Source organism: Gallinula chloropus, assembly GCF_964237585.1.
Source record: "Gallinula chloropus genome assembly, chromosome: Z".
NCBI lineage: Eukaryota > Metazoa > Chordata > Aves > Gruiformes > Rallidae > Gallinula > Gallinula chloropus.
This window is the reverse complement of record NC_140089.1, coordinates 50,803,471-50,947,649: the sequence shown is the minus strand read 5'-3', so window position 1 is coordinate 50,947,649 and position 144,179 is coordinate 50,803,471. Positions and strand designations below refer to the sequence as shown.

The window sequence follows — 144,179 nt, the reverse complement described above, 5'->3', positions numbered from 1 at the left end:
CTTTGTAGGGGAGGTGCTCCAGCCCTCTAATCATTTTCGTGGACCTCCTCTGAACCCTCTCCAACAGTTCCTCAAGATGGCAGAGTAGAGAGGGACAATAACCTACCTGTCGCTACCCCTCTTCCGATGGAGCCCAGGATACCATTGGCCTTGCGAGCTGCAAGAGCACACTGCTGGCTCATGTGAAGTTTCTCGTCCACCATGACACCCAGGTCCTTCTCAGCAGGGCTTCTGTCAAGGAGCTCTTCTCCCAGTCTGTATATATGTCTGGGATTCTTCTGGCCCAAGTGTCCCCCCTGTTCATCACAAAGAACCTGAAATATCCTTCAGCATCTTTCTCTTTTCTCTATTGAATTAGCTATGTGTCTCTGCTCTTCTGCTAATAGAATTATCTCTGCTAAATTATCTACTCCTTCCACTCCCACATATCTTTCTTCTCTCATCTGCAACAAGGAGGTTGCTAGGTTCTCTGAGATGAAGCACACAAATATTCTACCTTCTCCTTTTCATTGTTAACCCATACACCATAAAAACAATGCCTTTTCAAAGTGCTTTTCCAAGTTATAAGTTGCAATTACTATTGACTGTTAGCAGAGAAGTGTGTCTGACAGCCAATATGTACCCAAACACAAAAGTGAAGGCACTCTCTCTGAGTCCTCACCTCAGCTGTGTAGGTGAGGATTGGTCTACTGCCTTTGTCATGCTATGTTTGTCATGAGTTGGACTCTCTGGAGTATCTGCTAGGGATCTAACAATATTAGGCTTCAACCACCAAGCTACTCAGAAACTTACCAGCATAGCCATACATCACAAGAAACACTGACTGATCAAAACTAAATTCTTTCTGCAGATCTTCCTGTGCACAACCACATTTTCTCAGTTCTCAGTTCTTAAAGGGATCTGCTTTTGAAACCAGGTGCATGAAAGTTATAATCAGGAGATGTCTAACAGATTGTAGGCCAGGTGGTGGACAGGGATTGCTGTATCTTCAGTTCACTAATGCTAAAAGTGATCCATGGCCCTGTTACACTGACCGGGGTACAGCCAGAGGCAGATGAAGTATATGGAATATTTTAGAATTTAAACATGTTCATTGCAATTGTGTTTGCGATTTCAACTGTTATGATCATTAGTATTTTGTATTATTGTAAAAAGAACCCTGTGGGTTGTATTGTGTGAAGTAAATGGGAGGGGGACAAAGTGATGGTATTCTAAGAAAAAGGCCTCTAGGATGTGTCCTAGCACATTGGAAAGATATAGGGGAATCATTCGGTGGGAATGTGAAAAAGACATTAATCAAGAAGTGTAATCACTGGTACCCCTCTATAAACTAGATGAAGATGAAAAGTGGCCCTTTAACCTGGACTTTAAATTATAATACCCTGTTACAACTATGTTGTCCTATGAAGGCAATGAAAATGGGTTGAAATTATGTATGCAGACATGTTTTTCGTCTTGTGAAATCACCCTGAATGACAGAAAGAACGCAGAATCAATTGAGCAACCCAGGACCTTATGGTCCTCACGCTAGAAAAAGAGAAAAATAAGCAAAATGGGAAGCTGAAAAGATGTTGCTTGGCTTATAGTATTGGACAGAGATGTTTAAAGATTGGTTCACAAGAGTGACAGATTAAAGGACGGTTTGCCTTCACCAGAAGGAGAGGGGAAAAGAAAACCAAAGACAAACCTCATGGGTTGAGATAAGGATGGATTGCTGGGATAGTAGAGGGAGAGAAAATTAACTATCATGCCTGAAACCAGGACACCTAGTGGAAATCGCCCCCTCTTGAAAGGTCAGTCTGCTTATTGCAAGCAAATGGGCTTTGGAAAAAGGATAGCCTGAAGTTAGGCAAGCCTGTGATGGGAACTGACATTAAAAAAACCAAACAAAAGCAAACAACTGATGGGTACCAAGGAAACCTTTCCCAGCAGAACCCTTGGTAAAAGTGCAACTAGGGAAAGGAGAGAAACCTGTAGAATTTCTAGTAGAAAATTTTAAAAGGATAGAGGGTCCAATTAACAACTTTTTACAGGACTTTATTGGAATGTAAATCAGAGTGCAACACCCCCATCCCACCAGTAAAGAAGCCCAAATGGGACTTATGAATTGGTCCAGGATTTAAAGGGAGTAAACAAAATTGTTAAAGATTTGCACCCTGTGGTAATGAATCCCTATACCTTAGTGACTAAATTGAGAAATAACCAAGTATAGTTTACAGTATGAAAGATGAATTCTTCTGTCAGCTTTTAGCCAAAGAAAGTCAAAAGCTATTTGCATGTGAATTGGAAAGTCCTACCACTGGTAGGAAAACCCAGCTTACCTGGATAGTGCTACTCCAGGGTTTTAAAAACAATCTTTAGGAATCAATTAGCACGAGAATTCTAAGCATAGGACTCTCCCTCTGGAGACAGAATCCTTCTCCAGAAGGATTCTTTCTAGAAGTATTTGAATAACTTATTAAGAGCAACTGAAACAAAACCTGACTATATTCAAGTTGAATTTTTGGGGGCTAAATGGGTATCAAGTTTCTCAACAGAAAGCTCAAACGGTGCAACAACAGGTAACCTACTGTCTGGAGGAAATGAGAATTGATAAAAAATGAAAAGAAGTAATCTGCAGAACCACCACCCACCCCCCCCCCCCCCAGATGATAAAAGAACTCAGGACCTTTCTGGGAATGACAGGTTGGTGTCAATTATGGATTTATAATTATGGAAGAATAGTAAAACCTTCATATGAACATTTAGGAAACATTTCTATACAATTAACTTGGTCAAAAGAAGCTCAAAATGTATTTGAAACATGAGGGAACTAATGAAGGTCCTGGCTTTGGTCCTACCTGATGTTTCTAAAACTTTATGGCCCATGAAAAACAAGGTATATCTCTGGCTCAACAACTAGGATGCTACAAAAGAGCTGTGGCCTACTTTTCTCACCAGCTTGATGAAGTAAGCAAAGGATGACCAGAGTGCCTGTGAGCAGTAGCAGCTCTAACACTAAATACCCAAGAAGCCTGAAAGTTTACCTTGGGCCAGAAGATTACAGTATTGGTCTCACACACAGTACCAGCTATCTTAGAGCAAAAAGGAAATCATTGACTCTCTCCATCCTGGTTTTTGTAGTATAAAGCTATTTTGGTTGAATCAGATCATGTCAGTATTGAAGTAACTGACGTTGTAAACTCAGCCTCTTTCCTCAGTGGGGAGACTTTGGAACCATTAACCCATGATTGTTTAGAGACCATCGAAACAGTATATTCTAGCAGACCAGACCTGAAGGAAGAACCCCCTGAGGATGCACGAGATCCCTGGTTCACAAATGAAAGCAGCTTTGTGTGACAAGAAATCTGAGACAGACAAGGTAATTGAATCTCAACGTTTACCTATTGGAACATCAGCACAGAAGGCAGAGATTATCACCTTTACTCAAGCTCTAGAATTAGAAAAAGATATATATATAGACAAATTCCAAATATGCCTGTGGGGTTGTTCACACCCATGGAGAAATCTGGAAGGAAAGGGGAATTTTAACTGTACAAGGGAAACATCAAACATGCAGAAGAAATTATCCACTTACTGGACGAAATTCAACTCCCAGATAAAATTGCTGTTATGCACTGTAGGGGGCACTTAAAGGGAAGCATTGACCAAGAAAAGGGTACTTTTTTGGCAGATTTTGAAACAAAACTGGCAGCAGAAAAAGTGCAACAAATTTCGGCTTTAATCCCAGATAACAGGAACAGGAACCTCTTAGACAATCACACTGTTGAATATTCTAAAGCTGATAAGGAATTGATACAGGAGCTAGGACGACAAATTCCCTCCAAAGGATGGGCTTATTGGAGAGAGGGCAGAATTATAATTCCTGCCAAACGGGTATGGGCAGTTGTCAAAGAAAAACACAATAGAACACATTGGGGAGCAGACTCTATGTATAAATTTAACATCAAAAATTAATAGAGAAAAATCTATATAATACAAATCAATGGTGACTCAAAATGTGAAATACGTTTGAAAAATATCCCCAATGCAGCTAATCAAGTGCAATTAGGGAATATTGGAAAAGGAAACATACCAGAGGACCACTGGCAACTTAATTTCTCTGAGCTCCCAAGAAAAGGAGGGTACAGATACCGATTGGTACTTATAGGCACCTTTTCCAGATGGCCAGAGGCATTTCCTTGTAGAACAAACAAAACCAGAGGAATAACTAAAATATTATTAAATTAGATAATACCCGGATTTGGGGTTCCTATGGTCATCTCTTCAGACAGAGGTACTCATTTTGTGCACAAGTAATGTAACAGGTAAGTAAACATTTGGGAATTCTTTGGCCATTACATATACCCTATAGGCCGCAAGCCAGTAGGCAGGCAGAAAATGAATCACAGGAGAAAACAACACATAGTCAAAATATATAAAGAAACAAACCTATATTGGTATCAAGCACTACCTATTGCACTATTTAGGATACATGTGAAACCTAGATCCAAGGAAAATTTGAGTCCCTTCGAGATACTGTATGGGAGACTATTTCAGACTAAATGCTAGTCACCGGAACTATTGAGTTTTGATTCGGCTTTTCATGGCATCACATAAACTGTTCATAGAGTGTCATCTGTTTTGTCTGAGACATATTCCCATGGCCTCAAAGGTTATTCTATCTGCTTTGCTATTTTACTGGAGAAGGAAATGGACATGGTGATGTCAGTATCCTTGAACAAGCCGTAAGTTGCATAAAACCCTACTCACACCTCTCCACAGCCAAGAAATAAAGATGTGCTGTTTCAGACTTTGAAATGCAGTGGAGAAAAAAATCATACAGAGCAGTTCTTTCTATGAATAGGATTATCAAGGTTATTTACAGTAATTTTTGTTTGCTTGTGAAATAGTTATGGACATGAATGGACAATATCTTAATTTATTCTGCTAAGTTGAGCACTTCTATGCTTTGAAAAGACTGGGTCACTTGTAGGAAAGCACACAATTCCGCATCAGTTTGCTCCAGTGGATTTCAAAGCAGCATTACAGAAAAGTAAGAGTTATAATGCCTCACAGTGCTAATTTGGCAGCACACAGATGATACTCCCAGTCAAGACATAGGGCACTTAGAATACGATCATATTTCTAGGAATAGGAAAGGATCTTCACTTGTGGTCTTGAGACACAGATATGACTCATTTATCTGTTTTCTCTTGTCATTCTATCTTTTTAGAAATAATATATTAACTTAGAGTTATGGCCTTGTATGCTATATTAGGATCCTTTTTAATATGCAGTTCTGACTCATTCTTTGCTGCTTACAAAAAGACAATGATTTCTGCAGAATCAATAATAAGCTTTGTTTGTTGAGTTTTGTTTGTGAAACACATCTACAGAGATATACTTTACTAACTTTTTTAGGAGACCACTCTTTTTTGAATACCTCTGAAAGGTGACATTCTTTCTGACTTCTTTCTGAGAGAAATAAATTACTTTTCCCAGGAAAGCAAATCGGGCTGGAAATTCTATTTTTTAAATGTTTCCTTGCATTGTTAAGAAGTGAAATGGGAAAATAAGAAATTTCTTCAGAGATTTTTCTCCCTAAGAGGAAATAATTTCATCTCTAGTTCCTTCCAATTCTAACACTGCTATTTTTCACAATGTTTTTATAGCGAGGAATTGAAGAAAAGAGAGTGAGTTCTGACTTTTCCTTTGCTAGCTTGGTGTGAGAAAAAGTGTTAAAAATGTGTTTTGGGCTTATAAGTCCAGGTTTGAGTAGTGAGAGAATGGTGGGGGAGTTACAGGGGTGGCACCTGTGAGGAGAGGCTGGGACTGCCCTGTGCCAGACTCATTGCACAGCATAGCTGAACTCCACAGCTGAGCCCCTCACCAGTCAGTGCCACTTCTGGGAATGTAGTTAAGAAAGGGAAAATAATTAAGCACAGCAGCTGTCAGAGTGAAGAGTGAGAAAAATATGAGACAAGCAGCCCTGTAGACACTAAAGGGGAAGAATGAAGAAAATGAGGAGTGGCATTCCTCAGGCTTTTTGTAATGGGACCAGAACTGTTTAACATCTTTGTTGGAGACATAAAACAGTGGGATTGAGTGCACCTTTAGCTAGTTTGCCAACGATACCAAGTTATGTGGTACAGTTGACATGCTGGAAGGAAGGGATGCCATCCAGGAGGGACCTGGACAGGCTTGAAAGAATGTCCCATGTGAACTGCATGAAGTGCAACAAGGCTAAATACAAAGTTCAGCACAAACCCAAGCACAGCTACAGGCTGGGTGGAGAATGGATTGAGAGCAGCCTTGAGGAGAAAGACTTGTGAGTTGATTGATGAGAAGCTCAATATGAGCCATCAATACATGCCTGCAGACCAGAAAGCCAATCATGTCCTCTGCTGCAATAAAACAGCATGGCCAGCAAGTCAAGAGAGGTGATTCTGTCCCTCTGCTCTTGTGAGAACCCATGTGCACTGTGTCCAGCTCTGGAGTCCCCAGTACAGGAAAGACATAGAGCTGTTGAAGCAAGTCCAAAGGAGAGTCATGATGATGATCAGAGGACTAGAGCACCTGCCCTCTGAAGACAGGCTCAGAGAGAAGGGCTTGTTCAGCTTGGAGAGGAGAAGCGTCCAGGGAGATAATCTGGTCACCTTTCAAAACATAAAAAAGAGCTTTCTAGTACCTCAAGTGAGCCAAACAGAGAGGAACTGCTTGTCAGAGAGTGTAGTTATAGGAAAAGGGGTAATGGGTTTAAACTGAAAGAGGGTATGTTTGGATTATATGTAAGGAAAAATTCTTTGAGGGTGGTGAGGCACTGGAACAGGCTGCTCAGAGAAGTTGTGGATGCACCCTCTCTGGCAGTGTTCACGGATAGGTTGGATGGGGCTTTAGGCAGCCTGGTCTAGTGGAGGGTGTGGCTGTCCATGGCAGGGCGGGTAGGAAGTAGATGATCTAAGCTAGATGATGTTAGAGGTGCCTTCTAACCCGAGCTGCAGGATTCTATAATTCTGTTTGAATTCACAGCAGATTTTAGACATATCAAAGCTGTGAGTTTGAGAAAGGACCAGAGCAGCTCTGAAGGTGCATCTGGGATCCAAATATTTGTGCTCATCTTTGATCTGTCTTTTCCTTATGGAAAAATTTTGGAATGTGAATAAAATTAAAATGTAGGCATATGGGTCCGATTCTCTCCTCACTTTATTCCCTGGAGGAATTAACCTGTCAAAGACTACCCAGTTTGACAGAAAGAGCAATACCTCAACCTGCAGATTGTAGAGTGTTCCCAGGTCACAGAATTGTTTGGAGTGTCATGTTGTCAACCAAAACCATAACTTTCTGTTTCTAGTGACTGTGGCAACACTGCCAGGGGGCAAAGGAACTCAGTGGACTTTAGACCCACTCCTGCACTGGAAGGACATTTTGTCATTCTGAACCTAGTGACAGCTATTGGGTGAGAAGAGGAAGTGGAGTTGGAGTCCAGAAATGCTGTAAAGCTTGAATGAGACAGTGCTATACATTGTGCAGATGCTTAAGTAGCCTAAGAAAGAAGAGAAAGCAATATTAAAGATTAATATGGTATTAAAGGGGGTCCCAAGGTCATAGACATTGAAATTCTGCTGCCAACACCACCTGAGCAATTAATTGTTTATGTGTAGGATCCATTCAGTCCTCCTTAGGCCCTTGTCCCTCACCAGCAGGACTGAGAAGAGCATCACTTGGCTTTCCATGCCCTTGACTATTGTCCCCAGAGTCCTGTAGTCACTTCCCAGGTCACCCTCAGCAGCACCTATGTAGTAGAGCATCTGCAAGGTAACAGCTGGATGAGCCTTAGTAGCCTCTAAAAATCAAAATGAAGTTGAGCCTTCAGCAAGAAGCAAGCTTCCCTTGATGCAAATCAGGTTGGGGATCTTTATCACCTGCAGTGGAGTCTGCTACTACTGTCACTCACCACTTCCTTATAATAGTCCTGAGTGGCTCAGATTCAACTGCAAGAAAAAATCCATTTGGCAGCACTCCCAGCTCCTCATCAGCAATGAGGTCAGTGAATGTATTCTGTAACTTCAAGATTTTAGGTGATGCAGGACCTTTTTCTTAATGTGAATAGTCAGCAGGTTCCAGTCATCATCACAATGGAATTTTCAGTTTTACTTCATAGGTACAAGCTCTTCCTGACTCTCTGCTACAACTGAAGCTTCAGGCTCTTGAAGATTAGATACGATCCATTTAATCTCTTCCTCATCCTTTCTGATGCTGAGCAGCATGGTGACGTTCTGAAGCTCTTGACTAAGTTGGAGTTGATAACTCAGGTGTTTTTGTATAGCTGAATGGCGTCCCATTGCTGCAAAAGAAAGGAAGACTGCAGATACCAACATATGCACTCCCTTTTCTGAGCGTAAGACTGGTGGGAAGTGTTTATTTTCTAATGATAAAATGCTGAAGTTAACATCTTCATGGTAACATTTAGAGAGCTTGTTAACCAAGGTGCTGAGCTACAACTGGAACTATTTTTACACATATGAAAATTATTTTTATCTTGTTGCTGCTACTATGTTTATGTCCTCCAGGCTGTTGGATTTTTCAAAGCTAGTGATATATTTGTCTGTAAAGCTCAGTCTGGCTATTTGTGGGTAGTGTCATATGAAAGATATGGAGCAGGGCTCAGTTGGGCACTTCAGCAGAAAGAGAAGATGGCAAAACATGCCTGTGCTTTACCTTTTTGGACTGATCTAGCAAGGCCAGGTTGTTACAGTCACCCTAATAAAGTAAATTGGATCATTACCTCTTTTGTATACTTAGGGTAATTTAATTTAGATTTTGTATATAAAGTAATCAGTGATGCTACCCAGTAGTTTTGGTAATGTGGCAACTGCCAGGGGTGGAGGGCCATACTACTTGATTGGATCGTTACCTCTTTTGCATACCACACAATGGGAGAGACTGACCAGTGGTTTCTGTATAACAAAGAAAAGAGATAAGGTGGAGAGGACTGTGACAACCACCAAGAGCAACACTGGCGACAGGATGGGCATTGAGCAGTGACTTTATCTCTTTGTCTACAAATCGACAAATGAGGTTAAGCATTGAGTAATAGATCTGTTAAAAAATGGTATAAATATGTTGTGGTTTGTATCTATGACAGAACACGTTTTTTTGGAGGAGCTATCCCCTGTGTTTCTCCAGGGCTGCAAATAAAGAAGTTCCTGCTTATCTGCATAGATAAGTTATTCGCGATTGCAACTGCTAACAAGGTGAAGCCATGGAGAAATGCCAAAATTACAGAAGAGAGTATGTACTAGCCTAAAAACATACAAGAAATCAATCCAAAGAAAGAGACTACAGAATACTCAAGAGCCATTCAAGTGTAGGTCTGTAATGACATCATGAGAGTGGGGGGTCAGCAGTGAGGGCTTTGATGTGTAATTCTCAAACCTAGATAGGATTCATTTAAGCACTGGCTGAAGATTAAGATCATTCTGCCCTACCCAGAGCTAATTCCTTAACTTTCCCCAAGCATTTTGAAATATATATAATTTCATTTAGATTTTTTTTGGCAGTTTAGTTAACAAATGAGACAATGGTATTGTAACAAAGGTTTGCAGCTAGATCTGGCTACCTCCTTCAAGAGCGATGAATTACTGAGTGCTTCCTTTGGCTTAAATCACTTGCTAGTAACTTGCAACCATGTGCAGGTCTCCTTTCTCCCTATATAGCTTCCTTTATCAGTGTATGGATTTCTTACCAGTTTTCAGGGGTCTTGATTGAACCCATAGGCCTGGTGTTAATTACGTCACATTCCTCATGGATTAAAAAATATGGAAGTGTGCGCATGCATTTCTGGTGTGCATCAGTCAGGTTAAAATGCATATAGCTTGGGGAGATTCAGAGCTGTTTTCACTAGGAAATTAATTGGTATGTCACTACTGGTGGACCACAAGAAACATAACAAGGCTTAGAGAGGGAAACAACTTTCTGTACTGCTACAATTAACTGCAGAATTAAACAGGAAACCAAGAAAAAAAGCCTTTCCTGTGGAATCCATCTTCCTTCTCTTCCAAATGACTCCTATTACTTCATGCAAGTTAATTTGCTCTACAGTACTTTGTTTTTGTCCTCCTGGTACAGCTGGAGATATTCTTTAATGCTACTATTTTGTTAGTGGATAGCAAGGTCATGCAGATTATGTCAAAGCAGGGCATGGAGCCCACATTTGCAGATGTATGAAAAAGACATAGCATCCTTAGAGGACTCTTTCCACCCACCTCGGTACAAAAACAACCATATTTAGGAAACTAGAACTTGAAGTAAGAGAGATACTGAGTGGATAGACTGACATACTGCTTTCCTGAAATCTGAGTGAATTTTTACTATACTGTAAAGGGGACAGGTTCTTATAAACACTGATGGCATACTGAAACTAGTATCACTTTAATGGCTTGCTCCAATATCCAGTGGAGTCAATGGAAAAGCTTTCAGTGAGATTGAGTTCTTGTGTTGACCAAAGTAAGCATTCTGACCTAGGATTGTTGGTTCCTCTTCCTTTTCTTGTACAGGGAAAGTGTCTGAGATGGCATTTCCCTGGCTACCCAAGGGCAACTGAAATCTGTTGGACTTATATTTTCAAATCTCAGTCTCATTGTTACCAGGAAAAAAAAAAAACAACATGCCCTGGTTGAGTTTGTGGTCTCAAGGAATATGGGCTTGGCAAAGAGTGGGATCAGGACCCTGAATTTTAGGAGAGCAAACTTTACGCTGTTTAAGAAATTGTTGTCTGAGATCTCCTGGGAGGTGGTCCGTAGAGACAGAAATGTTGAGGAAAGATGGCTACTCTTTAAGAATGCCTTTCTGAGAGCTCAAGAGCTTTCTGTCCCTCAGAGTAAGAAAGTGGGCAGAGGAGGCAGGAAACCAGCGTGGCTAGGCAAGGACCAGCTGTTCAAACTGAGGGAAAAGGAAGGCAAGTACAAGCTGTGGAGACAGGGCGTGTCACCTGGAAAGAATATAGGGATGTTGTCCAGACTTTCAGAGATGGGATCAGGAAAGCCAAGGTGCAGATGGAACTGAACTTGGCAAGGGATGTTTAAAACAAGAAGGGATTTTACAGGTACATAGGCCAGAAGAGACAGCCCAAAGAGAGCGTACCCCCCTTGGGAAATGAGAAAGGAGAATTGGCTGCAACTGATGTGGAGAAGGCTGAGGTACTGAATGAGTTCTTTGCCTTGGTCTTCACTGGCAGCCAGGATTCTCATAATTCTCAAATAACAGAACCTTGCATCCCTGGACCTCTAGGTGGGAACTGGGGGAGTAATTCTCCCCCCACAGTAAGGGCAGAGCAAGTCCGAGACCACCTCATGAGACTGAATGTCTACAGGTCTATGGAGCCGGATGACATGCATCCTAGGATCCTGAGGGAGCTGGCTGATGTGGTTGCCAAGCCGCTCTCCATCATGTTTGAAAAGTCGTGGCTATCAGGAGAGGTCTCCAGGGACTGGATAAAGAGACACATCACTCCCATTTATAAGAAGGGGAGCAAGGAGGATGCAGGGAAATACAGGCTGATGAGCCTCACCTCTGTGCCTAGGAAGATCATGGAATAGATCCTCCTAGATGAGATTTTAGAGCACATGAGGGATGAGCACGTGATCTGAGACAGTCATCATGGCTTCACCAAAGAAGGTCATGTCTTACCAATCTGGTGACCTTCTATCCTGGATGAACCTAATGAGGTTCAACACTGCGAAGTGTTAAGGTCTTGCACTTGGGCCAGAAGATCCCAGACATAGATACAGACTGGGAGAAGAGCTCCTTGAGAGTAGACCTGCTGAGAAGGATTTGGAGGTTCAGGTGGATGAGAAACTGCACATGAGCCAGCAGTGTGCTCTTGCAGCTCACAAGGCCAATGGTATCCTGGGCTCCATTGGAAGAGGAGTGACCAGCAGGGACAGGGAAGTGATTGTCCCTCTCTACTCTGCCCTCGCGAGGCCCCATCTGGAGTCCCAGATCTGGGGCTCCCAATACGAAAAAGATATGGAACTGTTGGCGAGGGCTCAAAGGAGGGCCACAGGGCTAGAGCACCTCCCCTACAAAGAGAGGCTGAGGGAGCTGGGCTTGTTCAGCCTAGAGAAGAGAAGGCTGGTGCTGACCTCACTGCAGCCTTCCAGTACCTCAAGGGAACATACAAACAGGAGGGGAATCAACTTTTTAAAAGGGTAAATAATGGCAGGACAAGGGGGAATGGATTGAAGCTAAAGGAGGGAAGGTTTAGATTTGATAATAGGGCCAAATTCTTTACAGAGAGAGTGGTTAGGTGCTGGAATGGGCTGCCCAGAGAGGTGGTGGATGCCTCATCCCTGGAGGTGTTCAAGGCTAGGCCGGATGGGGCCCTGGGCAGCCTTGTGTAGATCCAGACCTGGAGGTTGGTGTCCCTGCCTGTGGCATGGGGATTGGAGCTCTATGATCCTCGGGGTCCCTTCCAACCCAGACCTATCATTCTATGATTCTATGATCATGTCTAAATAATGGCAGTTTCACAGTATAAGAATCCTTTGCATTTGCATTTCTATGAGTTTCTAATAAATCTATAGGTGATGAGGGCATGAGTAAAGAGTCCGACACCTCATAACAAGACAAGGTGAAGAGGAATGTAAAGTTCACAAGTTAAAAGCAGGAATGCTCGTGGTCAAATTTACATTGAACATCCTACAAGAAGGGCATTCTATGTTAGTAAACACATAATTTATGCTACTGCAGTGCTCACAACAGTTAATACAGCAAAACAGAAATGCTTCTTCCTACACTGTGCTTGGAGAGGTGAAATTAGACATTTTGAATAGTCTGAGTTAGAAATACATTTGTGGTTGATGTCAATTTACTTTAAATCATTTACTTTTTTTAGCTGGGTTCACCTGAAGGTTGCTTGGTATTTTTTGTCTCCTTTGAGGATGTTTTCTAAGCTTGTCACTTCCTCTTCAGGAAGTGGAAAATATTTGTGGCAAGTATCTATATATATATATATACATTAATTATGAATGTGAATAGAAATATTAGTACATATGTACTGGGGATATTGATAAAGACCTCTAACAGAGCTTTCATTTAATTCAGTTTTTAAAATATTTCTACCCTAAGTACTTACCCATTTTTTTGAATTCTAGAAATGGAAAATTTCTAACCTATTGTCTTGGTCCTGTCAGTCTCAGAAAAGATATCATTATTCCATACTAACTTAAATTCCCCACTCAAATAACTTACAGTTACAGCTTGTCTGATGCAAACCTGTATGTGGTTCCTTCTGTTTTCATCACAAGCTGGAGGAAGACATGAAGGTTAACAAATTCCACAGCAGCATTGCTGTGCTTAGTTTTTCTCTTGCAACCTCATTTAGCATGAGCTAGAAATCTTCCTCAATAAAGAGACTTCCGAGGTGGTAGTTAAACAATTAATTGAGTTGCTCTGCACCTTTGCTGTTCCAGCACTATTCATGTGCAGAAATAAGAGATCAGTAGGAAATCTCAGCCCTTTCACAGGATCAGTAGTAGGACCTGATTCTGAAAAGCAACTAGAATGTATCTTCCCCATTTTGGACTCCTTTGGAAGTCTCAGCTCCTTGGTGAATATGAAGAAGTTATTGATCAGCCTAGGAGCTTCTTTGAATCTAGCCTGTTCTTAGACTGCAGTGGAGTTTCTCTCACACATTGTGGTTGTTGCTCAGATGGGAGGTGAAGAAGCTGTTATAGTTTTCCAAGGTGTATTTTTTGGGGAGTCTGGACTTGTATACAATACATGGTTAGAGACAGTGAAGATGGGTCTTTTAATACACCTCTGCTTCTTGTCTGCAAAATTTTTTTGGCTGGTAGGGATGTGGGAGAGATACTACTGGGACTGAAGGGCAGATCTGGGAAGCTGTGGGCTTTCTTAGGTCCATATATCATCATTTTAATCTTCTGGACTAAGACTTTGATGTCCTTTTTAAGCAAAGGAGTCAAAGACAAGAATTCCATGGAGGTAGCCAGGCCTGCTGTGTAGCTGAAAAAAGACCTTCAAATGTTTAAAAAATCAGCTGATACAGGTGGTCAGTTTATAAAACAAATAGATCAATTTGTATTTCTGCTATTAGCTGTATGAGTGGCCTTGAAAGGCTACTTCTGTGTCTTGCCTCATTTAACTATTGGGCCTAAGAATCCTATCACTGTCCCTGTTCAACTCTGTGACCCTGCTATACTTTCTACCCTGCTGAGAAAAAACACTCCCTTAGACTTTGGTAAAGAAACCAGTTAGAGACTTGGTTTCTCCCTGTGTCCTGTTCTAATGGAGCTAGGCAAATACTCTCACCCACAAGCATTTATTGTACTCTTTCATATCGCTTGGAAGAGCATCTGAAAGAAGCAGGGTTAGCATGGTTAACATGCTCCAGATGAACGTGCTCCAGACGAACGTGCTCCAGACGAACGTGCTCCAGATGAATATGCTCCAGAAATGACTATTTTGACCAACAGGTAAACACATCACAGTGCCGAATTTTTAATGCATAGTTAAGCCAGTTGTTCATTTTTTGGTTAGATCAAAGTTATGTTTGATCTTTCAGTTCCCAAATTATTTTGATAGATGCATCTTTGAAAATGCAAGGAAGGAGGGGGTAAGAGCCCTTGCCAGCCCTTTCTCCAAGGTGTGGAGCCTCCTGTCCTTTTGATACCAAGCTTTGTCTGCCAATATTCAATGCATCAGCACATTTTAAGTCTGCAAAGCCTGGCAAGCTGGAGTGATCCAGTATTATATGAGCCCATGGCCTTCTAGTTTAGCTGGGTAAGTTAAGGGGTGTAGCTGATTGAGTTCAAGCTTAGCTCCTTCACTGGTAAGAGTGCTTGCGAGGACAGGCAGAAACAAGGTCTTTTCCCTTGGGAATTACTTTTAAACTGAAGGTTTACTGCAGTCCCCTGTTTTCCCTCTAAACCACAACTATTCAGCAGTCACTTCTGTGCCTGTCATACTTCCTTAGTCCTGACCCTGACACAGATCCAACAGTTTGGCTTTCCAGTTTGAGCTCAGACCTGTCTCATCATTACAGAAGTGCTGGTTGATTAGTGGATTGTAATTGACCTTTGCCAATGTGTCTGGCTACCTGATAAACCAGCCCAGCCCAGAGGTCTTCCTGCTTACCAATAAGGTCGAGCTTGAAGATTACCGGTGGATTCACCCCCCCACTCATGCTCAGCAGGTTTGGGGAAGATGCAAACACTCACTCACTCAAGAGTCAGCACTCAGCACCTGCAGCACTGGTCCCACTCCCACCACCAGCACCAAGCCACTCATTCAACACCAGTCCCCCCAGCAACTAGTTTTGGGGACAGCCCCTTCACCCCATTCCTGCCCCAGAAGCAGGAGGTTAAAAACCCTCCTCACTCCAGGTGCTGGCACTGAGAACCCATACTTGCCTCAGTAGCCAACACCACAGGCCAGGGTTGCTCTCAGTCTGATTCTGTCAGCTGGTACCTGCTCACCTCGTGCCAGTTCCACAGCAGCTGGCACTGAGTCCCTGTGACCCCATATGCAGGGCACAGAGATTGACATGCCCAGAGACAGAGTTGAGAATAGGCAGGGCAGAGTGCAGTGGTCAGGTGCAGGGCTCAGATGGATAAGCATACTGACCAGCCATGGGTTACAGGCGACTGGCCCCTTTGGTACCTTGTCTGCCTACCTTATCTCTTTGTTCCTCCCTCTTCTGCACATTGCCTCCTTGACTGGTACAGATCCACTGACTCCCTCCAGCATCCCAGGCCCTCATGTTTGCATCCTTCTGCATTGTAAAGTCCACAGTTTGCCAGCAATTTCTTGACAGCCCTTCAGCTGGTGTGACTGAGCAGCTTACTTTGTCTTTGGTAACACTAATTGCTCAGATTTTGTAATTCTGATTGTGACTGACCATGTTTGCCCTCATCACTGCTTCTCTTATAATTTGTCAGACAGATTTCTGTCTCTGTATATTCTTACATCTCCTTTGACCAGATACCCTAAATAAGCAGACACTCCCCTTCCACATACCCTTATGGTAATTTGGTTAAATATAATGGGAATTACCCCAAGGAGGTTTATTAAGATAAACTTACAAAGAATACTGTTAAATATTAGCGTTTATAAAAATAAAAAATAAGAAAGGTAAAAAGTTTGTAAAGCAACTGGAGATGAGTCATGGGACAGCTCTTTTCTACTGTGTTAAAATCTTACTTGTCATTTTGTTTGGCAAAGCCATATGTCTTCAATTCTACAAGTAATTTCATTTTAATTAGGTTTTAAGTTCACAGCTACCAAAACCTTGCTTTAATATAGACTGTGGAAAACTGAAATTGAGGGGAAAGGTCAGCTTTACAAAACCCTGAGTAATTTGGCAGTGATCAAAGCTTCATATATTTATTCTCTGCTCACTCTAGTTTTATAATAAATGGTTCTTTTCAGATTTAACAAGCTTTTAAGTAGTGGAAAATTTCTCAAACATTTTTCTGTTTGTTTAGTAAAAGATGGACTTTCTTTTAAAGCATCCTCTTTAACTATAGTTAATTGGATACTAAAGGTTCCCAGTGGACTAACTCATACAGAAGATCCTTGAAAAAGCAGTATCAAAAAATTAAAAGGACTTGACCTTTTGCTTTGCCTGTCCTCCAGATCCAATAAATACAAAATGAACTGACTGGAATATGATTTCCTAGATATGGTCTTAGCTGACCCCATCTGGACATCTGGGTAATGATCTTTCATATCTGTTTATCTGCATGAAGCTGGAAGAAATGTCACCTTCCTTGTACAATCCTTGAAGGGGAGAATGTACACATCTCAGTGTTCTACCTGCTTCAAATTGTTTATAAAAAGGAAGTTAAAGGGAGTGGATCTATGAATGCAGAGGAAACAGTGAGTTTGTGGATATTTTTGTCTGGACACAAGCGCTTGAAAGGTTTTCTGTGTCTTGAGGAGGGGTTGATAGCAAAGTTCTTAAATGAGTCAGAGTTTCTGGTTACTCTGTCTTCTCTCAGTGTGTCAAATAAAGTGGCTATGTTTGACCTGACTATTGTGTGGGTGAGTACAGAAGTAATTAACAACAGCAGCAGATCTGCTTATCATGGTACACGGGGAGAAATTGTTTTCAATGTGGCACTAATAAGGACTCACTCTGCAAAACCAGCCTGTTGTCCTGAACACAGGATTCAGCAGGAAATAGAAGAGGTACCAGCGAAGTTCATTGGTAACCCTGTGTGCCATGTTGTGTGCAAATGAAATGTCATCAGCCTGCATGTCTGTATCTCTGCATCTCAGCAAGGCCCAGGTGGTTGTGACCAAGGATGGGAATATGGGAATGTCTGGTTTAGGACAATTCAGTTGTCCTGATAACTGTGGAAAGGTTTCACTTTCAGTATTTGCAAATGTGTTGCTGAGGCTGATACTATACCACCTCCAATAGTGACTGGGACTAAAGAGCTAAGTGAATCATCAACAAGTTTTCAGATGATACAAAACTGGGAGGAGTGGCTGATACACCAGATGATACACCAGGAAGAAATCTCTCAGGATAATTGTTTGTGCTAGAAGAACTGGCTTAGCTCTACCTGTTTTCACTATTTATTTTTTCTTAAAAAAAAAGGCAAAAAAAGGCATCACACTTGGTCCTTTTCTGAGGAGTTGAGAAAGATTTTTGAGGGAAGAAGCAACATAAGACTGCATCCTACAACAAGTGGAGTGTGCATATAGGGATGGCAACTTTTCACCAAAAAATGTCCCTGGGATTTGGGATTTAATAGTTTTTAATTTTAAAATTGCCATATTTTTAGTGGAGATTGGGATAAGGGAAACCTGTGTTTTGAAGTTTTGTGATAATTTATACATTATCTCTTCTAATCTGGGTACAGGAATGCACAGGTGAAAATGTTACTGCAAATGCCTATGAGGGGTGGTAACATGGCAACGTGTAAGCACTGTCATCCACCATCCATTCCTGACACACTGACAAGAATGTCAGATCTGTCTGATTTCAGACAACAGATGAGACAGATTATCTTTCACCTATGCTACTTTATGCACCATAAAAGATGAGATCACACAATCAATCCAGAGCAAATAATCAATGTGCTATTTCAAACTTGTCTTTCCTAAGAAGCAGAAGGCTTAAAATGAAAAGAGAAAGGACAAAAATTCATAATAACCAAACTCATATAGGAAGACACAGTTGGCTTGCTTCAGGAGTTCAATCGTCCAAGCTGCTGGTAGTGATTCTGTTTGAGCATAATTGCTTTAGTGAACCAGGCAATCACATGATGCAATAATCAAAATAATAAATCAGTTCAAGCAGCGATGTACCTTGTAATTAACCAATGCAAGTTATCATCCTAAAATGAAGCCCACATGAAATTGTAGTGTCATTAAGCAATAACTCATTCACAGCCCTGTGTACAATTTGGTAATCATATGGAATAGGATGTTTAGCCCCTCAATTTTGGAATTTCTAGGAAGAGCCAACTAATATTGAAATACTCTGTCAGAAGCCAGAATTACTTTCCAGGTAGGTGTCAGACCACCTCTTACTGTTGAAGTGGTAGAAAGTTTTTATCTCCCCTGAAATCAGATGAGAATTGGGTTTCCAACAGTGTCCATGTCTTTACATTGGAAACATTTATTTTAAAAGGAAGAACATTGTGTTCTTATCCTTTTTTTTTCTTGTCTAAAAGCTAATCTAGCCTCAGAAGTTTACAAAAGGATCCTACCATTGTATTTTAGCAATCCTTCCTAGGAAGAAAATATAACGAACTATTACCTTTGGCTCCATGGAATCCCTTTACAAAAACAAGAGTTTTAGACTTCTTTGTGATCAAAGTAAACCCTTGCAGATTAAGAGAAACATTTTGTAAAGCAAACTTTCTTTTGTGGTTGAAAATACTTTTCTTCTACAAACTGGAAGCAGAAAAGAGTAATACCTTTTTAAAATACCAGGTTTTATCTGTAACATTTTCTGCTGAAGTATTTGGTTTTCACGTAGTTTGATAGAAATGCATGAGGCTGAATTTTTTTAAAATAAAAATGGTTTTCAGAAATTAACGATCTTTTTAATTAAAAATCACTTGTTTTGAAAAACAGAAGATGTATTTGGGTTTGCATTTTTTTAATAAAATAATTTTTCTTGATCTCTTTGAAAACAGCAAATTAATTTAAATGAAAACTTGACAAAAGCAAAGGAAAAAAAGTACTTCCAAACTAGAGCAAGTCCTTTACCAAAACTCACCAAATATACTATCATCCTGAGAGTTTTATTTCAATCCTGCTTCCTAGAGCTAGGGATAAACCCTGTTCTCACAAATTGCATTAATTTTGTTTGGAGTTAATCTCTAGATAGTGTTTGCTTGGTAAATGCTGCTTCATTGATTTCAGTTTCTGTCTCCTGTGATATTTTAAGGTGCAGTGCCCATGAAGTCAGAAGAGTTTTTATCTCAGCTGCATCACAGGGACGGCCCTTTTTAGCAACTAAATATATCACCATGACTTGAATTTTCTTCAGGGATTTGTGAATTGAATGGATGTGTTTCTCTGTCCCCTCTAGATTGATGTACAACTGTGAAAGCTTGACCTTTACCTGCTGAATACTCATTTCATTCTAGTCAGAAAAATAATTCAGTCCCAGAACTGTAATGAGGTTTCCCAAACTTGTTTGTCTTCTAATTAGAAACTTCTGTCGTATGCAGGGAGCTGCTTACCAATTAACCATGACATTTCTGCTGTTTTACTCTCACAAAGTGACTTGATGTCCTACTGATCTTATCCGTGGGTCTTCAGGAAGCCCTCACTATATTAATCAGTACTTTTCCACTAATACGTACTGCAGGAGATAAGCATAACAAAAGTCAGTGCAAGACCTTATGGAACAGGAAGGACTTTTATTTAAGCTATATCTAAGTAGATTAAAGCTATGCACTCAGACTTTCATATTCAGTTACCAGCACCCAAGGTGAGTGTGCCCAGCTGCTCTGACTAAGATCAGTTATGTCTGATACTGAGAACACTGGATGTTCGCTGCCGAGCCTTCACTGAATTTCTTGGGTTTGCCTTCATAAGCTCTTGGACAGGGTGGTTTTTTGGATAGGTGTTTCATGCTCATCAGGAGTCATCAGCTATTTTGCATTGAGACTCACTTACTTCATCTGTCATGAATGCTAAACGAGATGAGCCGATTGTCCATGTCTCCTGATTTTAGATATTTTTAAGTTCACAGTCTGTCTTCTTGTTGAGATAGGAGGAAGAGGACCAGGATAGGATGGACTATAACTGTGTTGCCATCTTCCAGTTAAGAAAGGTGTCAGTGACAAGTTATGGGCTGTGACCATGCAAGGGCACTTACCTTCTAGGGTCAATGTGAAAAATCCCAGGTCATCAGTGTTTAGCAGTTTGACTCTTGTCCCTTATGTGGCAGGGAACCATCCACTTCAAATCCAAGGGATTCTAAAGGATGGAGTAGAGTCCATTCAACAAGACTAAAAGTGAAGGTCCTTTAGAGGTTAAGGAATGATGGAATCTTGTCTTCTGAGCATGATGGAAGGCCATGCATGCTTGATGGGTTGGAAAGGTGGTTGTAGGAGAATGAGAAGGGAAACCCCCTTTATTCCTTTTGTTGAGTCTATAATGATAGAGCATGGATATTAGTCTTGCAACGAGTCTCTAAGTGCCCTACAGACTGAAGCAGAGTCAGTTGGACTTCTGATTGACACACAGGAAACATTTGACTTGGAAAAGTAAATCTCCTAGCTTTTAAAAACTAGCTAAAGAAAGCAATGCATTTAATTGCATAGAGTAGCAAGGAAACCGTGACTGACACCTTGTCTAGAGCTAGGACATTGAAAATCACGCTTACCATTTTGAATAGAAAGGGCATTTTCAAAGAAACCTGGTCTTATGCTTTGGTATTGTTCCTGACTCCATCACTGAGGTGGGTTGGTGTAAATTTTCCTCTGGACAGACTCCCGTGGTTCTCATGGGTCAAACTTCCTCTTGTGGCCTCCTTTAGTAACTGCCACAGCAATTCTTCTTCAGATATCCATATTCACAGTATGATGCAGTATTAATACTAGGGCTGTTAGTTTATATTTGGTGTAAAAATCCAGTTCACATTAATTCCTGGAAATGTGTATTCAAATCCTTCTCCTGCAGAATGCTGATGCCTTTCTTCTTTTCCTTACCTTTTCTCTCCATGTAGCAAGGATGGCTTCATGGCCATGTCTTTATCAGCAATGAAAGAAATACACGTTAATGACTTTTCAACAAATGAGTGGAGCAATTTGAAATGCTGATAATAGACAGCGGGTTTCTAGAACCCCTCAGAGTGTAATTTCTAGTCTTTATTTAATTTTCTAGTGTCAGTGCAGTGTCATATGCCATGGAGCAGAAGGTAAATCTCTGATCACATCTGCAGACATTCAAAGTTAGCTTGTAAAGTAATTTTGCAATAGAGGTGGCTCCAAGTAAAAAATGGAGTGAGGGAAAGATGGATTCAGTTGAGTTCCTCACTATTTCTAATTGAAGGGGAAAACAAAATCAACACACCAGCACACTAGTATATTGTAAATTCCTTAAGAAGTCTCCCAAGCAGATTCTCTGTTGTCTAGCAGGTTTATTTAACTTTTTCCTTCATGACAACTCAATACATTTAACTGCCTCTACCAAGCCAACAATTTCCATGAAATTCATCAGAATTCTTAATTTGAGACTTTTACTCCTGTATTCTGTGAGGTAGAAACTTTCTGATGGATTCAAAAATTATGGAGCAGATAGACAATACCAAATGAATTAACACTTGGGTTATATAAGTCCTATTTCTACCTTAAAAATCTTTGATTCCTTCTTATTCCTTTGGGTATGAATAAATCCATGGCTATTTCTCAGGCAGGTTGCTTAAGGGTGTGCTTAACCACTGATTCCCCACCCATTATTTGGATGTTTATTACTATTCCACTATGATAATTAAGCAGGAAATTGCAAAATGAGTGGTTTAGTCCGAAGTGTAACTGTGGTACAGAGTGTGTGGGAGTGAAACAATCAACAGTTTGTAGGGGAAGCCCCAGCAGGGAATTTGACACCATTCCCAGGCAGCTTGAAAGCCTGAATGAGAAATAACAGAAATGAAACAAGAAAACAAAATGTTCTGCTTTGAGAACATATTTCTCAGTCCTGTATGGGTCAAGCATGAATGTATCATCAACCAAGCTTCTTTAACCTGCCAATGTCTTTAACCTTGTCTCCTTGCCCTGCCTCTGCACGCTTGTTTCAGAAAGTGGATAAACGTCCTCAGTCTGCTAAACTGTAACTGGCACAGCGAGGGGGAGCTTGCAGAGTGGCTTTCAATTTTATCTTTGAGAATAATTATCAGCTTTTCGTGATGTGCATCAGCTGGCTTTGTGTATTTGATAAATGCTATCATTTGAAGTTTAAATTTTACAAAAGAGGATTAGATGAGAAACGGCACGTAACTAATTAGTGGCAGGCAATGTGGAATTAAAAGGCAGACAAGCGTATGGAACAAAGCTTGCATTTCATAGAGGTTCAGGCACATTAATGATTAAGCATTTGAGTTGTTGAATCCTGAAATACTTCGACTCTAAAAGCAGGACATTTTTTGCTTTTTATCTGCATCTGCTGAAGATTTACTAAACACAGTGAATTTTCTCATTTAGTCTGTAGCAATTGTAACAAAAACTGAACTTAGATTTGTAGAGTCATTTAGGTAGGAAAAGACTTCTAAGATCAAGTCAAGCCATTAACTCAGCACTCCCAAGTCCAGCACTAAATCATGCCCCTAAGCGCTGCATCCACATTTTAAATGCCTCCAAGGATGGTGACTCAGCCACCTCCCTGGGCTGCCTGTTCCAATTATTGGTAAGTCTTTTGGTGAAGAGATTTTTCCTTATATTCAATCTAAACCACCCTGGTGCAACCTGAGGCCATTTCCTCTCATCCTATTGCTTGTTAGTGAAAGAAGAGACCAACACTCACCTGGCTACAACCTCTTCTCAGGTAGTTGTAGAGAACAGTAAGGTCTCCCCTGAGCTTCCTCTTTTCCAGACTAAACAGTCCCAGTTCTCTCAGCCGCTCCTTACAAGACTTGTGTTCCAGACCCTTCACCAGCTTCGTTGCCTTTCCTTGGACACCCTCCAGCACCTCAATGTCTTTCCTGCAGGGAGGGACCCAAAACTGAACACAGTACTTGAAGTGTGGTCTCACCAGTGCCAAGTACACGGGGACAATAATTTCTGTAGTCCTGCTGGTCACACTATTTTGATCATACAGGAAGGCCCTGTGCAAGAGTTAAATTGACAGATTATGTTAAAAAAAATCACATCATTTGTATTCAGGAAAACCCATCATTTGAGATGTTCAGGCCTAGAGGAGCTAATTTGGATTAAGCAAAATGCACACGTGCACTAACAGAATTATCTGCATAAATCCAGTTACTTCAGTGCAGCTTAAAGGGGTGCTTTAGGTCAAACTCCTTCTCTAGTGCTTTAACTTGAACTGGAATCTGTGTTTTGGCCATTCTTGTCTAATACTAATCTCATTTAGATTTAAGAAGTATTTTATGGCTATTGACATCTCATCTCTGCTGGCCAGCGGTCAGACACCCATTTTGTGATGGTTTAACAGGGTCACAGATGATGTGTTCCATAGACATTTACCCTATATAGCATAACTACATAGCTATAACATATCTACCTTATTCCTTTTTGATAAGGTATTCATTTGCATGCACTGGACATGAGGAGGATATGGCAATGGAAAGAATATAAAGTTTAGCTTTTTAAAAGATTATTATTAATTTCAGCTATTCAAGTTAAAGAGCTACAAGCCCCAGCCTCTGATACCAAGCTAACAAAGCTAACATCTCAGCTGAGTATATTGTTTTCCTTTGTTCCTTTTCTTTGCCAAACAGAGTAATAAAGGAAGGCAAGGCATAGAACTAACTGGAAAAAAAAGGAAAGTTTGACATTTTGAATTCTGTTTCCACTCTTCATTGCAAGACAGGAAAAATGTGAAGTCTTTCCCCCCCCCCCCCCCCCCCCCCCAAGACATGGAAAATTTGTAAAAACAGAAAAGAGCACTCTGATATGATTATGTGTTTAGTTTTGATACAGACATGCATTGATGGAAGAGGAAAGTCAAGGCTAATTACTTACATTGCCAAAGTGCAGCATTTTTGCCATATCAAAGCAGAATGTCTCAATAGCATCAAATACAAGAAACCAAACCCAGTTTTTTTAGATTGTTTGGCTTTAAACTTCTGTATGAAATGACACATTTCCACAGAACGCACTGATTTGAATGACTTTTAGTTACTGATGAAAAAATTCCTGTCAAAAATACTTGAAATAGTAATCTCACAACAAAAGCTTGATGTAGACACATAATGATTTTATCACCCAAGTCTCAGCTTTGTGGACAACTTCTGTCTGACAAAGTATCCTTATATTGTAGAATAGTAAATCCTGAAGATAAAAGCTACAGGTTCTTTATCCCATCACGTCTATCTGCAGCAATCAGAGCCCTGCTGAGATGGGACTCTTAATCTGTCTGGCAAGGCAAGAATTTGTTTGGGGAACAGGAAACGGAGAAAGGGAGGGAGCTACAAGAATATGGGGAGTAGAAAAGGGAGCGCACAAACAAGATTAGGAGCTAGGGGCTGTAAATGGCAGCTTACCAAGTGACTTGTTCATAAACCAGGCAGGAGCACTTGTGCTCATAATAAAAGAGAATATAGTATGCATGCCATGGAGTCAGGGCAATCAACACATGTTTGGTTTGGGTGTTATAAATGGAGGCAGTTAAAATCTGGTCTTGTGATAGCTGCAGCAAATACTCACCTAGAAAGGCCATCTTCAAGAAAACTGAAGTGACTTTTTCTCCAGCTCTAGCAGAAAAGATTGAAAACTTTTCACAGTTTTGACTTAAGGGAAACACCCACTTCTTCAAAAGACTATAAATATATTTTTCTATTTGGATGCCAGAGAAGCTTACTTAAAGCCTGTTATATGTTGAATGGAACAACAGTAAACTAAGTGATACTTTTGAAGAGAAAAAAATGCTTGAATTTTCAAATGTTTTGACAGCCAGAATTGGCAGCCAAAGAACAAGCAGGTTTGTATTCAGTGAACTAAACTGCTGGAGGGCCTGCAATTGTTGCCCACAAACTACCCTTAGCAAGTCTCTGGCTCCTCTGTCTCAGTAGCTGTATTGATTAAAAGCTAATCATCTTGCCGCTGTGCAGGTACTGCCTGACTGTAGTGCACTGAACAAGAAAGAAACGAAGTAGATTCATTTTGGGCAGCTGCTTAAGTGTTCCCTGTAACCTTCGTACTTGGTTTGTGAGCTTTCTTATGAGTATCATTATTACATGGCATTGATTTTAATTTAGCTGTCAAACACCATATGGAATTGAATAATCAAACATTGAATTTTAAAATGTTGAAATTAAACATCTTGACTAATTTAATACTTTTCTTCTTTCTTTCCCCTCACTCCCCCCTCGCCCCCTCACACCCGCCCCCTTTTTTTTTTTTTCATGGAAACAGACCCTTTTCCTTCTTTTTTTGAGATCTGACCATTCATTTTTCTACAGAAAATGTGGCCATTCAGTCAGTTATTGGCTTATTCCACCTTTTTACTCAGTTATCACTAAATGCATAGATGTCCAGCTGGTGGCTGAGGAGTCTGAGTTCCATGGACAAAGACCCACAGAGGAGATCTCTGCTCTGAGTATTCTGTGCTCTTCAGCTGCACTCAGCAAGGTCGCAACGTGTATTACTATTGTTCCGGTTCTGTAAAGGAAGACTATACCTGTTCCCACAGTCAGAAGCAGGTGTATGTCAGTCTCACAGCGCAAACCAAAGTAAGAACTGGCTCTGGTATTTTGGGAAGTTTTGGAGTTGTCAGTGGCAGCCTGGCCGCCTCTGATCAGAGTGCCGCAGGTCTCTGACCATGGTGCTGGACAGGTCCCGCATGCAGATACCAGTCTCTCTGCTAATTCTGAGATTTGTTGCTGTCTAGTGGATATGCTATTAAATTGAATTAGTGTCTCATTAATATTCATTAAGTATTCTGGACATAATCTATTCTTATACGCCATCAGAAAGAAGACGATCCATGGGGCATTGCTCATATAATTTCCATGGCTGGGTAAGCTTTAGTTCTCTTGTAGCGGAAATCATGTATCTCAGGTAAATCACATAACAGATCCATGAGTTCATCCATCCAGTTGAATTTCTCAGAAAATTGGGGACAGGTTGTGCCAGAATCCCTCTGTTCAATTTCTGAGGCAAAAGCCTTCTCCAGAGACCTTTTTGAGGTAGATATTCACCTCTGGCCACGTCCTTTATTGACTCTGAATCCTGTGAAGAGGCTACTGGTGGGATCTTTCCTAACTGATAGGTCAGGGTATCCAGAGTATCCAACTGGATAGGAGGTGCTCAAATCAGGCTCACAAGATTATGGGTTTTCACCTTTAAGTCCATCCTGTGGGACTTACTTGGAAACTGGAACTAGGTGTAGGGAAGAGACACCGAAGCCCGGACTAGGAGTATGTCAGTGATGTTTGTGGTTTGGTGATCCTATGCCTTGTTCTCTTGAAGAAGAGTTAGCTGCAAAGTAGTGGGTGTTGGGGTAATGTTTCACTGCCTTATGTGTCTTTATTTTCTGTGACAGCTGTGTGATATGGAAAAAGTGGAAGTAATCTGGGGGAGGAACACCGGGTACATGACCTTTGGAGAGCCAGCTGGTTCTGGCAACACACCAGCAACAATAAACGGGTCAATGAGAAGCTCAAGGACCTCTCAGGGTCTTCGTTTTGCTGTGCCTATTATGCCTGGCTTGTGAAAGGCCCTGCAGATGACATAATTTTATTCTCTGCACACAAGAGGCACAGCTGCAAAGCTTTTAAGGAGTCTACGTACAGGAAAAATGACACCTCTCAGTATTCTCAATTAGCTGTGCTGACCCTTGGCTGCTACAGGACTTCCTTGATGTATCATGCTCCAGGATGGGAGCCTAAACACGGGATCCCCAAAGCACAGAGGAGAAACATGGTTTTGGTAATCAGATATTTTAACCCACCCTCCTCTATTCCTTATGTCTGAGGCCATTTGAATGTTCCTTCCCAAACTCAGCATATAAGACCAAGGTGTGTACTTGGGGGTTTAATAGTGTGGGGCAGGCACGCTGTCCTCCTCTCCAGCAGCAATAGAAGGAAGAATATGAGGTGTTGTATAACAGACCCAAACTATAAACCCTGCTCAAATTATATGGGCACTTGGGGAAGCAGCACAGACTCGAATATACTGTGTTAATTGCACAGGAAACCAAGACACACAACTTGGGTAGTTCCAAGTTCATTTTATTGGGCACAACCATCTCCACTGAGCCACAACTACATTGTGTATGGAAAACACCACAAAGGCACCAGGATGCCCTCTGGATTTGAAATGCTAGGGCTGAGTTAGGGCTTAAAACAAGAGAGTTCCCCATGCACTCTTGTTATTAATTTTTCTTTTTGGAGATTTGTTAGCAAAAGTGCATCACATGGTTACCCAGATGAGCTTCCTAGGTTGATATTAGTGCCTGTCAAAAAAAAGAGATTTCGGGGACCTCTGAGTTACTGCAATACAATGCAATAGAATAACAGAACAGAATAGCTCAGTGGAAGGGACCTACAATGTTCATCTAGTCCTACTGTGTGATTACCCAACTGCCTTTTGGATATTGATGGGCTTGGAGAATCAAAGCAGAATGAAGTGGATGGACACTGTGCTGAGCATAGAAGCATGCCCTCCCACATCTGTAGCTGACACCCAAGAGCCATGCAGGCTCCAGAGCTCTGGTGGCTGGCATCACTGCCCCGAGAGGCCTGGGTTTGTCTGCCATGCCCGCCAGACCCTCATGCCTTTCCCCGCTGTGCTGGGTGAAGGCCTCGGCACCCTTGCTGACCTTTGGATGAGGTCACCCAATGGGCCATGCCGGAGCCTCTGCAGGATGCCAGCCCCACTGTTCTCCCAGCCCTGTGCTCCCAGTACCCATTTCTGCTACCACCATTCCACACACACACCCTCCCCCCTGCCCCCCTGCACTCCCCACCATCCTCCCCAGCCTCAGATCAGTTGCTACGGGGGCTGGTGTCCCACCTCTCCTGCTGGAGATAGGAGTGTGGATCAGCAGCAGAACTTGTCCCCTCCACACCCAGCCACAAGACAGCTGCTGGCATCCATAAAGGTGGGTGCTGGTGCCCTGAGTGAGTATTGATCTGTTTTGCCACGTAGTGCTTGCAGGTCCTTTCTCCTCACAGGATGCTGTCCTGAACCTGGACTGGACAGGAGATTGCTGCACTTGTGCCCTTCAGCTGTCAATCACAAGGAAGGGACATTCTTCCCCTCCCTTCCCACCACACCAGCCTCCAACCTGCAACCGCCTCCTGGGCTGCAAACACCCGCAGATAGCGAGAGAACGGAGCCGAGCAGCCGGCGATCCCCCTCTGCCCACAGTAAAATCCGAGGTGAAGGAGGAGGGAGGAAAAAGCTCTGCTGCCTCCCTATCTTCTTCTTTACCTCTTCAACTCCTTCCAGGACCTGGGGAATGAGAGGGGATCTCCGGGAAGGACGCAGAACAAAGGACGCAGATCACTCTGCCACTCTGCCCCTTTTGCAAGAAACCGTATTTTGCAGAGATTTCCCTGGCACACACACATTGACTCCCGAAGAGATGCAAGGAAGCAATTGCAAAATGCAACACCGGGTTGACAACCTCCCCTCCTTTCCCCACGGCCAAGCGCTGCTGTAGACAGTCAGTGATGGGGTGGGGGGGGGGGGGGGGACGACAAGCATGCAATACACGAACCCCTCCTAGGGGTTGGGGAGCTCTAGGGACCTCCTCCGAGCGAACATCGAGGGGCGAGGGCGGTGCAGGGAAGGGGCGGGAGAGCCGGAGGCAGGGGGAGGGAGAAAGCCCGTCTCCCGCAACGAGGGGAGGAGGGACCGTGTTGGTGGGATGGTCCGGAAATCCTGTGATAAAAAGAGGGGCGCGGGGGAAAAAGTAGGGAGAAGCTTTGGAGTCCTTCTTTTTCGCCCACCTGCGCCCGCAACTTCCTCAGCAGCCTTCGGGCACATAGGCGCCGGCCGACGCCTCTAGGAGAGGAGAGGAGCCGCCGTACCCATCTACCTGCCGCCCGGTCGGCACAGCTCAGCACCGCGCCCGCCGCCGAGCGAGGTATCGGCGCCGGGGCGGGCGGGCCGTGCCGGACGGCGTGCGGAAGGGCAGCAGGAGAGGCGGGGTGTGGGTACGGAGAGATGGAGGGGAGCCCTCGTTACCCAGGGTGCTGGCGGGCCGCGCAGCCTCGCGGCACGGCTGTGACCCAGTAGCGGAGCTGGTGCCGGGCCGGGCGCGGCAGTTTGCCCCGGAGCCGAGCCCGCCGCTCGCCGCTGCCGGGGCCAGCAGAGGGAGGCAGCAGCCTGCGCGGCGGGGCTGCTGCGGCGCACCTGGGCCGGCCGGTCGCAACCTTGAACCGTCCTGGCCCTTTCTGAAAAGATGCAGCCCTGGCCGGCGTTGCGCTGGGGGCTTTCTGGGTGAGGTGTCTGAGGGTTTAGCTTGGGGGAACCTGCCCTGCATCCATGCTCCCATCCCGCTATCCGAGCTGCATCTGCGTCCGAGTCTCCCAGCTTCCCCCGCTTGCCCTCCCGAGCACTTAAGGAGCGCTTCACCTTCAAACGCCCCTTCGGCGGTCCCCGGCGGATGTGCCTCTCTGGAGATAGATCTCGAAAATCAAGAGGGCGAGAGGCAGGCGGGGAAACGAGAAAGTTCATAGGTTTAACGCCTTCCTGCCCGTCTGCGGGAGAAAAGCCGGGAGGAGCAGTGCACTGCTCCTGCAGTCTCACTTCTGGCCGCCTGCCCTGCCTGGGGGAATCACTGTGTGCTCTTCTCTTCCTTGAGCCCGTTCTCCACCCACCAGCACGCAGCTCTGCTCCCCATATGCCAGGGGAAGCCTTGCCTTGCAAAACTAGGGTCTGCAAGGATGGAGGGTCGGAAATTTGACTACATTTAGGCAAGGGGAGGAAAGCTGGGGAGATAACTGAGAAAAATAAAGTATCAGCCTTTTCTCCGCCTGGAGACACCGTCCCTCTGTTGTTGTGCCTCTTTGCAGGTTGCCCTCTAAGGATCCCTGGTCACTGTGCATGTGAGGTGTGCAGGTGGGCAGCACCCCTAAGACATCACCATGGATTTTGTTATGAAACAAGCTCTAGGAGGTAAGTGTGGTTGGCACATGAGGGGTTTGCATTCCTCTCCCTTCCCCCTCCCTCAGCTTTTGCACCCTGCAAGAGAGAGGATGGATTGCTATGAACCTCTGGTAGAGTTTGCAGCTGGAAGACCTGTTGGGGGACCTGGAAGAGCATGCCTATCACTGATTCATGATCTCAGAGCCAAGTGTTTGAAGTATCTGAGCAGAAGAGAGCAGCAACAAGCAGAGATCAAAGCCCCATGTCAGGGGAAAGACCTCCCGCACAAGATGTGCAGGCCTTGGGTCATGCCTGATTTGGCACTCTACCAGCTGGCTGCATAACCTGTAGTGCAGTGTGCAGGTCTTGCTTTTTGCTTCAAGCCATGCCACCCAGGCAAATATTAAAAAGGCTGTAGACAGGTTTGCCAGAGTAAACCCAAAGAAAGCATAGCATTTTGTGTGTGTGTGAGTTCCTTTTTCATCCTCCCCTCAAATATTGGTCATACCTTGACCAAAAAATGGCTAGTGCAGAAATTTTTTCTACCCAGTATATGGAAATTTATTTTTAATAAGAATATTGCCACAATAATCAGGGAAACAGTAATAAAGTATCGTTCCCCCACTCCATCTGGATTTGAGACCAACCTTTTATATGTTTTCAGTCTAATGATGAATTATTTTAACATAATGGTGAGAAATAGAAAAAGTAGTGGTGTAGGGGAGAAAAATAGAAATCAATGCAGAAGTATTTGGGAATTATATTCCCTCATTATGCAACAGTTATGCTGCCTTTCTAAGCTGCTTGACCTGAACATTCAGTCAAAACAAGGCTGTCACTCAAATAATGCTGAATGCTGGCTCCTGTTGGGAACTGGAATAGTTGTCCTCAGAGAAAGTTGATAAGGTGCTTCTGATCACTGCCTTTTGTGCTGTATCTCCTGTGTGTGTTTTCCCTCTATTTTTCTTTGGAGAAACTGTAGAGTCATGGGACTGTGGGAATATGTCACGCATGGTGTTATTGATGTTGTATGCAGCTTCAACATTCACTTCAGGACTCTCTCCCATGGCTTGGAACCATGATTTTCATCTTTGAAAGCAAAGGAACTGGTTTGGTGGTTTTTTTGTGTGTGTGTTTTGTTTGTTGGTTTTTGTTTGTTTGGGTTTTTTTCTAACCAAGGGAGCAAAGTGATCATAGTTAAAGATAGAGCAAGCAACCCAAGTTCTAGTTGGGGTGTTTTGAATGCTAAGACCAAACTGTAAAAGAAGGGATCTAATTTGATTGATTAAAATAGCAAGATATGAAGATATCTATGTGAGAAGATAACAGTTTCTATGGTAGTGCTGTTACATATCATTACTTTTCAGTGCCTGTTTCAAAGGAGAAATAGTTTCGTGAAGAGCAGGTTTTGTACTGGTTGCTGTGGTGTGAATGTGGTTACTTGCACTGAAATGAGCATGTCTACCTGCAAACCGGATATTCAGCCACTGCAGCTGGAGATCTGTGAATCCACTGAGAGGAAATAACTGCTTAGAGACTGCAGTTAAAGGCAGGGGGAGGAGTGTTGCAGCAAAAGAGTAACAGCTGAGATACATGCCTTTTCTTGCGGCTTAGTCACTAACCTGAGTTGGAAGCAGTGGCTGCCCATGCTCAACAGCATTTACTCTGGGCAGACATTCCTTCTAACATAATGTTGCATGCCAGAATCAGGATTTGCATTATAATAGGTGTTCTTGAGGAGGCAATTCATTTATTTTTTTTTTTTTAAAAATCATCTTTTAGTGAAGCCTGAGTTTCTGATGTCTGTCAAGACGCTACCCAGGGCACCAGCTCTTCTGCCAGATGACTTAATGTATTAGCTAAATGTGTCTGGAACTTGCCCACTTGCTCAATAAAGAAGTCTCTGCAGAGTGGTAAAATCCAGGAAATGTTAAGTCTTATTTTAATATTAGAAATAGTTTTGAAGGAGAAAAGATCTCCCAGGCTAATTATAACATGGAAAGTAAAGATGGTTTTGGACACTTGTTTCCCACTGGGGTTAAAAATCTAAGGTGATGTAAGTGTGCAATCTGACACTTACATCACCAAGCAAGGCAACGACTAAAGGTTACAGTTTGTGTACTTAATTATGGGCCAGAACTCTTTTTGTTTTCCAACTCTGACGTACAGAGAGAGCAAAGCACCAAACTTCTGTTTGGTTACAGGCTTGCTTTGGCTAGGATGCGTGGTGTGATCTGCTAGTGAGCTTTGTATTATCCACAGTTTTAGGGAGATATGTGGATTCCATGGGTCTTCAATTTCAGTTTAATGTGACTTTTCTAGAACACCTCTGAATTAATTTTGCTGTCTACTCGGATTTTTTGAATGGTGCAAAGGTTCTTATCCCATCCTCAAAACTCTCTTCAGGCACTCCTGGAAGAGAGAGAGAAATACTGCAATTTTTTCAGTAATAAGCTTCCAATTTACAGAGAATCAGACTTGCTATAGATATTGCTTGCAGACCACCCACAGCTATGATAGCTTAACCACTTCACTATCTCAGCTGGGGACACCTCATAAAGGCCGGAGACCAATTAAGTTTTCTCGTCTGAGTATTATGGGCATGGCATTTTCTTTTCCCAGCATCCCGCACTGAAGTGGGCCTTAGCTACCATAAGCTCTGGCCTAAGAGGCTGGTTTTGAGACTGTTTACAAGTGGGGTGTGTGTCCTTTTTCTGCTGGACAGGGCTCTGCAAGTCTCAGGGATGACTTCAGGACCAGGTTTTGTCATAGTTATCAGAGGAGGTGCTGGAAGGAAAACTCACTCTTCTTCTTGAGGAAGAGGAGGTCTCATACTCTGCTTTATTAGCAAGAGAATACTCATATGGGAGTTTTCTCTTTGTTTTTGAAACAATCTGTGAAGACATTTCCTTCGTTTCTAATGGCACAGGACAAGCAGATTTGTTTTTCCTTGAAGTTTTGCCAGTCAGACGGGAAGAAGGCAGGAAGGTGTTTTGTGAGGTAGGTGAACTAAATTAGCAAGCAAAGAAAGGCAGTTATGTTGCTCTGTTCAGAAGTCAGAAAGGGATTTATGCTTTGTGAAACAATTTTGAGAGGTTATTATGTTGCTGAAGTAGACTGTTCTCTTTCCCTGACTTGCTGTTAAAGGGGGTCTGCAGAAGCCTGCTATTCCTGTGCAGCGGAAAGCCATCCTCTGCTGTGCTGCCGGCATGAGAATTCTGCTGCTAGTGTAGGCAGCAGAATGTTTGCCTGGCCGTTTACAAGCTTGAAATGTGTCTCTGCAAATCCCTGGCCTCTTCAAGGTAAAATCCTTGGTCCTTTCATTAGCAGTGGGGACTGCTTGTCCTTTACCACAGTACAAAATGTTAACTTATTTGACCAGTTTGCTTCCACGACTTTTTTTGTTGTTGTGCTCCTCAGACCTTTCAGCACCTTGTATCACCCCATTTATCATTTGACAGTGAACAGACTCCATAGATATGAAATACAGTCATGATCTTTATTAGCTGTGTAGGATGACAAGAAGAAAATGCTATGAGGAAACCCAGAGGCTTGAAATCACTGCTTCTGCCACAGAAGTAACACAGAGACAGAGAAGGAATAGTTTGTACCTCTGACCCTGCCACACCAACAGACATTCACGTACCGGTGTAGCCAGGGTGATTACACACTTTGCTGCTCCTGTGACAGTTCACTAAATGAAGACAACCAGAGTGGTTTAATGATTGCATTTTTCATTTGAAATGCCCTTTAGTTCCAAAGCTCTGGAGCACTGCCATCAATGACCAAGGTGTATGATTTACCAGGAAGAAGCTGGAAATGGAGAACCTAAATGGTGGTGCCTGCAGAAATTTAGCCATAGTGTTTTTCACAAAGAATTGTTTAGTTCTTCATTACTTTGTGGGAAAGCAAGAGATGAATTAACACCTGGCACCTATGTTATACTGCATTCACTTCCACTGCGACTGGTAGCTTGGACAAATTGGGAAAATGGACTGAAGTAGAAGAAACACTAAACTTCATGAAACTCTGCCAGATGCCATTCAGTTCCTGGGAGACTCTGAGGGCCAAGCATCTTAGACATTTCCATATGGAAAAAGAAGGGGAAAGCCCATGGGAAAGTCAGGAGGATTTATCTCAAGTAGGATCATGTTATGGTTGGAGAGAGAGAGATTTCTTATAAGCAGAAACTAGCATTGTGCATACCAGAAGGCTGTGAAGATACAGATCTACAGAACTGCCACCATAGCTCTAACTCTGTATTGTATGGTGTTGCACAGGGTCCTTTTAATGTGCTCCTTTTATTGCCTCATATAGGAGAAAGATCTAATTGGTTGCCTACCTTAAATAGTGGCTTTTCCTAGTGTTAGACTTTGAATTTATCATGTAATTCACTTCGTATATAATGATGCATGTGAATGGTACTGTCTAAATTTCTTCATGAAGCTGCCACTATCCCTTGAATTCATTGTGTGATACAATCCCCATCAGGAGGAAGGGTACACTTGAATTTCTGAATATATATTTACTAGGCTATTTCTGGTATGATTTTGTTTTATTTGCAGCAGCTTAGAATGAGGACTGCTGCTTAGCATTTGCTTTTTTTATCTGTCAAGATTTAGTGGAAACTTGTTTTGGTTCATAAGGATTCCTAAAATACTGCAGGCAGAAGACAAATGCAATCCAGTTGTCACCTGGAATGTGTCAGCAGGGTAGCACTGCCTCAAGTAGCTTTGATTCACCTAGGGGTATCACAAACCTCAGTTTAGAGGGAATCCCCTTGCTCTTGAAGGTGGGCAGAGTTTTAAATGCTCCTGAAGATAATGTGATTCAAGTCACTGTTCATAAGCTCTTAAAAAGCAGCCCCTGTGCTAAGCTCACATTAGTGAAGATGTGAGCATGTGTGAATACCAGATGAGCCTGAGTGGAAACTGTACTGGTGTTTTAACAACATCTTAGTAGTGGCCTTCTGTGTGGCTTGTGAAGTGTATATTTGCTGTTGCATTTCCATTACTTCACTTGATGGTGATGTGGTGATTAAATCCTTGATCTTCCCTGGAGAAATCAGTGAGATTGAGTGCAGTTAGAGGCAATACAGACCTTTCCAGGGTGGAACAGCCTGTGAAATAAATACAGTGGTTTCTGCCTTTTTCTCCTCCAACTCAGCCTCTTATTTCTCACATTCGCTGGTGTCTGTGGAGCTCCTCTCCTGCTCTTGGACCTCATGCATCAGATATAGTAACATAAGCAGTGGAGAACAGTCTAACAAGTCCTGGAGCAGGACAAACTAATGCAGGACTGAAAATTCTAGTGCCAACAAGTAGTGCTGGTGTTTACTTCTGGGATTTCTTTTGCCTCTAATCCTTGAAACCTGTGATACATAAGGTCTTTCATTTTGTAGTCAGGTGTTTCCAAATCAGAAAAAAATGGAGAATCTGAGATGAGACAGCATGTCTCCAGCACAGTGTAGCATGTGGTAGATGTTCAGGACCCATCTACCTTTGTTCTCAGAAAACTTCTGCCTAGGTTGTGTGCAGTTCTGGGCCCCATGATTCAAGAAGGATGTTAAGGTACGTGTGTGTATCCAGAGGAGGTCAACAGAGCTGGTGTAAGGGCTGGAAGGAATGTCCTTTGAAGAGTGGCTGAGGACATGGGTTTTATGTAGTGTGGAGGCAAGAAGGCTGAGGGGCAACCTCGTTTGTCTCTACAGCTTCCTAAGGAAGGGAAGTGGGGAGGTGCTGAGTGTTTCTCCCTGGGATTCAAGGTCAGGTGAGTGGGAATGGTTCAAAGCTGCATCAGGGAGACTCAGAATGGGCATTAGGAAGCAATGGTGGTCAAAACTAAGAACAGACTTCCTAGAGAGGTGGCCACTTCTCCATGCCTGCCACTGTTTAAGATTCATTTGGACAATGCCTTAATAGCATGCTTTAACTTTTGGTCAGCTCAGAACTGGTCAGGCAGTTGGACTAGAGGACTGCTGGACGTTCCTTCCAATGGAACTATTCTATACCATTCTATTCTACACTATAAATTCTCAAGTGAGTAAAAGTACAGATAAATTCTGCAGCCTCTGTGTGATATGGCTGTGTCATTTTATTATTGTCTAGATTTTTTCCCCCCTTTGTCTGATGCTTTGCATATATGCATTTTAATGACATTTTGAAGAGAAAGAGGCAGTGTTGATATCAAGTGGATAAATTTTTCACAAATAAATGGTTAATAGGGCTTTTTTTTTTCTAATGTGTACTACTGGCAAAGAGATTTACTTCAATAAATTGGACCAAGTTGAGTGCAATCATGATGTCTATTGTTGAGACAAGGACAGAAGGGAAAATACCATGTAGGTGTGTCAGGGCTTCCAGAAAAAATAAACAAACATAGGTTCTCTACCTGTTCAAGGCTGATTAATCTATACAAGCTTTGGATCTTCCTTGTTCATTTGTTTGATGCCAAATCCTCCAATGGAAACCTTCAATGTTTAGTTTGTTCTTCAGGAATATCCATTAAAATCAAGGAGTAGATTGTTGTGGAGATGATACCAGTGAAACAATTAGAGTCAGGGTCAGCTGATTTATTCATCCATGATCCAAACCAGGAGAAGAAAAACTAACCAGGTCTTTCTTCCTGTGCCTTTCCTGAGAGATCTCCTTTTTATGTTTGCTTGCCTCAGAGCCTGTTGCTGTTAGAATCATACACATACTCTCTTTTGTGTCTGATGGGACACACTGTCTTATTTGTAAGAAGGCTCTGAGAGTGAGTGTGTTTCCTTGGAGAAAATGAGCAACCTTCAGCCTGCTGACAGTAGATGTACGCTACAAAGAGCTTAACTAAGGTTTCTTCTGCTGAGCATCTGCTTGTCAAGAACCTGTTTGGAGTGGAGTGACATGGATAAACAGGAATTTTTCTACCTCAGATTGGGGAGAGGGAGAAATAAGGAAATTTCATGTGCATTAAGGAGTTTTTTCTAGGATTCCTCCACTGCAGAACAAAAGATTATTCTCTTTGATTCTTTGTCCACTTTGCGGGAAGTTCTGCATACTTTTTGTTTTAACATACACAACTGAATCTTTCTGGCTTTTCTATTTTTGTATCATTCATAACTGAAGTTCATTCTCATGGAGGCAGAGAAAAGCGGTGATTTCTTGCCAGTTGCTTACTTTTGGCACAAACTGAGCTTTGTCAGTGCAGAATTTTTGGCCTGTGTTCACAGGGAATACTATTTGCAGCAGTGAATTTGGAGCTGGGTGGGAGTCTAGTGCATGATGCATTATAGTTATTTAGACCTTCCTTGTGAAACGGGACTCTGAAAATATCAACTACTCATTTGCCTTTGTGTTGGTCCCTGGGGAGAGGGAAGTTCAGACTGTAGTTCAGCTGTTAGCTGTGGAGACCCATTCTCTGACTTCTGTGCTGGCAAAAGGGCAGGCTTTAGCAAAGGCTTATGTAGACATGAGGGCTTTGTGCTTTGGTTAGAAATGAAGATAAACTATGAAATTAAATCCTGGGGTTACATGGGTTTAGAAATCTTGCTGGGTTGAGAGTGTATGGACTGTTTGTGTTAACGCTGCAATAATGTACAGGGCTCTAAAAGGCCTAAGGAACTTCTGCAAAGGCTCTCCATTCTTGAAGGAAGGTAGGTGCTCTGCCTTTACTGAGAACACTAATGTCTCTCTCATTCTGGAGCACCCCCAACGTCAACAGCACAAAATCCATTCTAGCAGCAGGATGTTTATGTGGGAAACTGCAGTATGACATCTGTGGCAGCTGTATGATTAAAAGTTTTCCAGCACTGTCTGAAGGCTGAAGGCCATCAAATCCTTCAGGAAGCCTGGAAGAGGAATGGCAGTAAGCAGGAAAGGCTGGCAGAAAGAGGGACAGATCTCTAGTGCATTACCACTGCCTTGTTTCATGAAAGGGCTATATGCAAATGCATACTTTTCTGTTTGAACATGATGATGATCTCCCCTTTGAATATTATGTATTCAGAGAGTAAAGAGAGGAACTAGAGGCTGGTGCTAAGGCTCAGAGTGTTCTCTAGGATAAGTATCCACAGTTTTTCAGGCCCTCAGAGAAAAAATATGGCTCAAAGTGGTGACTATGGGAGACTGGGACATTAGAAGAGAAGAAGGTCATGAGGAGCAGTCAGCATGGATTCACCAAGGGGAGATCGTGCTCGACCAATCTCATAGCCTTCTACAATCTCATCACCGGCTGGGTAAATGGAGGGAGAGCGGTGGATGTCATCTACCTTGACTTCAGCAAGGCTTTTGATACTGTCTCCCATGACATCCTGATAGCAAAGCTGAGAGAGCACGGGATAGATGAGTGGACAGTGAGGTGGGTTGAGAATTGGCTGTCGGACCGAGCTCAGAGAGTGGTGATCAGTGGGGCAGAGTCTGACTGGAGACCTGTGACGAGCAGTGTTCCCCAGGGCTCAGTGTTAGGTCCAGTCCTGTTTTATATCTTCATTGACGAGCTTGATGAGGGAATAGCATCCACCCTCAGCAAGTACCCAATGATACAAAGCTGGGAGGAGTGGCTGACACACGGGGACACTGCACTGCCATCCAGCGAGACCTGGACTGGCTGGAGAGCTGGGCAGGGAGAAACCAGATGAGGTTCAACAAAAGCAAGTGTGGAGTCTTGCACCTGGGAAAGAATAACTGCTTGTATCTGTACAGGCTGGGGGATGACCTGCTAGAGAAGAGCTCTGCGGAGAAGGACCTGGGGGTCCTGGTTGATGACAGGTTGGCCATGAGCCAGCAGTGTGTCCTGGTGGCCAAGAGAGCCAATGGGATCCTGGGTTGCATCAGGAGGAGTGTGGCCAGCAGGTCAAAGGAGGTGATCCTCCCCCTCTACTCTGCCCCACCAGGCCCCACCTGCAGTATTGTGTCCAGTTCTGGGCTCCCTGGTATAAAACAGACAGGGATCTCCTGGAGAGAGTCCAGAGAAGGGCTACAAAGACAATGAAGGGCCTGGAGCATCTCCCCTATGGGGAAAGGCTGAGTGAGCTGGGACTCTTCTGCCTAGAGAAAAGAAGACTAAGAAGGGACCTTATTACTGTTTATAAATATCTTAAATATGGCATGCAGGGGTCCAGCCCCTTTTCAGTGGTCTGTGGAGACAGGACAAGGGGCAATGGTTGTAAGTTGGAGCACAGGAAGTTCCGCACCAACATGCAGAAGAACTTTTTCACAGTGATGGTGACAGAGCCCTGGGACAGGCTGCCCAGGGAGGTGGTGGAGTCTCCTTCTCTGGATATATTCAAGACCCATCTGGATGCCTACCTGTGCAATATGAGCTAGGGAGCTGCTTTGGCGGGGGAGGGGGTGGACCCGATGATCTCTCGAGGTCCCTTCCAACCCCTGTGATTCTATGATTAGTCCCTCAAAGCTGCAGAACTAATTTCAATTCCAATGGTTGTAAACACAGCACGGTGAGGCTCTTCCAAGTACTCTGACTTTACTCCTTCAGTGGTTTAGCCTTGGATGCTCCTCTTTGGGAGGTTGAAACTGTGCACTGTCTTTGCATACTCATTCAGTGTGATCAAATTGAGGGTTTGCTCAAGGTTACAGAGAACCTTAAGTATTTTCTAATTTATGATTTTGAGAACTACACTGGTTGCTGTCTAATTTTCTCACCTACAGCTTGCATGTAAGAGCTTGGATATAGTCAGTTTTGTTTCTTGCAGGTTGGCTTTAGTGACTGGAGGACATGTCTCAAATGATGTAGAGCTTTGTGGAAGAGACTGAGATTTCTTTAGGTTTCTGAGGAGATGATCATGTGGCTTGCTAAAGGGTAACAGCTGCAATTACAGATACCACAAAGGCTACTAGTCATCTTCCTATCACTGGTACAAATTGCAGTCCATATAAGAAACAAAATACTTTAAAATATACAATAAAATGTGTGTCTCTACTAGAGACAAATCAGTGATCCCACTGTGGAATTCAAGAATTGATTCTTCTCTGTCCCCACCCCCCTCCTTGCAATTTTAAATGAGCTGAGTTCAAATTGGGTGAATGCTTTCACTGCAGAAATGCATTAATAGAAAATATAATCTGCTGATTTTGATGTACATCTTTTTTTACAATTTGAATCTGCCATCATCTACAAGAATGAGGCTGCTTAACAGCTATTTATGTTTTCGCAGCATGATTTGATTCTTCTAGATTATCTCCAGTGACACTGACTTTGAAGGAATGATAAACATGAAATACCAACAGAAATTTGGGATTCAAATGGCAGTGAAAAACACAGGCTGTGAAAGAAGCACAGGAACCCAAGTCTGGAATGTTAGAGCTGTTTTGATAATTCTTGTCTCCTGAAAGAATGTGAACAATGAAGAGGAAGACAGGCAAAAATTAAAGGAAAAGAAATGTTTGTCAATGCTTAGGTTGGCAGATAGCTGAATTTCCATGTGTCTAGATCCTCCTCTGCTTTTTTGCTGGAGAGTACAGGCAAAGTTGACCAGTGGAAAAAAGTTTCAACCCTGTGCTTAACATAACGGAGTGGGAGATGGTTTATTGACTCACAGAGTGGTTTGGATTGGAAGGGACTTCAGACCCCATCTAGTTCCATCCCCCCTTCCTTGGGCAGGGACACCCTCCACCAGACCAGGTTGCCCTAAGCCCCATTCACCCTGGCCCTTAACACGGCCAGGGATGGGACATCCACAGCTACTTTGGGCAGCCTGTGCCAGTGCCTCACCACCCTCACAATAAAGAATTTCATCCTAATATCCTGTAGAAGTCTGCCCTCCTTCAGTTTAAACACATTACCCCTTTTCCTATTACTACACACCCTGATAAACAGTCCCTCTCCAGCTCTCCTACAGGATCCCTTTAGGCACTGGAAGGCTGAAGTAAGATCCTGCCAGAGCCTTCTCTTCTCCAGGCTCAACAAACCCAACTCTCTTGGCCTTCTTGAATCATCTTTGTGGCCCTCTTCTGGACTCACTCTAAGTGTCCATGTCTTTCTTGTACTGGGAGCCCAGTATTGGACACTACTCTAGGTGATCTCACATGAGTAGAGGAGCAGAATCACCTTGCTTCACTTGCTGGTCACCCTGTTGAGGCCCAGGACATGGCTGACTTTCTGGGCTGCAAGTGTGCACTGTCAGCTCACATTGAGTTTTACATCAATTAACAGCCCTGAGCCAGGGCTGCTCTCAATTGGTAGTTCGATCTGCTGACCTCATCTGTGGGAGAGCCCTGAGTGCGTTTAGAAAGGCCACTTGTTCTCAAGGTGACATGCAGTCTCTCCCAGATCACTTGCATAGGAAACAGTATGTAGCTGCATTACCCCAACAGCAAGGCAGAGTCTAGTGTGACTCAGGGGTACCTGAACACTGCCTTTCTCTTCTTGGGAAAGCAATAGCGTTCTTTTTTCCTTTTGTCGCTCCATTTTCTTGGTGCTTGGCAGAGATGAACTTGCATACTTAATGGACTTGTAGGTTTGTCATTGACTTGATGTTGGCAGTGAAACTTTCTTGTTCATTCCACCTGCCTCCTACCATGTTATTGCATGTAGTATGAGACTTTCTGCATCCCCTTGAAGGGGCAGAAACTGTGTGGGATTGCCTGGTCTGTTTGCAGTGCCTGTCTGCAGAGCATGTGTCTATTAAATTCCTTGAAAATGCATGTGCTAAGTAAAATTTTAATTTGCAAGAGGTCTTTGGAAAAGTTTTACTAAAATACTTTTTTTTTTTTTGTCAAAAGCTTTTAAACACACAGTTTGTATTCTCTCAGCAATCAAGAAGTGAAAGACCCATCACAAACCTGTAAGACTGTATGAGACTAAGAGACAGTACCCAAACGGAACTATCTTTAATCCGTGATAGCCACTTATTTTATGCTGGAGTTATGTGTATGCGTGCCACTCTTTCCTGAATCAGTGTGTGGCTCTTACAAAGTGAAATGTTTTGTTCTTTGTGAATGAACCAGTTTCTTTTTGCAGTTTCCTTCGGATTTATATTTCATTAAAAAAAACACCTCCCCCCACCCTCCCCCCCCCAAAAAAAAAAAAAGGAGAAACTGTTCAGAGGTGTTCAGAGGTTTTGGTAAGTACCAACACATCAACATAGCTGCTCCTGTTCACAGTTTCAGCTGGGAATAAAACTGCTTGGGAAAGTGTTTAGGAGAATCCTGGTGTCCATTAGAAATATATATATATTTTTTTAAATTCTTTATATTTAAAACACTAGTGACAATTGCAATGTTCTTCTCTGCACTTTTGTTACTACACAGTTTAAATATCAGTTCCTGTTCCATGTCAGCCAGGCTGCACAGTCACAAATTAAAAGACGCACAAAAGAGAAAATTTATAATTACACAGAGGTGCATTAAAATTCTGAGGAAAAACGTTAAGAAGGGACACAACTGCTCTCACTAAATACATGGGAGAGTTAAACATTGCAGTGAATGAACTGCTACTTAAGGTGAAGGAAAACATTAGTAAAAGAATAATGTGAATAGATTTGCCATGATCATACTCAAGCTGGGAATTAGAAGAGTGTTTCTCACTAGCAGAAGGATACAGATGCTGGGGAAGCTTCCTGGCAGGGGGGAAGCTAGGAGAAATTGAAGCTGGATTTCAAATTATGCATTAGTGTAATTGTGCATGCCCAGAGAGGTAGGAACAGTGAGGCAGGAAATAATTTTCTGTCCTGAGGATCTCTCTAACAAGCAGACAATATATTTGATTCTTCACTTGTAAGACTGTTGATGATAATAAAATTGTCTTTGAAAGAGGTTTAGTTTTAACACGCAATGTTAGTGCTATCAGAATGTGTGATAGTCTTTGACTGTATCCAGGGGGTCTAACCCAGTTCAGTGGCAACCAGCACTGTGACCCTGCAGGTGAGGTTGTTGTAGAGCTATAGTTAATCTTCCCTTTCCTGAAAACTTATTTGTGTGTTGTCCATATGAAAGAAGAGAAGGTCTGTCACCTCTATTATCTTACTGCTCCAAGACTGATCTGAAATCAACTATCAGATTCAGAATGAAAGTGATTTTTATTTCCAAGGACCTGGTAAATTTCTAAAATCACTTCTAGAATAGCTCTTCAGGTTGCTTTCAAGTAAAGACAGCTCATAGCTATACTGGATATTTTTCTAACTGTTATTTCAGCCTAGGTGGTATTTCACAGACCAAGCATATTTTGAATTTCCCTTCATGGTGACTTCTACCTGCAGTTATGGAAGTAGCTGTTTTCAATACATTTGTTTATTTGCTTGCTTTACACTACAGTTGAGAAATAAATAATTTCAGAACTAGGTGGTTTCTGGGATATCCTCCCAGTTTTCTGGGAGAAAGTTATTCTTTCTTAGTAACAATATTTTCTATACTACTTGTGCTGGCAGATTATTAAATCTCAGTTTATGCTCCTCAGTTTATGTTCCTGCTCTCAACCCTGATAGTATCCTGAACTCAGGCTCTCATTTTAACATGACTTAAATCTCTGCCTAGGTAAGCACTTTAGAACGGTGCCTTAGGCTGTATTAGCACCCAAGAAGAGGCATGTTTTGTACACAGGACTGAATCCCTTGCACTCAAGTGTCTCCTGTAACATTGTGAGGCTTTTTTCCCATAGCTGGTAACTTTCCACCTAATGTCCTTAAAACCTTCTGATTACTTCAGGAGTGCCTACCTAGAGGAAACCTTTATCAAGGACACACAGGCAGATGGTAGTGTGCCATAGCAAGATGTTGGCTTCTGGAAAAGAGGATGAATATGCCATTCCTTTCTGCAGACTGTATATCTACTGACAGTGAGCACTCCACCAGGTAGAGTTGCCAGTGCAATTCACATCTCTGAACACCATGTCAAGGTGCTCCCTTTTCTAGTTCCTGTGGCCTTAAGTTCTCCTGTCATGGAGACAATGACTTGCTTCCTGGCTAAGAAGCTTGTGATTTCTGCTTTTGCTTTTTAACTTCCATCTGATAAAATTTATCAGGTGGTACTTGCTTCTGTCTGGATCTCAGTTCCTTTCCTTCAAGACAGCATACTTAGGTTCTTATTAATGCAGCTGCCAGAATAGCAGTTACTTAAAATAGGTGGGTAAAACACATCCTCTCAATCACCACCAGAGACAAGAGTGTTCTGCTTCCACACTGTCTAAAGTGAAGACAAAGCTGCTACGATTTTAACTCTGCTTTACATCTTGAATTTCCTCCCTGGGCTAAATGCAGGGTATGTCAGCTTCAGTGCTGTTTTAACTCTAGCCAACTGTTGTGTAAAAGCTCACTCTGAATAAAGAGCACCCATTATTTTTCTCTCATTTGTAGACATGCTGCTTTATTGCTGGTTCTTACATAGTTATCTGTCTGACATTTTAGGGCTCATTTTAGTGTGTATTTAGCTTTATACTGTAGAAAACCAGGTCCTATTAATGTGCTTAAAAATCAGTCCTAATTAAAAGAACAATTGAGCTAATGCAGCCTGAGACAAGCTCTGGATGACCAGTGAAACCCAGGGCATGACTCTGCATAGGAGTCCTGAACCCTCGTAGGCACTACCGACTGTGATTTAAAGACTTCAGCTATTTCAAATGTGTTAGTCTAAAGACCAGTTTTTCTATGAATTTCTTGCAGATGCAAGTTTTCCTTTCCCTTCATAAAAATACTCCCAAAATAGAAGGGGTCACAGTATTTCTTGTTTCCACACAGTCTTAAAAGGCTGGGTTGGCTCTTACCATCTTTGCTGTTGAACATGTGTGAAAGAGGCATTTGTGGCACATTACTAAGGAGCAGCTGGCTAACCCAGAGATAGTATTGGTTACATAAGATCTCAAACATACCCCAAGTGTGGCATGGATGCTTCAAAGTGAAGCAATTATCTATTTTGTTGTCTTAAGAACAGAGTGACCTAGATTCTTCTCCTTTTTTTCTTTCTTTTTCCTCACGGGGTGGCCCACTTAGTTGATTAAACTGCAACTCAATTATAACTGGTTGCATTACACTTGGGAATAAAGCAGACGTAAAGAGACTGGAATTGTTAAGTAGTTTATTTTTTGCCTGTTGGTTACCTGGAATTTATGGTTAGGATTAAGTGAAAAGCATTAATTTTAGCAGCTTTTGGGTGGCAGACATCTCACAGTAGACAGCTGGCAGGAGGGAATGCAAGAGTCACTCAATGAAAAATTGTGCGTTTCATAGTAAGAAAATAAAATGGTAATTGTATAATTTATACAAGAGTTAACATAAGCTTCAAATCAAAAATAAACCTGAAGTCAGCAAATGCAGTGTGGTGGTTCAGCCCCAAACAGTAGCTGAGCACCATACACCACTCATGGACAAGAAAGAGACAGAGCCTCTGTGGGTTGGGATAAAGAGAGTTTACTGGCAAAAATCACCATGAACGTAGAACAATAACAATTATACTCACACCCAGCGCTAACACAGAGTATCTTACCAACCTGGCAATTACAGAGTGCTGCACAACACAAGGACAGACAGACCAACCAATGCCCCAGCCACACCCACACTGTCCTGGAGGCACCAAGCCTATGTCCCTTCACAATCAACCCTTTTTGTAGGGAAGTGATGTCAAGTGGTGTGGAAAACAGCCCAGGCTAACTCAGCTCACCTAGGCTGGGGAGGTTGACTCTGGCCTGGCCAGAACAAGGACATGCAGTGACAGCATGGATTTTATTTTGTTTGAAGTGAATACATAAAACACATTGACACTTGTGCATTATTTATAATGTTAATGCACTTGAACATTCTCTAATGAAGTTATCAGAGGCAGAGGGAAAGCAAATAAGTCATCCAGGTTGAGTTTGCAAGGGAGGTGACTAAGACCAGCTGAAAACAACTCACCCAACACAGTCTTTGATAATAGAATTATCTGTTAGGCTAAGGATATGACAGCCATGTAATATGTGGTCCATGATAAAGAATACTATATTAAATGGAAACTGACATTAGCTCAGTGTTGCATTTCTTTTCCCACCTAATTCCTCCGACTTAAAGCTCAGTGAACTGAACAAAAGCAAATCTGTTCAGTGAAAGACAATCTGGAAAGTAAAATTCCTCTTTCTGTGGAGTTCAAGGAGGTCAAGGGCCCAATGAAGACTCTTAATCCCTGAAGACATGTAGAGTCATATTACACTCACATGTAGGTATCTCTAGCAAGACATCTCCAGGTAGATATCTGCAGCAGGGACAAAGCTGTGGATGGAACCCAGCACCAGATTTATGCATGAACTCCAGGTGGTGGGAGGCATACCTTCTGTCTCTTTGGGCTGGATGCTGAGTATGGCTTCTTGCTGTATTATCGCATCACCTGCAGCTGAGAAGCTTGCTTTAACAGTGTTACTGCCTGCACATTTAAGTGTGACAACTTTGCCAGGTGAAAAAGTAGCTGGCCTTCTGTTCTTATTTCTGTCTGTGACAGTATGTAAAGCTGACGTTTCCTGATGGCAGGACAGAGGAAGCTACCTGTTCCTCCTCTGATAAGTCCTATTAACCAAGCTCAGGTGTAGAATGAACAGGTGTTCACTCACTACTTCAGTCTCTGAAAGTGGTCTCAGAGCTGCAAAATGTGTTCCCTACAGTGAGAGATGGATGTTATCATTACCTGCCTGGAGTCTAATTTGCCTTCAGCAACACATGAAAGCTGTATCCATCTGTGCCAAAATCTGCCTTTGATACTTCAGGGCTTAAAGAAGTTCTTCATGGAACTAAGAGCTCAGAGACAAGGGCCTGGAAAAACCTTCCTTCTTGTATTTGTACTGAACTTCCTGGTATCGGGAAAGAGCAGATTGGTAAGGAAGCAATATGCAAATATTCTGGGAGACATGATACCAGGCTGATGGCCAAGTTAATTGGTTATGGTGAGAACCAGTTCTGCTCCAAGTACAGATCAGAGTAAAAGGGAAAGATCACACTCTGCTTTCTTCAACAGTTTGTAAGAATGAAGTGTTCTTCATCTTTATAGTGAAATTTTCCTCCATTGAGAAGGATTATGAGAGATCCACAGAAAAAAAAACAAACCAATCTTGTAATTTGAGGGTCTTGAAGACCCTAGAAGCCAGTGACTTAAAGGCTAACATCAAGGGTAAGGCCACGCAAATCCAAATGGTCTGAGTGTGATTGGGAATTTGAAAATACTAGAGACATGCTTGCACATGATTTCAGAGAGTTTTCTGCATCTCCTCCATATTGTGCTTTTATATCAGCTTTCATGATTGATCTTCTGTTCTCTCACAATAGCTAGCACACATGGACATGGACATCAGCCTGTCTTGAAGTCTTTTTTTTTCCCTTGGTTTATGAACTCTCCTGTTAGGATGTTACCTCTCTTTGTTTTACTTTGGTGTTAAGATAGCACTAACACCACTTAAAAGTAGACCTTAGGAACCGCTTCTTGAGATGTACCACTAAGGTCACACTGTGTCATATTCCTTGTCCAATATGCGTTGCTTAGCAGAAGGATCTCACTGGCATTGCTTGTCTCAGCTGCTTCAGGACTGCTGCGGTGCCCTAGGGAGGCACAGAAAGGATCTGTTTATTTACTCACCACCACAGGATTAGGAAGGTTTTATAGCCTTCCTTGTGAGAAAGACAGGCAGACCTTGGGACAGATAATGCTTTCTTCTCTGTCCCCTGTGTTGTGCAAGCTCAGGTCTAGCTGCTCCCTGAAGACACCTGATGATTCATGCCCATCTATCACGATGCACAGAGTAAATCACCACTGACTATCTACGTGGCACACGGGGATTCCTTTCTTGTATAATCCTTAGGAGCAGACAGTTTTTGACAGTGTGGCTGGTAAGGGGTAATGGTATGAATCTACTGACATTTCGCTAATGCTATTTGGAAATGCCAGAGCTGTGGTCTGTGCTTCATAGAAATGCTGGGGTCTGTTCTTCCTGGTGACCTGTTATCAGGACTATGATGGAAAGGAAGAAATTAAACAAAAAAATTTATTTGATGCCTCAGCATTCTAGTTACCCACCAATAAACCTGTTACCATTCATTGGATTGCTCTTACCTGCACACATATGCCTAGATTCTGGTGCTTGCCATTATCTAGAGCCAAATGCTACTTGGGCCTAGAAGTGAGAATGAAGACAAATGATACACTGAATTTACATAGCTCAGCAGATTGGACTACAGGGCTAATATTCACATGGTGTTGCTGAAAGAGATGGTGTGAACTGCCAATTGACCATATATGTAAAGGTTAATGCTATCAGAGACATTCATCCATTGAGCTTTGGTTCTGTTTCTGCTTGTTATGACATGGTAATTTTGTTAGAAACTGTACTCACAGTGGAACTATTGCAGTTTATGCTGATGCAATGTATGCACAGCTCTCCCTGAGGAAGACTGGGACTTTGCTTTAGTGAGGAAACATGGTGACCTTTGGCAGAAGTGTTCATTCTGATCTAGGATGGGGAGAGAATGGGGCATGCTTCAGAGCTTCCAACAGTAAGCTCAGGGTATTGTTCATATGGTGGCAGGGTAATGCTGCTGGGTGCACTGCACCATAGATGACAGCTGATGGACCCTGTTTACAACCTCAATTCCAGCAGACCTCTCCTCCCAAAGCATCCTTTGAAGAGCTATTTTGTGCTAAGAAGGCATGGCCCTTCTGACCCAATCTGTTAGATGTCCTCATTGCTACATAAAAAGCCCATCAGGCTGGCTTTGCTAAACTGCTACCCTTGCTGAGAAGGTGACCTATCTGTGCCTCCCAGCAGTGTGTGTACAAGGTAACTAAAATGTGTGTATAGGCACTGAATATGAGCAAGAAGAAACCCTTTCTTGACTGTATTGATTGTGGGAGAACAGTAGGCTCAGAGGTAGGATAACAGTCCTTGTTATCCACCACTGCCCATAATTTTCATTCCGTGTGCCAGTTTATACCAGGGAATCAGACTTGCCACAATTGTATCACTGACAGTCTCTGAATTGTTAAATTCAGTTGAAGGTTCAAACAGAGAGACCTGAGGTTCCTTACACTCTGGCAAATGCTCACCGTTTATGTTTATTAACCTTTTAATTAGAGAGCCAAATAGAGAAAGTGGTAAGAAGTAACTGACTTGAAATTCAGAACACAAAATAGCTCTTTAAAAAAATATTAAATTAGTTTATTTGGGCAGAACAAGTTTGAGGGTTTTGTTGGTTTGGGTTGGGGTTTTTTTTTCTCATTGGAATCCATGCCCTCATAAACGAATCAAGAAGCACACGCTGGTGCAATGAGAGGAGAGAGGACCACTAGCATAATTTGTCATCTTCTTGTAGTTGCTGGCCTACACTTGCAGCCTTTTTTGCTCAAGGATAGAAAGCACAACGCATGTAATCAGCCATTCAGAGACATGGCTGACCTTTTGCCGACTCTGTGGTCATGAGCACATGCCAGTTTGGTCAATGAGGCAGACTTGCCTATCCAGCAGTTCTCCCTTTCTAGCTTGTTAGATTACCTAATTTTTCACAGGCAATATGGGAAGTCCTAACTGTTTCACAGTATATTCTGAGCCCTTGAGGGAGCAGAAGCTGTGATTCGAGAGCTTTCTTTTTCCTGTCCACTATCACTATAGCCCAGTATCAGAAGCAGAGATACTTCTCCTTTAGCTCTAATTCCTGAAATGTCATTGACTTCTCATCCCAAATAGCAGATAATTGTTAGACATTCTCAACACTATCCGTGAGCAGACCTCTGTGTTTTAACAAGATCAATCTGGCTTATACCTGCAGTGACCTTTATGTATATCAGTATAGTTATATTTAGTTATTTAATGAGCGCAGAGTGAATGCCTGAAACCAACATGTCTTCCAATATTGTGGCTGTAGCCACAAATATGTGAGAGGAAACCAATTGGGCAGGCAGTGGTGCTGTTACTGCTTTTTAGGGCATGGCATTTAGTTTTCCAGTGCAGTGTCATGGCAGAAGTAGATTGAATTTCACCTGTGATTGTCTATCAAAAAACAGCGGTGCTGTGGTTTCACTGCTGCAAGATCTTTGTCAGACAGGTAAGTACAAGCTGTGTGTTGCAAACCAGTCAGGCACCACAACACTGAAGGATGCAGAGAGTTGAACTGGTTTAGGTTTAATCGTTCATCGTTATCTAAATGTAAGCTTAATTAACTTGTGACAGACTTGTTTCTGTAACTTTACAGCTGAATTGCTGAAGATCCTGAACAAGCTTATTACAATACTCAAATGGATAGACCAGCTTGACAATGGAAAGTAACAAATCATTTTAACTACAGACTGTTTCATTATGTAACATTTTAAAATTGTGCTTTCCTCAAACAGATCTCAGCACCTCTGGGGAACATTTACAACTTCTTCCTCTGAGTAAGCATGTGTTCCTTCCCTGTCCCAAAAGGTGATAATGAAGTCTTTAACAAGATCTGTGGTAGTTCTTCACTAGAGAAGGATGAAATACAGCATTGGCGTATATTCTGTCCAGCAATAAAAGGAACAGAGTGAAGGTCATTTAAAGCACAATCACTCAGAACACTGGGATGATTTGCTGCCTGATACACTATGTCAGGATGAGGGAGAGCTGTATTTAGTAGCTCTTCTCTGATTTGCAATATAAGCTATTTCCTGGTGTATTGCATTGATTTCCATCTCATCATGATCTTGTAATAATTGTAGAGGCAGGATAAAACCTAATCTAGTCTTATTTTTCTAGTGTTCTTCATGCCTTAGCTGTGACAGTATTTTAGTTCTCTGTTGTCTCATTTTTAGCAGAACTGCCTGATTCCCCACTCTTTTGAGGGGACTGTACTTGTACTTGTGCACTTGTATATTACTCTTTTGGTTGACAACTTTGGTTTTACACCCCATCTGTTTCATGTAATTATTTGATAGCACTTGTAATGCTTATTTTGCCCTGTATGGCAGCCCTGTTTAACTTGCTTTAATCCAGATAAAGAACTGCAGGAAGCCTGGTGTGCTTTAAAGCTGTTCTGTTTTGGTTTTTTTTTATCTGTCCGGTAATTCAAAGTATTCTGTCCCCTAAGAAGCCAGGCATCTCTTACCTCCTTACATTATCCAGTTTACACTTAGTCTCCTTCAACAATGGGATAAGTGTTCATGTTGTCAGCCAAGTGATTAATTAAAATGGGGGATAGACCTTACAAAGTACTCTTCCTGCAGCACACCCTTCCGACCTGACAGCAAATCAATTGTGCATCAGCTTCAGACTTAACAAAGCAATACAAGTGGTTTCCAGGAGCCTCCTTACTTTTGCTTCTGCAAGCATACTGATGGATACAACTAACATAGCTAACCAGCAAATTCTGAGGTCCTCTCAAAGAAACAAAATTAACTGACCTTCTAAGAGATCACCCAGAGGCAGTGGGTCTGCTTCAGGAAAGGGGAGAGAGCACAGGCAGTGTTCCTTCATGCTGGATGCCTATGTTAGCTGAGATTGCCTTCCTGGGAGAAGGCCCTAAATGGTCACAGCTAGAGAACCAATTTAGTCTGGCTCAAGATGTTTACCCTTTTATTCTTTTACTTGCCCCTGTTAAAGCTTGGTAGACAAATGGAACAAGGAGGGTGATATGAGATTAGATATGATTTTGGGATGCATGCGGAGGTGTCCTGCCAGCAGAATATGGACTCTAATACTAGACTGAATAGTCTTGTATTATTAGTTATCTCAGAGCTGTGGGTGTCCTGGAACTGAGACATGTCCCTAATCTTCTAAAATTTAGATAATGGTGCATCCATAATGTTTGCCATTGGTCTTACACTCAAGCCAAGTTATCTGTCTTCTGATGTTTTGCACCTTTTAAAGGGGCAAGGAAGAACTTATTGCATGTTAGCACTGTTGCTATTACCTCTCCCTGTGCTCTTCACTGTGGATTGATGAATGTTGGTTCACTTAAGCAAATGAAAACCTTCTAGCTGTATGGAAGTCCACTCAAAGGAGGAGTGTGATCATTAAGTGTCGCATTTATAGCAGGAGGTAACTGAGCCTCCTCTTCAGTATGCAAGAGTCAGCATTTATGGTCTTACATATTTCATAGAATCATAAATTCATAGAATGTGTTAGCTGGCAGGGAACTTTCAAGGTTATCTTGTCTACGGGATCTTTACTAGATCAGGTTGCTTAGAGCTCCATCGAGCCTGACCTTGAATATCTGGAGGGATGGGGCCTCCACTGTCTCTCTGGGCAACCTGTTCCAGTGATCTACCACCCTCATATTGAAGAATTTTTTTTCTAATATCCAACCTAAATCTACTCCTTTCTAGTTTAAAACCCCTTGTCCTATTGCTCATGGGACCACCCCTCATTCTATTGCTGCATGCCCTTGAGAATAGTTCTTCCTCAGCTCTCTTGTAGGCACCTTTCAGGTATTGGAAGGCCATTTCCAATAAGGTCCCCCCCAGAGGCTTCTCTTCTCCAGGCTGAACAAGCCCAATATTCTCAGCCCATCTTCACATGAGAGGTGCTCCAGCCCTTTGATAATTCTTGTGGCTCTCCTCTGGATGGGCTCTGACAGGTTCTTCTTGCATTGAGGGCTCCAAAGCTGGACACAGTACTCCAGGTGAGGTCTCACCAGAGCAGAGTAGAGGGGCAGAATCACCTCTCTCCATCTACTGGCCACACTTCTTTTGATGCATCCCAGGATGCGGTTGGCCTTCTGGGCTGCAGATGCCCAGAGGGAATTGGAGGTGTTAATCTCAAAGCAGTTCAAAAGTATGTTTCCTATGAATCTATTTACATTTTCATTATCCCTAGTGCCCTTTCTGTGTGCTTGCACCTTCTCATTGACAGTGTAGTCACACAAGGAGACAGTGCAGGGCAACTGGAAACTCCAAGCAGGGCAGGAATGAAAATGATGTTGTATGGTAACCTTCTTTTGCAGTTCTCAACTGTGTGAATGCAAAGGCAAGTTATCTGATAAGGTAGCAATGGATTGATATGTCTGAAGCTAGTCACTGGGAGCAAAAATGTTGACAATCCTGTTATTACTTAGTTCTTCCCAGCTGAATAATCAGTTGTGATTCAGAGCTATTGTTAGAATCAACAAGGGGCTGATGTTATACAGGGGCAGCATAATAAAGATAAGTGAGGGTATGGGGGAAAGTAGCCATGTTCACAAGAGGAGAAGTGTGGCTTACAGAGGCTGAAAGAGGAGTGCAGTAGGTCCCTTAAACAGGTACCTGAAGCTACTCTGAATAAGGTACACTGTTCCTCTTTCTGACTATCCATCACAGTTGCACTCTCCTGGGTAACTGGCATAGACTGAGAAGTGACTCAGTCATTTTAGATATGCCCACCCATCTAACAGCACTTTAATTTTCCAGCCTAAAGGAGCAGGAAGCTCTTCTTAATTCTGCATTCCATTCCACAAAAGCATCTGAACCCATGACAGTTTTCAGGTGTGTGCTGATTTGGGACCACATTCCAGTTTTCTTCTAGCAGCATTGTTATTTAATCTCTTCTTTTTTTTCCATGCCAGCTTTTAGAAGGAGGTGGGATTTCCCTGGAGTTGTAGCCAACTTAGTGTCCTCTTGTGTGTAAGTTGCCTGCATGTTGGTGGGAGAAGAACTCTTTCTGTAACGGAGAACACTGCACTGAAACCAGTGAGCCTGTTTTGTTCTTTTAAAGTTGGACAACTAGTAATTTGTTGTTGCTGTTCACAAAAGTAAAAAACAGAATAGAAGTGACTCAAGAATGAATCAGATTGACTTTTTGTTGTGGTAGGGATAGTTGAGGCATGGCACTCAAGAAAAGTTTATTTCAAGAGCATTCTAACTGTCATTAGTGGCATTGTCTCCATTTGGTGTTTGAAGCTGGGGCTTTGTTTTTGGCTCTCAGCAAAACCAACACTTCAAAAAGCTATTTTGGTGCTACTACCTGCTTCCCAGCTCCCTCCATCCCCCCCCCCCCCAGCATCTCTCTGTCTCTAAGTCAATATCTGTCAGCCTTGCCACAGACTTAAAAGCGAGGGGGAAAACCAACTTTTTGTAGTTGTGTTAGTTCTTGTTTTAACAGTGTAAATTTTAACTTAATATTAAGGTATGACTTGCTCTGTAAGCTGCGTAATTGGGATATTTAGCATAAGAGGATGAAGATAATGGGATTCCTGTGATCTCACCTTATGATTTATGGCTTTAATCTGGAGTCTTTAAATTATGATCTGTCAGAATATATCCAAGTCCCCAGCAGAAAGAAGCAATTCAAAAGTTCACCCTTGGTATCAATAAGGTAAAAAGCAAGCTCATGTGTAGTTCCTTTGCTAGACTGGGGCTCTATCATTTTCTGTACATGATGAGAAAACTAAAACTTGGCCAGGCTTTTAGCTGTTTTTCCCTTGTTGTCTTCACCTAGACTGAGATCTGTGCATGACAGAAAACTGAACATGACTGCAAAGCTATTGACAGCTGGCAAAGAGCATCAAGTGAGAACCATGATGTGTTGAGAACCATAATGTGTTGAGACTTGCGAGGAGATCCAGGCTGTAGTTATCAGCTGCTACCTCCCTTTTAAAAACAGTCTTTAGATCTTGTTTCTTGCAGCATTGACATTTATTCTTGGCAGTAGAAAGCCCTGTTTGCCCCTCATTCTAAATATTTGGTGTTCGGCCCATTTGAGGAGTGTGCTGACACAAATTTTTCCACCCACTTTTCTAGGTCATGTCCCATCTTTCTTTGCATCAGTTATCTGTCTCCACTATTGCTTCAGATGCAGCTGTGCTTCTGGGTTCTTTTGCAAAGCAGATTTAAATTTTTGATAAGCAGCTGCTAGTTGGAATTGAGGCTTAGGGGCTCATTAGCTCACAGACACTTATATTTCCATTTGCATTTTAGGGGAGCTGATAATATGCTGTAATTACAATGTCTGAAGGCTGTACATCCTCCTGGGGCTGAGTAGCCACTATTTTCCCTCTCATTTGATAAATAGCAGCAAAATTAACTATTTTTCAGAAAGCAGCTAGATTTCTTGTACCATCGACAGCCATAGAAGTGGTAGCCTCTTCATCCCTCCTTCATGCACTGGCACAACTTTTCAGTAATTACAATGGGTCAGACTTCTTAAAGCTAACTAAACTGCAAGATGTTTTCCAAAGGCTAGGAAGGTCTTCACTGCATTTCACAGAAGAGAGAGATAAGGGGGATGTGGTACATGTGAGTAGGATGAGCTTGCCATATTGACTCAGAACCAGCTGTGTCCCCAGTGCTCATCTGCCCCATCCTATCTGTCTTTGAATACTTCCAGTGATGAGACATCCACAGCTCCTCTGAGCAAGCTGTTGGTTTTACAGAATGTCGCAGTTTTGCGTAGCTGGGTGCTGGGAGAGAACGAGGGCTGCAGAAAATGGCTGCTATTCTAACTAGAGATAGAGCTCTCTGCAGGTCCCGAACAGTAAACATTGGCCAATTCAAGGCCAGAGTTGCTGCTGACCAAGGGTGAGCCAATTGGTTATGGTCACAGCGCCTCTGGGAATCACAGTTAGGAGTAAAAAAACCAAAGGAGAGCAGCTGCATTTTGCCTCCAGAGAAGGGAGCGAGATGATGTAAGGATCTGTGCAGACACCAAGGCCGGGGAGGGGGGAAGGAGGCACCCCTTGTGCCAGAGAGAAAGATGCCCCTACAGCCTGTGGAGAAACCCATGGTGGAGTGAGTGTCCCCCCGGCAGCCCATGGAAAAGGCCAAGACCCCACCTGCAGCCTGTGGAGAGGCTCCACACTGGATGGAGCAGGCGGAGACATACAGCAGGTGCTGTGACCCATGTTGGAGCAAGCCCCATGCCAGCACTTGCAGCCCATGGAGAGAAACAGAGACACCTAGAAGAGCAAGGCTTGTGACCCCGTGGAGGACTGGGACTGAGAGACATTGTGATATATTACAGCCCACCATAGCAGTCACCCACACCAGGGCAGCTTGTGAAGAGCTGAAGCCCCGTGGGAAAGGACTCACCTTGGAGAAGTTCATGAAGGACTGTGTCCCGTGGGTGGGACCCCACAGTGCAGCAGGGGAAGGGTGTGTGGAATGAATGGCCCCCACCCTGGCCAAGAAGGAAACCAACTTGCAAGGAACTGACTGAAGCTCCCATTTTTCCCAGTCCCTGCTCCTCCCTGTGCCACAGTGAGAGGGAAGAAAGGCATGAAATCATGACTAGAGTGAAGTCTTCTAAGAAGGGAGCGGTGGGGAGAGGTAGAGGTGTTTTAAGATCTGGAAAAGGAAAACAGCTCATGAAGAAATGACTGAGAACCCCATTTCCCCAGTCCCTGCCCCCTGCCTGTGCCACAATGGGAGGGAAGAAGGGAGCAAAATCCTGACTAAAGAGTGCTAAGAAGGGAGGGGTGGGGGTAAGGTGTTTTAAGATCTAGTTGTGCTCTTCATTATCCAACTCTTGTTTCACTGTGTGTGTAGTATAGTAAATTAGATAGTTTTCTTTCCTTCACTCTGTGTTGAGTCTGTTTTGCTCTGTTGTTGGTGACAGGATGATCTCTCCCTGTCCTTACATAGACTCCTAAGCCTCTCAATATATATTTTCTCCCTTGTCCAACTACAAAGGGGAGTGATAAACCAACTTTGGTGGGCGTCTGGCCTCCAGCCAGGGCTAAACTACCACACAGAATTTCCAAAAGGAAGTATATACTTAACATTCAGTTTTATGCTCACCTAATTATATAATGTGACAGGTCTTACCAGAACAGCACTCAACGCTGATTATGCTTTGTCAGTGATGGAAAAGTGTCTGTTCATAGATGAGTCACATCACAGAATGTGGAGTCAGCCAAGCAGCCCCAATGGGGGTCCAGTCTGGGACATGTGCAGAGTAGATTTTTCAGGGAAGTTCATACAGAGAAGCTCCCAGAGAGAAACTCATCTTGGGTAGTGAAGGGAAGACTGAATCTAATAGACACTTATTGTCTAGAATTTTGTAAATATCAACAACATACTATGCAGCAATTAATCCCGTGCACCCAGCACTGCAATAAAGAATATCTGCCTAATAGTCACCAAGGCTATTGAGTTTTGATTTTGGCTTTTCATGGCATCATTTCATAGACAGGTAATTTTTATATACTTTAGGTATTGGGCAGAGTTGACTTTTACGGTACATGTAAGTTACCTATCCTGCACTTTGTGTGATGCACCAAAATACATTGAAGGTCTCCAATCACCAGGTCATATTGTCTGTTAACGTTGACTTCTCAGAGTTGAAGGCTAGTTCACAGAATGTAAGAAAACAGCTTTCATCTGTAGCTCTCAGGGGTAGCAACTTCTGTGTCCCCCTTACAGACAGTTACTGGTGATGCAAGCTGACTAATGTATGTTGAAGATTAGTGTGGTGCACACATGGTATCCGAAAATGGTGGAAGGTTACAAATAGTTTGAATCTGTGCTGTACTCTAGGTTAGAAGTGCAAAAGCAGAATAAATTACATAGGGTTGGAATTTCTGTCTCTCAGTGAGTTGAGGCTATTTGTGGTATTTGGTATAGCAGGCCTGTAGGAAAGCATTCTAAATAAAACCAGGATGAACACAGAGGGAATTCTGATAGGAACTGAAAAAGTGCTGAGCAAGAAAGAAACTGGTTTGGGGCACTCAACACTGCTCAGTATGTGGTGGGATTGGCCTGGATCATTGAAACCAGCACAGTTGCAGTCATGTAAGCTGAAAATCTTCTCTACAAATCCATCTGGAATAAGTGCTGGGCAGCCAAATCCCAGTACAGCAAAGGCTGCTCTGTGCCTTAGCTCCTGTTAGTTCCTAGCAGCTTCTTTGTGCTTACCATCACTGAAATTCCCTCAAGATTCAATTCCTATTGTACTCCTTCATGCTGTAAGTTTAATCCTTTCTTCTTAGCAGTAGACTCACCAGAAGTATGTAGAATCAGTTTCACTATTTATAGTCAGTTCAAAAGGATATTAGACGGCAGGACCATCTAGCCCAGTGTTGCCTCCAACAGTGGATTTGTTGGGAAGACAGAAACTGGCTAAGAGTTGTGATCTACCCCAGAACACTGTCCAACCTCCAGTAGCTGTGGCTTTCAGATAGAGACATGTTACCTCTGTATATACTTGATAAACATGATGATTCTTTATTTAGGTACATGGGAGTGCTTATCATAGAATCATAGAATTGTAGGGGTTGGAAGGGACCTCAGAGATCATCGGGTCCAACCCCCCTGCCAAAGCAGCTCCCTAGGACATGTCACTCAGGCGTCCAGGCGGGTCTTGAATATCTCCAGTGAAGGAGTATGATCCTGTGATTCTGTGTGATTCTGTGATTTATCCACTGTGAGCTTGTCCAGCCTATCTTTGAACCTGTGGTACCTTCTGTTGTCCACAGCACTTGGTGTAGGTCTTTCTGCTGCAAAGCAGGAAGATCCAGTTCTTTCTGATGGCTTTGAATCTTGGTTTTTGTACCTGGATTTGCTCTTTCAACTAGTTTTCTGGAATTTAAGTCTATGGGACAGGAGAAATGTATTTTGTTTTCCTGCATGAGGTTTGTTTTTCCTATGACCCCACACCTGATTATTGTCAGAGGCATGATTCTCACTGCACTTCTAAAAAACATTCAGGAACTTTTTGTTGGAGATTCACAATCAGAAGTGGAAATCACGTCGTCACTGACAAAATCTATACTTTCTTCTAGCAGACTGAGAAGACTTGTGAAAGCAATAGGGTGATCTTGGGAGGGATAACACTGTTGTGCCACTGGATCAGTGTTGCAAAGACTCTTAAAAGTCTCTTGTAATAAAAGGACTCTTGAAAGCATTACCTCTCCTCCTAAGCAGTAACTGAATTTGATCAATCAAGAGCACAACCTCTGTGCACTTTTCTTGCTATACAAGAGCAAACTCAGCCTTCATAAAGAAATGGAACTGTTATTTGTTCACCTGTCAAAAGCCTTCCTATTTCTTCCAAGTTGTCTAAATATTCAATAGATCAGTTAAGAAGCAATAGAAAGTGCTGCATGATCTAAGCAAATAATGACATTTCTGACATAAGAAAGAAGCACCAGCATAACTATGAATTAACAGATCAGAACTTGTCAATTTTCTGTCTGTAGTCTGCTGGCAATGTGAAGAATTAACAGCAGAACCCATAGACACTAGAAAGAAGATTGAATGATACTGCTAAATTTGCAACAAAAAGGTTGGGTTGGGCATAATGAGTTTATTCTTTCCCTAGCCTTCTCAGGATGACCTGATTTGGTAAAACCTGGCTTGAGATAGGAACTGAGATCACAGCCCACTATGTTAGAAAGAAGGTGATTAAAGAGTGGGGAGGGGGAAACCAAAAGAAAAAGAAAGAGAACATATGTTAGCTATTTCTATATTTTCATCTTTTCTTTTTTTTTCTTCCAGTAAAAGTAACAGTTTCCACTGGTCATTTTAAACTACTATTGCTGTTGTTACTGTTGTCGATGTTGTTTAGTTAGTCTGGGGAAATTAGCATAAATTTAAAAATAGAGAAATAGGATCAGCTCTTCTGCTGACAACAGCCAGGTAAGTCAAATGATTGAGGCTAAGGAGGGAAAGTGTTTATTAAAGAGTAGAAAATGGGCAGTGGCATCTTTCCTTTGCAGTGCTTTGTGAGCCACCTGTATGGTGCAACTTGCTTCTGCATGAAGTTGCCCTTGTGCTTTTTAAGGGTATCATGGGTTAACTGAAATTTATTTTGCTTTTTACCCTATGCCTCAGTGTAAAGAAACTATGTGTTAACGTGTGTGAGAACTGTGACTCTGGGCTGTTCATAGTTTTGCAGCTTAATGACTGAAGTGCTAAGGGTAGTAGCTGAGAAATATCTAGACCTCTACTCTCAGAAAAAAGGGGATGGTGTAAGCCACCTCTCCACCTTTACCAGCACAGATGTATTCGTAACACCCTACCTCAGTCAGCAAAACCAGACCTATGACTATGCTCAAATATAAATATGAAATATGGGTGGCCATGAGACCTAGTGAGGTTCCATGAGAGTTGGAACTCTCTAGTTCATGAAATCATACCCTAAACCACTAAAGACTTCAATGGACTGAGGATTCAGACTTCCTCTCTTCAACTCAGTATAACAATTTTTTTTTGTGCAGGCTATTTGTAAAGCATCCAGTGTAAGGATGGTGTTTGGGACATGCCAAGTCTTGGCTTTTTGCCTGAGCTAGGTGTAAGAAAACTTCTGACATTAAAAACAGAAATTCTGTCTGTAAGTATAATGCACATGTGCTCCTCCCTGCCCACCCTCCACCTCCCCACCCCTCCCCAGTGTCTGTGTTCTGTGCAGGTTATATAACTGGCTTCTCTTGCCTTTCTCTAGCCAAGGTAGAATGGGTTTCCTAGGATGGTAGTGCATCCTGCTATATGGAACAGAAATATTTCAGTGTAAATGAATTCAAGTCAATGAATTCAGTCTAGCCCACGCTTGGCCTTGTCAAACTGTTGGAGAGTCTCACAGGGACTGTGTTGGCTGTGCCTTTCAAACTGGTATTCTCCCCCGGAGAAAATCCCATTAGTGACACATTGTTCTGCATCCATAGTGTCCTGGATGCTTATTTTTGTGGGTATGCATGTCACAGCCAAAAGGTAATTTCTGTGGGAAGTAATACTGATGGAGCTTCTGGTTCTTCTGAAGCAGAGAAGTTCTGTCATGTTGATACTATAGGCAGCAATCTTTTGCCGATTTCCCTCACTTGAGTGGTTTTGGCAGAGAACTGTGAGTTTCACATTCCAGACATGGTGCTATAGCACATTCAATAGGATGCCTTGACTAGATACACAAGTGTCAGTTTACAGTCCAATTGCCAGAGTGTACAAGGGAAAGAAAACTTGAGTTCAATTTGATGTTTAGTAGGATTAAGTGGGATCATGACAAGGATAAAAGATTTGTGGAATCTAAGTACCCAACTTCTCATGGCATCTTCATACATTGAGTTTACTTCATCTGCAGGTTTTCATGGGTCATTTTGCCCAGGCAGAAAATTAAAATCCCTTTCTGATATTTAGACAATGAACTTGCTAATAATACACTGTGGGGAGAGAAAATGTCCTACAGTAAGGAAGGGATAAATTAGTTATAGCAAATAGAAATATTGCTTTTCTTCTGCTTTTTACTTATTCATGGTAACTAATGTGTCCTGAAGTGCTCCTGAAATCAGGAAAATGACTTGGAGAATGTTCATTTTATGAGGTCGAGTATTATAACAATGACAGCACAGCCCCTTGGCACACAAAGTGGACATGGAGATGATGGATACCTTTTAGAGCTTGGTTTTTGCTCACATACTATCACAATACCTTGTACTGAGGCAGATTCCAGGATGAAGGGTCTATGAATACATAGAGACAGATATGTATGACAGAATTTATCATGAATATCAGAGAATAAGAAAGGAACTCTTCGGTCACTTCTTTGCATTCCAGAAAAGCACAGTGGTATGTTTTGTGCCAAACCTTTACATGAAGGATATTGTCTGCTGGTTTGGCTCTTAATTCCTACATTTAGCAGGAGTACTCTCAGAAGCACAAAACAGCTGAAATTGAAAGGGACATCTTGCGATCTTCTACTAGAAGTGCCCTTCTCAAGCAGGATCCTTGATAGTGCCCATGATAGTGCACAGTCACATTTGGAATACCTCCATTTATATTCTTGGAGGAGGAAATTGTTCTCCAAGCATGTCATGATGACAAAGTACTGGTTTATACTGAGTTAAGGAGTGGGAGGGGAAAAGTATAAACCAGGTTCTAGATATCTGACAGAGAAAATCTAAATTCCTTTTTGTGGGTGAGGTGGGGAAGAGTTTATCCTCAGAAAGACTGGCAACAGATGAGAAAACAATCCATCAGATAAAGTGATGTAGAAAGAGTGTGCTAGTTATGATAGGAGGATGGAGTGTGTGATTTCTTTGGGATGTTTCCAGCCCTATTTCCAATGGTTGTTTTTCCCAGATACAGTTCTTCTGAATTAATGCTTTAATGAGAAGCAAAGATTTCTCATTTTAGATTGTGATAAATTATTACAGTATTAATTAGAACTTGTAAGCCAATTTAATTTTTCAGAGCTTTTAAAAAATGTTAATTACTTTATTAGTAATAATTAACATGTTCTTTGGGAATTCTAATACTTCTTTTTTTCTGTTTGCCAATGATTTTGTTCAATCTTGTTCTCACTGTGCAGTTTGGATAATGTGTTTTCATTTGGTATGTTGAAGTTACCTTCAGTTTCTTCCTCTTGGACTTTCTTGTTTCTGGTAAGACAGGTCAAGGTTGCAAGAGGGAGTATGCAGCTGTGACTGTAAAAATGATGAATAACTTCCAAACATTGCTTTAAAAGCTCTATGAGTGGGAAACCTCTCATCTTAGTGTAGTTACTCTGAGCCATGCAAAATGTAGCTGGTGTAACATGTTTTTGTTGTCTTTAAACATGTTTAAGGAGTGGTTTAGAGGCTTGGGGGAGGGGTGGTGGTGGTGGTAGTGGTTGTGTTTTTCCACCCAGTAGACCGCAGTTCTACTGGAATGGTTCCAGTGTTTTATGAACTGATTTACTTTGTCATCTCCTTTCCTATGGGAAAGGACTCACATTGGAGAAGTATATACATGCACGGCCAGGGTTATTCACTGAAGTTTCCTAAGTTGTCACGATGTGAAACTAGGAGTCCAGCTTGGCTCATACCATAGTTGATTCTGTGAGTGAGCCAAGTCAGCGTCAAATACATAGTTTGACTGACTATGAAGAGAGAAAATATTTCCTGTCTCCATTGCTGGACAGATTTATCATTACCTTATTCCCTTAAGTACTTTATTATGGGAATGTAACACATAATGCATCATTCCTTGACATTCTTAGGAAGTGCTTTCCAATGCAGAAAAATTGTTCAAAACAAAGTCTTCATGTTATAGTAATAATATTGAATTATGTCATTGTTATGAGTTACCCCAGGTATCTTTGCTGTACGAACCAACTGTAATGGAGCATGAGCCAGCAGTGAGATCTGGGGAAAGCAATAGGTATGTAACTACATGCATTTCTGTCGCAGTTTTGTGTAGCTGGGTGCTGGGAGAGAACGAGGGCTGCAGAAAATGGCTGCTATTCTAACTAGAGATAGAGCTCTCTGCAGGTCCCGAACAGTAAACATTGGCCAATTCAAGGCCAAAGTTGCTGCTGACCAGGGCTGAGCCAATCGCTCATGGTCACAGCGCCTCTGGGAATCACAGTTAGGAGTAAAAAAACCAAATGCAAGCAGCTGCATTTTGCCTCTGGAGAAGGGAGTGAGAAGATGTAAGGAGCTGTGCAGACACCAAGGCCGGGGAGGGGGAGAGGAGGTGCCCCAGTTATCAGAGAGAAAGATGCCCCTGCAGCCTGTGGAGAAACCCATGGTGGAGCGAGTGTCCCCCCACAGCCCATGGAAAAGGCCAAGACCCCACCTGCAGCCTGTGGAGAGGCACAAATGCTGGATGGAGCAGGTGGAGACATACAGCAGATGCTGTGACCTGTGTTGGACCAAGCCCCTGCCAGCACTTGCAGCCCATGGAGAGAGAAACAGGCACAGAGATGAGCAAGAGAGAGATTTGCACTGGAACAGGTTTGCTGGGGGGAGGTTTGTGACCCTGTGGAGGACTGAGACTGAGAGACATTGTGATTTATGACTGCCCACCATAGCAGTGACCCACACTGGGGCAGCTGATGCCTATGGGAAAGGACTCACATTGGAGAAGTTCATGAAGGACTGTGTCCCATGGGTGGGACCCCACAGTGCATCAGGGGAAGGGTGTGTGGAATGAATGGCCCTGCCCCGGCCAAGAAGGAAACCAACTTGTAAGGAAGTGACTGAAGCCCCCATTTTCCCAGTCCCTGCTCCTCCCTGTGCCACAGTGAGAGGGAAGAAAGGCATGAAATCATTACTAAAGTGAAGTCTTCTAAGAAGGGAGGGGTAGTGGGGTGAGAGGTGTTTTAAGATCTGGAAAAGGAAAACAGCTCATGAAGAAATGACTGAGAACCCCATTTCCCCAGTCCCTGCCCCCCTGTGCCATGATTGGGGGGAAGAAGGGAGCAAAATCATGACTAAAGTGAAGTCTGCTAAAAAGGGAAGAGTGAGGGGAAGCTGCACTAAGATATGGTGACACTTCTCATTATTTTACTCTGGTTTCACTGTGTGTAGTGTAGTGCAATAAATTGGATAGTTTTCTTCCCTTCTCTCTGTGTTGAGTCCATTTTGCTCATGTTGTTGATTATGGGATGATCTTTCTCTGTCCTTTTCTTGACTCCTAAGCCTCTCAATATATATTTTCTCCCCTGCTCAACTGAAAAGGGGAGCGATAGGCTGACTTTGGTGGGTGTATGGCCTCCAGTCAGGGCTAAACCACCACAATCTCAAAGAACATTTCAGGTCTCTGCAGAGATTTGCAAGGTAATGAGTTGAGCTGCAATTGCTTTCTACTGGAGGAGAATTTTGGTTGGTTGCTGAGCAGTAAATCATTCAGGAATTGTTTCTTCTTATGAAAATATTGCTAGGAATGAACTTCTCTTCTGGTGTAAATCATTCACCAGCACTTAGACCTGTGGATAGAAGGTCTGTGGCTTTCTATAAGAAGGTGAAGTTGAACTGTCTCCTGGGCAAGACTGCATCCTGTCATTGGGGAGAGGTCTGAAACGAACTTGCTATCTGTTTTGTCTTCTTTTAAGGTTTATATTATGCACCAGTTCCTTGCTGTAACAGACACTAGGAGATAACCACACTGGAGCTTACAGAGACAAAGGGATCTTGTTCTCCTGCATTATCTCTTTGGAAAAAAGGGGTGGAAAAGAAAAAAAACAAGCATGTGATTTTTTTTCAGTAATGAAGCAATTTTCTCGCTGGAATGAAAAAGTATTCCCAGTTAAGTGTGACGTAAAGGTGGCTGTGGAGAATAATCAACTTCAGTTTATTTTCAGTGATTTTCTTTTTCTTTACTGCACTTACTAAATGCTCAAGACTCAGTATTGAAGACTGCTTCATGGACTGCATCATCCTTAGCCCGATAAGTTCTGCAATGTTAAACCAATCATTCCTTGTAGGTATAGGTGGCCTCTGCCCACTTGAGGAAAAGCAGTGTCTCTCCCATAATTCAACAATACGCAAAGTTGAGTGCCTTTTAAGTAAATGAGGGTATTAAAATGGCCCAAGAATCAGCAGAATAAAACCTTGTTACCTGCTGTGAACTCATTTTTATCTCTCACTTCACAGCAAATCTACTTCCTTGTAATCCTCTCAAGTTTACCACCTTAGCTACTAGCTTTCTAACCCAGCTATCATCGAATTATAGGATCAGAGAATGGTCTGGGTCGAAGGGGCCCCAAGGATCATAGAGTTCCAACCACTCTGCCATAATCAGGGTCACCAACCTCCAGGCCTAAATCTACACAAGGTTACCCAGGGCCCCATCCAACCTGGCCTTGAACACCTCCAGGGATGGGGCATCCACCATCTCTCTGGGCAGCCCATTCCACTGCCTAACCACTCTCTCTGTAAAAAACTTTCCCCTAATACCTAATCTAAACCTTCCCTCCTTTAGCCTTGATCCACTCCCCCTTGTCCCGCCATTGTCTACCCTTTTAAAAGTTGATTCCCCTCCTGTTTGTATGTTCCCTTCAGGTACTGGAAGGCTGCAGTGAGGTCCCCCCACAGCCTTCTCTTCTCTGGACTGAACAAGCCCAGCTCCCCCAGCCTCTCTTTGTAGGGGAGGTGCTCCAGCCCTCTAATCATCTTCGTGGCACTCCTCTGAACCCTCTCCAACAACAACCCTCTTGTATTGGAGGCCCCAGATCTGGACACAAGACTCCAGATGGGGCTTCAAGAGGGCAGAGTAGAGAGGGACAATCACCTCCCTGTCCCTGCTGGCCACCCTTCTTCTGATGGAGCCCAGGATACCATTGCAGGATACTTGGCTAAACAAGCCCAGCTCCCTTAGCCTTTCTTCAGAGGGGAGGTCCTTGAACCAAACCCCCTTCCATCATCTACCAACAATCCTGGCAGACTGGGTAAGTTCCACTTGAGTGGAGGCTGGCAGATATTATGCCCATTTCCATGGGAAGGATCCAGGAAACTACAAGCCTGTCAGTCTGACCTCAGTGCCAATGAAGACCATGGACGGGGTCTTCAGGCCTAGTCAACATGGATTTACAAAAGGTAGATCCTTTCAAACTAACCTGATTGCCTTCTATGACAAGGGGAAGGCTGTGGATGTGGTCTACCTGGACTTCAGTAAAGCCTTTGACACAGTTTCTCACAGCATTCTGATTGAGAAACTGGCTGCCACTGGCCTGGGCAGGTGGACCCTCAGCTGGGTTAAAAACTGGCTGGATGGACGGGCCCAAAGGGTGGTGGTGAATGGAACCAAATCCAGCTGGAGGCCGGTCACGAGTGGTGTCCCCCAGGGCTCAGTCCTGGGTCCAGTTTTGTTCAACATCTTTATCAATGACCTCGATGAAGGGATTGAAGGCTCCCTCAGTAAGTTTGCAGATGAGACTAAGCTGGGAGGGTGTTGATCTGCCTGGGGCTAGGGAGGCTCTTCAAACAGACCTGAACAGACTGGGATGAGGTTTAACAACACCAACTGCAATACTACAGTATTATGGCATTTAAGAAATCTTCCAAGGAGGCAAGCTTAAAAATCAGGAAAAATAAGTCTAACTCAAAAGATGGAGTAGGTAATGTAGTTGGTATTTCTCCAGTGAGATGAAGATATTCTATCCAGCCCTGCCAAGGAAGATCTTTCAGAGAAGTGTCACAATGTTCCAACTACCCCAGAGATTTTTACAGAATATGTACTGGGTTTTGAGTGCTTCTCAGGATTCCCCCCAGAAAGTAATGCTGTTGTAGCAAGTAATCATGTGAAGATGTTGGAAAAAGACTTTAGATGAATAAACCATCTGGTTTGTGAATATCTTGTTAAGGAACACTGATTGAAATATTATTTTTTTGCAGGAGGTTTCTGTATTTTGGTAACCATGGTTCTTGTCCCAGTTCTTTGAACATCTGGGTATACAGAAACATTTTATGATTAAATTGCAAAGTTTTCTTTGTTAGTCTTCCTGCTCTTTTTCAAAATTTTCCTCATTTAAAACACAAAAAGGGAATTTGTCTCCTATAGTTTGAATTAAATTAGTTTTCTTTCTGGCCTGCTCAGATCTGATTTCCGTAGGTGGGGAGACTGAAACCAAAGTTAGCAGATAATAAGAAAAGGGCTTCAGAGGCTCAGGGCCTGACCATGAAGTCAACTGAGATGGCTCAAAATGTCAAGCTTTGTCAGTAGGTTCACTGAATCCTAGCCATCCAGCATGGAGAAATTTAAGGAGTCTGTCAGAACAGCATTTCTTTTTTCCAAAGATCAAAGAGACAATATAGCCGGAAAAAGAGAACGTCTTGGGTGTGTTGCCCAGCTAATGAGCCAGAGAGCAGGAATGGCAGATCTGAAGCCAGATGGGGAGGAAACAGATAACTTGTAGGCTGCCTGGTCATCCACTTGTATGTCAAAACAGGATCAAAGTCTGTTCTGTTTGCACTAATGAACAAATGAGATTCTAAAAAAAATAGTAGCCTGCCTTTCACTTGCATCATTGTTTTGTGTGTGTGTGTGTGCTTCTTTACATATGTAGAACTGCATTTTACTCCACAAACCTGTGTGGGGAAAAATTGCAGAAGCTGCTTGTTGAATCCTTTATAGACAGCGCTGGCTCAAATCCTTAAGGCTGATGCCTGCAACAACATCAACAGCCTTTCCCTCATCCACTAGGTGGGTCACGTGGTCATGAAAGAAGATCAGCTTGGTCAAGCAGGACTTGCCTTTCATGAACCCATGCTGGCTGGGCCTGATCCCTTGGTTGTCCTGCAGATGCTGTGTGAGCACACTCAAGATTCCATAATTTTCACTGGTACGGAGGTCAGACTGACAGGTCTGTAGTTCCCCAGACCCTCTTTCTGGCCTTTCTTGTATACAGGCATCATATTAGCAATCCTTCAGTCATCTGGGACCTCTCCTGTTATTTAGAACTGCTGACAAATGGCGGAGAATGGCTTGGCAAATTCCAGTGCCAGCTCCCTCAGTGCTCTTGGATAGTTCCCATCCAGCCCCATAGACTTGTGAGTGTCCAGGTGGCATAGCAGGTCATTAACCCCTTCCTCCTGAATAATACAGGGTTAATTCTGCTCTCTGTTAAGAGCAGTAGTGATTTACTTGTGCTAAAACAGGGTTGTCAGAGAAACTTAGTTTGTGTTGAATCATTGCTTTTAGTGATTATAAATTGCAGTGTTAATGAACTGGGCTTCTAAAATGTAAAGCATTTTGGAAAGGGCAAAAGCTATGCATATTGTAAGATGTCAATATTACTCTGTAGTTGAAGACATGAACCAGGAACATATTTATTTTTATTGATTTTGTTGATTTTTTACTTTTCTGACTGCAAACACTGGGTAGATACTACTTTATTCTGGTGAAGACACAGGCTTGAATTCAGCAGGAGCTGACATGACTCTTGGGTGGTTTATTAGCCACAACAGGCAGGAGATTGAAGTTTAAATTCTCCTTTAGAGGATGTTTTTCTGCCCTGTAGGGTTGACATGGTGACTTTAAATGCAGAATGGAGAGCAGATGTGTTTTTTTCAGTTCAGATATGTGCCACAACATGTAAAAATAAATGGCTTCCTTCTCTTGAATGAAAAACTTTTACAAATGAATGGGTAATAAAACCCATTATAAATACCTTTCCCCTGCCTCCACCCTTATGAGATGTGTAATCTTTCAAGCCTGGATTTCAGTCTAACTCAATTCTCTGCTATATTGATGAAACCATTTTGCACTTTCTCCTCCTCCTTGCGAAAATCTCTTTCTATTATTGCAGTGCTTGGTTACATGTAGTTCTTTTCCTTCTGCCTGTATCATTTCATGAACTAGACATGACCTTCCTTTGGTAGATGATCTTGGGGGGAATTCCAGGGACATGGTCTTGTGGATCCAGTGTGCAGAGACAGGATGAGGCATGCACTTTACTCCTTGCTACTCAGAAGATTACATGAACCATCTAGAGGGCCTAGAGTACCTCAGATCAAGCAAGTAAAATGGGATTGCTCAGAACAAAGGTCTACATTTAGTGAGCTATCATCAACATGTTACCAGGTAATAATGGCAGAGGCATAGAACATGGATTTTGATTGATGTTTTGAGAAAGGCAGCAGAAAGTCAAGTTGCTGCAGAAGTTTATCAGTACCAGACTGAAAAAACTTTGATGGTCTGATCTTTTAGAGGCTGGATGCTTGGATTTAGAAATTGGATATATCAGTCTCTAATTGAGCTTTCCAAAGGCCTCAGCGCCATTAGAAAGTTCTGGGACATTATGATATTTTCTGCTAATGTCTTCTGTATTACCTCCTGCTGAGTACTAACTGTGAAATTTTAGCCTCTGTCTGTTCTTGAGATATGTAAAGAAAAATATTTGGGCTGGGATATAGATGACGAATACTGCAATTAAATGCAGTTCTGGGAGCCCATCAAGACCTCTTTGCAGCCTGTGTGACTCTGGCCATGCATGCAGCATAATCCCCTCTAGATCTTCCAAATGTTTAGCACAACAGTCTGTACCAACAGATGCTAGACTAATGCTTTTAGTGCTTCAGATCTAATTCCCCGAGCTAGTGATCCAGGCCTGAGCTTTATCAGCCCACCCTGTGCACTGTGAGTATAACACAGATGTAGGACAGATCAGAAATGAATACTGTGCTGGTGGTTTCCATGGAAAAGCTGGTTCTGGAATTATTACCAAAGCCCTTGTTATCAAAATCTTACTTTGGTGCCAGATGTTTTCCTTCTTGTCTATCTATGAGGAAAAGGAAGGAAAGAAAGGTGATAAAATAATTTTCAAATCACAAGGTCTGGCATTACTTTGACAATTTACGTCAGTACTGCAGGCTGCATTTCCATCCCTCTTCTCCCAGTCCCTGGTCTTGCTCTTCTTTTGGTCAGTGTATTGTGATGGCTTTTGTCTGCTTCTAAGTACCACCCATAAGACTTTCTGTTGTTTTATTGTCAAGGATGCCTCAATAGGAGCAGAGACTATAAAGGCCCCTGTCTTCATTTAGGACCAAGATTTTAATTCTTGATTGAAATGTTCAGGTGGACATAAAGCATCAATCTGTGATGAAATATTGCTATAGAATAGATTTGAAATAGCCTTGTATTTCCAGGCAACAGGCTTACATTCGTAAGACCAGAGTCTGAGAACTTCTTTTGGCTTCCAGCTCCTGACATTGTTTAGAATTGTGCTTTCAATTCTGGACATTTAGACCTTGCATTTGTAGCTGCACTGATATTTTCAGTAGATGTTAGCATTCACGTTACTCTATCTTAAAGCAAACTATACAAATTCTCAAAAATAAATACAATCAATCAAATGCATCTTCTCAAGGTTTATCTGTGTGTTCCTCTTTAAATAACAGCTGATTTGAGAGTATCTAAATGTCTTAACCTGTTTGTTATGGAATCATTTGGAGTCCAGAGGAGCCTATTTCTTTTTAAAAGATGTTGTGCTTGAACCTTACCATTTCCCCTAATCTGTAGGAAGTAATCAGTGAAATAATCCACACAGTGAGATGCCTTTTGTAGACCTGTGGACCACACCAGCACACAATTCTTAACAGTAGTTCAAGGAACAAATGTTCCTGTCACCAGAATCAGCTATTGAAAATGAAGGTAAAAGGTTTTGGTTTCAGGGATTTTTTTTCTAATAGAACCAGTCCTTGCTAGTGATGGAAGCAAAATAATGTGTGTGCATTTTAAAGTGGCCCCGGTGCAAAGAACTATCAAAATATTGATAAAATTGTAAAACAGCCATGCAAAACAGCTCAGTAAATATTGTTTGGAAAACAGGTAATCCCCTTATTGTCACATTTCTAGCATGAAGACTATTCACATTTATTTTTAAAAATGGTATGTGCTTTACATATCCTTGAGCAAAACCTCACAATGAAGTGATATTTGTCTGGCAATAAATTTCAATTGAATTATGTAAGTCTATGAGCAAAATGGAGAAAACTGGCATGGAACCTCAACTCAGATGCCAAAGGAGGCATGAAGAATTAGCAAGGCACTAAAGGTTTAGACCTAGTTTCTTTAATGACAGCTGACATTGCAATGTTCTCCAGAAAGGATGCATTCAACAAGTATTTCTACTGGGAAAAATGTATAAACCTGGTGTATAAAACTGGTGAAATTTTGCAGAATTCTAAAATTGTTGCCCAGGGAATTCTCTGAAGAAGTGACATTGGGTTTTCCCTGTAAGTATTTGTATACTGTGGGAAGTCCAGAGGAAAATCTGTTACTTTAACAGTTAAATGTTGAAAGGGGAAGAGGGCGATCCAACTTCATCTATATGTTGAAAAAAAATCAAGAAAATGTCTGACACAAGAAAGGTAAGTGCATCCTTCAGTGTGCATGATTTAATTGATGCCAGTCAATATACGTTTTCTTAAGAGTGTATCACGTCACTCTAAGCCAGTTCCTTCTGGAAATGGGATGACATGCCAGGCAGAGTTGTGGTATTGCTGTTATAATATATTGGTTTCTGGAAGACACGAAGGTAGGCACTGCATGCTGTCATTGGATATATTAGGATACCAACAACTGAATGTGTTAAAGCTGAGTCCTAGGTCAGGCTAAGAATGCTCTTTTGAACAGAAACCTTCAGCTTAAAATGTGTGCTGTTATGAGGCTGACAAGGCAAGTATTGTTGGGCCTATGCTGAACTGATGGAAAGTAGATGGTGTAGTCCAGATTATCATGCTGCTTGGTGTCCAGCTGTCCACATTACCCAGCAAAGTGCTACAGAGGCCACAAATAAATTTGCATTGTGCTGGTGGCACACAGACAGCAGGTACTGAGTAACAGATTTCAGAAACAATAAAGGCTGCTTGCTGCAGATTTACCAAGACCCTACCCATATTATAGGCAGTATCTTTTCCACATGCATGATGCCCAGTTGCCTTTTAACCAGAGTTTTCAATGAGTGATTTAGCCAGGAGTATTTGTTCAGCTTTGCTAGGGTGTGGGAGGTGCAAAGGCACACAAATTGTGGAGTCCATCACAGAAGGCTCAGATTCTCTGTCCATATTCATGTGTTCATCTTGCTGTCAATTGTGTGGGCTATTTTTCCAGCAAAAAAAGAGGGAACTGTACTGTGCCTTCCAGTTCCTGCTTTGGGCTTTGGGAGATGCAGTGAAATGGTCACTCTCTAGAGACAGTTCAGGATGGACTGTGTGTTAGATAATGAAAGCTTAAACAGGCCCAGCATTCTTCCCAAGGGTTGAACTGTAGCCAAGGGCCTGCCTGTGCTTTGTGCTGGAAACAACTGAATTCTGTTCTTAGATTTTAGACAAGAATTTAATTAACCTCCTTATTTGGAGTTAGGCTGTACTTTAAACATATTCAAGTTAGAACAGTAGATAAGCGGTCCCCATCCTCTCTACCTCCTTGCTCACCTCTGTGCAATATTAGGATGACAATACATTCTTGACCAGTATCACAATAAATATTAGCACCTTCCTATGCTATGCAGTAGAAATAAAATGGGAGAGCTCATGCAACTGTGTAAGGGGGAACTCTTTTCCTTGCTTATTCTCAATACTGGGTACTACAGCACCACCAACATTTATCTCAGACAAGCAATAATGGTAGATATTTTTCAAGGTGCCAGGGCAAAGTATACAAGAAAGGCTAGAAATATTACTGGAAGCTAGGTGCTCTCTAAAAAGAAGCTGAGCATTTGCACAATGTGAGTATAGCCCAGATAGTGAAAGACCAGGCTGTGGCAGGTCACTGCACTTTGTTTATTCATGCCTTCAATGAAGGCTGAAACCCAGCAAGAGTATTACGTTTAGAACTATTCTGTCAGTTAATTTACAGTAATAAATGTTGACAAGTTCACTGCATGGATTTTTGATATAATATGTACCACAGCTTTAAAAGCTGCTGTACCAATAAATCAGTTTTTAGCAACATCAGATTAATATTCCAATTAGATTTCTTTGATGGCTTGCATCTAAGTCTTACCTACACTGTAAATAAAGCTTCTGTCAAATCACTCTGAAACCTTTTTTATGTTTTACATATGCATAAGAAAAATTCAAGCTCATATGGCAGAGAGAAAAAGCTGACAGTGCAGGGAGTTCAGCAGAAAGCTTGATGGAGCTTGTCAGCTGCATGAAATTACTCAGAAATTACATTTACTGATTAAAAAAAATGAGCTGGGGCATATCAGGGACAATCCCTTCATTACTTGCTTTGAACAAGAATGAAGGTTGTGATTTTTGCTGTACTTGGTTAGAGCAAATAAATTTGGAGATGTGCTAAGGAATGACAAAAAGACCCTGTATGTCAACCCAGAAGATACTCAAGGCTTTGTGTATTTTGGCAGCGGTGAACGAGATGGACCAGAAAGTAAAAGCCAGAACAGCACAAGGTATGCATACCGTGGTAACCTAGGAGCAAGTATGAAGAAACTCTCCAAATAAATCTCTATGTTGCACTTCTGTTTGGAGATTGTCTTACCTTCTGGTGTGCAATTAGAGATCTGGGGAATCTGTCAAGAAACAGTGTTCCCAAGACTAGAGATACTAAAGTTTTCAAAGGATTTGAGAAAAAGTTCAATAGTGGCAGCCTCTGGACTGGAAAAGTGATGCAGTAAAACCCAAAAGTGGTGTTAGGAGAAAACAGTGAATGAAAGTGCAATGATTTAAATCAAGCAGAGCTATTGGCAGGTGGCACTTCAGACTGTAGAGCTACAAGGAAGGGTTGAAGGTCGAATGGTTGTACTGGGCTGCACTCCCAGGATTCCATTCATCTGATAAGACATCATAAGCACCAGGATTAGTTTGATGAGGAATCACAGAATTGCAGAATCACAAGGTTGGAAAAGACCTTTGAAGATCACCAAGTCCAATCATTCCCATCCTAAACTAAACTGGAAGTCCATGGTTTTAACAGTGTTCACAGATGCTGCACTGTGTGCTGAAGTCAGTAAGTTTTTCATTACTGTTTTCAGTACAAATTTTGCTTCAGCGTGGTTCACACTTTCGCTAGACTGAATTCCCACTCTGGCATGCATAGGTTAACCAGCTGCATTTCTTGTTGTGGAGATTGGCCCAGTACATCAAAAAAATCCTTGTCTTTCTTCCCCCCGTTTCTTTAAACAGAAATCTTCTATAAGAGATTATTTGTACAAACCCAACCATTGTGCAGGCAAGTTTAAATATTGTGCTGTTAATATTTCCATGCTCGAATAGATTCATGTTTTACCCTTTCACAGCCTGGCAGGGATGTTTATACAGCTAGTTGCGAAAAAGATTTGCTTGATAGTCCTTAATGATGTAGATGAGAAGAAGCTACTGCCAGGAATGGTCTGTGGTGGTACCGGCAAGAGGACTGTATACTCCATTGTGTACTACAGCAGCAGTCTTCTGGAATAATTTGGCATCCTTTTGTGGCTGTCAGTGCTGTTTGTGGTCTGGGGCAGCAGGAATTTACTACACACAGTAACCACTCTTGAGAACAGTCACCTAATACTAGGCTAGAGTCTCATTGTTGCCTGGACTGTACAATAGAGGTAACTCAAAGTCTATTATTAGGCAACTGTATTTTGTATAGTCCTAGTACTTTTGGCAACGTGGTGTCAAATAAAAATTGGTTGAGAATTATGGGAAGATAGTATAATTACCTAATTACATGTTTGCCCAATTATGTTGGTATTCTGACCGCATTCGAAGACACAATCAGCCTGTTCTTCTCCTTGCCAGGAACTGAGCAACAGCAGATTGGAAACACCTTTATACTAGTGTCTTTTCATGGTGAGATTTCTTAGGCAAATGTATTGAAGGCTCAGAAAAGTGTTGCTTGAGCTGCTTCATTGACACTTGAGGACTTACAGACCAATGAAACTGGCCAGTTTGGTTTCACAGATTCACCTTCCACCACAGCCACATGGCTGGAATTTAAGAATTTGGGAAGATAATTTCTGGTAGGAAGAAGAAGGGACAGGAATGAATAGCTGAGCATAGTGAGTCCTAGCAATGCATACGTTGTCTGTATCCAGCGAAGAGGTTTTGTTTTTAAGAAGATACCGAAGACTAATTGAGTGTGGGATTATTGAGGATTTTGAAGAATAGTCTGGTTTCATGTTCAGCCCCACATGTAACGAAGTAAATAGTGCAAGCTGCAGTTCCAACAACTGTAGATGGTGGCAGTCTCAACATAGCAATTGCTTCTGTCATAGCCTCCCATCCATTTTCAGAGAAGCCCTGCAAAGATTTGCACAGGGACACTTGGGGTTACAGCCTGAGAACTAAGTAAGAAGGATGAAGTGGGAGGATGGAAACAATCCAGCTCTGTGATTGAGGGCAAAATCTCAGCTGGTGTGTATAATTTGATGACTAACAGCAAAAATTGTAGTCTGGCAGGGAATTCTTTACCTGCTTCCAGAACAGAATGTAAGTTCCAGGCACCAGGCCCTGTCACAGCAAGTACTTTTGCATCCATATATCTCAGCTACACTCTGGTCGAGCATTCAGTACAACAGACATTTAGGCAGTCATCACACATTTAGGCAGATGCCTCAATAAAATATAAAATCCTTCCCTATACCTATTTCCTTTCTTCCCTCCCCAAGGAAGAGTCCACTAGATGTAAATGCCTCTGTGAAGAGAATTTGTGTTAGATAAATAGCTAAAAAAAATTTGCAATTCAAATGAAAAGTACTTGTGTCAGTATTTGACAAAGCATGACCGGTGGGGTGCCCTGTAATTCTGTCATTGAACAGATGGGGAGATGAAGGATTAATGTTTTCTGTATTTCACAAAGACAGTACATTGCCTATCACAGATGAAACCTCACAGCTGAAGTTTGACAACTACTAATGGAAAAGTACTCATAAAGCAAAATGTAGCCCGTTGAAGCACTAGGCTTACATTATGACAACATATTTTTAAATTGAACTGTTTTCAAATTTATGGACTTCTTGGGATTCAAGAAGATACATTTACATTCTTCCAAAATAATGAAGTTGTAAAGAATAAGCTATTTATCTTTTTTCTGTTCAAGTCTGTATTTTATCTATAGATGGGCTGGAAAGGATCTCCTTCTCCTGCTGCTATGTCTGATGACATTTTTAATTTCTATTGTAACCATCAATTTTACACTGAAGTTCAGTGTTAGACTGTGTACAGAACTCCAAAAGCCTGAAGCTTACTTGGTTATCTTGTTGTGGTGGTTCAGCCCCAAACAGTGGCAGAGCATCGCATGCTACTTGCTCACTCCTGGAGAAGAACCAGAGCTTCCATGGGTTGGGGATAAGGACAGTTCACTGGCAAAATCGCCATAAAAGGGGAACAATAACAGCCCATGGCAAATTAAGAGTATGCACCTACACCAGGAGCAACCCAACACCCCAGCCACACTCAGCTTGTCCTGGAGACCCTCTGTGACCAGCCGCCCTTATGGAGGAGTGATGTCAGGTGGAGTGGAAACCTTGGGCTAATTCAGGTCACCTGTGCTGACTGCTTAGGGATGTTAACTCTGGCCTGGTCAGAACCAAGACACTTGATCTAGTTATTTCAAAGCTCCTAGACTGATAAAAGCACATTCCTCTCATAGCAGAGAAGCACAATGCATTAATTTCTAAAGCAAAAGGAAAGTGAACATGTACAATGGTTCTATTTGGCTTTGGGGATATTATCTCCTAAATGCCTTCCCTGAGTGAACATGTTGTTTGTACCTTTAAATTACTAGCAGAAATTGTATCTGAATACTTGAAGGTCTGTAACCAAAGAGGTGTTGACATTTCACAGTATGCTATGTCTTGTTAAACTCATAAACCAATACTTAGATATGCCCTATATTTTAAAGGATGATATTCCTTTTGGTTAACTTTGTTTTCTTCTTCACTAGCAGTTACGTGACTATTTCATGGTTTACAACCTGTTTCTTTACCTGTCCTCACATGGTGTCCGTTTATGTGAAAAAGAAAAAAGAATACTGGAAAATTATTCTCATCATTCTGAAATGTGGAGGTCTATCTTAAAGTCAGGCAGTAAATATGTCTTCTTCACATTAGATTCATCATGTTGGTTGCTTCTGTAATAGGAAACATAAAGTAATTTCATTAGCAGGGGACATATATTCGGTGAGCATGGAGAGCTAGTTCAGCTTTTACCAGACTTTTGTCAGAGTACATGGTTCACCTGTGAAAGTGATGTCAGCATGAGGTCAAGCATCCTTCCCTTGACAGAGTTCATTCCTGTGGCCTTAAGGAATTCTTCCCCAGCAAGGAAAGCAATGGAAGCAAGTGAAATAATTTAGTATGTTGTGCTGACTTAGCCCCAGCCAGCAGCTGCCCTTCATGAGGCTGCTCACTCAACCCTGTGTGCCCCCACTTCACCCTGGTAGAATGGGGAGTATAATCAGAAGAAAAAGGTAAATCTTGTGGGTTCAGATAAGGACAGTTTACTGAGACAGCAAAGAGAGAGGAAAATATTTATAGAAGACTATACAAAGAGACTGATACACAATGCAATTTGCTCACCCAGACCAATGACCAGCCTGTCCTGGAGCAGCCACCTCTCTTTCCCAGCCAGTCCCCTTCATATGCTGAACATGATGTCATATGGTATGGAATATCCTGGCTATGTTCCATCCCAGCTAAATCTTCTAATGGTAACAGTCTTTTTTTTAAAACTTCCAAACACCAAAGACATTATCTGTACCATGCATTGACATTGTCAGGTACACACAGAAATAGGCACAAACAACTTTCACTGTGGGCAATAAAAGAAAACAAAGGAAATCATGTCTCGATGGGACATGAGAGAAAACTGTGTGATTCAGGTTCCAGAAATCATAGAATTTGTAATTGAATTTGTAAAGTCATGTTTTGATTTCTGTTGCTATTCATAGTGGAGGTTACTAGAATAGAGGAAGTTTAGAATCATGTTTCTCCAAATATTTTCCCAGCTTCCAACAATGCTGGTTCATGAACTTCTTGAATAGAAAGTAATTTCTTTTAGATGTAGTAACCCTCTTTTTCTTCTTGATCATCTGTATTCTCTTCTCCATACCCTGAAAGTTTATAGGATTTGCAATACCTTGTGGTGAGGAGTTTCACATACTTGCTTTATAAATAACCACATTCTTCTGTTTCTCTGGAATTTCCTTCAGAGTAACTTCGTTAGAAACCTACTTCCTTGTTAGTTCCTGCTAATCTCATACATTTAAAAAGACAGTGAAGAGCATTCCTTCTCCCAGTCATTCCTGACTCTGTAGAGCTCGAGCAATATGTTTTTTTCCCTGACTGGAAATTTCCACCCTATTATTAGATTCTTGGATTAAAGCTGACCCAAAGGTATCACCCTTGATGACCTACTTTCATGTCATCTCACTTACCTTGACAAGCTGCACAGACCTTTCCTGCAGTGCAGAGTCTAAATTATAAATTTATGTGAACCTATACCTATTCATGACAGATGCTGACTGCATGCGCACACCACAAAAATCACTGTGTTTCTCCCAGCATAGCACTTCACACTATTTCTGTTAGTGGACATTGATATACTTCAGTTCACTGCTAGGAGATCTTTCTAACCTTTGATCAGAAAGTTTATTTTGACAATTTAAAACATGTTAACTTTCTATAGCTGATAATATATTATCATTGAATCTTTTTTAATTCCTTTTTCCCCAATATATAGAGTGAATGGTGAGCTCTCATCTTTTCACAGGAAAAATAGGCAGCTTCTCAGTATTGCAGCCCATCTGTCTGCAAAAAGGAGACCGAATCCAGTTGCAGTTGAGGTTGCAGATGGATTGAAAATAACAGTCCCTCATAAGCACTCAGTGTACAGTAAAAACTCTGGTTCTGGATTGTGATGACCTTTTGTAGATAGCCACAGGCATGATGAGGTGCTTTTAGGAATTCTGGTCCCTTTTGGCTTTGGTGGCCAGAGCGCTCTCAGATAGCTGGGACCTACCTGGGTTCAGCACCACTGGTCACATGTCCAAGAGCTTGGAAAGGAGTGTGGTAGTGGACCTACCTTGGATACCTCCTATCTGGGTTCATTCAGGTTCATTGGCACACATCTAGGCAGGTACAGGAGCTCTGCTACCTCCAAAAATACTGACAAGAATATTCTTTCCTCTTACCTACTGCAAGTACTGCAGTGCTCAGGTTCACAGCAAAGAGAGGTCAGTGTAGCAAAAGAGCTGTGTGCGGATTCTACATGAATCTATAGAAGAGACAGGAACACTGGAACCAAATTCAGAATTTTCCATTCAAAGTCTTATGTTGTCTTTGAATTATTCTATTCTTAACTCTGCATGAGACTATTTGTTGTTCCATTTTGGCAGTAATGACACATTGAGTCATATTTGCCTTCAATGTAGACCATAGGTAATGGTCTGGGAAAGAAAAACGGAATGAGAGTTTAATAGTTATCTTTTCTCTAGGTAAAAGACCTCCTTGTGATGCTTCCATGACAGGATTAATCCACTTGAACAAGCCATTGACTATTTCACACTTCTAACATGAAGTGGTAATAATTTGTGAATTCGTCTAATAAAAAGACACTGCCTTCATAGAATATGCATTTACCAAAATAAAAAAAAAAATGCAGCTTTTTAGTATGATAATGGAATTTCAGATTATGAAGTAGTTGCTTTATACACCAAGGTAATATGGTAGACCTTTCTTCATGGCTATGAGGGATACCACTCCCTCACCTTAAAATGCTTGAAGAAGAGCAGGGTGTAAACCCAGTTGATTCTGCTGAATTTGCAGCTAGAGTATCTAGAACCACATGATATACTCTTTGCCCAGAGCAAACTCATCAAATTTTGGGCATGGCTATCCCCTCAGAGTCTCCTTCAAACCCTTACTTTTCTGTTGCTCAGATAAGGCAATAGACTAGGCTGTGGCTCAGTGAAGGGCTGCTTTGTACTCTCCTGCTGTACCTTCCATTCTGCAGGACAGCAAGTCAGATAGAGTGTCTCTGGAAAATGGGCTTAGTAGACCTACAACAACGGACAGCAGTTCCCAAAGGAAAGAAAAAAAAAACCTACCACACTTCCATGAGGTATAGTTGGTACCTCTATGCAAGAATTGCTCTAGAATGCAAGACAAAGTAATGAATGCTGGGTGAATAAAGCTGCTTTGCTCAGATAACAAACTGTTCCCATGTAAATCCAGATGAATCCAAGCTGTTAGAGCAATAGTCTTACACAACCATTTCCTTGTCTTTTTCACTAGATAGGCATATAGGCATTTATAAAAATATGTTTAGTTTTAGGACAGCACTGTTCGCTCATTCATTTATGTAATATCCCTGTGATTTATGCACTATTTCTGTGAGTTGAGATTTATCTAGAGCAGTGTACCATTAAAATCTTTCCTCTTTCATCCCTAAATGAAGATTTGAAATCCGTCCTAGTTTCAGCTAGGCTAGAGTTAATTTTGACCAGAAGCTGGGACGGGATACAGCCAGGACAAACTAAACGGGCAATCCATATACCGTGTGATGTCATATTCAGAATAAAAGAGGGCTAGTCAAGGAGGGGCAGTGGGGCTCTGAACAATGTTCAGGGTGGTCTAACTGTCATGTTTGGGCTATGGGGTGACAAACTGTATTGTGTATGATCTGGTTTGTATAGTCTGTGATAAATCCTGTTGCTGTTATTTTCCCCTACCTTTGCTGACCTTGTAAAGTGTCCTTATCCCAATCCCATGGTTTGCCTTTTCTCCCCATTGTCCTTCCCAGCCCACTGGGAAACGGGGTGAGCTGTGTGGTATTCAGCAGCCATGACAAAATATCAAATTAGGCATTGATTAAAAATCTTCTACAGAAAAGTTTCCAAAACCCATTTTCTTGTGATTCAGAGTATTCCATGCCCTTCAATTTTCTTTTGATTCTCCTGCAGTAAAAAGAAAGTACAGAAATGGCAGCAATTATTTTTCTTTCCCAATTATCTCCTGGTCCCTTGAGCTTTTCTGAGTAATTCTATAGACTGAGGTAACTCCATACCATGCTGAAAAATGCATGTATCAGTAGCAGGCATGACCTATATATTAAAAAGGGTGAGAGAAAGAGCTACTTATGGAAGAATGAAAATAGAGCAAGCACAGCTTGTACTTGGTTGTACAAGTTGGCTGTAAGGTGACTTGCAAGAGGTCTTTGCTCCCTTGGTGTTTAACAGCACTGCGTGGCTTTTGTCTCTGGAAGTAAATTACTATAAAATTCTGCAAGGAACTCTAAATTTCTTCTTTTAAGGACATTTATGATGAGGTTTCTGTATTCTAGAAGGGTTGTGCAGGTCTCGCTATGATGGCATCAAGAACAAAGCTATGTAGACTCTTTGGTCCACATGTTTGGGTTCTCTTCTGAGTGGTATGTGAGAAGCCTGCTTCTGGATTAGGATTTTATCTCATTCAAGGTTATGCAGCCTGGCTATATTAGAAGAGCCAGGTTTATGTAACCTGGTCTTGATGGAAGACCCACAGAAGACTACAGACTGGCTAGTCATTGTGGCCTCTCCTCCTGGTGGCCTTGCCTTAGGATATTTCGGTGAATCCTTTCATTCTACCTCACAAGAGGGAAATCCTGCCTTGTCCCATGAGCCAGCAGCGTGTGCTAGGTGATCAGAAGGTCAACCATGTCCTGGGCTGCATCAAGAACAGCATGGCCAGCAGGTCAACTGCTTGCGTGAGACCCCACCTGGAGTGCTGTGACCAGCTTTGGGGACCCCAGTACAGGAAAGACAGAGCTGTTGGAGTGAGTCCAGAGGAGGATCATCATGATCAGGGGACTGGAACACACCTTTGCTATGAGGACAGGCTGCGAGACTGGGCTTGTTCAGCCTGGAGGAAAAAAGGCTGTCAATACTTAAAGGGGTCCTGCAGGAAAGTGGGAGTGGGACTGTTCACCAGGGAGTGTAGTGGTAGGACAAGGGGTAATGGCTTCAAGCTGAAAGAGGGGGTAGGTTTAGGTTAGACCTTAGGAAGAAATTCTTTACTATGAGGGTGGTGAGATACTGGAACAGGTTGCCCAGAGAGGTTGTGGATGTCCTCTCCCTAGAAGCATTTAAGGCCAGGTTATATGAGGCTTTCGGCAACCTGGTCGAGTGGAGGGTGTCCCTGCCTATGCCAGGGGAGTTGTAACTAGTTGATATTTGAGGTCCCTTCCAACCCAAAATTCTATGATTTTGATTCTGTGATTCTATGATAAATGTAAATGGAAGTCTCTTTTGAATATAGTAATAGTGCTACCATACTTCCCTTACCTTTCTTGTGCTGTTTGGGCGTGGAAGGACTGCCTTTGGTATTGGGTTAGTGTGGGGCTGTCCTGATTATTGGCTGGGAAAGAGTTAGTTTTCTCAAGAGGATGGAAGGGAACACAGCCAGGATAGATGACCCAAACAAGTGAGTATTTCATGCTACGGAATGTCATGGTCTGTATGTAAGAGGGCCAGCTAGACAGGCAGGAGGGATCACTGCTTGGGGACAGACTGGGCACAGTGTTCCAGGTGGCAAACAAATTGCATTATCACCCACTTTGTATATTCTAAATATTGTTGCTTTTGCTTTCCTCTCCTTTTGCTGGCCCAGTAAACTGTGCTTATCTCAATCCACAAGTTTTACCTTTTTCTTCTGATTTCCCTCCCCATCCATCCCACTGTGGGAACAGAGGGCAGAATGAGCTGCTGCCAGGTGCTCAGTTTCTAAGCTACGTGTGCTCAGGGGCTAAGCTACAACAGTCCTTTTTGGCACCTAATGTGGGGCACAAAGTATTGAGAAAATGACAAGTCTGACCAGAGAATGTTAAATTAAACTTAATATATGCATTTATTATATTAGTTAAATAATCAGTAGTTACAATGGGGTTTTGTTTTGTCACATGGTTGTGCTATGTACATCCTTATTTGCTCTGTGTATTCCCTTTGGCCCTCTGGGAAAGGGATCAGGATTCTCATTCTGTCATATTGTGTAATACTGAGTCGTGATATGATGACATAAATGGTCATGAGGTAAATGCCACCTTTGTATGTGGCATTGCTGTCATGCCCATACCTCAGATGACATATCTTAGAATTGATTAATAATCGCACACAATCTTTGGGAAAAAATTTTCCCGGACTTTCACCTCCCTTTTCCTTCAGCCTGGTTACAACAGCTTTTCAGAATTTTTAATATCCTGGGGATCTTCAAGACGACAAGGTCCTATTGTTATGTCTCCTGAATGTGTTCTGATACTGGTTTAGGGTTAGAAAATAGTTCTGAGAATACCACTGAGATCTGCCCTGAGGCTGGATAGCATGGCAATGTGGGACAATATGGGGAAGTATCTGGAGAACTCATCTCCAATGCTTTGGAACTTCACTCCTGAACAACTACAGAACCCTGATAAAGTGACTGGTGGTTTGAAATGGGAGAATGCTGTGGATGTTTCACAGATGCAGAACTTACCACACTGTGCTGGGCCCTGGCCGGTGTCTACCAAACATTTCTCCATTGTAGGCAGCACTCTCAGGGGAAAGAGAGGGAAAACAGACCCACAGGCACTGCGGCTGCTTCAACTCCCGCAACAGTGGCAGCTCTCTAGGTGGTGCTTCATACAGCCATTTTGGGGCTTCATGTGGCCATTTGGGTGTTTCTCACTAAAGCTCTATATTCATGAGTTCTGCTTTGAAAAATGGACAGGCCTTCACCTCGGTATTACAAGAACAACATGCGCATTTAGTAGTCTAGTGTCATATAGCTGAGGTGTCCTTAGATTTGTTAGCAAATGATAAAACCTACCTTAGGAACTGTCTCACAAATCTGTTTCTGCCAATATACAATGAAAGAGCAACCTTTGTTTTGAGGATGGTACCCATTGGAATCTGCAGGACCCAGAACCACAAATGTTGGCCTGACAGGAAAGGCCTATGTACAGGGAGGAATGTGCGCAACAGATTGCTGTATACATTGGTATGGAAGTTTAAGATATTTCTTGTTCTTTATGGATATTTGAAAGACATGGACCTTTGTATATTCACAGCCCTGAGAAATGTCTTTCTGGAAGTCAGAGTAAATTTACTGCTGACAGTCTATTAGGAAAAAATGGCAAAGCTTTTTTTGTTGTGTGTTCAAAGGCCTGAGCTGCAGATGGTGCAATGAGATTCTTGAAAACCATTTTCAGACAGTGACGAAAGTGTAAAGTCACCTTGGAAGAAGGAAAGAGAGTGATGTAGAATTCAGGGATGTGCTAATCAACAATAAAGCAGAGTGTGGTGCATCTGAAAAGAGATACCAGAAACTGTGTTTACTGAATAAGGAGGCATAGGGATCCAGATTTTGACACTCTGTAACTATATGCTTGTGAAGACAATTTATTCAGGTCTCTCTTCTATGGGTGAATACTTCTAAGGACTTGCAGATCAAACATTTCATACCAAAACTGCTTCTTGCCAGGACAGATTTTAAGGTTCCTAGGTAAGATACAATCATCACAGAATAATCCAGCCAAGGCAGTTTTGAAAATAACCTCACACATCCTACCTAATTATCAGACTGGAAGCATGAACAACAATTCAGCAAACTTTTCATTTAATTTAGATATTAAGAGAATTATTTATATTGTTTTATTTTTTTATTATCTAGTTTTTGTATTTTCAGCGTTCCACTTGCACTTCCAGTCTCTTACAGTATGAAACAATATGATGTAAACAATTGCCTTGCCTTTGTGATTTTTTTAATTACTTTTTTTTAATAAATAAATCCATATGTCTCAGACTGAAAAAGATTTCAGTTCTGTTTTTCATGGCAGAGTTTGGCATCCCATATTACTTGAAACGTTTGAGTGCCCAACTGCTCCAGTACTCCGTCTGCTCCACCTTTTGGGAATCTTTCTCATTTTTGTAGCTTTGTGAAAATAGTCCATTTAGTGACCTGTATGGAATCATGCTAAGTTTCATAGTAGCAACCAAACCCAAGGCCACTGAACAGGCAATTCTGTTACGAAACACTGGGAAGTATGTAATAGTTCTTTCATTAACTGGTTCTGTCTGCAGTTGCTGATGGCTCTAAATTATGAAGGCAGGTGGTCAGAAAAGCAACTTTATTCATGGCATGTCTGTTTCAGCAGACTGGGATACTCAGTGCTGCATCCTAAGTTGGCCTGCAGGTAGCAGCACATTGTCAACTCATTTCAGGAAATCCTTGTCCTAAAAGTTTCAGTGTTGCCCCAGGGGAAAGGCTACAAGGTGTGTGTGTATGCAGAGGGGAGAGAGGAGATTGTTTATGCTGTGAAACTCCTGTGCTAACCAAGAACAGTGACACCAAAGGAAGCAGGATGTAAGAGGGGCCTGGGACTGTGTGCAGGGTCATAGCTCTCTCAAGCCACAGAGATCAGCAAACCCAGAGATGATTGTCAGGAAAGGGTGAGACTGGGCACAACTGCTGGAGAGATGCAGGGCATGACTGCTTCATCAAGAGGATGGAATGGCCTAGGACACAGTAGCCATTGATGCAGAGGCTTCTGGGTGAGGTGTGTCACAGCCCAGTACAGGGATTTGAAGCACTTCTGATGTGATATCAAAACCACATTCCTTTGCCTGTTTCACAGAATCACTAGGTTAGAAAAGACCTTTGAGATCATCAAGTCCAACTGTACCTGTTCTTTACTAAACCATACCCCTGAGTACCTCATCTACTTCATCTATTAAATAAATATATCCAGGAATCGTGACTCAGTCGCCCCCCTGAACAGCCTGTTCCAATGCCCAATAACCCTTTTGGTGAAGAACTTTTTCCTAATGTCTAATCTGAACGTGCTATGGTGCAGCTTGAGGCCATTCCCCCTAGTTCTATCAGCTGTCACATGGACAAAGAGATCAACACCCACGTCTCTACACTCTCCTTGTAATTGTAGGCAGTGATAAGGTCTCCCCTCAGCCTCCTCTTCTCCAGGCTAAACAGCCTCAGGTCCCTCAGCCGCTCCTCGTAAGGTTTTCCCTCCAGCCCCTTCACCAGTCTGGTTGCCCTTCTATAGACACGCTCCAGGACCTCAATGTTTCTCTTATAGTGAGGGGCCCAAAACTGGACACAGTACTTGAGGTGCGGCCTCACCAATGCCAAGTACAGGGGCACAATCACTTCCCTGGACTCGCTGGCCACACTATTTCTGATACAAGCCAAGGTGCTGTTGACCTTCTTGGCCACCCTTCTTGGAAATGGGCATAACATCTGCCAGCCTCCACTCAAATGGATCTTCCCCAGTCCCCCAGGATTGTTGGTAGATGATGGAAGGGGGGTTGGCAAGCACATCTGCCAGCTCCCTCAATAGCCTCAGGTGGATCCTGTGCTGTCCTATAGACTTGTGGATGTCTAATTGGACAAGCGGGTCTAAACCCATTTCCTCATGGATCATGGGAGCTTTGTTCTGCTCTTCCTTCCTGTCTTCTGGCTTGTGAGGCTGAATATCCAAGGAATAGTAACCTTACTATTAAAGACTGAGGCAAAGAGGGAATTAAGTACCTCAGCCTTGTCCTTTGTCACTTTTGTTTCCCCTGCATCCAGTAAAGGCTGGAGATTCTCCTTGGCCCTCCTTTTGCTGTTGATGTATCTGTAAAAAGATTTTTATTATCTTTCACAAAATTGGCCAATTTGAGTTCTAGTTGGGCTTTAGCCCTTCTGATTTTCTCTCTATATGATTTTACTTCATCCCTGTAGTCCTCCCAAGATGCCTGCCCCTTCTTCCAAAGCTCATAGATTTTTCTCTTTTTTCTGATATTCACCTAGACCTCTCAGCTCAGCCATGCTGGTTTCCTTCCTCACCAGCTCCTTTTCCAGCACACGGTGACAGCCTGTTATTGTGCCACCAGGATTTCCTTCTTGAAGAGCATCCAGCCCTTAGCCCTGTTGGGCTCCTTTGCCCTTAAGGACTGTATCCCATGGAACTTTATCAACGAGCCTTCTGAACAGTCCAAGGTCTGCCCTATGGAAGTGCAAGGTGGCTGTTTGACTGACTCCCCACCTTACTTCTCCTAGAATTGAGAATTCTATTATCTTATGATAATTATGCCCTAGGCATCCTCCAACCATCATATCTTGCACAAGGTCTCCTCTGTTCACAAAAAACAGGTCCAGCATGGCGCCTTCCCTTGTCATCTCACTCACCAGTCGTGGCAAGAAGTTGTCCTCCACACCATACAGGATCCTCCTAGATGGTTTCCTCTCTACTGTATTATACTTCCAGCAGACATCCAGTAAGTTGAAGTCTCCCACAAGGACAAGGACTAGTGATCATGAGACTTCTCCCAGTTGTTTGTAAAATAACTCATCAGCCTCTTCCTCCTGGCTAGATGGTCTATAGCAGACTCACACCACGGTATCTGTCTTATTATATGGTCCTCTGATTTTTACCCTTAGACACTCAACCCTGTCATCATTGTCATCAAGCTGAAGGCTATCAATACACTCTAACATAGAGGGCTACTCTACCTCTTTTCTTTCCTTGCCTGTCCTTGCCTGAAGAGTTTGTAACTGACCGTAGTGGCACTCCAGTTATGTGAGTCATCCCACCACATTCCCACCACTATGTCATAGTCTCCTTGTCATACAATAACTTCTACTTTCTCTTGTTTGTTGCCAATGCTGCATGTCTTAGTGTAGATGCACTTTAGCTGGGCTATTGATCCCACTACACTCCTAAGGGGAATAGTCTTAATTCCTAAATGACTGCTAAATTTTCTAACCCATTAGTGATCTTTGCATGTTTGCTGCCACTTGAAGTACTATCTTCCACTTCCTTTAAGGTGGCAGACCAAAGGTCATTGCCAGCACACCAATCCTCAGACACTGGAGTGCCATTCCCAGGCTCTTTTCTGTCAAGCCTGGTTTTGTCCCTCTCCCCCACTGCATGTACCTTGAAGGTCTATTAATCAGCCTTGCTAGATTTTTAGACAGTATCCTTTTGCTCCTTGAGGACAAGGGCACCCCATCCTTGCATAGCAAGCCTGGTGATGTGCAGGACAAACAAAAACCATGGTCAAAGAAGCCAAAATTTAGCTCCTCACGCCAGGTTTGGAACCAGGTATTTGTTTCCTGATTCTTCTTGTTTCTTCCCTCATCATTTCCTGTAACTGGAATAACAGAGGAGAACAGTACCTGTGCCACTGATCCCTTCACCATTTTCCCAAGGCCCTGAAATCCTTTTGAAGTGCCCTCAGTTTTCCTGTATGGTTTTCCTTACTGCCTACTTGGAAAATTAAAAGAGGATAATCTGTGGGCCTGAGCAGGGTTGGAAGTTTTCTTCCTACACCTCTAACAGAGGCCCCAGGTAGGCAGCAGACTTCCCTATGTAGTGGGTCTGGTCTGCAGATCTTGATTCTGTTCCCTTCAGAAGGGAGTCCGCTATGATAATGACCTGTCTTCTTAACAGAAGGTTGACCTAGGTGTCTTAACCCAGGGAACATTTCTATGCTATGAGACCTGCTGTCCTTGTTGAGATATGGTTCCACTTACAGTGCTTCATATCTATTGTGTAAGGGAACCTGGGAGGTTGAGATTGACACAAGGGCGACACTGCTGCTGCAGCAGACAGGAACCTGCTACCATTCCCTTCCATCACTTAAGTACCTCTCCTCAGCTAAACAGAGAGAGAGGGTGGTGAATCCTTAGTCATGCTAGCCTTGTCTGCCTGTTGAGCATGAGAGAGGGAGCATAGGGTGTTATTCTAGTGTTTGATCTCCCTCTTGCACTCTCTGATGTTCATCAGCCTGATCATTTCCTCCTTGAGTTCTGACACCAAGTGCAGGAGTTCCTCCACTGAAGTACAACTCCTGCAAGTGTTATCAATGTAAGGGGGAACACTTCCTGCAGCTGGGCATCTGGGTGGTGTCATGTACTCTGTGGCGCTCTCTCTGTGAGGCTGCATCAGTGACAGCTGATGCTAAACTAGGAGCAGCCTTACTTTCCTGCCAAGTGGCCACTGTGGTCCTCAGGTCCTACTGGCTGATCTCTAGCATCCTCTCTGTGCCCTTTCTGTGCTCTCCCTGCTTGCCCTGCCTGCATGAAATGCCCTGCAAACTGCCATGCCCTGCATTTGTCAGACAGGTCCTGTCCACTGAGCTCCTGATTGCTCCTGCTCCTTAAAGCCAGCTAAATCTGCTGCTGTTGCTCCAAACATGCCCCCTGCCATACCTGATTGGCTGAGTGAGCTGGGGCAAGCTTCAGGTTTGCATTGTGGTTCTGTTGGCTGCACAGGGTGTCCTGATCTCAGGAGCCCCCTGTAAAGCAGGATCTCCTGGTGACTCCCTGGGTTTACCTTGATTGCGGCCTCGCCTTTCACCAAGGAAGCCCTTGCACCCTGGAACTCTTTATTTGCACCTCCATGGAAAAGACTTGGTACGCTGTTCTGCAGGGATATGTCTGTGTACCCCTTTATGGATTCTGGGCCAGCTTTGACAGTGCTCTGCAAGGACTGTGAAAGGTGCCACACAACTCCCTTTGTTAAGCAACCATTTCAGACATTGACAAAGAATCCTGTCAACTCAAATGATGTCAAATATGTTAATAATCCTGTTGGGGTTATGACATGGATGATTTCAGAAGGAGTCACATCTCTGAAGTGATTTTTTTCATCTTTTCTTTTTTAAATTGAGGGAAGGTAACAGCTTTTGATAGCTTCTGTTCTAAATGGCACACTTTGCCTTTTACTGTCTGAATTTTTCCTTCCAGATAGATTTGTCTGTTTGGGGGTTTATTTATGTTTCATCAGTGCTGCATCCTAGATGAAACTCCCACACAGAACTGAAATAACCTAAGCTACAGAGAGAAGAGAGAGCTAGTCTGGCTAGCAGATGCAAAGTTTGTGTGTGTGAGTGTGTATATGTTATGCTTCTGTCTGTGGGTGTATGAAGAAACTGCTGAGAGCAAACCTAATTTAAAAAGGTTCTTTGTGGGCGTGGTGTGTCTGCAATCACTGCTGTTTCTTGGCTATGGAAGTTCCACAGCTTCTCATGAAAACCTTGTCTCCTCTACTAACACCCTACCTATTGACCCTCAGGCTTAAGGAAACATGACAAATCACTAACAGAAAGTATGTTAATCTTTCTTTAAGCAGATCTGGATTGTATGCAGTAAGACAAAGTTTACAATCATCTAATTTGAGTAATAGACCATTCTAAATAACATTTTTCTCTGCCTGGTATAGTACCATCCCACTGATATCACTGTAGCTTCCAAGAAGCATCACAGCACCAGAATATTGCTGTACTGCTGCTTCTGAGTGCCCATATTTATTTAAGTGTGTTAAGAAAATAAGTGAGGCGGCATGAATTATTTCTAAGGAGTTCCTACTTTTTCTGATAGGTAAGTAATTTCACCAGTTAAAGTGTATTACAGCTGTTTAAACATTTCTTGCACCTGTGAAGAGGTTTACCATAATATCTCATCAGAACTCAAATGTGTGGGAGGGGCTCCTAATGCTTGTTCAAGATTTGACTGCAGCCCCTTTAAATCTTTGCTGTGGGAGGATGATGTATTTCAGTGATGGCCAGTCCCAGTGCCCTTATGCAGTATCATTTCTTCCTGCCAGGAAGCTCTTTCTTCCTTTAATACTACTAAACAAATTCATCTGACTTTGTCACTAGCATAATATTTTCAAGCTAACTGGTGTAATCTGGAATATGAAAGTCCACACAGAGAGCAGCATTTAATGCCCCTCTATGGCAGCAGATAGGTGTCTTGCCTCCCTCTGGAGGAAAAAGTCGTGTTGTTCTGACCTCTTTGGTTTCATGGCTCTCTCTAAATGGGTTTGAGACTGCTGTCAATTGTGAAACACTTTATACTGTTAAACATGTCACCAAATTTACTGCTGTATGGTGTTGCTCCAGTCTCTGTTAGCTTTTCTTTGAAACGACAGTGAGATTTCAGTCAGCAGGATTGTCTCACAGACTGATGTTGTCTGGACTTCCTGGATAGTCTCATTATCCTCCTCAATCAGAAACCATGGGGAAGATTGTCTTTTCCCAAGGCAACAGAAAAGGTCTGGGATGTCTCACTAGCATGAATTTAAGAAACCTTTTAGAGCAGCAGAGATTTGCACATTTAGCAACATTTTTTGTGATTCAGCTGTTCTTTCTGGGCCAAAGTGACTAATTACTGTGAAACAAGGAAACAGGACTGAAACACTTGTAAATACCAGGCAAATAAATATTGTGGCAAGTAGACTTGTTTTCAAGTTATTTTATGTGTTGGAACCACATATTGCGTATGGCTAAAGGCAGAATGCTACAGTACAGGTGGGCTTGTGAACAAGGTGCTTGGTTGCTTTTCTCCATCAGTAGATATCCAGCCAGCAAGAGAATTTGCCATCTAAAATAGATGCTTCCACTTGTCCAGAAGGATCTCATCCCAGGCTCTGTGACTTTCTGGAGAACATCTCCACGGACTAGGAAGGGAACCTGGGTAGCTGGTTTGTGATATCTGGGTTAGTAGCGATTATTTATAGCTGCACCCTGTCTGGTCACAGAGGTGAGGACAAGCACTTGCCAGGGATTATTGATCAGGACAGGAATAGATGCCACTGCATTTGTGGTATAAAGGAAGTTATCCTGCCTTTAGATTGTGGGGTCTCATGGAGTATTCCCCTGAGAATGGGACTGCACCTTTCCAGGTGTAGTTACAGAGATCTGGCACAAAAATGCCCGCCTCTAGAGGGTTTACAATGCAGTCAGAGTAGATGAAAAATAGTCCTGATAAGAAGAAATGAGAGCACTGTGAAGCTCTATGCCAAAGATGCATAGTGCAGCTCTGAAACAGATGGTAACAGAACCTTCTGTTACCCTAATCTGTGTCAATTTGGTTTATCTGTTAATCCTAACCTGTCTCTTAATCTCTTGCCCAGCCATAAAAGGCACTGTCTTTTCTTTTAGCAAAAACCATTGTGTAATGTAACAGTTGAAAATAATACTTCACACAGTGAGTATCTTGTTATTTTTGTGTAATGCAGATGAAATCATATTAATGTAATGTGTCTGAAGGCAAAGCTGAGTGTTTCCTGCTTTGGCAGGGGGATTGGACCTGATGACCTCTTGAGGTCCCTTCCAACCCCTATAATTCTGTGATTCTGTGTTTTTTAAGTAGGATTGCACACATTTTGCAGCCTATGTAAAATTCTAGCCATCTAGGTATCTCCAAAAGAGTAGTACTGGTCTCTCCAAAAGAGTAGTCAGGTTTGCACTCCCCAACTAGCAGCTCAATTTGGTACACTCAGATCACTCCCCATCACATCTGCATCCTTTTAATTTCTGATTCTGTGCAGAAATTGTGTCCCAGCAGGGGCACAACGGTTGAATGTCTTCTTAGTGCTGGGTGCCGAAGTCTGGTGATTGGTTTTATTTCATTTTTTTGCTTTTTCCTCCGGCTTCCTTAGCAGGATTTAACTGGCAGTTTGGTAAAAGGAGACTCAAGAATGTGCCTGCTCCACGTGTTAGTTTCAGAAGAGCATGCCTCCTTCTGACCCCTCCTTGCACAGCTTCAGGACCTTGAAATCTCATGACCTACCCTTCAGCAGTGGACACAGACACCAGTGCAGGATGGGGAAGGGAGACTGCTCCAAGATGTCTGTGAAAATGTCTGTGGGATATATGTGGGAGTGGAAGCCTAACTTAACTTTCACCTTTGGAGGTATCTGGGCCAGTAAGGGGATGAGCTGGGTTAGTGAGATGGTGTGTCCCCAACCCAAGGCATCTTTTTGAGGCAGGCTGGCTATGACACATTGGCCCTGCTCACACTGAGCTTTCTATGTGCATCATCAGATGTTCCCTCCTGTGATAAGGTTGGAGAGGCTGTGCTACTCAAACACATATGCATACTATAATGAAGCCTTATAGAACAGCACTGGAACAGAAATTATATTTGAAGTATTACAGAAAAACTCTATTCTTTGAGCTGGTTTGCTTCAACATGATTTGGGTCTTGCAGAGTGATGCATTTGGATGGAAAGGAAGCTAATGTCCTACAGAATGTGAGATGTGTGTATGTGTGAAACTGAGACTTTCTTACTTTTCAAAGTCAAAATGCATCAGACTGTATCAAGACACCTCTACTAGCCTTAGAGTTTCTTCTGTTGCAAAACTTTACCTCCAGCTCAGAGGTGGGTGAAAACCTTCCCACAGCATCTGTCTTCCCACATTTACATACATTCATCTCAATCATTCCATGGTGTTTTACCATCTTGTAAATTTCTGACATGGAATAGTGTCATCTTATATTAATAGCTTTTTGACATACAATGCACTTATTGATCAGAAAAGACTTTTTTTGTGCTACCTTGTAGACTTCAGAAGAGGGCACAGAGCAGAACGAAAGTCCATTAGGGAATATAAACTACTTCTACTAGGAAGTGGGATTTTATTTTTTTTTTTTTTTACAGCAGAGGAGGTTTGCAAGCTCATGAATCAACTGAAGTGAACATTTCATTGCTCATGGATATTAAGTATACTAAATTGAATGTGCACAGCAAAATAAGTGGTAAGAACACTGACTGTTATGCATACAAATGAGATACCACTGACAGGCCATCAACCGTATTTGACATCTTTCACAAACTGATTATAAAATGCAGTACCTGATTCAACATGGAAAAAGCCCTATTGGGTCATTCTGAACAACAGGTATGAACTTACACAGTGACTGTTTCTAGTTTGTCATGAAGTGGAAATTGTGACAGGTAATTAAAACAACCTGAACAAAACCATTAAGCAAAAAGGCTCAGTTCTAGGTCTTGCATTGACAACTTTGTTCTTCTAGTTAAAGCAGTGCAAAAAGGACTTAGAAGTAGTGCAAAGGAATAAAATCATATGCAAACTGAAGAATTAACTTGAATACATTAATTGATAGGTGTAAGGTAGAAAGAGAAAATAAAAGAGAGAACTATAACATTCATTTGTTGCACAAATACACAAATACCATTGAGATTACATGTTGGTTTGTGTGCAAGTTACTGTATTGCTCTGCACAGCTAGAGACTCTCACTGTACCACCATAGAGATTACACAGAGAAAAAAACATAGAAACTAAAGATATTAGCCAAAGAAATGATGCTGTTGGGGCTGGGAGGGTCTTGCTCTAAAAAGATTACTTTCTTTTGTCTGGTTAAGGAGACTCTCCAGCAGCTTATAAGTTAGGAAAATCATTGTTTGGTTGACAAGAGTATCTACCTTACTCAGGTTTGGGCTTTGGTACCCATCTGCACAGTGAAACATTGCTCTTGCACATGTTAGAACCTAGTGCTATCTCAGAAAAATCATTAATGGAAATTTCTATGTGCCTCCAACTGGATTTACATAAGATTTGAAAGTCTTTAAAGTCTGCCTTCAAGTGTATAAGTGAAAAGAAACATTACTATAAAGGAGAGAAGAGACATTTGTCTCCATATAGCTGGAGTTCTGAGTACCTCCAAATATCCTTAAATATTTCAAGTACTTTTACATAGTTTGCTCAGCTTACCAGTTTGCTTCCCAACAAGACCTCTGAACAATGCAGTTCATCTGGCTGGATACAGAGGGAGAGAGAGAAAGACCCAGAGGCAGAGAAAGCTGTCTGAGGAGAGAAAATAACTGAAGCAAAGGTCCCCACAAACAGTAAAATAAAGGCTTCTCTGCCTAAAAATGGACAGTCAGAGAAAATTCCTGCTTAAGACCCTTTTCTGGAGAGTGTGCAGGGAATGGCAAGGCTTGAGAGTATTTTGACATTGTGCCTTGAACACAGACCAACATGTGGTAAAAATCCCAGAATCTGGAAGAAAGAAAGCTGGATGATAGATACTATGCTGATGATCACCCTAACATCTTGATCACCCAAGTACTCTTCTCACAGTTCTTATTCTGTCAATACCTTCTCACTATTACCTCTGTTTTGGTACCCATTGCATCAAATGGGTTTCAGTGAGGCCTCAGACCATGTCTTTCCCGGTTAGCTGATGGAAGGGATATTTTAGATGCCAGCATGAGCACTCCGAGAACAGAAAGCACCGAATCAGTCAGTTTCACTAGGCTGAGGAATAGTTAGACCAACAACTTGGAAAATGGAGGTGGAAGAAAAAGTTTGGAAGCAGACCAGGTCTGTACTGTAGTCTATTGAGGACTACAGCAGCAAGCTAGCTGTTGACCACAGCCTTATTTACTGTTTTGCCTTTGACTATCCAGTCGTCAGACAAAGGAGTAGCATAAGGCTGATTCTTGGTGCTAGGGATAGACCAGACCGATGTGTTGCATTCTTATTTACTTGGAAGATAATCTAATGACGTCATGTCTGGGAAAAAGAACAAAATACAAAAAATAAAAATCCATACCTTTTGTGAGCAGCTTTTTCTCAATAGTGTTCATTTCTAAACATGGTAAAATTAAGCTTTTCGTGCTCCTTTTCTATTGCTTCCTAATGCTCATTTTTGTTTTGCCACTAAATAACTTTCACAGTACCCATGATCCATGGCTCACAACTTGAAATATTCTGATGGATATCACAGGGATCCTTCCAATATTATTTTTCTGGAATATCTTGGAAAACTTAACACTGAAGTGGATAGATGTTGTGGCTTCATGTGGCATGGCGGGGGCTGGTGGAGGAGGGGAGTGCTTCAGGGGCGGCTTATGAAAGAAGAATCTAGAAGCTTCCCCTAGGCCCTGTGGAGTAAATACTGGCTAGGTTCAAGGACGGACCCACGGCTTACCAAGGCTGAGCCAATCAGCAACTGTCATAGCACCTCTGTGAATCATATCAGAGAGGAAAAAACCCACAAGCAGTCAACAGAGAAGGGAGTAAGAAGATGTAAGAAACTCTGTAGACACCAAGGGCAGTGAAGAAGTTGTGGGGACAAGGCACTCCAGATGTCAGAGAGAAAAACTCCCCTGCAGCCTGTGGAGAAGACCATGATGGAGCAGGTTGGCCCCCTGCAGCCCAAGGAAGATTAAGGTGAACAAAGATCCCACCTGCAGTTTGTGGAGGGGCCTCACTCTTGAGCAGGTGGAGATATATGAAAGACACTGTGACCTGTGTTGGATCAAGCCCCTGGCAGGATATGCAGCCCATGGAGTGGTCCTTTCTGGAACAGGTTTGCTGGGGGTACTTGTGACTCCGTGGAGGACCAGGCTGGAAGAGTCTGGGCCTAAGATACTGCACCCCAGAGAAGTAATGCTGAGACAGTTGGTGAAGAGCTAAAGCTCCTTGGGAAAGGAGTCACTTTGGAGAAGCTGGTGGAGGACTGTCTCCTGTGGGTGGGACCCCACGCTGGAGCAGAGGAAGAGTGTGAGGAATGCCCCAGCTAAGAAGGAAGACAACTTGTGAGGAACTGACTGAAACCCCCATTTACAACACGCCTTCCCCCCCCACCCTCTGTCACCCAGGGAGAGGGAAGAAGGGAGGTCATGACTAAAGTTAAGTCTGCTAAGAAGGGAGGGGTGGAGGGATGTGTTTTAAGATCTGGTTGTACTTCTTATTGTCTGACTCTCACTTCACTCTGTGTGTGCAGTGTAGTGTAATAGATGCTTTTTTATTGTCTGTCTTTTTAGTCTGTGTTGAGTCTGTTTTGCCCATGATACTAATTGCTGAATTATTTCTCCCTGTCCTTATCTTGACTCCTAAGCCTCCCAATATATATTTTCTTCCCTGTCCAACTGAAAAGGGGAGTGATAGGGTGACTTTGGTGGGCATCTGGCCTCCAGCCAGGATCAAACCACTACAATAGGCACCTGGAAATAAGCCTAAAACTATAGATTGGCCTGGAGAGCAGAAGTGCGTATAAACACACTCCTTCTCAGTTGCATAAGACACTTGTGGTGAGTGGATCTGGAAAAGGGAAAGAGTTCCTGGAAAAGTAAACAGAGAAAGAGTTCCATGTCTTTCTTTGAGCTTTTAATTTAATTAATTTCTTATTTTAATACAATTTATTGATACTTACCAGAGATCCCTACTGTACCAAAAAAGACTAGAAAATAGCATTTTCAGAAATACTATGATTTCTCAAGTGACCTCCTCAAGACAACTTGGCATCAGTTCTTTGTTTATGAAAGAGGAAGTACTAATGCATTTCAGTAGGTGTATTCCTTACAATTAGTCAATAAATTGTGATGGTTCTTTTGGAGCTATTCAGCACTACAGTATTTTTGTTCATCCAAGTACCACTTTGGAGTGTCATGTGATGCCCTCCTGAAGGGCTGTTACATTTTTATTGAAACTTTTAACAGGAGGAAGTCAGGTGGTTTTCTTCAGCTCAATAGACTGGTGTGACATTTACTTTTTTTACGGAAAATAATCATGTGGTCTTTAATAAAACTCCCAGCTGAAAGAGTAGGAGGCAAATATTGGAGGCATCTTCATTCTTATCATTGCAGAAATGTGCAAACATTTGCAGGAAAACAGCTTTCTACTGCAAGCATGTATCTGAACTCTTTTATTTCCAAAAATGTTCCTAAAGTTATTGTTTTGTTTTACTCTTAAATGGATGAATTACAGACATGGGGCTATTTTGTATTTGCAAATAGCAGTATCCTGTACACTGAGGGTTTGGGGGTTTACTCTGTTTTAGAATAAAATGTGTGTATGAATCTGCATCTCCAAGGTGGGAGTGTCCTAATCCTGTTCCATGTATTTTTTCAGCAAACAACTTTGCATGTCAATATTTGGATTTTTTTTTCATTTTAGCAAGTGAAAATTGAGCAGTTTCTGCAATTTGATTTTGTGAGTTTACATTTTCTCTGTGAAAGATGGATTGATGTCACTGAGCTACTGAAGGTTAGGTCCTCCTGTGATAGAGGTCAGACAGTGTAAGAATCCACTTTCCCTCAGTTCAGATGCAGGATCTGCTTGGGTATATGCTCTTTACCCTTTTCCTTGTAAAATTCACTTAAGCCACTTTCAGTTGCCAGTTAAACCACTCACTTTTGTCAGAATACCTGAGGTTGGCAGGGATCCACAGGGGATTTCTAGTGCAATTGCATTCTAAAACAGGGTGACCTACAGCAGCGTGTGCAGGAATGTGGCCTATGAAGTTCTGAATATCTCCACAGATGGCGACTCCACAGTCTCTTTCTACAAGTCCAATTTTTTTTCCTTATGTTTAAATGGAATTCCCTGTATTTCAGTTTGTACACATAATCTCTTCTCCTCTGACTGAGCAGCAATGAGAAGAGTCTGGCTCCCTCATCTTCATTCCCATTGATACAGTATTTATACACACCTCTAAGACACCCCTGAACTTTCTTTTCTCCAGGCTAAACAGCCTCAGCTTTCCCAGCCTCCCCTCATATGAGAGATCCTTGATTCTTGTAATAGTATTCATAGCCCTTTGCTAGTTCACTCCAGTAAATCCATATCTCCTTGGTGTTTGGAAGCCCAGAACTGGCTCCAAAAATGGCCTCACCAGGATGAGTAGTCGGGAAGGCTCAACTCCTTCAACCTGCTGGAAACATTCATAATACATCCCAGGAGACTGACCTTCTTTGCTCAAGGATGTATGGCTCAAGGTCAGCTTGCTGTCCTCCAAGAACTCAAGAACTCAAGAACTCAAGGTCTTTGCTTCAAAATTGTTTTCCAGAAAGTTAACCTTCTTTCCAACTGTTTCACTAGGGAATGTCCTCCACATGTTACCCAACAACTGAATTACCGTTTTTCAGACAGTTGATGACAGTGAATCTCACATGCAAGTGTGCTTGAGTGTGCCTACAGTATTTGGATTAACACCTGATGGCCTAGTTCTTCAACCCTTATAGATCAAGGGAATGACTATTAGTTTGAAATGTCTGCCATGCCACTTTTCTTTTGAATAAACAACCTCTGAGATGCTTTCCCTCATGGAAGTGTTTTATCTTTCCTGGGCTGAGCTGTTTATCATAGCACATAGAGCCCTGGAGCTTTAGCCATTTCTGTGTTCTTCCTGTGGCCTTGACTAGACATGTTGGAAATAATATTGATTGAAGCACCTTATTGATTAGTGCTGACTTTGTTACTCTGTCTTCTCTTTATGTGATGGTAGAAGTTTTGGTTGGGATGTGAAAGAAGACATAAAAACCCAGGCTTATAGGAAAGGATTCAGTAAGCATGTGCTTCTGCTGTTTCCTTGGAAGCTTCAAAAGCAGGTTTGAGGAAAGAACTTCGGCTCTTTTCTTCTGCTTCTGCCTGTAACCACAGCATCTCAGTTGCATGCAAATGAAATCTCTGGATCCTCCACTGTTGAGCTGCCAAAATCAGAAGCTGTTATCTAGGGATTGTTAACAACAAAACCTGAAGTTTAGGATGAAGAAGAAATGAGAGAGAAAAAAAGCTTTTCTATACCAAAATTAAAACAAGAGATTGGAATTAAAATTTAGTGTAAAATTTTGCTTCTGAATAAATTTTGTTCCAATGAGTTAACAATGGTATCACAGTGCAGCATTTCATACATTTAGATGATTACTTTGAAATAAGGGTGAATTAAGAGAGTCTATGATGATCTTGAAAACTACATTCTTGTTCTTGTAGGTGTTCTGTGTGCCGAATAGCTGCAAAATCAAATGCCTAATGTATTCCAAAACTTGGTCTTGTCTAAGACATAAAAGAAAAACAAGTCCGTGCAATTTCACTACTTACATGATATGCTGAGCTGATGTTGTAGCTTCAAAATAGCCTAGAAGTAGTGCTTAGAGGGAAAAAAACCCAGTCTCTCTTTTGCTGAACTGTGTTTCATAAGTAACTAGTACAGTACATCATCTGGGTATTTAGCTCTAAGAGAAGCTAAAAAACTTATCAAAAAGCTAATAAACCCAAATTAGTTTGATGATCCATGGAAATATTTCTTGAATGTAATCCGGAAATTAAAAATGTTACTGACATTAGTCATTGATGATTTATGCACAGTAAATCTGCTTACACAGGCCCCTGCAATAAGGATGCATGACCCAACTAGTCTACATTGCCTTTCCACTTGCTATGAAATTCTAGTGCTTGCAATTTCAGTTAGCCTTCCTTGCATCTCATGAAAGAAATCACCACATGTTCTGAGTAAACATGCCCTCAAAATCCAAGAGTTCTTGTATTAATCAGACCTTGTAGAGGAGGATACAAAATGTCTGTAGAGGAAGGCTGACAGTAGCTAGGATCGTGATTGTGGAGTTTGTTTGGGGTTCCCGGGTGTCTTCCTCCTTTTAATCCACAGGTTTCTCAACAAGATTGAACTGTCAAGAGACTTGTGGTTAGCTAGCTGAATGGACACAGTCATGTTTACTATTATTTCCCTCCTTGCAAAAAAAGTCTTTAAAACCCAGATCTGTCAATCTCAAAATTAGCAGTTTCCCCATGCTTCTCTCTGGGAGAAAGAACTCTCTTGCTCATCTCTGTGTCTCTGTCCTTCTCTGCAAGTGCTGGCAGGAGCTTGCTCCAGTGTGCATCACAGCATCTCCTGTATGTCTCCACCTGCTCCAGCGTGGGGCCTCTCCATGGGCTGCAGGTGGGGTCTTGGCCTTTTCCATGGACTGCGGGGGGACACCTGCTCCACAACGGGTTTCTCCACAGGCTGCTGGGGCATCTTTCTCTCCGGCACCTGGGGCACCTCCTCCCCACCCTGCTTCCCTGTAGTGTCTGTACAGCTCCTTTTATCTTCTCACTCCCTTCTCTGGTGGCAAAATGCAGTTGCTTGTGTTTTTTCTCTTATATGTGATTCCCAGAGGAAAAGAGTGGTGAGGTGCTGGAACAGGCTGCCCAGAGAAGTAGTGCATGCCCCATCCCTGGAGGTATTCAAGGCCAGGTTGGATGGGGCCCTGGGCAACCTTGTGTAGATCCAGGCCTGAGGTGGGTGGCCCTGGCTGTGGCGGTGTTTGGAGCTCTATGATCCTTGGGGTCCCTTCCAACCCAGACCATCCTATGATTCCATGATTCTGTGACTATTGCAAATTGGCTCGGCCTTGGTCAGCAACAACTCTGGCCTTAAATCAGCTGATGTTTACTTTCTGGGGCCTGCAGAAAGCTTCTAGCTGCTTCTTACAGCAGCCATCTCTGCATCCCCCTGTTCTCTACCAGGACCCAGCAACGCAAAACTGACATTCAGTTAAATCTGAGTCAGCAAAGAGCCAAGCTGGAGCTTTTCTGACCCAGAAACCAAGAACATTAACCAGCCACCTATAGTGTGAAGGTACCTTTTTTAGTACACGACGCTGGGTCTCTTTCTGCTGCAGGCGAAGTCCAACACAACTGCCAAAGAATATGTGTCTTCAGTTCATCCATGTAACCAGGCTTGATCCTGCTGCAGCCTTCCACTGCCTTAATGATGAATAACACATTAAATGTCCTTTCCCTTCCCTCAGCCCTTGCCTTCTTCCCAGCTGGATAATTGCTAGTCATTTGCCAATAAAAGTGCCTCCGAAATACAGAATAAATGGTCTTTATGCAGCTGTGTGGGGGCAGTGGGACATGCAAGAAGCCTCCCTATTTCCATGGCTGTGCAAATGCATTGCATAACAACAAAGAGCTGTCTCAGAAGCACTCAGGGGCTGAAAGCTTGAGATCAATGGGCATGCAGGGGTAGGAAGAGGACCAGGTAGAGCCAGGATCCCACCTATGCTCTAAGCTTTAGAGATAGTGGCCAAGGGTAGATAAGAGATATGCAGAGATGATACTTCTTTCTGATCCATAGGAGGAGCCTAGAAATCAAATCCAAACATTTGCTAATGCTGTGTGTTCCTACCTGTCATGGGTTATGTAATTGCTGGCAACAGTTAAGATTGTGATTACTCATCCCTGCAATCGAGATTTCAAATTCCTTTCCTAGCCCTGGTGTGATTTCTTTCTGGATGTATTACTTGCCTCTTACATTAAAGACCATCCAAAATCAATCTTCAGACTTGATTGAGCTGATGGAGTGAAAACATTGTCAGGATGACAGATTATTCGTGTTAAGACTACAAACCAATACCATCATGGAAGTCTACAGGTGTAGTCTGTGCCTCTTGCTCCTGTGCTTCTCTCACCAGTGTCAGGTAACCCATCTGATCAGGCTGGGTGTTTTGTATAACTCTTGCCTCTCTGGAGAGTGTGTATCTCCTCAGTAGAAGGAGTAACCTTTCTAGATGCAGAGGGCGTGAAAGGAGGTTCTGAATGTGGGGAAGGAGAGAGCTGGCATCATGGTTTTCCATTCTTAGAGGGCTGACTTTTCTTTGTGCTTTCTCTAGGGGCAACCAAAGATATGGGGAAGATGCTGGGTGGGGATGAGGAGAAAGACCCAGATGCTGCCAAGAAAGAAGAGGAACGACAGGAAGCCCTCAGGCAAGAGGAGGAAGAAAGGAAAGCCAAATATGCCAAGATGGAGGCTGAAAGAGAAGTTATGAGACAAGGCATCCGAGACAAGGTAGGGAACTGGCTTCCAGCACACTCTTGGGAACTAATAATGCCCAGTGGAGATCTAGTCTTTTTAGCTGATCTGTGACCAGTTCCATAAGCACATGGATAGTCAGGTGATTACTTTGCCACACTGAACTTTCTAATCTTGTGCACTATCCCTTAAGTGCTACCCCTTTTTAAACACACATCCCACACTGAAAAGTCCTGCCATGCTGAAATAGAGAGTGAAGATGAGGGGATAAAAATGTCTGAGTTTCTTATCATTGGTTAAACACATTATTTAAAGTATTAAGTACTAGAGGCTTCTCTGTCCCTTTGTGGGTGCTTTCCAAGTTTACTTTTGTGGTTTGTAAAAAGGGTCATAATTCACTATGTTTCTGAGACATATAGTCCAAGTTTCTTCTGTATTTCTTTCAAAGCTTTCTTTGTTTTGATGGGTGAAATGGGAAAAATCTACTCTTGCCTTCATATTTAGGCCTCCACTGCTCAAAGGGGATTAATCTGAGAGAAAGTGACTTTTATTTATCTGATGGACTTAGCCACTGGGAAGTACTCTCTTTTACTTATGCTGATTCTTTTAATGATGCCATTTGGAATGAGAAGGAAACGAATAATTACGAGGATTCAGTATAAGATTGAAAAGAAATGTACACAGAAAAAAAGAGCTTTTACTAGAGAAAATTAAGGTAGCTGAATCCATTGTTACTGTACATTAGCTTTTAGGGGTTGCTGTGTGGAGGGAGAAGGCAGTTTTGCTTCCTCACCCTCAAGAGTGGGTCAAAATTGTCTCTTTAGAGCAATATGAAAGAGCACCTGAAAGTTTTATAGGAAGAGCACCTGAAGGTCAGATAACATGGAAAAATTTGGGTTAGACAAGGGGTTTCTGATGATCAAGGCCTGTGTGTTAACTTAAATTGCATGCCAAAGAACAACAGAAAATACCTATAGACATAATGAAGATGTCCTGCTCCCAGTGTAGTGCTTTACCTCTGCAGGTTACAGTGCCCTAAGAACATGACTGGGAAACACTTCAAAGTCTCATAACAGAGCAGAGAAAAGCTGTCCATAAACAAAACTTTGTCTGGATTGAGCTGAAATTCTGATGATTCAGGAAGGAAGCACAAATATGGCGCATTGTTCTGGTGGCACAGTGCATCTTGTGAAGCGGTGCTGAGAAAATAAAGAAATTTGTGTTTATGCTTCTAAGAAAAGAAAGTACTTACAAGGAATTGTGTATCCGTGACACTGCCAGATCATTTAAGAGAGAGTATTAGCTATCAGACAGACACCCTACCTGGTAATTTTTTTTTGTTTGTTTTATAATGTTCTCAATATTTATCTAGATAATGGAATGCGTTAATATAAGCATATAAATGTGTGCAGTATAGGTTTAATGTATGCTTGTAGGTGGAACTGTTCTGAGCAATGACATAGCTCTGCTGTAGACACAAGGGGAAAAAAAAAGAGAGTAGTTAATTTCCCAGTTACAGGCAGGTGGCCGAATTCCCTGTCTTTGTTGTCTCTTCTGCTAGACCCCTGAAGCATTCCCAGAGGTAAATGTTGGTTACGTTTTTCTTGTGGTTGGGCATTAAGAAATCTGAGATGCTCTCTGATACAAATCCAAGATGACATAGGCTAGAATTCACATGTTCATAAATAGGGTGCATACAGCCTGAGCTTGGGTTAAGCATCCAGCTAACAGGGAATTCCCTGGGATACTGTCAGCTATTGAGATTTTGCTAAATCAGGCTGAATACTGGGTTGTGAAGTCTCTTGGAAATGTATTCACTCCTGAGTGACATGGCAAAGGGTTGGCTCTGTGGGCAGACTAGACAAGGATACTTCAAGGAATGTTATATGATCTCAGTGTAAGCTCTGCATTGCAGCTTTTCTAGTGATGTGTTGGGTTACCTTTTAGTTTATCAGCAGGAAGTCCTACTTTGAGAAGCACATCCAGCTTGTGAAAACACAGGAGATTAGTTCCCTATGGTTTTCTTTCTCCCAGGTAGCATACATTTGAAAGATGAATCTATTTTCTGAAGAATCAGAAAAGGTGGATAAAGCTGTAGAAAGGAGCTGGTTTATTGTTTTGGTTTGGGTTTGTTGGGTTTTTTTTAGAGGGGTGGAATGGGGTTTCTGGTTGCTTTTTTTAATATTAGAGAGTTCCATAAAAGATAGATATTATCTTGTCCTGAAAAAGATACAGAATTCCTGTATTTTGGCTAGGATGGAGTTAATTTTCAACAGAAGCTGGGGTGCAACACTGCCAGGACAGGTGACCCAAACTAACCAAAGGAGGCATTCCATACAGTATGAATAGCATAAAAGGGGGCTAGTCAGGGAGGGGTGGCACAGCTCCAGTCTCTGGGGCAATCTGACTGTGCAGTTCCTTGTGAAACTACACTGTATATCACCAATTTTGCATAATCTGTGATAAGTCCCATTGTCGTTATTTCTCCCTTTCTTTGCTGTCCCATCAAACTGTCCTTATCCCAACCCATGTGGTTTGCATTTTTCTCTCCATTTCATCCTGTTAGAGCAGCCAGATTGTTTTCAGTGCTCTTGGGTGGAATACTATCTTCTATATAAACTGCTGACCTTGATTGTATCACAAATCTGCATACCGCAGTAATGAAAGCTAATTTCTTCATGTAATGATCCATAATTACTTATTTACATAATTAATTATTTTCACAACTGTGGTAGAACCCAGGCCTTATAGAGCCTTAGGACACGCTCTGTAATTAACTCACTACCTGTCACGACTGCTAGTGAGACAACACCTGTAGTTTGGTTTCCTGCCAATCTTGCTTTAGAGGGTCAGCATTGCTGAGCTCACACTGAAGAGTAGCAAAAGCTCAAGGCTATCCACACAATGGTGGGTTTCAACCAAAAAAGGATGTAAGTGTGGTCCTCTGTCCAAATGACTTGGCTTCAAGGTAGAATTTAAGTTTGAATTTAGGCCATGCTTGAGATAGAGCCTGAACTGCTCCAGTAGGTATTACACACTCAGTTCTTAGAGTGGTCACAGTGTCTTTGACCAGCCTTATGTGCCGTGGGGGAAAAACGCTTAGTTACATTAATAAAGGTTCCTGCCCTCCAAATTGTGCTGAAATCTGCATGAGAAGTATGGAAAGGTGGCAAATGAAAAATTCAAATGCTGGAAGAATTCAGGTTGTCTCTGCAATTGTAATTGACCCTGTGGGGTGCTGTGTAAAGGTTGTGGAACAGTGCTTAATTTCTTCATCAAATCTTTATATTTTCAGGAACCTCAGCTCTCCCATTGCTCAAGGAGATAAGGTCCATTTTTTTCTTAATAAGCAGATGTTCAGTACTTTGTCTCTGCCGCATCTTACAATATGTGTTTTTAAGCTCATTTACTATCCACTATCCAAATCCTGATGGCAATAATGAATTTCCTCCTTTGAAGGATTAATTCCTTGTCATTGTTAGTATTATACTTTCACTAACATAGATGATTAATTCATCCCAAGCATGGTTTCATCTGAGTTTTACCTGAGTGGGGGGGCAAAGATTAAAGTGTGGTGACAGAAGAATGTTATCCTCTTGTTGCATCAGTGAGCCTCTATGGCACAATAAGAAATGCTCGTGATTTCTTTGTCCTTTTGCTGTTAACAGAGAAGTGGTGAAGTCTGGGGTTTGTTTGTTCCTGCAGGCAGCGTATCACACATCAGGAGAATATGCAGTCCTTGTTCTGTTAAAGTGTGAGTCCTTCTGTCTCTGGATGTGTACCATTAATTCTCCCTATTTTTCTGTTAGGGCCTTAAATGCTCTCAGTAGATATTCGGTAAGATTCTCTGCAGTATTGTCTTCAGCACGGTTTAAGGCATGTGATATTGGAATTTAAGTCTAGAAAAGTGAGAACAGTTTAGTTGCTGGCAACAGAAGAAATCCAAAGTTAGGGCCTTTGGTCACTCCAGTGGGAAAGTGTTCTCATAATGTTGTGCTTCTTTTTTTTTTCCATTTTTTTTTTTTAAATCTCATTGCTGAACTCATTTTTGGTACTAAATCACTCAGACAAAATGCAATCAGGATTTATAGCTTCTTATAAATATAGATCCTTATTTGAGGTAATCAGCATGCAATGTCATATAATGATTTATTTGTAATATTTAGTTAGTGTATTTTCACATGTAACTGATGCATAGCTGTGGAAATCATGTCTTAGGCAGGAAAAATATCAGAATGTAAATGGACTGGTTTTCAGCAATATCAGACCTGTGAAACCAAGCTCTAAGCTCGGGTGTGAAAACTTAGCTGTGGTAAAACTGTTGCTATAAAACATCTTCACAATGTTGGCTAAACTCTTAGATGTCAGTACATCTATAGGTTATTTCATTTTTGCCCAACTTCAGATGCAGATATTGTCAAGGGCTTTAAAAATTCCTGTACAAAAGAATGAGATTTCACTGCCTGAAAAAGCAATTTTGAAGGCGTAGCCTTCCTTGCAAGGAAGAAATATATAGTATATTTTCATTGGAATCTATCAACAACTGAAAAAAGTGCAGGAATTGTATTCTTTGCATGTCAAAAGCTGAAGGATCTCAAACAAAGAAAGAGATTTTACTTCAGCAATGAATCATGTTATGTAATTCAAATGATAAAATTCATATCTCAATGAACAGAAACATTCTATCTGATCTCTTCTCTTTTAAATCATTGATATTAAACCACTGCTGTGATTTTTTATCCGGCACTTGTGATCTAATGAAGGCTGCTGTTCAGTGTGTGGGCCTTAAAATAGATTTTTAGAGATGTATACGTATTGTGCAGATGAAGAGGTATCATTAACTTGATTCTTCTCCTGCTTTCACAGTGACTTCTGATAATTCATGAAAAAAAAAAAAGAAAAAAATATTTGCTTAGTTCAGAGCAGATACACTTTCTGCTATAGACTAAAGAATGTTTACAACTGGGTCACAGGCCCTCTGGCTATGAGAAAGCAATAAGCCTGGCTATGGCACTCCCAGTGTGATGCTTTGAGAGACAGGGATTATATTGTGCTTTCCAAGAAGTGGGCTCTGGGGTGGGTGGGAACAGTTATAACACCAGTAACAATGACAACTGAGAAGAAGTGCACTCTTTACAGCAATTAAATCATGAGCTGTTCTGAATAAAGAGCAAGGACAGTGTCCTGTGGTGTTTGCAGTGCTCTTGAGGATAGTGGAAAACTATGCAAACCCAAGCAGAGTTGGAAGAAGAAAAGGACATTTGAAGGGTGACTGAAGAGCACCATAACCCCTCAGATTATTTCCATATTGGTATTTGGAGGCATCCAAGGGGTGAAAGTGATTTGACCTGGATTAGACTTCTTACCTCCTGCCAGAACTTGTCTCCCAGTCAAATGCGTGTAAGAATGTCCTGACAGGCCTGTGTTGCCTCTGAGACAGATTCTTAAGTTTTACTATAAGTTTTCTCCATAATGCAGGGTACAGATCTAGCATCAAACTTGTTTCCAGACTATATCCCTTTGGAATTTTACTAAATTGTCCACTTAGCTTCTTTGACACTTTCTGCCTTTGGAAATTCTAGCTAGGTTTAATTTTTTGCTTTGCATCTCCAAAAAGTCCACGTGTCTGTGAAGCAGCGACTGTCTTGTGAAAAGATGAACAACCAGGTCTCCTCCAGTAAGAGGCACAACAGGTAGAAAGCCAGAGGTCAACAAAAGATATCTGAGTATGGCCAAGTTCAACAGTATCTCTTGAAAGTTGAGAGAGAGAATGGTGCCTTCCTGATATGCTTTTCAGCACAGAATAGGGATTGATATACCTGCTAAAGACCTCCTAGGCCATTATTAGACATAGACATCTTTGGAGTGATTTTAGAGAATTTGTTCTTTCCTAACCTCTGTAGTTTCCTCTTTATATTTTGTTGGAAGTCCCAGAATATGCAACATGTCTTGGGTTTTGTGAATCCAGCCACCTATATGTATAGAATTCTCTGGGTGGTCTGAATGAAAGTGTCTGTGCCAGGTCTTACTCTCTTGGTATTAAAATAACAGAGCTTCCATGATGGGAAAAGTGGCATGGGTTCCTTTTTGCAGAGCAGTTTTAGAGCATTTTTAAAATTCAGAAAAGGGAAGCACCATTAGCAAACCATTGGAGCTTGGAAGCAAACTGACATCTTCTTCATCTGCTTCCATAATAGTTAGAGGTTCAATTATTAAAGCAGAAATCTGCAGGTTCAATTTCCAGCTGCTGATTTCCCCACTAATGTCTTTTGGGGCTTATTAGTCAGCTTCTTTGTGTACCTTCTGTCTTGCTCTAAGATGGTTTCTATGTTTCACACTAACCCAAATCTACACCAGTAGATGTCACTTTGGATACTTGGTAATGAGATCCCACTGGGTGATGCTTCTGGAGTTACTGAAAGGTCTATTAAAATGCAGCCTTTTTTACTGTTATGTAATGATTAGGGTGTCTTGTAGAGTCATTCAGCTTGAAATCCTTGCTTAAACAACTTTTGTCTCACTGAGATGGCTGACAAAACCTGTGCACATTACTGGCATGGGCAGCAGATTCATCAGGACTGGATGCAAAATAAACCCAAACAGATGACATGTAGTGATTAATGCTGGAATTTAGCTAGGACAGACATCTGAACAGTGTCTCCAGCCTTTCTGGCTGTGACTTATTGAAATTCCAAGCCTCTGGTTCACCTACTTGGAAAGACTAGAAATACAGACCTCAACAAATGGCCTTTTGCAAGTTTTCTCCCAGTACCACTGCAATTGAGCATCTGTGTCTGAACAGCCAGACACTGCTGCTTTGCTGGAAGTGCTGTCCTGCCATCTCACAGTCTAAGCTACACATCCATCCCTCATACCAGGATGCCCTTTTACCAGGAGTTCTGTTTGGAAACTAGTAATCAACAATATTCATTGTCAAATTCAGTGCAGCCTGCATTCACTTTTTACCCTGCCTAGTCCACAGCTAGGGGAAGTCTGTGAGGGACCTGCTTTTCTTCAGGGGACTAACAATAAAGAGGCTGCTGAGTTACAGCTTACTGAGTAGCAGCATTCACAGTCATCCCTACACTGACTGGTCAATTCCACTACATAAAGAAAGGAAGAAAGAAAACTACCCATACACATGCTGGATCCAGTGTTCTCTTTCTGCAATGGCAGCAAACTTGTCTTAGCTTACTTCCCCAGCAGACCAGGCACAGCCAACTGTTTACCTGGGTTTTGGCTGGAATCATTCATGCTAGCACTCCAGAAGGAATTCAGGAATTGCCTAAGTCTGTGCAACTGGAGCTAAGAACCTGTAGGAAGAAAACAATGGCAAGCCTTTTCAGTGGATTTCTGCCTGGACTCCCTGTGAGAAACGTAACACTATGCATCTACCTCTGAAATACAAGTTGGCTGTATTTCTGCTTTTTTGTTGCTTCCTTGTGGTTTTAAGTGTGCACAAATAACAGGTTTTGTTCACATTGGCCAGCAAGACCAAGCTGCACAGAGGAAGGGTTTTTCCCTAGAGATCTCCAAAATAGACATTTCCAATAATCGATATTTTATTTAATTATATTTGTTATATGTACAAAAATAATTATATAGCATATATAACCTATAATAAATTATACAGCATCTTCTGTATTATTTATAGAATTAAATTATTTAATTAGAGACTTTTTAAAATTTAGTATTACTGCTTGTGATTTACAGGTGGAAAACGGAGCAACTTGCCCCAAATCATGAAGTGGTTGAGTAGTGAATTGATTTCCTGAGCTGGAGGCTTAGGACAGTCTGACCCTTATGTAAATTGATTTTCTTCTGCTCCAGAAAACCTGGGCTCTTCTAAGGGCAGCAGTGTCTGACAGGAGATTAGGACTTAGCAAAAACCATCCCAGAGCCTCTATAAGCCAAATTCCCATTGCTACTGGTCTCTAGAAGTGGCTGGTATGCCCACACCCTTCCACTTTGAATTTCTTTAGCTAGTAGAGCCAAGACTACATGGAATAATTTCGTGGCTCAATCCCAACAAAAGCATGAATGCACCCCTCTGCTCTGAGAGGCAGAACAGCTTATTTTGCTGCTCTGTTACTTTGGAGAATAAGACATTATTTCCTCAATGGAAAAAATACTTAGTCAGGATGATATAAATTTTAGCTAAGTGGCTGGAGGTACTCCAAGTTTTTTCCAACACACCCTCCCCAAATCTCTTGATTTATCTGTGAAGGGAGACATTTCTATCCTGGATCATGCTGCTTGTGCTACTCTCAAAATGCAGACAGTGACATGAGAGTAATTTGATCAGTACCATTGCCTGTAATAAGTATAGCTACACCATTTTTCCCATGTTACTTCTTTTCTTTCTTTTTTTTTTACTTTTTTTCTCTTTAGCTTGGAAATCAGATGCAAGGGGTGGGCTTGTGCAGTTCTTAGTTCTTTTTTACATCAAGATATTTTAAGGACTGTGAAGGTCACCAAATAGAATATAAAGGTCTGTTTACTTTTCCTGTAGCTAAAGACCTCCCATTACTGCCTAAAATCAGACATGGGTTACATTATGTCTCTTATATTGACAGTTTGTTGTCTGAGATAACTCACCAGGGCTTAAGAGACCAGTGGAGTAACACTAGCTTGAGAGTGCAGCACTAAGTCTTCACAGCTCAGTATCATTCTTTCCTGTTAAAAGTCATCAGACGCAGGCTCATCCTTTCAAATGCTGCTGCTTCTGTAGATCAAGATGTGACTTTATGCTAGCATCACCATGAAGCTCTGCATCAGTTCTAGCATTGCTTTCACTTTCATCAGTCTGGGATTTAAGGCAGCCAGGGAGAATTAATCATTCCACATGTCAGAAAGGAGATGGGCTGATACAAGACCAGGTCAGGGTTCATGTATAGGAGTGATAAAGTTTGGGTCATGCTTTGCTTGTGGCAGTTGTGCAGCCTTTCCTTGCTGTGTGTATTCATTCCCCATAGATGCTTATTGGTTATGGTTAAGCTGGGAAAAGAAGGAAGGGTTTGCATACCCCATTCCTTGTGAGCACCAATTCATATGGACTTCTGAGGGGACTCAGGAGTTCTCCTCGTCATTGTCCAGCTGTGAGGCATTGATGAGTATAACTGACTTCATCCTACCAGACTTCAGTGCAAGGTGTCCTGTCTGGAACTGCAGGTCAGGGCAGTCCTCTTGCTGACACGGAAGAAGGGTGGTGGTCTTCCTTTGGCCATGTCAGAATATGGGGAAGATAGAATGGCTGCTGCTGGGGAAGAAGTAGGGTATCTGGGGAAACATTTGCCCTTTCATTATTTCCATCGGATGTGGTTTTCCAGGGTTCCCTCCTTTTCCTTTCAGCACTACCCTGAGTCCTGTCTCTGCTGCAGAGCCCTTCCTTTGCGAAAGCAGCATATGACTGCACCTAATGGCAAGCACAAACTTAAGTTTGTTCATTATCTGGAGAGAGAAGGAATTAATGGAGGAAATCCTTTCCCTTAGACAGGAGAAGGGGAGGAAGAATGCAGCCTGTCACCTCCAGGCCAATACATTCAAATTCCCCAGCGTTTTCTGGAGCTGTTGGCTTGGTCTAAACTGTGCAAGTACAATGCTTTTATCCACTTTGTCCCAGCCAGATCTCTAAGCAGCCCATTAGAAATGTACAGTTATAATAGGGTTAAGCTAACTATTAAAACTGGCACCGTGTAGGTCTGTAGGGTCTCACTGATTTCTGCTATGCTCAGCAGTAAGGATGTAAATTCTGACTCCTTTTTAAACAGGCTAACTCTAAATTAGAGGAAGGATTCTTCAGCCAGAGATCAAACCAGAAAAACTGTCCGAGTGAAGGCCTGACAGATTGCCCTTTGAATAGTACTCTTCTTCATCCACTTAAATGCAGAAAGCATAATGGAGCTTGTAGCTACCTTCCAGCTACTGCTAAAGAGTTTTGGTGATGGAGACATTCCACTGTACCTCTCTTGAAAATCCCTGTAATGTTTTGTTAAATTCTGATGTTTCTGATGTATTCCTGGTTGTTGACATGGATGGTGCTGAAAGCATTTCTTACCTCTCTTTAATGAGTGGCTCGGACCACTGAAGATTCTATAGATAGAACCTACCAATTTAAACTGTAAATGTGGCCAGCAAAAGCGGAAAAATAGAACTGCAGAAAATCAGAGTATCAGCTTTCTCAAGTGTGTTCTTGGTCCAGCTGCATATCTTGATAGAAAATTCTCACTTGCTATCTTCACATTTCCCGTTCTCTGATGTTGTAATGACAGATTTCCATGCACTATAATTTGCACTGGGTATTACCTATGTTTAGAAGCAAAGAATTTAGTAAACTGGCTTCAATGAGGTGAAGGACAACACCTCAACTTTCTGCAGTAATCTCTTGTTGAATGACAAGGAAGACTTTTCTGCCCTGCCTACTTTGACTTTGCTTCATGTAATATGGGTTTTTTAGCTCAAGGTGGGAATTCAAATCTGTGCTTTGAATTTAGCTGAATCTTGACTTGGAATTGAGGCTGGGATCTTTAGGAGAGCAAGGTTTCTGGGATATTCTCCACCCATATCTCACTGCTACTACTCTTCTCTACAATGTTTTAACTCCTGGGCAGCTCCAAAACAGAAGATTTAGATCAGAAACAGAGAAAGATGTTCTTGAGGCATGCTCAGATCTTCACAAAACCTTGGGCATGGTGCAGAGCCTTCTGGAATCTGAGAGAACAGTTCCCTGACTTCATACAGGGCCCTATTGGTCTGATGTTGTTTAACAGGAACAAGCTTACTTTAGTTAACTCCCAGAAGTTTGACAGTGCTTTATAATTCAGGAAGTACACCACCAATGACATCTATCCATGTGCCAGTTGGTCTTCCAAGCTTTACAAATCTGTCCTTTCTAATTTAGAGAGCAAATTCTCACTCCTAACTATGCTGTCTCCTTCAATAAAAGAGGCAATAATCTGCATGTGCTCCTGAAAACAGTCTCTCAGTCCTGATCTGAGCTTTCACTCTTCATGTGCCTTCCTTCTGTGTCTTCAGAAAGGAGATGGATACCAGAGGAGGAGCTGAGGACCAAGGGAGGCTTTATGCTGAATTTTTGCTGGGGAAGGCTGACTTGGACAGTGAGAGGACCATGAGCTCATCTCTCTACACATATTTGAAAAATGGTCATCCCAACCCAAACCCAATGGTTTTCAATGTAAGGGTGTGGATATATGTTCTATTTCTTACAGGTTGTTGCAAAGGGAAATAATGTGTTGTTAAATTTCAGTGCATGGTGCAACTGAAGTTCCATCCTCCTCCAACCGTGCATAGTGAAAGAGTCCCATCCTCTTCCAACAGATTTGCTAGGAAAAGGTGATCTGCAAACATAAACAAATAAACTGGTCTGATTTTGATGAGTGACCACTTTCAGACTGAGTGTTTGGCAAGTGGTTTTAAGCTGATCCTGAGCTGCTGTGTGCTTTAGGTCTGAATTTGGAAGGTGAGGTAGGTAGGGAGTGCTGCAGGGCTTTGCTTCTCATAGGTAGTGGGACGATGTCAAATGAGAAACTATGGAGCTATGCCCAAAGATAGGGATATTGCAGGTCCTGCAGATCATCTGACACTGTGAGAGAAGGAACAGGAGTCTAACTGGCTCAGAACTGCTCTGGAGGCTCTTTCCCATGACAAGTGTTTGTGGTCCCTTGTTTCAGCTTTCGCTTTCTCAGAGATTTAGCACTTAGCCTCATTTGACAGACTGGATGAGTGTCAAGGAGAAAGGCTTGTCACGTACACTTGTCATAATCTGCCTATCATTCTGATATGTCACATCAGAGCCTGTGTAAAAGGCACTCTGCACCCTCCAGGCCATTCCAGAGGCTGGAGTCACAGGTCTGTTCATCAACATTTTGGACAGGAATCTCTGAGTGAATTTGTTTGGCAAAAGCAATCACAGTGCTTGGGCAAAAGCAATCACAGATCATGGGAGAAATCAGCACGCTCGGATTTGTATTGATTTTTCTCTTTCACTTTCTGGCTGTTCACTTGTGCTATTTATATAAAACGGTCAATTCATATTCCCAGCACTGCTTTTTATCTCTGGTTGCCTCACAAATGCAAAATTAGATTTTAAAACAAACAAGACTCTGTTCTTCTCCTTCCACTGACCGGTCCAGTGTTTCCAAAGAGGCAGCTCCTCCCTGCAAAATACAGCTTCTTCTCAAGAGCACACCTAGGATTTTTGAATACTGAGAGCACTTCTAGAGTTGTCAGGCAAAGGAGAGAAGGTGTTTTGTCTTAAATTCAGTGTTCCCACACAATCTCAGAACCAGAAATTGACCTGCCTAAAACCTTTCTGTCTCTTCTTTTGAATTTAATGATCCACTTGAACACACAAATGTTAGAGGTACCACATGACAGGTAGCAAGAGCAAATATCTGATAGTAACACAGAGTTTGAACCTATTAAAATAATGTAAATCTGTTTCACACAGCTATGAAACTATATCCTTGATGAAACTTAAGTGAAAGTTTTAGGGTCAGTGATACTATATTTTTAAGAAGTCTCACCACTTGGACAGTGTTGAGATATCTTTGTTTCCAGTGCCAGTGGTCTGGGAACCCCTTGTGTTTTTCTTGTATATGTTACTATATTCAAATATCAAGCAGAGACAATATTTGAAATCCTGGGAGGAGATGGTAGTTCAGAGCTCCTCCCTGCCTATTTCTACAACACATATTATGGCAAGTGTCTTAAACGCAGAGCAGAGTAAGAGTATCGGCACAACCACTGTAGCTCCATGAAAATTTGGCTATGGCACTTGCTTTTAGTAAGGATGTCCAGAAATTAAAAAAAAAAGTATACTTCAGGCTTAGTGAAATTATTTATTTGACTGATATGGACTGTTTTCCTGTAGTGGTCTGAAGTAGTTTAGAAAGCAATCTGAATTTTTGGCTCAACACTTGAAAGTAAAAATTCACAAATTTATCCCAAGTCTGATGTGAAATAGAGTCAAGGAACCAGTTACTGTTTTACTGAGGCTAGGGGAAACTCAGGTGTAGAGAGACCACCAAAGGTGCTTTTTCTGTCCTGATTGCACCAAACAGCATATGAAATCCATTCCCATATCTCACATATACACCATGCAAGCTTTTAACATAAAAGGCAACTCTGTTTTTTTAGGAGAATTTCTTGGCACTTGCTCAGTGTTGAGGGAGAAAACAACATTGTAATCCTAGCACTGTTGTAGACCTGTAAGTTTGTATGCAATTCTGTCAAAGAAGACCAAAATAAAAGGTTCAAAGCTTAAACACTAGGCAAGCACAGCTTTGAAAGAGTTTGGTATGAACTCTTCCTAGTGCTGCTGTCATGCAACAGAATTCCACAGTCCTATTTCCCTGGTCTTTCTTAATCAGAGCTTCATGATTGTAATAAGGCAATTGCTTAAAAGCTACTAAAATTTCCACAGCTCTTGTAATTAAAATCAAACCTGAAAGCTCTGAAGTGTTGGCTAAGTGAAGGAGTTATTAAATCACCTGGGAGTGCATGCTAGGAGATGCCAGGTCTCTCTGGCTTTACTGTACTCAATGTCACACTGAACAACTTCACAATATGAATGAAAAATCAAGCTCTAAGGTGCAGACTGGGATGCCTGTGGAAACAGACTAATTTATAAGCAGAGCCAATGAAAGGTTACATTGTACTGATTTATCAAGATTTTGATTAATAAAACACAACACTGTCTTCAGAAGTCTGGTTACAATGGGTAATCTATGGACGTTCTAGTGATCATGCAACTCCCCTCCTGCAAAAGCATTCAGTCTTACATGCAATATATTCCTCATCATAGTGGCTAAAACTTCTTATGGTTCCTGGTAGAATTCAAAGGCAAGAATCTAATTTGTATTTATGGGTAGTGCTTGGCAATTAAAGACTTGCCATGGCTTTATAATCTGCAAAATACACTAAGTATCACCTCAGCAAACAGCCTCATGCTTTCTAAAACAGAAATTATGGTGGTGCTTTTGTGACAGGGTAAAAAGTGAAGTAACATACAAGAATAGGGATAAATTCAACCCCAGTATAGCCTGGAGAAGAGGATCTCAGTCTTTAGAAGGAGTCTGGCTTCTGCTTCCAGCAGTTATCTCAGTTAGGGCTGTCAGATGGTTTATTTGATCTTCAACCTCCTACATGGGAAGGGCAGCATGAATTTAGGGTTATACCTGTCCTGAGGACACTGCCAGACAGATGTTTCAAGGTGAAAGGAAAAGCAGGTGCAGAGAGGGGTTGTGGTGAGGGCTATGTACATGGAGGGCCTAGGTCACAGACTGGTTTTGGTTTCCTTCATCCTTCAGGTCCTTCTCTGGATATTTTACTCAGCCAGTTTCCTTTACCACAGCCAAGAGAAAAATGCCCTGCAGTACAGAAGTGTTGTTAATGATTTTGCTACCCTAATGATGACAGCAGAACTTAAATTTGTCATGCTCCTTGTCACTCATACTACAATGTTCATTTAAGGAGCCATCCCACTTTGAAGACCATCACAGAGCATAGCAAAACCAGGTATAAGCTTCTTTTGTCTATGAGTCTATTAGCCTTACTGAATTTGGATTCCACACCACATCCTGCCTCCCACCTCCACAGCAAGAGAAAAAAGCAACCCAAAAAGCAATTAATTCAAAGTAGGCTGCTAATTATAAGCTTAAACAAGATAATGCATGCATGCATGCATTTTTTCCCCTTAAAAAAACAATCAAAATATTAGCTACAAATTAAAGTAACTGACTATTTTATTTAGATATATTAAACTGCAGAGAGATGTCCTACAGTATTTAACTTATTTAAATAAAAATTTACAGATTAGTACAGGAACAATGATATTGTTATGCTAATCACAACATTTTTTTCTTTTCCAGTAAAGGCTGATTTTTCCCTTTCTTTTCCTTCTGCAAGAGCTTGTGTGCTGTGGTTCTCTGTTCTGAAGCTATTCTTCAGGAAAAAAAATGCAGGGTTATTTGCCATGGATATTGCACATTCTGTAAGGAAGTCAACTTTGCAGTGCTTTCTGTGAAGATAGCTAAACTTGCTTTGTCTGTGCATGTGTGCATAGGGTCATTGTTTATGGTTTATCTGATCCATGGTCCTTTCTGTTGCGTGACTGCTTTCCACACAGCCTTGTAGAAGCTTTTTCTTTCTTTAAACAGTATCACTAAATGTCATCTGTTAACAAAATGTCAGAACCTGGTATTATATGTAATATTTTCTTACATGATTAGAAACATTCACTATATGTGAAATGGAGTTGACAGTATTGTCTCTGTCATTTGACTCTTTAAATCATAAATTAAATTTTGCTTAACTTTTGTCATTAACATGCAATTTAAAGGAGCAAAATACAGAAGTCTAGCCAAGATTAAAGGCATTCTCTCCATGAAAAAGGAACTTACATGTGTGTGCAAACAGTAGTAGATCTCTCTCACCTGGTGCTGAGGCCATTTGTTCAGCTGCTGGTCGTTCCTAATGCCCAGCACCTTTCTGGACAGCAGGCTTGTGTCTGACACGTATTGCTGGTTTCTGGCAGCTGCAGGAGTGGAGTGCCATTGGCAGAGCTAAACAAAGCAGAGACTGTGGTGATACCTCTCAGCCTTAGAATCCTAAGACATAACATATCCTATGGTTTTACTTCAGACCAAGGGCATGATAACCATAGTCTCTTTTGTTCCATGTAAATTTAGGAACACAAGCTGTTTTCATGTCTCTGCAGACTCGTAGAGCAGTTCCTGGTTCTCCTTTGTGCTCTGCATAGAAACAGTAGTAGTGCTAATGAGCTAAGGTAAAAACAGTGCTCTGCCAAACTGATAAGCCAGAGTATTTCCACCTGCTTGTCCCCTGTCCACACCCCTCTGGTGCAAGGAAGCAGCTTGGACAACATGTCACCAACTTGCTGTGTCTGTAGTCTAGACTGTCTAGGAACAGAGGTGTTCTCTGATAGCAAGTGAAGAGCAGGTGGTTAAACCCTGGTGAGCCCTTCTCTGGCACCACCCCACCCTTCCTGCGACATGGTGAGCTGCCCATGTTTTCTGAGGCAAATGAGCCCAAATACTTCTGCAGTGATATTTTCATGCTTCATGTACAAAACAGGCTGTAAATTGGTGTCTGCTATGGCTAGCTATGCGGCAACACGTAACTGCACACCCAGCTCTTAAAGGATCTAAAATACTTAGCTAGAAAGTATAGAAAATATTATACTTTATTATAGGAGACTTCAACTGATATGAAGTAAGTTGCATAGCTCCCTCTGCTAGTACTAAAAACATCCTTGGAAATATTTTTCTTATCTTGAGAGATGTTGCTTTCACAAGGGAATCCTATATTAGACCTCATCTTGAAAGATAAGTAGGAATCAAACTCAGTACTTAAGGGTGGATGATTCTTAGATGGAACTGATCGTGGCCTGAATATATTTGGAAAGCTACAGATAACAACTATTTGATACTTCCGAAGGGGGACTTCAGAAAGTTTAAAATTGATAATGGGCTAAAGGAGATAGAAGGTCATCTTTAACCAGGAAAACATGATTACCTATTTCAAACTGATGAAGAAATGTTATCAGGTGCATGCTCACATTGTAGAAAAAGTCCTTGATAGCCTTGGAGCCTGTGGTGGTTTGGCCCTGGCTAGAGTCCAAATGCCCACCAAGCTGCTCTGTCACTCCCCTTTTCAGCTGAAAAAGGGATAAAATATACATCGGGAGACTTAGGACTCAACATAAGGACAGAGGGATCACTCTCCAATTAGTGTCATGGGCCAAACAGACTCAACACAGAATAAAAGAAAGAAAACTAATTTATTACTACTACAGCTACCCACTCAGTGAACCAGAGTAGGGTAATGAGAAGTGTGGCCAGGTCTTAAAGCACCTTCCCCCACCCCTCCCTTCTTAGCAGACTTAACTTCATTCATGATTTTACTCCCATCTTCCTCCCACAACATGGCGCAGGGAGGGGCAGGGAATGGGGAGTGGGGTTCTGGCGGTTCCTCACAAGCTGCTTTCCTTCTCCAGATCTTAAACCACCTCTACTTCCCCCCACCCCTCCCTTCTTTGCAGACTACTTTAGTCATAAATTCACTCCTTTCTTTGTATTTCTTTTCTTTAATAAAGAACACTTTCAGTGAGGGAGGAAAAAATGATGCATGGAGACTTTCTTCAATAGTAGAAGTAACATGCCCTTTGAGTTTTTATTAAAGCCAATAGCAAAACTATCTTGACTTCTGTGATGCAAGATAAGGTCTAAATAGCTGGTCATAATGCTCAGGACAGCAGAGAAAACACAAAAAACAAGGAAGCAAAAAGAGTTAATTAATATCATCCAGATGACACAGCAATTTAGTGGCAAAGCTGAAAAAAAAAAGCTATGTCTCTTGAATTCCTATATCTTAACTGTATGGCTTTTCAGCATAAGAAGGTAATCCTACTGACTTCAAGTACTGCAAGAAGAAATCTCTTTGAAACATTATTCGTGTGGTGAAAACCAATGTATTTTTGTACTTTAGACCCTGGCAGACTAAGCAAAACAGACTCCCTTGTGCAAATGCTCTGAAGTGATTAGCAGAATAATGTTTGTAAAATTTATTCAATTTAATAGAGATGAGGAGAAGAAATAAGACAGTCCCAAGCCTTATCCCCTGCTCAGAGAAATCACTGAGACTTTCATTAATATTAATTGGGATAGATTGATCTTTTTAGGAGTATTAAGTTAGCTTGAAATCATAGTTGAAAAGACAATCTTACATTAAGAAATTAAGTTTTTATTATGATCAGAGGACACAAAGTAACAAATAAAATATAGCTGCAGTGCCTCTAGGACATATAGAATCTAAATTGGTAAAGGTCATGGATGTGGTTAACTCAGAAAGGGATAAGCATGGCAATTAGAAATAAGTACATCTCATACATTCACAGAAAGGAAAATTAGAAAGTCAGCTCTGATCTGTATCTTCAGACCAGTATAACAAGTTCAGTAAACATCATTATGACAATGTTTAAGTCAATCATAAAGACCAGCATGTAAAATATAGGATATATTTATATATATTATGTTTGTCTGGTATGCATTTCATCAAGTGTCAAGATCTTTTTTTTTTTTTATTCTCTGATTATACACTTCCAAAGATAACAAGAACTGACATGTTTCTGAGCCTTTTGTTTATGAATTGCAAATTACCAGTAGTCATGCCATGGACAAGGTGCAAAAGCATTCATAGCACATTTCAGTTAGCCTGGACAAGAGACACAGAAGCCAAATAAGAGATTCCAAAAGTAGAAGATTCACTTGATATTTTTAAAGATGTTTTGAAAATGAAAAGCACGCTTAATGGGGAGATGGTTCACAGAAAGTGTCCCTCGAAGGGTATGCTGTCTCAATTCTGCATTATGAATTTGAAAAAGAGAAGCTGGTTAGCAGCCATGTTCTTCTGGACTCAAATGTCTTTTCTGAGTCTGAATAAAGGTAGAGCTTTGATTCCCATGTGGCTGTATAGTTAGCTGTATGTGTTAGTCTTTAAGTGTATATAATTAACAATTTGCAGACCATCTAACTGCTACTTTTGGTTAAATAATAAATTTTTTAATGAGCAAGTGTTCCTTCAGACGAAAAAATGGTTGCTTCCACATACAACACTCACTCTGTCTTCTGTGATCTCTGGAATTTAATCTTGTGGTGGTAGTTCAGTATCTTGCTTTAACTGAAAAGAGCATCCAAGGTGTGATGCTGCAACATGGAAGCTCAGAAGAATGTACAACACTTGCATCCATCTCAACAAGTGGTCACAGAGATGTCAAATCAGGGTGGGATTTGGCAAATCATCTTATATAAGTCATCAGAGAAGGAGGAGGGATGTAGGATTTTACAGACATTAAAACCTTGACACAGTTTCAGGTGTCTTGCAGTTCTCTATGTCCATTTTTATGCATCGTCTGAAGTCTTCCAACAGAATTGGAAATACAAAAATATAACATGATTAAAAAAGAAAGAAACATTACATCCATTCATGGAGAGGAGCTAAATATGATAGCTCAAATGCTAGTTTGGTTTAATGATATCCCTAAAGCTGCTGATGAGCGAAAATAGAAGGTGCCGGAGGCAAGATCACTTAATATTACCCTAGTTCTTAAAATTTTTCTAAAAGCAGCAAATTCTGGCCAGCTGAATGGACCCTTGATATAACACAGCCTTACAGTTCTGCTGTACCATTGCATTCCTGCTACTAATTATGTTCTGTGGCTTTTTTTTTTTTTTTTCTCTTTTCCTTATAAACCCAGGCCGTGATTTGGCTCTACTACAGAAAACAAAGTGAGCAAGTCTGATCTGTTAGCACTGGTGACTATGTCTTTCCCCTCTCCTCTCTTCTCCTCTCTTCTCCTCCCCACTTAGTCCCAGCTCATACTAAGCATGGCACACTCTTAGTCTGGTATGAAACTTCCTAGCATTTTTCATCACCATTACCAGTTTTGCCCAAAAAGTTCTTTTAGGAACAAACACAACAAGACAAAAACAGTTCCACTTCTGTTTGGTACAGAAGTGGCTTTTACAGAAATCCATATTTTCTACTTCAAAATTCATCCTGATTCCTCCTGACTGTAGGTGATATGTCTGATCCTTGTGTTATTCTAGAAGACAGAAAGGTAAAAGCCCAAACAGGGTCCATTGTTTAAAGCACAAGACAACTATTCTGCTCAAAGTCCTGTTGAAGACTGTGTTAGGATTTTAATCTTCTGCAGTGAAGGAAGCTGTTGCTGGGAAACTGTGCCAGCTATGCCAAGGCTGGGAAGAATTTGTGACACTGGGATAGGGCTGTGAAAAGCTGAACGTATTGTCTAGAGGACAAAGAAAGGCACCATAATTTTCTAAATGCTACATATCAGAAAAATTCTATGAGGATGACATATTTACACAGCATTGTGCTGTATCCTTCAGCACTTGAGTCCACCAACTACAGACTTCCACACAATCTGCCCAAGATTCCTTTCTCTTCCAGTCTTTTCCCCTTACCTACCATTTCCCCATATCTGCTGCAAGACAAATACCGTGTTTGATTTCACAGATTATCCTAACAGACAACTACAGGCATCATTTCTTCAGGCTGTCATAAAGTGATACGAGATGAAAACTCATCCTTGTAACAGTATCTTCATTCTCCCTAGAAACAGAAAGCATTCACCAGAACTCTGACTAGCTGATGAGATTAAAATAACCCGTAATCTTTCAAAGCTTAAGACCCACTAACTCCCTTCATGGAATCGGTCTGGTAGGGTCTTGGATTGCAGGAAAGTAGTGGTGGCAGACCAGTACCCAGAGAAAACAGCTACAGGGAGATGGCCATACTGCACTGTAGCTCACGGTGTGCGTTCCCTGAACTTCTCCCTGCAGAAACTCTCCAGGTTAGTGGAATCGCTGAAAAAGGCCCTCAGGTCAACAAGGGAAACAGGGATAGTTAGCAAGGTGGGGCACCAGGCTTAACATCTTGAGAGCTCATCTATTCCTGCTGCATATTCTCCAGATGAATTTATAATTTTGTGCATGAGCTCCCAATTGAGGGGCAGGTAGCAAATATTGTCATCCTGACTAGGAAGCCATTAACCCTGTAGAAGGTCTTCCATACTAGTCAGGGCAGACCTGTCTTCATTCTTCCGAAGAGATCAAGAACAAAACCTTGTGAAGCTGATCTGTGGTTCCTCAAAGGGATAGGCCCCACATAAGAGTAAGACCTGGCATGCAACAAAAAGTCTTGTTTTAAGGAAATAAGAACTACGGGAAGACTATCCTGAAATTACATCTAAATTTAATCCATGTAAGAGTAAGCCAAGAAGTATATTCAATCAGCATTAAATGAAGGTAACTTGGCCTTCATTTCAAAAGACTCTTTCCTTTTTTTTTTTCTTCTTTCTTTCTTTGTGCAAGCTGTTACCTGTGAAATGATGTTTGTGACATAATATACACTGGAACTGGTTAGGATATACTATGGTGACTCTCACACCTATTGCCAGCTTTCATTAGCAGAACCAAATACATTCCCAGGCTGCTTCCATTTCTGCAGAATGAATTGATTATGACTAAGGGAAAGGAGGTTGAGAGAGAAAGAGAGAGAGGAACCTTGCTGCATTCTAATTTTAGCCAATCAGTCAGAATGAGAATGAGTGATTAAGTATCTATTTTTTTAAAATTAAAGAACTTCACAGTGGGCACCTACAGAGTTCTGAGTGAGAGGCAAATGAATGCAACTGAGGAGGGAGCCCTAGGAATGTTTTACTCTCATTTTAGGAATAACCAGGTTCATGAAGTGGGTTTGCCTTATCAAGCTTTAGCTATAAAACTCTTTATTGTGTCTACCTGAGCTGGTGGTCAATTCTTCCTCATTACTCAATTGGAAGAAATGCATACCTCACAGGATGATGTCCTAGGTGCCTGCATTAGGACAGGATATATTGCTCTCCACAGTGTATGTCTCTCCTCAGTAACTAGAAAAACTCAGAACAGGTACTTAACTTGTAGCTATAAAACTGAGAAAGGTGCTCATGGGAAGCCCCTTCTACTATTACCAGATTCATTGCAAGTCTTTGTGGGGAGGAGTACCCCAAATGGGAGAACATCTTACTAAATAATTGACTTGCAAAGTAATCAGTTCAGATCAGATTCCTCTTAATCACGGCCTTAAACCAACTACCAGTTTGCAGTCAGCACCCCTCTTTGGAGCTGGAAGTGGCTGTGCCCAGCACAGAGTAGCCCCTAGCTTCTTCTCAAAGAGGCCACCCCGCAGACCCCTGCACCTGCCCGTGTAAACCCAATACAGTGTGGCTTCCCAAGCTTTATCTGATATTTGTGCTGTAGAAATGCCCTGTGTTTTTAAAGCATGTTGTAGAGGGGACTTGCTCTAGTGCCTGGACCTTTTGCTTTTTGTTTTGAATAAACTTTCCAGATGATAGCCCAACAGGAAAAGCCACAGGGCAAAGTAGGAAAAGTCTTGTTAATGTCTTCTAAATAAATTATTTGAAACAAAGCAGTTTCCTATCTGTAGTGTTCCTGTCCCTCTTCCAGCACAAGCTGGAACCTTCTTTTCTTGGGAGACCCACAGCTGGTCTGATAAAAGCTGATGAAATTAGTGTCCCAGAAGTCATTTTCCAAACACTAACCTGAACAGCCAAGCAAGTAATATTTCAACATAGCATTACTGGATAATAACTCAGTGTCCTCAGGCTTGCTCTGCTGTGCTGGGAAAGAGGCATGTGATGGAATATGAATGGATAATATAGAGAGTAAGTGGGCACTTTTAGACCCAGCTACGGTCGTGCTGTTGGTGAGGTGTTTTGTCTTGAGGCAAACTGAGACTGTGTGACTCTAAGGCTTGCACTTTTTTCTTCTGATACACCTGTGGGAGTGCCTGGTCTTCTGGGATAGAACCAAGTCAAACAAGAACAGGAGCTAGGGCTAAGGAACTTGCTACTTAGGGAAAGGAACAGGAAACGTGTTAGCAATAAGGGTGTCCAGAATGTCTGAACAAGAGGGAAGTTTTCTATCAGCAAGAAAATGCACACCATGTTTCTGACTGTCATGAAAAGAATTCAGGAACTAGAAGCTTCTGCCCAGCTTAAAAATATGTACAGAATTTTTTTGCCAACCAGTAAACTTCCTGTCCTCCTACACTCTACAACCCCCTTTGTCAGAAATCCTGTAGATGGGGGATTTCCTCTCTCAAAGTATATGAAGTTAAAAGCTTCAAGAGCCAGAAATCAAATACACTTCCTAAGCAAGATCTGAAAGTTGATCACAGGGTAATACACCTGCTTGACCTACTGACATGGAGCCAGAAGCTGCCCATTGATGGGCATAACACAACACGTCCTTTTAGTCCTGCAACTCAGACATTTCAGACACAATTTTTACTAGTCCTTTTTGCTGTCCTGCCCTGGATCTAGGTTGGCGTGTGTTGGTTGCTGGCATTGTTGTTTTGCTAACAGAGAGTCCGTCCTTTCTAATTATTCTCAGAGGCAGCAATATTCCTTGTGCCAGTATTAGAGTTTCTGTTTTCCTCACTGCGTTTTGGTATCTTATTCTGTGTGTCCTTGCATGTTAGTAATTTTGGAAGTACTCTGCTATTAGTAAGAGACACTTCCACTAACACAGAATTTCTTTTGAGGCAGCAAACACTGAGACATGAAAGGGGTTTTCTTCCTGCTTCTCATCAGAAGCTATTACATGGAAAGAGTCCAGGGTTCAGCAGCAAATTGGATAATGTGCTGAGGCCTTGGCCAAAAAAAAAAAAAAAATACAAATCCCTGCTGATCCAAAAAACCCTTGTGTGTTTGAGTGAATTATACTTAGTTGATCTTTTTAATTACTCTTTTATATTTGAAGAATAACTGTCATTAATAGCCTAAAGAGATGTAAATTTCTGAAGTGATAACATTCCTACTGGTTCATGGCTCTACTAGGCATGCAGAGATATTTTATGAAAAGAAAATTGTGAGAAGGTACTAAATTGTGGTTGAGGTCCTGAAACAGCATGGTATGCTGAGCATCATTTTGATGCGCATGGTCACATACGTGCACATGTAGTCTCACTTACTGAGGTGTTTTCTTCCAACGCTACCTGCCCCTTTACAAGATGTACCAGAAGTCTCATTAATGATGCCAAAGTGACCAGACAATATGAAAAAGAGAGCCAGCCTCCATTTGCCTAGCTTGAAGAGGATAACATGAGCATGGCTTGGTATTACGTATCCCGTGATTATTTAGAGCTGTTGCTTTTTGAAATAAACACAGCAAAAAGCCAACGTGCCACTGCGAAAGATCCCATTCATTATTGTTTCAGAAAAAAGGACCCTATCAGATTGAGACAGAAAAACAAAAAATGGGCTTGTGACTCTTGTCCTGACTCACTGTCTCACCCAGCAAGAGGCGAACATTTCAGCAGTTGCCTCCTATATGAATTGCTATGAGGTTCTGCATGTACAGAGAGTAAAACTGCAGGTCTCAATCAAGAGCTGAAGAACCTTTGAAAATTATTATATTAACTGGTCTTCATTTTAAAAGTTGCTTTTCTTCTTTAGTAAATAGAAGCCTGTAGATGTGAGATGAAGATCCTCTGTTTCATTGCCATAAAACAAAGGCAAGCCTAGGGGAAATGTACTCTATACAAGGTTTGTATCTCCACCTATCTGTACAGTTATTAGCTTGATGTGCGCTGCAAGCTTCATGGGATCTGCCTCTGCTCACATATCACTGACAGTGCTAAATATCTTGACCACTGCCAGTCAACAGAAGTAATGAGAAAAGGTCAGCAGCTAATTCCACCTGGATGAAATGTGAAAGATGCATCTCATCGCTAATGTGGGTTTTGATAACCAGCCCTAGCTGATTGCAGGCTTTTGCAATGGCCAAGCTTTATTATGCAGTACTGTTCTCAGATGACAGCAATTCTGCAAATTTGTAACAATAACCCAACCTTTCAACACTATAGAGCATAAATGGCTCCTTCTAGTACAGTTACACCATTAATTCTATTCAGTCAGATTGTTAAGATGCACTGGATATTCTCCTTTGCCAACTTTCATTCACTACAAAAAGTGACTTTCACAGCTTCTTGAGGAACAGGAAAACTACCTTAAATTACAAGAGAGAGGCTGGTGTGATGAATCAAAAAGGGCTAGAGCAAGAGAACTAACTTGTCCTTAATTTTTTCTTCTCTCTGTGAAAGGCTAAATCATATGATTAAACACTCATATTTTCTTACTTGCTCTTTTTGGGTGTCAGAAGTGTTCTTTCCATTTTTAAAGTATTTTAATGTCAAAGTTCTCCTCTCTGTTGCTGGTTAATGGGATTGAGAAGTACTTTTTGTACTTCAGGGGGAAGTGTATGTCAAAGGTTTGAAACTAATTGATTAACTACCTTTGATTTTACTGAGTCTTGGCTCTGAGCTTGTGGCAATGCCTTTGTCTCCACAGATGCACAGTCAGGGTGGATGTGCTAATTAGATCGTAGCCACAGTGGAGTACAGCAGGATTTATTCCTCACATAAGAATGCCCAAGTTGATGACAAAAATTAAATAGTCTCAAAGCAAGGACTAAAGATAATCACCTAACTAATCTTTCCTGAGCTCTTACTATTGCAGAATTACATTGTCTTGTGCTGTCAGCAAAGTCAGCATTGAAAACATTGGTATATGTAACTAAAGGAAAAAATAATTCTTAGAGAAAATTTTGAGGGAGCTAAATTTCCTCTCAAACTCATCAATCCGGGGAGGCTACTGAGGACAGAATAACCTTATGAAAATGGTGTGGAAGCAACTTCTTGTATTTCAGTGTGGCATCACTGTAAGCAGTGACTGTGTTTCAGAGCAGACTCTTTCACTGCAGCCCCTGTGGAAGGGTAAATCTTACTCAAGTTATTGGTCTACCAAGGACAAATTAATTCTCTTCCATACAGGTCATACACAAAGCTGGGGAGAAACTGCACATGCATACCTAAATGTCAGTCTAGGAAACTACTTTCCTTCCATGTTAGTCCACAGGGTTCTCAGCAGTGGTGATATGAGTGCTCCTTTTATATCTGGGGCTGTTGGTTGGCTCTCTCTTAATATATTGGAGGGTTTTTTTCTGCTTGTGTAACAATTAAGCGATGTTTATGATCTGTTGTCTTTGTTTAGACAGAATTCTGGTTTTTTTAATTTCCCTCAAATCTGCTGTCTAATAGAGTACAGTTGAGTACAACTGTCCCTCAAAGTGCTGAACTACAGTAGGGAACATGAATTTAGCTGGAGCATACTATCAATTATATACAACAATATCATAGAATCACAGAAGATTAGGAGTTGGAAGGGACCTTGAAAGACAGTCTAGTCCAACCCCCCCCTGCCAGAGCAGCATCACCTAGACTAAATCACACAGTAACATATCCGGGTGGGTTTTGAATGTCTTCAGAGAAGGAGACTCCACAACCTCTCTGGACAGTCTGTTCCAGTGCTCTGAAACCGTCACAGTGAGTATGTTCCTTTTTATATTCACATGGAACTTCCTATACTCCAGCTGGCACCCATTGTCCCTCGTCCTGTTGCTGGCCATCACTCCATCCTCCTGACTCTCACCCTTTACATATTTATAAACATTAATAAAGTCACCACTCAGTCTCCTCTAAGCTAAACAGGCCCAGCTCCCTCAACTTCTCCTCATAAGGAAGATGCTCCACTCCCTTAATCATCTTAGTGGCCCTGCGCTGGACTCTTCCAAGGAGTTCTATGTCCTTCTTGAACTGAGGGGCCCAGAACTGGAAACAACATTCCAGGTGTGGTGTCACCAGGGCAGAGTAGAGGGGGAGAAGGACCTTCTCTTGACCTACTAGCCACACCCCTGCTAATATACCCCAGGATGCCATTGGCCTTCTTAGCCACTAGGGCACATTGCTGGCTCGTGGTAATCCTGCTGTCCACCAAGATCCCAAGGTCCCTTTCACCTACACTGCTCTCCAACAGTGTACCTATACTGGTACCTGGGGTTGCTCTTTCCTAGATGCAAGACCCTACACTTGCCCTTGTTAAGTCTCATTAAACTTCTCCCAACCCACCTCTCCAGTCTGTCTAAGTCTTGCTGAATGGCAGCACAACCCTCTGCTGTGTCAGCCACCCAATATCACTTTAAGGATGCTTTCTAAGTTGCTTCTTGATCTGCTGTGATGTGAACTCTGTTAACTGACACTTTGCTGCTAATATACTCCTAGATATTCAAGAGCAGCTTTTAGTGTACTACAAAATGCCAAGGACAACCTATAGTTCATAATAGCAAGGGCTAATGTGCACAGACAAAAGAACTTCACATGTTAGAAATAAAACTCAGAAAGTAGTTGGTTGTTTCTTTGGTTTTGGTTGGGGTTCTGGGGTTTTTTTGAGTGGTTTGCTGTGGTTTTTAATCTAGTTTTAGTGGCCTCCCAGAGATTTTCAAAGAAACCAGATGCAGAGAGGTCATGTAGTTTATTTACTGAGACCTGATCTTGAAGAGAATCAGCCATTTAGGGTTCAGCTTCTGAATTTCAGCTGCTTCCAAGCTCCAGTCTGCCAAAGTACTGCCTTATTGATCACAATAAGGCAATGAAATGATGAACTCCAGCAAGCACAGACCTAGCAATGCAGGATGTTAGCAATTTCTGAGCTTCATGAGCAGCAAATGAGTTCCTTGGACAGGAAAAACAGTATTTCATTTGGCAGTTATCTGCATCTTCATCATGCTTTGCACCATAAGACACACTGACTCTTGATCCTTCAGTGAACTCCTGGTCCATTGAAGCACTGGTATATGGTTCCTGTAGAAACACAAGCCCACACCTACATTGACTAGATTAGAGTTTTCAAACTAAGATGAAATAATGAAAAAATAAAAATAATTTGAAAAGAGAAAGAAAAGACCTTTTCACATATAGCAAACAGACATTATGGAAAATAAATACCTATATCTAGTCTAAATTAGTGCAGGATCCCAAGGAGTTAGTTCTACCAGCTTTGTACTGAAAGGAAGCATTTTATTTGGCAAAGCAAAAAAAATTCTGGAGGCAGAAAAGAGGAGGAGCAGTTTATACTCCATGATCTGATTTTGTGAGGTGCACACACAAACACAGATATATCCTATGGATTTATTTATGCTATCAGCCACATAGCTGTATCTTGAATTCTTCTAAACTTACACAAACAATTCCATTTGTGAATTTCCTGGATCCCTGCTATTCAATTCTGAAAACTTCTTCATGTGAAAAACTAAATGTAGACGTTGGCAACACAAGAAGTCATATCTCACTTTGGCTAGGAACACACCTGCTCTGCATCACTGGAAAATGCCTGTTTTCATGGGAACCTTCTGCAGTTTTACCCCATCCTGGTGATCATGGAGGAAAACTAAATTTCTACTGTAACCTACAAGCATTTTAATTGTTGTGTAGAATATGTAATTTTTCTTTCTTCTTATCCTGTCTCAGCTGCTTTGAAGAATAGATTTGACCCAGATTTTCCTAATTGAAGCCACAAGTTAGGTTTTGTGGGAGAGATTTTCTAAAGGACCTAATAGGCTCAGGAGTACAATATGTACAGTACTTACCTTGGGCCCTGTGGTCATGAGTCAGTGTGGTGATTTCAGTCAACCCTCCAGGTACCTTAAAATGATATTTTGGAGCGTCTGATCCTATGCTCTTTTTCATGAGTCAGATATTCTCTGCTTACTCTGGAGATTTCTTCTCTGATTACAAGATGGGAGTCTTTGCTATTCAGCAGTAATTTAATTACTTCCACTCCTGAAACTCTCTCAACCTCATTCCCTCTCATTGAGGCTGACCGTTATGCAGTAAAAGCATTGTTTTAATATGGATGCTGCATACACAAGAGGAAGCAAACATATTTGCAAATACAGAGAAAAAGAAAACATGTTTTCTGCCGAGTATTCTGAAAGATTTATGATACATGATACCTATGCCTGTTCTTTCTCATGGAGTCTTGCTTCCCAAAGAGAAGCAAATTTGTTCAGAAATTTGTAGTTCACACTACCTGAATGTAGCAATAGGAAAGAAGCATTTTGACTGTGACAGCCTAGTATAGTCCAGGCATTTGGGCTAATTTGGTTCAGCATGGAGTCAGCATTCATGGTGGATCAAGTGGAACATGTTTCCTATCTTGCTCTTTTTATCATACACATCTCATCCCACCTTCGTTGAACCAATGGAAAGATTTCTTTTGACCTGAATTTACAGCAAATTCACGTTGTCCTCCACAACCAGAAACTACAGGCAGATCTGGTTTTCACTTAAAGAAACAGCAAGCATTGGACAGACGTGGTGGTATTTCCAATCAAGCTGAAGTAGCAGAGCTTGCTGTATACAGATCAGATCTTCTCAGAAAAGCCACTTTCAAATCTACAGCAGCACTGCTGTTAGATAGGGGGGCAATGGCTATTCCCACAGGAATGTGCTGCAATAATATAACTAATCAGAACATAAACTGGGTGTGTGATTCTCAGGCAGCTGTGTTGCCATGGGGAGAAGGAAGAGTCAGATTCCCCCAGTGTCACCAGAATAATATTCTGATGGGAGACCGATGAAGATCAAACAAGACCTTTGAAATCTACATCTGATCTAATCGTGTCGTGCAACCTAAAATCTGCAGGCCTCTGTGTTCCTGTCTTAGGAGTCTCCTGAGAGAAAAAGGGGGTAAGACTGAGATGGATACTGGAAGACCTGAACCAAGCTACGTGATGAGTGAAGAACTGCTGTGATTTTTGACAGAGCTGAAAGCCTGAGCTAGCAGGGAGGAGCAAGGCACATGCAGCCGCAGGGACCCTGTAGGGAAATTAAGCCTTGGATGAGGTAAAGGACTCAAAGGACAAAAGCCATGACTACAAGTAATCTCATCAAGAAAGCTGGCTGAAAAACTCTGATGGCCCTGAACGAGATGGCTTGGGGGTTCTGTTCCAGGAAAAAGAAGGCAGAAATCATTTATCTATCCACAGACCTGCTTCTGCATCTTAAGTGCCCCCTTCCAAAATTGTGCTCCTGTTTGGCTTATACGCAATAGAACAATGTAATTTAGGACTGCAATTTCTAGGCTTTGCCTTATTCTTTTCCATTATTAATCAGCTTTCTTTCACTGTAACACAAAGACAGGGTCCTAGTCAGCATAGCCATGCCATGCAGCACAATGTGGTGACAAGAACACTCAAATAGACACTCATATAGTTCCCTAGGGAGTCGCGGGGATCAAGACTCTCAACACTCTGTCTCTTACCTTTGATTGTCTACCACAGATGGAAAGTTCCATGGTTGCCCATGTGGCAGGCTGTGATTCTTCATATGTTGCTCCTTACAAAGCACAGAGACTATCCAGGGTCAGCATGGCTGAGCTGCCTGACATAGTGTGGGTAATTCTAACAGTGCATGGCAGAGTTTAGGCTTAAATGGATAAATCAAGAGACAAAGATAGTGTTCTCCTCTAAAATTTGTTAAAAGGCTTCAACAAAGTTTTTCAGGGGACTAATCGTCTCCCCCTCTCCATAGCAACTCCTTGTACATCAAGCTAGGGATAAATGAACTGATCAGAAAGACAAACAGACTAACAAAACCAAACAAACAAGAGCCAAAGTTCACACACAAAATAAATTAAATTGAGAGATCTCTAATTTGAGGTGGAGAAAGAGCCAGTGCACACTGCTGGGCCAGATCCATCCACATCAAAGCAGGCTCTGTGTGCTGAGAAAAGAGTACGCAGGGCTCTTGCTTTCAGTGCTGTCATCTCCCTTTAGTTTTCCCTTTAGTTTTCCAACATTCCAAAGTCGGGGGCTGGGAGGGAATGAGTATAGAGCAAGAAAAACATGCCCTTTCCATTGCTATGTAAACACACAGCACCATGGGAAGATCGGTAAGCATCAGTAAAAATACAAAAACAGGCCACAGCTCATCAAAATGACTTATACTTTCCTAAGCCTCTGACTGAAAATGCTTCATCTCCACCTGAAAATTGAAGCCAAAGATATACTTAGCAGCCTGGTCACTCACAGGGAGAGGCCAAAGAAATTGTGTAGAAAGACTTCAAGCTTTTATAAACAAAATACACATGGAGTCTTTTTCTGCACCCCAGACTAACAATTGCGGAGCTAAAGGTCGGTGTTGAACTGTATCGCTTTTAATTTGTTGCAGTCCTACATGTCCTACCAACCTCATCATCTTTTATGACCAGGTGACTCACCTGGGGAAAGGCTGTTGATGTAGTCTACCTCAACTTCAGCAAAGCCTTTGACACTGTCTCCCACAGTATTCTCCTGGAGAAGCTGGCAGTTCATGGCTTGGACAGGTACACTCTTCACTGTGTGTCGTGGCTCTGCCCCCATCTGGGAGCCAAGCACCATTCAGCCGCTCGCTCCTGTGGGGTGGGGAAGGGGAAAAGGGAAAAGAAACCAAAGGTGAACCTTGTGGGTTGGGTTAAGGATAGTTTCCTAGGACAGCAGAGAGAGAAATAACAATAATAGGACTTTTGTAGCAAAAAATACATGAATCTGGCGATACACAGTGCAGTTTCTCACCAAACTGCACAACTCAGGCCATAGAGCTCAGAGCCATCCTGAAGCTGGACTGTCCCAAAAACTGCGCATCCTGGAGCCAAGTGCTCCTCCCCCCACAAGACCCCCTTTATGCTGAGCATGATGTAATTGGTATGGAATACCCTTTTTGGCCACTTTAGGTCTCCTGTGCTTGCTGTGTCCCCTGCCAGCTTCCTGGGCGCTCACCACCTTCTTGTTAGCAGGGAAATACGAACAACTGAAAAGTCCTTGACTGTTTGGCAACAACTGAAAAGTCCTTGACTGTTTGGCAACAACTGAAAACATCAGGGTGTTATGAGCACTGCTGTCATCCTAACTCCCAAACACCGTTACACCACCTGCCAGAAAGAAATTAACCCGGTCCTGGCCAAAATCAGGACACTGGGCTAAAAACTGACTGGATGGCTGGGCCCAGAGAGTGGTGGTGAATGGACTTAAGTCCAACTGGCATATGGTCACAAGTGGTGTTCCCCAGGGGTCAGCAGCAGGGGCCATCCTCTTTAATATCTTTATTCATGATTTGGATGAGGGAAAGTGCATCCTCAGCAAGTCTGCAGATGACACCAAGTTGGGGGACAGTATCAATCTGGCAGATGGTAGGAAGGCCCTCCAGAGGGACCTGGACAGGTTGAATTGATGGACAGAGGCCAACAGGATGAAGTTCAACATGGCAAAGTTGTTACACCCATATATAAGAAGGGCCAGAAGGAGGACCCGGGGAACTACAGGCCTGTCAGCCTGACCTCAGTCCCGGGAAAGATCATGGAAAGGGTCATCTTGGGAGCTATCATGCAGCACATGTGTGATGGCCAGGGGATCAGGCCTAGCCAACATGTGTTTACAACAGGTAGATCCTGTCAAACTAACGCAATCACCTTCTGTGACAAGGTGACCCGCTTAATGGACAAGGGGAAGGCTGTGGATGTGGTCTACCTGGACTTCAGTAAAGCCTTTGACATGGTTTCTCACAGCATTCTGATTGAGCAACTGGCTGCCACTGACCTAGACAGGTGGACCCTCAGCTGGATTAGAAACTGTCTGGATGGACGGGCCCAAAGGGTGGTGGTGAACAGAATCAAATCCAGCTGGAGGCCGGTCACGAGTGGCATCCCCCAGGGCTCAGTCCTGGGTCCAGTCCTGTTCAACATCTTTATCAATGACCTTGATGAAGGGATTGAATGCTCCCTCAGTAAGTTTGCTGATGACACTAAGCTGGGAGGAAGTGTTGATCTGCCTGAGGGTAGGGAGGCTCTTCAGAGGGATCTGAACAAACTGGACTGATGGGCTGAGACCAATGGGATGAAGTTTAACAAGGCCAAGTGTAGAGTGCTGCACATGGGACATAACAACCCCATGCAGCGCTACAGGCTTGGGGGAGACTGGCTGGAGAGCTGTTAGGAAGAAAAGGACCTGGGGGTGTTGGTTGACTGCAGACTGAACATGAGCCAGCAGTGTGCCCAGGCATCTAAGAAGGCCAACGGCATCTTGGCTTGTATCAAAAATAGTGTGGCCAGTAGGTCTAGGGAGGCGATTGTGCCCCTGTACTCGGCATTGGTGAGGCTGCACCTTGAGTACTGTGTCCAGTTCTGGGCTCCTCACCATAAGAAGGACATTGAGGTCCTTGAGCGAGTCCAGAGAAGGGCAACCAGGCTGGTGAAGGGGCTGGAGGGCAAATCCTATGAGGACCGGCTGAGGGAGCTGTGGCTGTTTAGCCTGGAGAAGAGGAGGCTGAGGGGAGACCTTATCACTGCCTACAGGTACCTGAAGGTTGTAGAGAGGTGGGTAATGGTCTCTTCAGCCATGGAGGTCATGGAGTCATTGTCCCTTGGGGGGTGTTCAAGGAAAGGTTGGATGAGATACTTGATTAGTTAGTAATATGGGTGGTAGGGGGCAGTTGGACTAGATGATCTTGGAGGTCTTTTCCAACCTTAATGATTCTGTGATTCTGTGATGTAGTCCTGGCAGAAGGTTTCATGAGGTGATGATGGGAAGATCTTAATTAAGATGGTGCTTTCTTTGGTAAAAGAAGAGAAAAAAATAACTTGGCACACATAATAAATGAAGACTTTAAGGACAAATAAAAACAAAATAATTTTGCATCAGCTGTGTCTTTTCAGTTTTCCAGACATTTTTTCTTTTAAGAAGGCATTTCAGAAAGAATCAGGTTAGACATGAAGAGAAATACTTTAATTTTTAAAGGGTACTTAAGTTCCAGAGCAGAGAGTCTGAGGTCTCTAAGACAAAAAGAAAAGGTGCAGGTCAAGTTAAATCTTGAAGTGGAAGGGTGGGCAAGGTACTCTCTCAGTCCCTTGTCTACTTGCATATTTTCAAGTCTTGGCTGATAAATTTGTTCCTTTTTTTATTGGGTGTTGTGGGTTGGAATGCAAATGAAATTAACAGACAGGGCTGTGTAAGAAGAGACAAGGTTTTGCCAAATTTGTGTATGCAGCAATATAAGGAACAGGCATTGAAACCTCTCAGTAGCTTTTAAAAGTTCAGTTGGTAAATAAAATCGTAAATCCTGAGATGGATGGATTTGTCACATCTGTTCAGACACAGATTCAGTACCACCTGCAGCTACACAAAACCACTGAGGAGAAAAATTCTCTGAAAGGGAAACATAACCAGTATCATTCACATGCCAGCCTTTTCCCAGAAACTAAAACGCAGTGTTAGCTGCGGTATTATTTCTTTGGATGCAGACTGAAGACCAGCTTCAGGCTTCCAGAGCACCTTGTGAGGAAGCAGTGTTTCCTGAGTGAAAGAAGAGCAGTGTTACCAGTTGTCCATGGTAGAAACATCCAGCCATAGCAATTCCTGGCACCATGGGTGGTGCATAGCTGTGTTGCAGGGTACCTGTATGCATACCTCCAGATGTCGGTCACCCAGATGCAGCCATGGTGGAGGAGACTTGGTTGAGAGCTGCTACCAAGTATGAAAAGTGTTGGCCATACAGGTCCTTCTAGGATATGCTGTTCCGTTACAACTTTTCTGCTATCCTGACCTGCAAGGGTTTATGTTAGCCAGACACAGCAACATTTACTTACATCCCACTGCCAGCTGTAGGCTTCACATGGATACCCTGAGTTAGCTGAAGCTTGTGTTAGTCAGACCTGTGAGCAAGTCAAGCTACCCAAGGGAACATGCTACCTCTCTCTGCTCCAAGGACTGAAATATGCCTTTGTTTATCTTCTTTACATTCCTATCAGCTGCTGCAGCATGTCTGGGCTGCAGGACAGCTGTCTAGTAACAAGGGCACCAGTTCTTATTTTCTAGCCATTGAAGCCTTAAAATGGATAAAAGTGTGCAGTGAAAATATTTGATGGTAAAAGAATCTATGACTATGCGAAGTATATGCATAGTGATATTTAACAGTTTATTAAGACTATAAAATATTATAGATGTAATAACAAATCTAGTTATATGATTAACTATAATAAACTTAGTGGGTAACTATGATAATCTTAGCAGCATAAAATCATGGTAAATAGTGGTATAATGTTGAGGTTAACCCAACATGCTACAGGCTGCAAGATCACTCTTGGTTTTTTGAATCTCCACCCAGAGTATGGGAGTCCCAGGGTCATCCTGCCCAGCTTGTCAATGGGAAAGGTATTCATCTTCACAGCAATTACTTCTCAGACTCCAGCCCACCATTATTTCACCAGCATATGACCCAGTGAAAAAGATCCTCATGTGTCAACATAGCAGTGACTTTAGAAGCAGCAAGATGGTTCACATAAAATGTTTCAGTATTTTGATGGGTGTGATCCATAATTCTATATTATTAAATATATGATTGCACAAGTGAAGGCCAAGCAGATAATTAAAAAAAAACCACAGCCTGTGATGCTAAATTTTATGGGGTCAAACCTTGGAAAAAAACAAAAATTGTCCTTCCATTGTTTTTGAAATAATGCAGTATTTCCCACCCTCAGGAAAGCCAGAGCAAAAGGATTCGTTATTTTTAGTTACAATTTTTAAAAGTGTTTATTGACTTCACCTAAAAGACGTCATATGAAGACATTAAGATGATTTTTTAAAAAAATTCTCATATTGTCACTTTATTTTCTATCATTTTATTTCATCTGAAACATTTTCAAATCTGGAAAATGTCATTTTATTCACTTATGAATCATCACAGCATTACATTTTGATTAAAGCATTACAAAGTACTACCAAGTTTAAGTGGTAACAATGAATACTTGAAACTGGTCCTTTCTTAGAAAAACTGGTGAAGATGGAATGTCATCTTGTCCAAAAGAAGGATAGTGTAGTAAAAAATAAATTTGTATTTGGTACTACAATATATTAGAGGGAAATGTCTTGTTTCTACATGTTGCAGTTTCACTAAGGGTAGGAACCAAAAAAAAAATTCATTCTGCACTTGGCACGTGTGCCATTTAGCAGGCACAACAGAATCTTCTTTCCCTTAATGCTCTTTTACAGCAAAAAATCTCTTTCTAGGTCATGTATTGCCCCATTCTGCAGATGTTCAGTAACACTCTCCATACCTTTTCAGAGCTAAGGTCTGTCTAGCATTCTGAGATACAATTCTCTGAGGGCAATCAGTAGAGCCTTCTTAAGGAAACATGTCAGCACAGTCTGACAAGTACAGTTGCTAATTCCTTCATATAATCTTCAAGATTCCCTCTGTCCTAGCACTCAGTAGCACTTGAGTGGTTATTTTTGTTTCACAGGTTCCTGTAGGCTGGATGTTTGTTCAACCAGTTCATGAGCTAGAGGATCAGCTTGTGAACTGATACTTGGTTTGAACTGGAGAATTTGAAAGCATGCAGGGGACCTGTTACTATGATTTGTGTTGTCTCCACTACTGCTCTTCTCCTCTAACTGTTAAAGGAAAAGAAATTCTGTAGGTAAATTTCACTGGGCATCACCTAGAGACTCTGGGAGGGAGAATGAGTATCAACCAGTCACGCACACAGCCTGGCAGTGTCTGTCATTCCCCCTCCAGTGGCTGCTGCTTCTGTGGCTGCTGCTTCTGTGTTGAACTTTCTTTGTGCTGTTCAACCCTGTAACTACAGATTGATCAAATGCTTCCTTTTCCTCAGAAGTGAATGGAGACATCATTTGTCTTGAACATGTCTCCCATGAAATCTGGAGTGACTGGCATTCACTAAGTATAAAAATCATAAGACAAATGTCCTTAATGAGCATTTTGGCATAGAAGAATTGAGTTAGACAACTAGGGGGTTTTGAAGTTACTGTTTTCAACCTTGCATGCTGTCGTCCTAAACCTTAATGATGGAGAAAGGAAGCAAAAATACTGCTTTTGCTTAGGAATGTTGTAGACTGTCTGTCAAGACCTTTGAAATCAGAATTTTATGACAGCAGCAATGCATTTTTTACTTTCCTGGTAAACAATTTGGTTTATTCTTAATGGAAAAAATGAAAAGAGAAAATAATGAAATTCGCATATGTTTCATGTCTATTTAAGCAGTAACATACTACTGATATCAGAAAATACTGAATACTTTATACCAACATAATTCTTTGATGTTTTTGAAATCATATCTAATTTTCTTTTCAAAGTTCGTTTCAAGCTTATTCATGCAAAATGTTTTGCTGGCCTTTGCATGGGTTTATGATAGTTGGTTTATGGCTCTGATGTACTGAGAGCAATCTTAATTCAATTTGGCACTTTAATTAAAATTTAGGCATACATAAAGGAATAGCTTTTACAGAGAAATAATTTTGAAGCTGATAGCTGATACAGGAAATCTGAATGCCTTTCCTCTTCCTCATGAAGGTCAAATACCTCCCTAATGTAGTTGAAGTGAAATGACCATAAGTAATGAAGAGGGCATCTTGCAGGTATCCTTGTTTCTGTAGATTTGCAAGTGGCAGTTGATTTTTTTTAAACCCTGAATCACCACAATATTGGAAATTTCTGTGCAAACATGTGTGGAAATAACAGCAAAACCTGAGAGTTACTGAAATGTATGAAGGGTGAGAAGTGATGAGGGTTGGTGGTCCATGGACGTACCTTCAAACTAGGAATTGGAAAGGACACGCCTTCAAACTAGTCACTGTGGGAGCTGAGACACTACACTAGTCTGATTCAGTCAGGTGTCTCTTTACTTCTCTGTTAATCTAGTATTTTGAATATAAAAAATAAAATGAGATTGTGGTTGTTTCTGTAAAAGTCTCAGTGACATGTCTTTAATTCTCAATGGAAGTAGCAAATTTCAGGTATCTATTTTACTCGCAGGCTAAGGATGTTTATCTTCAGACTGTATGAGTCAGCTTTACTCCCCAAAGTGTGAAGTTCAGTGTGCAAATACAGACAGAGTTTTTCATGAAGACTTATTTTTGCTAGGAGGTCTTTCTGTCCTACTTATACCAAGAGGACAGGGATGAAGTTGTGTAGCACAGGTCCAGCATGGGAGTATCTAAAACTGTCATTTTCACTGAAGTCTGCCTGCTTGTCCTATTGTGTTCACTTGTTGTTGATAAACGTTTTTCCCTGAAGTTTTTACACATCCATAAACCTTCACTATAAAATACTGCAGATGGAGTTTCAAAATCATTGTGGATGATGTACTTGAGCATCAGACTTGCTGGCAGAAGAAAGGAGGATCAACACCAATACAATACCACCCCAAACTTTACTAACACAATGCTTGTATTGTCTGTGCTAGGCCCACAGCTGTCCAATGCTTGTTTCTCAGTGATCTGAGCATACGACCATCTTGTCTTGAGACCCATCCATCCACCACCTGCACTTAAGGGATAGTTGCTAGAATTGGTAATTTGTGTGTCTGTAAAAAAAGCAAAAGCAGAATATTAACAGTGATGTTCATATTGCAGATTATGAGATGCAATGTCTTATGACTGACCTTATCACTCATCACCCTGTTCAGTGGGTGGCTGACAATGTATTATCTCTCTCCTGCAGTATGGGATAAAGAAGAAGGAAGAAAAAGAAGCAGAGGCCCAGGCTGCACTGGAAGCTAATGCTGAAGGGAGTCTGACGCGCCCAAAGAAGGCTATCCCTCCTGGCTGTGGGGATGAAGAGGAAGAAGAAGAAGAGAGCATTCTAGACACAGTCATCAAATACCTACCAGGTCCCCTGCAGGACATGTTCAAAAAGTAATAGCTGCAGACTGTTAGATGGGCATAAACAGTACTGCAAAGGATTTCTCTTTTGCCCAATGGGGATTTACAATCTGGCCATTCACCACGCAGCCCTCCCCACCTCCGCCCTCTACTGGTCACTAGGAATTCCTTTGCTTCCCATTCCCTTCTGACTGCCTCTTTCCGTTCCCTCCACCCTAAGACTCATCCATTCCTTTTTTGTACATAGTTACATCCAGTAGATGCCTCTGAATGGATATAAATATTAAAAAGCTGCAGACTACACAAATTTTATTACAAGCCATAGTACTATGTATGTTGAATAAAGCATCTGTACATTAAGCATAGAAAAGGAACAACCTCACATGCCTTTCCATCCAAGCAGGAAGGAGTGTTCACTAAGTGTGAACAGTGGCCTCTTTAGTTTTCTTTAATTTTATTTTTATTATTGTTGATAATAATTATTAATCATTATTATTAACGTGCTTTTTGATTGGCTCATGCTAGCCACTTGTGTTAAGCACATCTGCCCTTGGAAGGGATATCTCAGTTCTCCCAAGGAAGCAGAGCTTTTCTGTTTTAATTCCATCACTGGCATAAATAAGAAATCATTTGGAAGGTAAATTCTGCATGACTTACACAGCTGACATCACTCAGAACTACGGAAGAAGTGAGTCATCTGCCCTTAGATGCTGGTAGAATTTAAATGCCTCAGAATCTAAGCAAGAGTCATGTTACTTTGGGAATTAGCCATACACTTAACTTGAAAGAGCAGATTTGGTAGGACATTTGCCATACAGAGAGCTAAAGCCACAAGAGAGCACATGGTGCTCTGGTAGAGGACCTCCACAACCCCTTTGAAGCTGCTCTTATTAACTAATCTTCCTCTTTCTGTCCAGTACCATATTCAAATGCCCCATTCCCACCAGTGCTTGCAGGATAGACACCTGTTTTCCAGTCTCCTGTTGAACCTGTGTTCTGCCCACCTCTTCCTGCAGCGTGTGTGGGAGTCTGGTGGCCTGAATGTTAGCCATTGCCTCAGAGACCCAGTGCCCAGAGTACTCTTTCTATGTAACATGTTATATTACTGTGTTGCCTTGGGGAGGTCACTTAATTTCTGCCCCATGGAGCTTCTCCAGCTGTAAAATGTAGATTTTGATCTCTACCTATTATAAAGGCTTAAATTGAGGATGCTTCTCCAGTTCTGGGCAGGAGCTAATTAACATTATAATAGTGTGTGGCATCCTAGATGCTAGTAGGGTGGGAGGAAATGTTTCTCACCATTATCTTTGTTGCCTTTCCCCGACACATACAGAGGAATTCACAATACAGCCCTGTGGGTATACAGTAACTGAGTAAGAAAAGCCAATGAGATATTGGCTTTCAAGTACATAGACAGACATGCATACATAGACTTATTTTGAACACAGACATGTAAAGAGCTGATCCCAGAGTTTTTGCATTTGGCTACCTCTATGTAGTTGCTGCTGTGAGACCATCATGCCATCTCAGTCTCAAAATCTTGAAAGACAATCAGGGTTTGCCTGGTAGAGCTAGCATTGGTTGTACCTGTCATGTGAACAAGAATTTCCTAAGTACATGGACAAGATTTGGAAGCAAATGCACACTTTCTACTGACAACAAAAGGAAAAGCAATCTGAGATAGTTCATTATATACCTAAATTAAGCATTTTACTTCAGTGGAGCTTCTTTGATGCACTTGTTCAGTGGAACTGAGTTTAGGCAAATATATCAGTACTCTACTGAATAAGAAATTTTAAGGTATTTATCTTTTCAGGTAAGCAGAAGAAATCTGCACCATGATTAAGACAGTAAACTTGTGAACTCCGTGCCTTTTAGCACCATCTCTCATAGCAGGGGGAAAATATCATGAAAGGTAATAGACATTTTGCCCTCCTTACCCAATTCTTATTCAGGTGTGCTACACCTTGCTTCTTCATTAATTACTTCAACCAAGTTTCTACCAAATGCAAGGTGGAGACTAAGGAAGTTTGACTGATCTACAAGTTCGAACCCCCAATAAAGATACAACTTGTTTCAGGCTGGATTTACAAACAAGATGTGTACATCCAAATACAAGCTGCCAATGGCTTCCCAGAGGAAAGAAAAGGTGGGGTTTATTCTTCCAGATAATGTTAAGGTTTTTTTCCCTAATTTTAATTTAAAGCAAGATGAGTGTCTCCCCCCGCTAAGACTTTAATGACCCAGAGCACTCTTTATCTGAATCAATGCTTGGATATATAGCATAGCAGTGTTGAGCAATTTATCATTTTCTAGAGAGAGAGAGTGTCCTACTTGCTTCATGCAAATTCAGCAACTGGTAATTTCAGCCTATTTAAGTAAACCTCGAAGAATTGCAAACTCCTTCTGTTACGAAGGCAGTAGCTGGTTTTGGTTCTCTGCTGAGAGGGAGCTAAATCCAACACCCCTGAAAGCTAAAGGCAGAATCTGGCTCTTTGCTTCAGCCAACCATTGATAGTGAAAATTCGTAGCCCAGGTCACACTAACACTAACACGCCAACATCAATACTTCTGAAATGCTCTCATTAATCTTTGTGGTGTACCTCCTCTAATACATAAGTAAAACCAACAGAAATGTGCCCCTGTGAAAAGAAACACATCCACTCTTCCTTTACCTTGTCCTTGTGCTGAAGTACCTTTCAAGACAAACAGACAGAGGATGACCTCATGCCACTCTGCTTTGGCCTTTCTCTACACTTACTTATTGACCTTTCACTAGCCACCATCATGGACTCACTTCTTCATCCAAACAAATAATGTTTTGGACATAAATCAGAATTTCTGCTTCTTGCAGAATGGTAGTGCCAATTATTTGTTTGCTTGTTTTTACCATCCGCCTCGCAGCATGATGTGCATGTGTGTGCACATAGGTATGAAACATGAGGAAAAGAGAGACGAAAGGAAGAAGACAGAGAAGAGTATTTGGTATTATTTTTCTAACTGTGCCACAGAATCTGTGTCATGAATGACTGGTCTAAGTCAGGATCTTGTGTGTTCTGTGCTCAAATTTTCTAACCAGGTAGTGCTATCCCTGGGCTCACTGCATTAAAAATACTCCTTTAATGAGCTGAGCTCCTGACCTGTGTGAACATCTGGATCCAAAAGTTGAAGAGGGCCATAAGGACTGCTGAGTTTGTTAGGCCTCATGGCAGGCTCACAGAGCAGCAGGGAAAGGGAAGGTGTTTTATTAAATAATTTTGGTTGAATGGTTTTTTTTGTGGGAGCTTCCCAGCCCAGCCACGTCATCACTTCTGTACTCAGTTCTCCACACTTGTAGCAGCCCTTCCTTCCTCAATAGTAGAGTTCAGCCAGGTGTGAGCCAGGTAGTTCCCATTTTAATTTTCCTTTTCTTTCATTTAAGACATGTGACAGAAGATCTACCATAGGTTC

At 42.0% G+C, this 144,179-nt stretch overlaps 1 protein-coding gene across 1 annotated transcript; it reads left to right on the top strand.

Moving 5' to 3' along the window:
- Window positions 1-30,247: 30,247 nt before the first annotated feature.
- Window positions 30,248-140,766, top strand: CPLX1 (complexin 1; the record flags this gene model as incomplete). The annotated part of the gene is made up of 3 exons (XM_084278623.1): window positions 30,248-30,278; window positions 102,416-102,591; window positions 140,569-140,766. 3 exons carry the CDS (start codon window positions 30,248-30,250, stop codon window positions 140,764-140,766), a joined length of 405 nt encoding a protein of 134 aa, XP_084134749.1.
- Window positions 140,767-144,179: the final 3,413 nt, after the last annotated feature.